General features: G+C 41.2%; 7 protein-coding genes across 13 annotated transcripts in view; 2 read left to right on the top strand and 5 right to left on the bottom strand.

Moving 5' to 3' along the window:
* The first annotated feature begins 1,547 nt into the window (after positions 1-1,547).
* Positions 1,548-11,791, top strand: mrpl39 (mitochondrial ribosomal protein L39). The gene is made up of 10 exons (XM_086148116.1): positions 1,548-1,702; positions 2,687-2,893; positions 3,698-3,837; positions 3,970-4,069; positions 4,789-4,856; positions 6,276-6,388; positions 6,537-6,602; positions 7,203-7,356; positions 8,902-8,949; positions 11,626-11,791. Exons 1-10 carry the CDS (start codon positions 1,648-1,650, stop codon positions 11,698-11,700), a joined length of 1,026 nt encoding a protein of 341 aa, XP_086004242.1. The 5' UTR covers positions 1,548-1,647; the 3' UTR covers positions 11,701-11,791.
* A 5,932-nt stretch (positions 11,792-17,723) lies between these two features.
* Positions 17,724-35,673, top strand: jam2a (junctional adhesion molecule 2a). Of its 5 annotated transcripts, XR_015106271.1 has the most exons (12): positions 17,724-18,098; positions 23,609-23,674; positions 23,885-23,995; positions 25,623-25,772; positions 25,879-26,066; positions 26,296-26,398; positions 28,276-28,383; positions 28,554-28,569; positions 30,246-30,317; positions 31,626-31,659; positions 34,702-34,833; positions 35,160-35,673. XR_015106271.1 is itself a non-coding variant. In XM_086148112.1 (11 exons), the coding sequence occupies exons 1-11, from the start codon at positions 18,050-18,052 to the stop codon at positions 34,738-34,740; spliced, it is 933 nt and encodes a 310-aa protein (XP_086004238.1). In that variant the 5' UTR covers positions 17,725-18,049; the 3' UTR covers positions 34,741-35,673. The 5 variants fall into 5 exon arrangements, 4 of the variants coding, with proteins under 4 accessions (XP_086004238.1, XP_086004237.1, XP_086004241.1 ...); XM_086148112.1 differs by having other exon boundaries at positions 17,725-18,098; positions 28,557-28,569; positions 34,702-35,673; XM_086148111.1 differs by having other exon boundaries at positions 17,725-18,098; positions 34,702-35,673.
* A 1,265-nt stretch (positions 35,674-36,938) lies between these two features.
* Positions 36,939-39,815, bottom strand: atp5pf (ATP synthase peripheral stalk subunit F6). 2 transcript variants are annotated; one of them, XM_086148109.1, is made up of 4 exons: positions 39,663-39,815; positions 38,934-39,103; positions 38,051-38,175; positions 36,939-37,035 (listed from the first exon to the last, which is right to left on the bottom strand). In XM_086148109.1, exons 2-4 carry the CDS (start codon positions 39,101-39,103, stop codon positions 37,007-37,009), a joined length of 324 nt encoding a protein of 107 aa, XP_086004235.1. In that variant the 5' UTR covers positions 39,663-39,815; the 3' UTR covers positions 36,939-37,006. The 2 variants fall into 2 exon arrangements, with proteins under 2 accessions (XP_086004235.1, XP_086004236.1); XM_086148110.1 differs by lacking the exon at positions 39,663-39,815 and adding an exon at positions 39,598-39,661.
* Positions 39,816-40,488: 673 nt separating this feature from the next.
* Positions 40,489-76,561, bottom strand: appa (amyloid beta (A4) precursor protein a). 2 transcript variants are annotated; one of them, XM_086148107.1, is made up of 17 exons: positions 76,345-76,512; positions 60,637-60,804; positions 55,118-55,247; positions 54,795-54,907; positions 54,217-54,407; positions 53,464-53,783; positions 52,737-52,904; positions 49,547-49,680; positions 48,346-48,420; positions 48,097-48,255; positions 47,502-47,630; positions 47,309-47,408; positions 46,108-46,320; positions 45,868-45,921; positions 44,787-44,878; positions 43,733-43,879; positions 40,489-42,961 (listed from the first exon to the last, which is right to left on the bottom strand). In XM_086148107.1, exons 1-17 carry the CDS (start codon positions 76,399-76,401, stop codon positions 42,860-42,862), a joined length of 2,352 nt encoding a protein of 783 aa, XP_086004233.1. In that variant the 5' UTR covers positions 76,402-76,512; the 3' UTR covers positions 40,489-42,859. The 2 variants fall into 2 exon arrangements, with proteins under 2 accessions (XP_086004233.1, XP_086004234.1); XM_086148108.1 differs by lacking the exon at positions 52,737-52,904 and having other exon boundaries at positions 76,345-76,561.
* A 930-nt stretch (positions 76,562-77,491) lies between these two features.
* Positions 77,492-84,876, bottom strand: cyyr1 (cysteine/tyrosine-rich 1). Its single transcript, XM_086147481.1, has 4 exons — positions 84,555-84,876; positions 82,105-82,204; positions 80,362-80,522; positions 77,492-78,444 (listed from the first exon to the last, which is right to left on the bottom strand). Exons 1-4 carry the CDS (start codon positions 84,637-84,639, stop codon positions 78,311-78,313), a joined length of 480 nt encoding a protein of 159 aa, XP_086003607.1. The 5' UTR covers positions 84,640-84,876; the 3' UTR covers positions 77,492-78,310.
* Positions 84,877-91,363: 6,487 nt separating this feature from the next.
* On the bottom strand, positions 91,364-95,910 carry adamts1 (ADAM metallopeptidase with thrombospondin type 1 motif, 1). Its single transcript, XM_086148106.1, has 8 exons — positions 95,148-95,910; positions 94,103-94,443; positions 93,860-93,992; positions 93,287-93,744; positions 93,009-93,195; positions 92,716-92,894; positions 92,278-92,453; positions 91,364-92,137 (listed from the first exon to the last, which is right to left on the bottom strand). The coding sequence occupies exons 1-8, from the start codon at positions 95,767-95,769 to the stop codon at positions 91,399-91,401; spliced, it is 2,835 nt and encodes a 944-aa protein (XP_086004232.1). The 5' UTR covers positions 95,770-95,910; the 3' UTR covers positions 91,364-91,398.
* Positions 95,911-99,802: 3,892 nt separating this feature from the next.
* Positions 99,803-111,378, bottom strand: part of adamts5 (ADAM metallopeptidase with thrombospondin type 1 motif, 5 (aggrecanase-2)) — a 20,050-nt gene continuing 8,474 nt past the window's right edge. Inside the window, exons 2-8 of the mRNA XM_086148104.1 lie at positions 107,866-107,998; positions 107,456-107,623; positions 106,644-106,927; positions 104,906-105,089; positions 104,241-104,416; positions 103,793-103,968; positions 99,803-103,169 (exon numbers count right to left, since the gene is read on the bottom strand). Coding sequence (XP_086004230.1) covers positions 102,482-103,169; positions 103,793-103,968; positions 104,241-104,416; positions 104,906-105,089; positions 106,644-106,927; positions 107,456-107,623; positions 107,866-107,998 — 1,809 coding nt within the window. The 3' untranslated portion in view covers positions 99,803-102,481. The remainder of the gene's footprint in view (positions 103,170-103,792; positions 103,969-104,240; positions 104,417-104,905; positions 105,090-106,643; positions 106,928-107,455; positions 107,624-107,865; positions 107,999-111,378) is intronic.

Here is a 111,378-nt window from a genome sequence, read left to right as displayed (position 1 = left end):
AGAGGCATCATGAGCTATTTAAGAAATCTCTAAATAAAACTGTCATTTAGTAATGTAGTGGAGAACGAGGGGTGGAGGGGGAGGTTCTCCCTAAAAGATAAACACACCCGCCACCATTCTCTGGGTTAATAGGCAAATATCCGAGGGGTTTCAAAAAGAAGCACGCTGCCAAAGCCTTCTGAAAGGCCATCGACAAAGAGGACGACGGTGCTGGATGCTTTCGTGGAGACGGCCATGTCAGCGAGCTGGAGCTGCAGCAGGTTTATTGGACCCGTTTTCCTCAGCTTGTTTTTTTTTTTATTTTATTTTAGTGTTTTGCACTTCTGCGACTTTTTGACCATGCAGCTTGTACCAGGCAAGACCAAAACACCAGGTATCTGAAGTGATGTCAAGTAAACACCACTGTGAAGAAGTCATACTGGAGGTCCGGCTCACAGCAGGCCCGCTTAACGAGGAATGAATGAATGAATTGTTGATTGAATGTCTAAAATCAAACCGCACCTTTGGGGAAATTCATTGAGAAGATCCCAAATGTTGACTTACTGTGGATGATGTGTGCATGTAGCTGTACTGTCACACTGACATTGAGTACAATCAATCTCACCCAAAGAGACAGCAACGATCAATCAATCATTGAAAAGTACGGACACTTGTCTTAACACCTAGCAGATGATACAAATGCCTTGTTAACATAGTAAGAACTGTTGATCAGTGTCAGTGTATAGACCGATTATCTTAAACTGCATCAGACATGTTAGTAGTTCAATGTCAGAAACACTTATTTTCAAAAAAAAACAAACAATAAATCTTTATGCACAACAGTGTGATGTTTATTTATATCGTCTTCATTACAGGAGTCAAACTTCTGCATACTTTGCCCTGTAAAATTTCAAAAATAGACCTTTCTGGGTGTTTATCAACACCTTGGAATATCTGCTTCTCTCCTCTTTTTGTCGTTTCTCATGAAATCAGTCTCTAAGCTTTGCCATTTAGCTGTAATCTTGAGCGACCGTGGACTTTGTCTACTTGATTTATGATGTTTTCTTTCTGCTGCTGATTTCCCTGGTGTCCTACTGCTACCATCAGCGCCAACTCTTACTGCTGATTCTGGTCCTGTAAAGTCTGGCCTCTGTCATTTTTTGGTACCATTAAAGTCCTTTTAGAGAATGAAATTGGGAGCACGGTAGAATTAAGAGCCAGAAATATGAATTTGGATGCAATCCCATTAGCAGCAGACTAAATCTTTCAACACCACTCTGAATGATATACTTCATTATGCATTATTTTGAAATGATCTTAAACTTAAAAGATAATTTGTACAAAAACTTTGTATGAATATTCATGATGTAATTATTAGTCACGAAAATAAGTTTTGTGCAAATGAAAATGGTTCTCATGCAACATTACATTTAAGGTTCATTTGTGTAACATTTGAAATCCTATCAAACAGCGACATCTGCTGGCAAGTTCTTGTACCTTCAGTTTTCCTCGCTAGCTTATGTGGAACTTCCGACCGCCAGGTTGCGGTTCCTCGCCGGACACAAATCCTGGTGTACACAAAACAGGCATGGCGTCTTCCAGTTAACGCCAGGCGTTTTCGAATGACATTGCAACTACAACTCTCTATAATTGTTTGGTGGTGTTTTTATGGAATTATTCTACATAATGACGACGAGGACTGTGTGTCGAGTAATCCAACGCCGTAAGTAGCTGAACTATGTAGTGTTCGCATCAGTCGGCCATGTTGAGGTCTTCCTGACAGGTTTAGTCCCATGGCACGTCTTTCCTACTAAATGACCCTTCTTTGACACCACAGCATTAGTTTGCGCAAGTTTATTTTAATTTGCAAGTTGTACTTCATATAATAGCATATTCATATAGGTATTTTACCCTCGAGCTTTGATGTACGACGTTAGGCGTTTTAAAATAATGCGTTTAATTCAAAAACGATAATTCGCAGTTAAACGCGCGTTTAGTTACTCGGTAATTAACATAATTAGTTAATCCTTACTAAGCTAACATTATCAGCTAAGTTTTGATAGTGACGCGTTGAAAAATTAAATTTCTTTCAATTTCCAGTTGTCTTCAATGAACTGAAGGCTCTAATGATGGCCATTAACACCAACTAAACGGAATGAAACCATCATTATTCATTATTATCTCTTACTATGCCAAAGAGAGACTGTCTCTCACCGGCGCTACCATGAATCGATAAATTTTAGGACACAAAATCCTCTTCTTGTTACTGCGCTGACTTGTTCCAGTGCGTTCCCAACTGCTTTACATAAACTGAAACTTTGATAAGAGCATTCATCTTGATTGAGATATGCATGGAATTACACCTAGTGACATTCTTGAGTAACCATGGCTTCAAAAATCAGCAATAACTGCCCCAAAAAGCAAGCTAAAGCAGAAGCTTTAGCCTCCAATGTAGGTCACCATAGTGAAACATATAAATTTTGTGATGCTTCAAGTAACAATGCAAATTAAGTTAGCAAAGACGGTACTAAAATCCCCGGAGGGACTAAAGAGGAGTGGGTCTTTTAAAAGATCAAATCCATATGTCCAATGACAATGCTTAACTGTTGATGTTCGCATCAAACTAGTTATCCAGTAAAAAAAAAAGTATAGTTACTGAATCCCCATGTGTGTGACTTCTACTTTCTTGTTGGTTTCCTCTCCACAGGCTTTGCATCCACCCTGGTAGCCACCCGTCTAACAACTCCCGAGGTCCGAAGCCATCGCAATGCTGTCTATTCCAGAGAACAGGCCAGACAGAGGGCTCTCTACCCCCGTATTGAGAAGATCGAGGTGTCCATGCAGGGTCCGGGGCTGGACGGCACCCTGCTGATCATGAACAGAGGAATGTCCACACCAATGAGCTGCGCCAGGCGTGAGTACAAGGGATTTCCGGGGGGGGGTTGAAGTTCACATTGTGTAATGTTTCATTCAGGGTGTAGTTTTATGGATGATAGGATACTTGTAGTTGAATATACTCATCCTATTTTAGAATAAAATAGGGTGCAGCGTGGCGCGGGAGGTAGACTAATCGTCCTTGGAACCGTACACTCCTCGTTCAATTCCTGGCTCCTCCCTGTGTGTCAAAGTGTTGTTGGGCAAGACACTGAACCCCTAACTGCTCCCCTGACGCTGATAGACGGCAGCCAACTGCTCCTAGTTCATCCATGACGGGTTAAATCCAGAGAAGGAATTTCCCGATGAGGGATTAACAGATAATTAATGTGCCATAAATGGAAACGAGTTTGTAACTATAGTTTGGAAATCATTTTGTATTCGGAATTGTCGCTCTGACGTCCCCAGGTATTATTTTCTTTTCCATATATGAAAATTTTATCTTATCGTCCTCATCATATAAAAAAAAGTTTCATTGCATAATCCTGGTTTTCTCAAATTTGAGTATTTTATTTGTATTTAATTTGCTGGTTTCATATAATTTCTTGCTCTTACAATTTTCTCCCCAAAATCTCACAAATTCCAGTCCATCTTCAAGCCTTTTTAAAAGCGATTTTCAATATTTGGGAAATCATTATTTTTCTGCTACTTTTTGCTGTTCTTTTACCCTTTTACCTTATTTTATTGAAACTGAGTCTCAGGGTCCACATTTGATGAGTCAAATAACTTGTGTGCATCAATAAAGTTGTTGAGTTACAGATTAACTCTTCTGTGGGTCCCCTAGATCTGACAGAGCATCATGTGAAGAACTCCACTCTCGCCCTGGTGGACGGGGAACCATGGCCCCTCCACCAGCCCCTCACCCACTCCTGCTCTCTCTCTCTGCTCACGTTTAAAGACAGTGACCCAACTCTGGTCAATGAGGTACAGATGACAAGAAGACGAAGTGATAAAGACTTTGGATTTTGATAATTTACTCCCACCTTTTCCAGAAAATCACCAAGTGACTTTATGTAATGCTACGACATTCAGTAGTCCTCTTTGTCTCCTCTGTAGGCTTACTGGCGTTCATGTTCGTCTCTACTGGGTCAAGTGCTAGAGACAGCATTTAAGGATGATTTTGCTGTTGAGCTGCTCAGCACACCAGAGGTGCCAGGTAGGCGAGCATCTCAGTGCTTTCTTCACTGACAAAGTACATCATTTTATTTAGGTCACTTGATTTGGGACAGCCATATCTTGTATGTAAACCAAGACACACGCACAGAATTTCCCATTTTCCATAAAATATTTTATCATTCCCATTTCTGATACAATGACTAAAATAAGACTGGTCCGCGCATATCCCATTCTGCTGCTAATCACAGTATTGTTTTGATTTAAAGCCGATAGAGGGGACATTATACTCCATAGTTTATGAGTAGGTAGACAGTATGTATGAATAATTCGTCATTTTAAAACATGAAAATCATTTTTGAAATAAAAGCCGTAATGAAAATATTTCCTGCAGTCTATGAATAAATTTGATGTAATTCCACATTATTTTTAAATCATTTGATGTCAGTTCAGTATGGAATATATTTATTACAATGAATTTGACAAGCTGGGAAAAAAAGAAACCAAACAGAAGTTCCTGCTAACACTAACCCAACAGTTTCTCAAATAATTTTTAAAATCTACGATATCTTAAAAAAGTCTGTGACCAAACCTATGACTTAGAGCACCTTTGAAACCTCTGAAGTAGATATTAAAAAACAGCTTTATGCACCTGTTCACCAAAACCTCAATTCTTCTTCATTATTCATATCAGCTTTTGACCCTGATATAAAATCTAAGTCAAGTGGCATTCATTCGTTTCTTCCTGTTTTCCCCCCGCAGTCACATCAGGAGCCTTCTGCTGTGATGTGCTGCTGGACCCTCAGCTGGATTCGTGGACTCCCTCTGAGGTGTGTTTGTGTGTCTGTTTGCCTCTGTGCGTGCGTGTGTACGTGCGTGCATGTTGCCTGCAGCCCCTCTGCACTTGGTTAATTCCGATCAGCTTAGAGGTGATGACTGACAGCTCCCCGACTCATTTTTGGCAGTTCCCTCCTCTTCCGTTCACAGCTGTTGGGTTGTCAGGCAGCCAGGAGGGAGAGTCTCCTGGACAGGTGATTAAAACCAAGAAAGAAAGATGGTGTGAATCACAGTGTTCTAGTTGTGCTTGAAGGTATAATTGGTTCCTTGAAACAGAGGGAGTGAAGTACTACATACAAGCACAAACACACAGAACCACATAAGATGCCCCTCTGTCCACTTGTGCTGGTATTAATGAGGTCAAATGAGAGAATAAGTATACTGTATTTCCCCACAGGTTTATTTTTATTTACTTCTGCTAAAACTTAAAAACAAAAGGGTGCTGTTTAAACTTCATAGTTCTATCCAACAGTGGCCATGGTCTTCAGGGTCAGAATGACTCCCTGCTGCCTGGAGAGCCACCAGGCCTGATGAATCTGCACCCACGCAGAAAAACCTGCAGAATCGCTGCAAAGCGAGACATGATCCGCTGATGAATTGAAGTGACTTTTATCATTTCAATACATTTTGTCGCGGAGAACTCATCCCATTGTCCATATTATTATCAATAACATAACTTAATGGTAATTATTATTCATGAGTCACAGGATGCTTGTGTCTGCATTTCCTCAAGATGTTTTGAGATACTCATCAGTAAAAGATAAAGATTCCTCCCAACAAAAACAGTTTAGTCTATTACTTACAAACTCACCGACATAGAACTGAGTTAGTTTCCCCGTGGTCACATCCTCAGTCTGTGTACAGCCCCAGAGGAAATCTCTGTGATAAATCTGTTGAGTCACAATTGTTGAGCCTTTGATGGTTTTTGGATGTTAACCAAGAGAATATGAGATTTTGTGTGTTTTCCTTCACCCTTTTTTAAACTGCTGCTCACTTAAATCAGGATATGAACAGACATTGGCTCCAATGGCTTGACATGCATTTAAATGTACAACTTCTTTTCCTTTTTTTATTTAATTTTAATGGGTTGTTAATGACTTATTCTTTCTGTGTTTTTCTATTCACCCCCAAAAATTGGACTGCCTTTTGTTTCTGAACCACCCTCATCTATGAATTCAGATTCACTTTGTTACATTACAATAAATAATTTACTGCTTATCCACAATTCTGTTTATAGGTTTTAGTCTGCTTTTGTTGTAGACAATGAATGAATCTGGGCTTCTTTCTGTTTGTTTTTTTGTTTTCTCGCTGTATTTCCCAGCTTCTGTACGTAAGAATATATAAGCAGTATCTATGATGACTGGGTGCAAGTGAGTTGTTTTGAATAACATCGCAGCTGTTCTTTACTCCAGGAGTCATTACGCTCTCTGACCAGAGGGGCGCAGCAGCTGATCCACCAAGACCTGGCCTGGGAGCCTCTGGAGGTGACGCCAAGTGTGGCCCTGGAGGTTTTCTCACACAGCAGGTACACACTAACACTCTCTCTCCTCGCGCTTAGAAAATAAAAAGTTGCATGTTTTTCAGGTTGTTTTTTTTTTTTGTATCTATCCTCTTGAACTGGCTGCCCCTGATAATGTCTTCAGTAAGCTTTTCCTCCGCGTCTTCCCCCCAAGGTATAAACAGGAAGAGGTGGAGCAGAAGACAGCGCAAAGTCCAAAAGGCAAAGTGATGCTCTACAGGTGACCTCTCACATCCAGCAGTAACCAAAAATACTAGGACCTCATTATTATTTCAATTAGTTGTAAATTCCCCTTTAAATGTAATATTTCAATGTACATATAGTAATTGTCTTGAACATTCAAGGAATGTGGTTAATTCGATTAACACTGGTTAGTAAAAGCATAATATTGTGGTTTTTCTGTACTTTTTGTAAGCTTGTTTTTAAAGAACACAGATGCCACCGTAATACACAAGGTAACTGGTCACATAAAGCGCATCTTAGAGAGAATTGAATTCAATATGACTTAAAAATTCAACACTAAAATTAACACCCAAAAAAAACACTGAATGTGTTTTATGAATATTTTATGTATCTATGAATATGAGCTTTGGCACTGGGGAAATGCTACATTTTTGATACTAAATATAGTGTAAGTATGAAATTGAATAAATCCCAGGTAAAAGTATGGGTTTTGACTAGAGATTTTGTTTTGAGTTCTTGCCTTTCTACCCAAAAACCTTAGTTTTACATTTTTTTTCTTTCTCTTAAGAAGTATGTGTATTTCGTATGTCATCTTCACCACTGTCGCTATGCCCCCCACCACCACCTTTTTTTATAGATGTGGCGACCATGTGCTGCTAAGCGGGGGGCCCCTGGTGGCCAGAACTGGTTTGTGCTCTCAGTACGAGGTGACGGCCCTCCACAGCCTGGGGCAGGGACCCCAGGGTCTCCATCGCCGAGCTCAGGGCATCTCCCTGCCTCTACAGTTGCAGGTAAAAGAGTATAGGAAGGAAATATATATTAATACTTTTTAATTATCTTTTTTTCTGTGTGTATGGATGGTTCTGCAACGTATCTGCTGTATTTACTTGTCTGCTGAGGTTCCCAGTCATACAGGTCATGGTTAATTTTCATATTTACTTGTGTAACCGCATGGACCCATCTACATCTGATATAAAAATAAAAATTCAAAAGTGAAGCTAAAAATTTTAATTTCAATGTCCTGATGTAATAATCTTGACGGATTACTTGACACTAAAGCAAGGTGAACACGTATCCCGGTGATACATTGAACTGACTGTCACTGTTACGAGTGTCATAACAGGGTTGTAAGATGTTCAAAAATTAAAAGAGGGCTGCAGTGAAACAATGCAAAGATTTATTTTCAAAACTCGGAGTAACCTAAATAACAAGTATGATATTTTCACAAAGAAAACAGATTAAATACTGAAGAGACCTCCAGCCCACATCTCAGACTTCAGGTGCACTGCTGCGGCAAGAATGGAAGTTGACAGGATACTGGCACTCACTAATCAAAACCCATTCATTTATTATGAGCACACTCATGACTGTTGTTTTTTTCCCAGTGAGTGGTGGTTTCCTGTCTTTTTTTTTTTAGCTTAAATATGATGGTCAGGATGCCCCATGGCAAGGATTCTTCCTCCCTTTAAATCTGATGTATGGCACTTTTAGTAGTTCCTGAACACTTTTTAGAGAAGAGTATGTTACGTCAGTGAAGTGTTGGGGGGAAAAAACTAGTATGTGATGTGTACAAGATTCTGTCGTTATGTTTATACCATCACCTTGTGATGAGCTGAATTGCAAGATAAAATGATATCAGTAGAAGTCCCAAATTTACTGTCTGTAAAGACACCCTTTCCCAGAATTGGCCACATCTCCAGAAGGTCCGGCTACGCTGCATATAATTGAATAATGATATAAAACGCAGCCATACAGATTCTCCCTTCTGTGCAACCGGCTCCATTAATCATTTACCCAAATGCCAGATTTACTCATTTGATTCGATTAACTAATTAAAAATCACCGCAACCCCTTTCTGCTTTCATTCCATTAAGACTCATTCTAACTTGGGAAAATACAGCGATGCCAAGAACCTGTTATTTCTGGGTTTATTATCAAGCCGTGAAACTATTACACTTCTGCGGGTCTCCTCTGTGAGTCACGAGCAACACAGTGGTCAGGCATGAAGGCATTTACTCAGAGGCGTGGCATGACCACCTGCATTTGAGAGCCGCTAGTCTGACTGTGATTAAACTGAATGAATGAATGAATGAATGAAAACAAAGAGGTTAAAATGCAACACCCTCATCTCCAATCGGCATCCTCACTCTCCCGACTCACTACCATGACCATCTAAGTCGTACTGAAGTGACCGTTTATAAAACCAGTGGCACAAAATAAATCAATTTTTGCTGCTGTAAGTGCTTGACATGTGTAATCGTAATTAAGTGTTTGCAGCAGCAAAGCATTTACAGAGTCTACATGTTCCTGCCAGTCACAGCCTCTTGTCCCTGCAGGCTCACCACACAGTCTGGAGGAAGCTGAGGCAGCGGGCAGAGAAACTGGTAAGACCACAGTCTAACACTCCAGTCAAACAGCAGCAGAAAAACATGAACGTATGAGCAGTTGGTCCAGATCATACAGGGCTGTCAGTGTCTTGAGGCATCAGTCTGGCCCTTTACATTTCACAAAGTAGCCAGAGGTTAGGGTTTAACACGTCTGGTTTTTATTGCTGCGCGTTATATTTTTGGCAACAACAAGAGACGGATGCAGCCCCTGCATTTCGGTCCCATCCTCATTAACGACCAACTGCTCTTTTCTGAACCCGACATCAAAGACTCACACTCAGTCAAGATCCCAAAAAGTTTTTTTGTTGTTTTTTTTGTCTTCCTGCTTTAAATCTCACCAGGTTCAAGGCTCCTTTTCTGGGTGCTGCACATTGGCATTCTTGGATCAATGTGAAAGATAAATCTGCCCTAAGCTGAGCAAAATTCAACTGAAGCACCAAAGAAAAAGCATAAATTCTCCTCAGTCAAACTAGGGTACGAGTTAATTTTGGATGTAGCCATTCTCGGCAAAATATGTTTTGCTGCAGCCTCTCCGGCTTCCTCTGTGCATCACTGATTGCGTAATGAAAAGAAAAAGGCGATGTACTCATTAATAGACACACTTGATTGGGCAGCTGATGACATCCTGTGGTCGCTGACCTACATTTTATTTTCACACTCTGTCATTGAAGATACTGAAAAAGCACTTTCTAAAAGACTCAAGTTGAGACTGTCGCAGGGACATCGAAATGTAGATGTTACACTGATCACGTCTTGACATTTTTACAATCGCAGTATTAGCATTCAGAGCCGTTGCACGACCATGTAAAGATCCAGTTTTATGGATACAAAGGACGTTGTGATATTATTATCTTACCCGGTGTTTGTGATGTGCATAGATGGCCGCTGTCCCCGTCCTCTTTGTCCTGCATGTTAAGCAAGCACCACTCCCACCAATCACTGAAGGAGCTATTAACTGAATAGGCCTCGCGGCCTCCTTGAAGGGCATTAACGGGGCCAAGTTTAAGTATGCTTTGCAAATGCATCACACTGGTAGATAAGCACCTCCAAATGCTCTAATTCCCTTTCTAAAGCCATATATTTGTTGTCATGTTCACATCTCTCGCTCTACCTTTGGGTGGGGGGGGTGTCAGACGTTGAACTTCACATACGAAAGTATCATACCATCGTGTACTTGAAATGGTTTGAATCTTAAAAATCGGCCACTGCACAGACCCACAGACCAAAGCAGGAACCCAGGAGATAATATTTTATGAAAACATAGATGCTGCTTAAGAAGAATCAATGTAAAAACTAGTCATAAGACATGCAAGGCACACATAGTAGCATAAAAGCAAGATAACCCTTTTTATCGATCGCAAGCGATCTCTTTCGTCCCCCGTCATGTAATTATGTGTGCCATGTTTTCCTTTCATCCCACTTATTTATTTATTTCCTCCCAGCTGCAGATACATTGGCATGATTTCATTAACCCTAACTGAGTTATGTGGTTAGAGACTAGAACATCCTTTAAGGACTGAAGAATATAGGTCATTCCCAGTCGCGCAAATAATAAGATCCCTATAGGGAAAGAAAAATAAGCCCTTAATTGACGTGCATGTCTTTTTTCAAACATGTTTTTTTTTTTTGTGAGATCTATTATTATTATTATTTTAAAATGATAATAGAAGTGCCAGAACACAAAATATCATAATGGGTAAGGAAGCCACGTTGCCATGATTTAGTTCTCTTTATCAAAGCTGCATACAAGGAGTCAAAATCTTTCCATCTGTAAACTGATGTTGAATAAATCAGCAGATGCCTGAAAAAGGATCCTAGTGCTTTAATAAAGGTATTTAAAGCAGAGTCGTGGCATTGCCCCAGCCCCAGACAAGAATGCTGCTGTTTTGATGATTCATTGTGCATCGTGTTTGCATTTGAAAGTGACAGAATTCAGTTGGTTTAACGCAGCTCAGAAACTACCGACAACACTCTGATCTATGCTTTCAGTGACGAAAACTCAGTGATGAAAACACCACGTGCAGAATCACCAGTGAAATCTGTTTATATTACTTTTGAGGTTTATTTTTACTTTAGTTGTACCGTAAGAGCATGTGCTCATGTTTGTAATTATGGATGTTCTCATAGTGGCAAGTGAATGATCGCAATGTCTTTTCTTAGGAATCATCTCTTGCTGGACTTGTATCAGCCAAATCAGATGAATTCCATGTTATCCTTGCTCTGCTAAAATTCATTCGGATCTTGTAAAGCGCAGTTCCCAGCAGGGAGCCGGGGCTGTGTTTATATATAAAAAAAAATGTCTAATATAGTTTATGGTAATGTGGGGCGTTGCTTGTGTCTGCAGAGAGCTCTTTGCTTGTGGGAGCAGCACCGAGCAAGTGAGTGTGTTTTTATGAGTCGGCTGGAAGGAAGCAGGTCCCCTATCTGCCTCCAGCTGGCGCACAAGACACAACTACTCTTGCTGCAGGAAAATTTTTTTTTTTAGTTTCCCCTCAGGACACAAAAGATGTTTTTTTCCCAAAGATTATTTTTAGATTATTCTTTTGTCTTTATCAAATTCAAAGGAAGACAAGAAGCCAAATAATTCAAAGCTTAAACATATCATTTTGTAATGCAACTCAAATCTTCATACATCCAGGGCTTTATATCTTACATTTATTTATATTTGCACAGGTGGAGGTACAGAGCCCCAAGGCAGTAACACCGCCCCCTCCTGCTGACTCAACACCACCTCAAGCAAGCCAGTAACAACTTGTAACCTTACATACACACACACACACTGTTAAAATGTATCTGATAGCGCTTTTTGTTGAATAAATGTGTGAAAGAAGACCAATCACCTCCGCTCATCTTGTTCTTATAGAAACTCAGGTTTCTGACTTCAGCTGATTGTGGACCTGTAGGAGGAGTGTAAAGGGGAGATGTGTGTGTGTGTGTGTGTGTGTGTGTACGTTTGTCAGCGGTTTGCATGAACAACAAAAGCGAAGTGTGTGTTGGCTGAAAATCGGGAAGCGGTGCAGCTGTTGTGTCTCTCACTTGTCAGACAGGTGGCTCTCAGTCTTCAGTGTGCTCATAAGCGAGTGTGAGAATGGGGGGTGGAGGACCTTGGGGGGGTGAGCCTTAGGATGTAGCTTTTTATACCACAACAACCACACAATTTAGACACATCACACGCACAACTCACGGTCTCCTCTAGCATTTGATTATTTAGGGACCCTGACAAATCCTTAGGTGTCTTTCAAAGAGGAGGAACGTCCGCAGTCCATTCGTAGTCGGCAAGAAATCCGGAACGCTTTTTGGATCAAAATGAAATGTTTTAACTGTGACGCATCTCCGCAGAAGGGGGATCTTCTACATGGCCACATGAGTGTGAAGTCGGTAATCCAAAATGAATTGAAAACAGGTGAAACTGAGAGTAAAACTTACTTAAAATAGAAATAAAAGACAGCAGGTGAAGCAAAAACTTTATGTTTAATTAGTTCATTTACGTTAAAATTATTACACCTTAATTAAAGCATAAAGATTTGGGAAAGTTAGGTGACTTGCGTTGCACTCTTTCTGTCTTGAGTCTGGAGAGGGCTATCGACCTGACCTTTCTCTATCTATAATGACTTTTCTCCTGATTGAGGTCCTTACACTAATTACCATGATTTCCACTCATTAAATATATAATGTTTAAGTTTGTGCTTTATTTCCCAAAGTTAGTATTATGTGAATCATTTAGAAAATTCAAAATTGCTTGTGTATGCAACTTCCTTGAGCCACTGATTCATTCAAAATGCCAACTCAGCAGACAAGCCGGGTTGTCTGCTGAAAATAGTTTGTCTTTTGAATGTGGATTATTTTCCAAAAAATATTTAAAGAATTTGGGAAAATATCAATTTTCCAGTCCCCTTCAAGATATTTTGCAGGGATTTCATCTCATTGTTGAGGTGAAGACTTCATATTTTTCAATATGCCGTATATATAATGGTATCGTAAAATGGAATGTGACTTGACTGATGGAGGAAAATTACCCTGGGACGATCATTTTAGGTTGTATTCAACCATTAACAAACCTCCGGTTACATGTTTAGAAACTCTTACTCACAGTAAAAGTTGTGTGTGTGTGTGTGTGTGTGTCACAGAGCTGATGGCCCAAATGGGCCCAATGGTGCAGGTGCTTTCAGACAGCTGCTAGTGTTTAGTGTCTGTCGATGAAAAAGAGAAAGTGGAGCAGGTCCTTGTTGAATCCCACAGTTTTGGTCACCGCTCCCCTCCCCCCATTGAGCGCTTCAAATCCCCTCTCGGTGCGAGCTGTTGCTCCTCTCGAGTATATTGTAAAGCAAGCAGTGGATTGAGAATTATAAAAGAAAAAAACATTGTTGGTCACGAAGAAGAGGTTCCGCATTCATGTTCTTAGATTTAAGAACTTCTCAGCCTTTATATGCAGGTTGTATCGAAACACCAGCAGGACACAGCTGAAGACGAACCAGAGGCCTCGGGCTTGAAAAGTTAGCTACTCACAGCTGTTGCTCCCACTCAAGCGATCCCCCCACCCACCCCCTGCGATTACACCACCACCACCCAATGCTGCTAACAGTGCATGAGACACACCCAAAGACATATGCTCCAGTCTTGCAGCCCATCCCTCAACAGGCACCAAATGGGACATTGAAAACTTCAGATCCCGGCTGCTGTACAAGATGTTAAATAATGACTGCTGCGCCGCCACACTGCTGCACAAATACAATTAAAGTTGAATCGCAATTAAGGCACTTTGGAATAATACATTCCTTGAAATTAATTTGTAATGTGCTCACTTCTCCCTTTATTGCGGTGGAGCACATTCGATATGAGGTTGACATCACATTAACCCCGGTGACGCCTTCATTTTATTTCTAAGTAGTGCAACTGATTGGACCGTTTAGACAGGTGGCGAGTCTAGATGTTGCTCAGACAGTCGGCCAGTCGATAGTAATCCGGTGGGGAATCATTGATTTACAGGAGTTGGAGTTTAGTGAAGGGAAAACCCAACAGTGCATACCACCACTTATCGGAACAAAGCTTCATTTTCTTTTTTTCTTCTCTTTTACATGCAACCTTCCATTAAAGAACTGAGCCAAACTCCTTTTAAGAAAATAAAAAAAAAGACATTTTAATTAAGGCCTAAACATGAATTATTCTGTCACATGAAATCTAATTTGAGGGTTGAAAGCGTGCTTGAAACCTAATTATGTTTTGCAAACTATATATGTGTCTGACCAGCCAAAAAAGGAAATTATATATTTATATTCATTACAGCTCTCCTTTTTCAAAAATGATGACTGACTTTGAACTCAAAGATATGAAATGTTGTAGCAGCATAGGAGATATGAGATAGAAATGCATTGTGTTTTTTGCCTTCTCCAAGCATCATTTTCCAAGGTTATTTATATATTTGTTTGTTTGGCAGTTTTCATTAGATTTGGTCGCTATAACACAACAGTGTTAGCACCATACATGGCAAAGTGACAAATTATTTGGAGCATTATCACTATATTTTCTGAATATGACATTTCTGAAGAGCTTTGGCTCTGCAGATCAATATTCAGTCGCCGCAACACATGATGCTCAGCATAATCAGAAAGAATTTCACATGATGATAACACAGAGGCAATCTGTTTGTGTTGCCAGAGGTTTGCTTGTCGAGAAAACTTGCCAAAGACAACACTTTTAACAAAAAGTCAAAACTGTTGTCTTTGGAGGTTGCACTCTCTGATCTCCTCCAGTCATCAATTCAAATGTTGCCTGGTACACTTACAGTTTGATGCCTACCAGCACCAGGAAATGTAGTGCTTTACACCTAACTTATTTCTCTTGGTCTTTCCACCAGATCGGCCTCAGATTCGGTCAAAATGGTTTTAACTTCCTGGTGAGCACTGATCGTGGAGCGGATGTTTGCCAGGAAATTTCTACTTGGACATATTATCAGATCTTTGCCAGTGCCACCGCCCAGATTTCTACCACACAGCCTGGTCTAAGCTGGATGGATCCTGACGGGCCTAAATTATTAGAAGTTTGTAAAATAATTTAGGTTTGGACGACACTGTAGCAGCAACAACACTGTAGTAGCAACGACACTGTAGAAGCAACTGCTACCACCGTGCCCTGACATGCACAAAGCAGGGAGAATGTTATTTATTCTTGATATTAGTGTAGTTATTATTTCTGTGACAAAGGAACACCTGCATATGCCCCAAAACTCCTGATACCTTAACAACTGTGCCCCATCTGCTGAAAACTTGTTTTCAGAGTGGATTTCTCCCAGGTGTTCCCCAGAATCTAAATTTAAGAAAAAAAAAAAAACTTGAACAAAATCAGTGAGTTTGTCTAGTCAGGTTTAACCGCCTAAGGCTCACGGAATATAAAGTGCCGTGAACATACATCTCACAGGAAGTCCAAAGTTTCAAGTTAAGGTTCTTTTTTATTCCTAGTTTTTTTCTTCCACAAACTTCTCTGTGGGTTTGCATTGCATCGTTGCCTCTTCATATGCAGAAGATGTCAAATATTCTGGATGCGGGAAGGCAGGAGATTTCAGTTAAATGCCTCAGAAAATAGAGCACCGTAATTTGATTCCATGTGCTCAGACCTAAGCAGGACCTCTGATGAGACTCTTGAGCATGAGAGCCATGCATGGTGATTTAGGCTTCCACCTCTAAGCAAGAAGGTCCCCAGTTTGATTCCTACAGGAATTCCTACAGTTTGCATGTTCTCCCAGTGTCTGCTTGGCTTTTCTCCAGGTTCCCAAGTTTCGTCCCACTGTCCAAAATCTTGCGATGGGTTCATTGGAGATTGTCCAGAGGTGTAAATGAGAACGCTAATGGTTGTTTCCAAGAGTGAAATTGTTTATTGTCATAGGTACAGTCTAGAAACATGTTCCCCTGAACAATGAAATTCTTATTTTGCTGTCCACAGTGAAGGGGGATAAGTAGCAATAGATAATAAGCGTATTGTTTCAGCAAGATGTAAACAGTGAATATCGAAATGTAAACAGTTGTGTTCAGACGTATGCTGGAATTGGAGCTGCCAGGCAGGAGGTCTCGAGGAAGACCAAAGAGAAGATTTATGGACGTTGTGAGAGAGGATATGAAGGTGGTTGGTGTGAGAGAGGAGGATACAGAGAATAGGATTAGATGGAGAAGGTTGATTCGCTGTGTCGACCCTGAAGGGAAAAGCCCAAAGGGGGAGAGGAAGAAACAGTTTTGTTCACAGGATGTGGAAGTCGATTGGATGTCTAAATAATAATGAGTGAGTGAATGGTCGTATGTCTCTATATGACATTTGAATGAGAGGGCGAATGTTGCATGTGTAGCCCTGTGATGGATCCAGGGTAAACCCAGCCTCTTGTCCAATGACCGCTGGGAGATGCTCAAGCGCCTCTGCGACCCTGACTGCAGGGTAGCCCATAAGGAGAATGAATGAATCTCAAAGGTTGGTGATGTAAAGGAGTTGCACAGAATAACAAAAGAGCAGTCGTAATATTTGTTCACTGTTGTGAATCTCGGTAGCACTGAGGAGGAGAGCATCGTCCACCTGCCTTGCACAGCAGACAGATTTTAGTTTAATTCCGGTTTTGCTTGTTCTCCACCTCAGTTCTTGATGTTCCTCCCACGATACAAAAATATGCAGTTGGTTAATTGAAGATTGTGAATAATGGAGCATGGCTGTGCATTTTTAACTGTGATATGACTGCGAGAAGCATCCTTGATTGATGGTCCTGTTGATAAATAAAAAATGCTTTACGTCTATGTTTGAAGAGGCATCGTAAAACTGAAGTGACTAAATTCCATCCCATATTTTCCTTCTTAATTTAATGGAAAAATGTCTACCCTTCGCAAAAATGTTTCAGTGACACAGAAGGAACCTGTAAATCTTCCAAGAAAACATCCCAGTCCGTCTTCTTCTGAGTCACTTTCTCTAATGGAGGAATTTGGAAAATCAATCAATGGATAAATGTTAGAGGAACCTCTCACCCCCGAGATCAAGTACATTGATTTGCGATCTGAGTGGTTGGTTCGGACTGAAGGACCCAAGCTAGGTATTCAGGAGCTCCAGAGCTTCTCGTCCTGGAATTTCTTGTTTATCCCAGCAGAAAGCATTATTATTATTATTATTATAATCATTAATATTAATATAATCATCGTCATCATTATTGTTGTTGTTTTTATTTATGTTGTCATTATTTTTTATTAAGCTGTGGGGATCCTCAGGAAATTATTTTATTTTTTAGTTGATATTACATTTGCAGATGCATTGAATTTACAAAACACAAATCAGTTTTCCTTTTTTTTTCTTTTTCAAGAGAATTCGTCACGAGTCAATCAAATAGGACATTTGGTGAGGAAAATAAAAGAGATGTGATCGCAAAAAAAACAAACTCATTTTAGATAGATTTCAGCTGTTGAAATAGACAAAACGAATGCATTTCGTGTTATGATGCTTTATTATCAACTGTTGTTACTGGCACATTTTATTTTTCTTACAGGAAGTTATAAATTAATCACGCGCCATATAATTCATCTTCAAGAGACATGAAAATAAATCAATAAAGTGACAGAGTGGTAAAAAAAAAAAGAAAAAGAAAAAAAAAACAGGTGAGGTGCGCGGCTGTGCGGCGGTGCAGTGCGAGTCCCGGACGCGGCGCTGCGCTCTCGGCGCTCAGTTCGGCAGAGAGCTCACCCCGCCCTCCCGCACCTCCGGCTCCACCTCCGCCCGCGCCGGAGCCGCACGACAGGAGGAAAGGGAACCCGTCCAACCGCGTCCTGAGAGGCAACCCGCCGACCACCAGTCTCCTCCTACTTACTGCCGGGACACCGGCATCCGCACCCGATCGCTCTTGGACGGCGCATCCAGCTCATTCGCTTCGCCGGCCCGACGCTTCGCACCGGTCCGGTCCGCTCTCCCACCCCTGGAGAACGGTGTCCCCCTTACCCCACCTCCCCTCACCCCCGTCCCTAGAACCTGGATGAATTATCGGAGAGTTGCAAACAAGTGCGAAAAGAAGAGCTGAAGGGTTCGGATCCTCCGTCGCGCTGCGTCCAGGGAAGACAGCACTCCGCCGGAGTTGTGGAGGAGGATGGAGGGGACGTCCCTGTATCTCCCCTTTGTTATTTTACTGATGCAATGTAAGTACGACTTTACAACTTCTCATTCACAAGAATGCACTACCTGTGGGTTTGAGCTTTTTTTTTTTTTTAATTAGAAACACCATGATTTGGTGTTTTTACCACCTCTTTCCTGATCTGTCACTGTCTTGTGTTTAATTTCACTAATGAGTCATTTAATTTTTACTCCATGATTTGTTTACAAGCATCCGGTTTTTTTTTTCACCCTGCTCCTGTTTCTGAACAGAAAAAAAATGATTTAACATGAAGCATCACATTAATTTTAGAGGCAAAGTTTGAAAAGGTGAAATTGAAGAAACCAGTGTGTTTCAGTGACATGCATGCAATGGTGGCCTCCTGGGTGCAGCAAGGGCCCGGCTGTGAGAGTGGGATGCAGGGATGGATGGCGTGGCCAGAATGGATTCCCTACAAGTTGTGCTTGGCGCCCGGCCATCCGCAGGCGTGGGCAGCCCGACAGTGGCGAGTGGGCGACCAGCCCTTGGCTGAAGAGGTGGCGGATCCTTGCATGAGATCAGTGTTTGGATTAAAACCAGGAACGTCCAACTCTTTCTATTTGACTATGTTTTTTTTTTTTTTTTTGTCCCCCCCCACCAAGGAAATGTGGATGGGTTTTTTTTTTTTTGGAATACCTCTGCGTCGAGAGCTTCAGAGTCGTGCGTGAGTGTATGTTTGTGTGTGTGCACAAATGCATCCGCTGCTAGGGCAGAGCAGCATATTGACATAGATGTGATGAGACAACGTGTGAGTGATGCACATTTTTACTTGGTGTTGTCCGTATTTTGCCACCTGTCTAGCCAGCAGGTCACGAGTTCATACATGTGTGTGGTGTAAGTGTATGTGCACAGTGTTTTTGTGATCAAAGACCCTTAAACCCCTCCTGTTCATATGACAAGGCTAAACTAGAGCTGCATTGGTTTTTGATTCCATTATGGGGTCATATTGTTGCAAAAGTCCAGGAGGAAGTGTTATGGGTGGGTCTCCTCAGCTACATTCCCCATCCCAACCTCTCCCCACCTCACACATGCCTCTGCGCTCGACTAAGACAGCTGTTGCTCACAGGGTTACGCTCATACAGTGGGGCTTTGTTCAAATGGACAACACACACCCACACATTCACACACTGTCCTCCTACTGTTTCTCTCTGTGACCCCGCCGTCTTGCAATGTGTGTACTGCCTATGTTAATGTTATCTATATCATACAGCCAGACAAGACATTTCTTGTTGTTCTGTCACCCTCCCCATTTATTTTTTTTTCATGTTCCTTGAATAAGTGCCTTAAATATTGCTGCGCCGAGATTTGACCGCGGCGCAGCCGGGGGGTGACACCCGGCCCAGTCTTTTTAACACTCCGTATGGACCACATAATGAGAGTAAAGATGCATGCCAAGGAATGAGTGTGCCATCTTTCTATTTTTCGCTCAAGCAAGAAGGTTGCTGTCCCCTCCGCGGTCTTAAGCTGTTGTAACGTCCGTTTGATGATAATGGGTCACATTGGATCTGTGATTGTTAGCATGTGTGTGTGTTGGTGTGTATGTCAGAGGTGCAACTGGCTCTCGGAAGCACCATCTAAATTCCGCAAATATGCGGCGCGCCAGTGTGCATGAAAAACAACTCGAAAAACAAAACATTAGTTTCATCACCCTTTTCAAATTTTATTGTGTTCGCAGATGTTGTGGTCACTGGCCTCAGACGGTTAAAAAAAAAAACAGCCATTATGTTCGGCTGGACTATTTCAATATTTCAATTCACCCAAGTCTTGCAGAACAGACAGACCAGGTCTGGCTGATGTTGGCGGACACCAAGACGCCACACTCCAGTTTAACCGGAAAAGCAATGCCAAATGTGGAAATACATGTAGGGTTAAAATAATTAAATTTATTTTTTTCCCTAAAAGCCAATCTAAGGAAGACTGGAAATCGAGAAGCTTGAACATTGTGGCATGGATCCGAGCACATCTATAACTAAATGATCAGTAACAAACTGCGGCCAGTGCAACTGTGACATTCAGGTTGGGATGTCTGCTCTTATTTTAAAAGCCCAGGGTGTAATTCCTTCTCTGCGGCTCAACAGCAGCACATGAGAACTATTTAAATTATTTTGTGTTTCATTTTTAATGCTTTTTAATAATAGTTTGGTTATAAAAACAGCCGAAATTAGGTCGCTGAGAACAGTCAGGGCAGCAGAACTCAATCATCACTTGGAAAGTTAGTCACAGTTTGGTTTATTACAACAATTCTGTCTTGTACGTTGTTATGACGTGTGAATGAGGGACTGAATGTTATCTCTCTGTATATGAGGCCCTGTGATCGATCCAGGGTGAACCCCACCTCTTGTGCAATGCCGGCTGGGATAGGTACCCCCCCACACGTAACCATGACGGCGGAATAAGCTGTAAAAATAACGAATGAATGAATGAATGAATGAGGATTCTACCTCATACTTTAATTCTCAGGGTAACAACACTGCAAAAAGAAACACATACTTGATAACCTGCATGATCATAAACCATTCAACGACATTTCAACACGTGTGTTTTCTCGCTGAGCTGACGATCATCTTTAATGCGTGCACACGGGGAGGGTTTCTCCTCCATGTCTCCGTCTTCGCTCCCTCTTTCACCATCTGCTGCTCCAGGTTCTTGCACAGTTGTCTCATTGGCTGCGCTTGGAAAGGTCAACAGCGACCGAGGCCGAAGTTGCAATAATTTGAACTTTGAGCGAACTGCCGGATGTCACCTACCAGCTGCATAACACGCCAAGCACTGCCATCTAGCTATGCGGCACTATAACCCCCCCCCATCCAGAGAACAGTGGCAGCACCGAGATATGGTGGAGGCACCTGAAGGGGTCGCGTTTTCCTCCTGTGGTACTGTCCGAACTGAGAATAGGATGTTGGCCAGCAAGTTCACTGGACTCCATGGTGGAGAGACATGACTCATTTTCACAATTATTCTAAAATGTTTTTGACCTTCATTTATGATTCATGAAACCTTTTTTTCTTTTCATTTTCCTGCCTCTGTTTTCACGAGACCTCTCTTTGCTCCGTTTTCACAGCATCGCTCCGACCGAAGCCAAATCTTTCTCAAGAGTTCATGTTTCTCCACTACGCGCCACCATCTTTGCGTCACGTGAACTATACTTTGTGTTATTCTGGTGAGACTAAATACCACACCCTTGCCTTTTTAAGAAGGCAATGAGCATACCCATTGTTATCCAAATGGGCCAAATTTAGCAAAAGTAAAAAAAAACATTTCAAATGCCAGTTTTCATTGTTTTGTTTTTTTTTTGTATGAAATAGCTTAAGCCTACTGTATGCACCCAAGATGTATTTTTAAGATGCAATACCGTCTACTGCACCATATTTGAAATTTAGATGCCTTAAAAATGCTAAGATATCTATTTTTACCTCACTGCATATTCAAGAGAAGCCAAAACTGATGATGTTGCGACGGCATCCTCTCCGGCGCCGCTCTGGCTGGCAGGCTGCGTTTTCCAACCTTGACGTCTTGGACTCATATTTTCTACGAAAGTCTCGCGCACGTGATGTGATCCAGCCCCTGCCACGCACTTGTGTAGAGCTTTGTACAAGCCGTGTGTTTGCCGTCTGCCTTCATGCCGTCGCGTGTAATTGAGGCTACCTGAGCTGACAACGATCATAGTAGAAGAACGGCGTGAGACCGTGCAACTAAAGCGTTGCGGGGACCTCCCGTATAGAACCTCGTCACGATTTTTTTCTATGTGTGTTTTTTGCGACGGTCGGGTGCATTGTCAGCGGTGTAATGTTTTCCCCCCGTTTCTCGAGAAGACACCCTTCAAGGTGGTGGCAGGCCTGGGCTCACGCTGTGTGACAAGAGTTGCGTTCATTCACAGTCTTACTGTCTGAGAGGATCTCCCTTTCCTTCAATCCCGCTCTCTCTTTTATTCATGCTTCTCTGGGTCTCTCTGAGTCCCCTCTGCACCAACCCCCCGCCCCACACACACAATTACACACTTTTCTCCACTCACTTCATTCGTATTCTATTCTTAGGGCCGCTCATCTCTCTTTTGTCGTTCATTCTCATCCCTTTTTAATCTCGTTGTTTCTCCCTCCCTTCTCTTGTTCATCCTTTAGCGAGACAAGGCTCTTCAGAGGGTGTCGAGGTACACGAGCCAAGGCTACGATGATAATCCTGTTACACTTCCACAAGTCGACACATGGCAAAGTGAGGGGCGGAGAGAGGGCGTCTGAAGGGAGGCTGTGCAGTTTTAATTCACTTAGCTCAAAGTTTGTCGAGTGACACAGCAAACTGGGAAACAACGACTGCTACTTTTAGCGTGCGGCACTGGCCAGGGGATTTCGGGCCAGGGTTCGAGGACAGCACATTGGTGCCTTTGACAACTTGTATGGTCGCCGCCCCTCACATACACGCTTCCTGCCCTTTGTTTTTCGGTGGGTCGAGACAAAGGGCACCCCCCCAACCCCCGACTGACAAACTGACAAACAGGAAACTGAAAGTTCTTAAATTTAGATCCTAGAAATCTCTATGTGTAAGTATGTTGTGTTATTTCTGGGGGGAGCCATTTGAGGAAAAGTATGAAGTAGATGGCTTAGTGTGTGGATGAGATGAGGGTGTGTGTGTGTGTGTGTGTGTGTGTGTGTGTGTGTGTGTGTGTGTGTGTGTGTGTTGGGGTAAGTTATTGAGCTTTTTTTCCTTTGAAGAGTGTATGAAGACTGATCTCTTGTGGCCTCTTCATTACGCCAAATTAGACGTTTCTTCAACATTAAATGCTAAGCTTTTCCTTAATGTTCTAAGTGTGCCCTCCCGAGACACATCTAAGATTTATTATGTAATTTTAAAAAACTCACGTAGACAAATCTGCTTTTTTTTTAACTTCCCTTAATTCCTTAACTAAACTTTTCTGACGAAGGCCTCGTTGCACCAGTGGTAGCAGAGCATTTGGTCTTCTTTCAGCGTGCTCGTTTCTAACCTGTTCCTCCTGCAGATGACCTTAACCGGTGTTAAACCTGCCAAACAGCAGGACAGGAAGACAATAATCCGACTCTTCAACCAATCACCGCGCAGGAAACGTCTGCTCCTGCTTCCTCTTCCTGTTTGGAGGCAGGGTATCAGCTCGACACAGACGATGGGGGGGAAGAAAACGCGGGCATACATCAGGTTAATCTTGACAAGCGGCTGCGGCGGGTTTGCTCGGGGTATGTTTGTTGCCCTTGTCCTAACCTGTGCTTAAATAAACATACGGTAGGCTGCTCCTTGACCCCAGAGGATTAAAGTGGAGGAGGGAGTAATCCTGCCATCATGTCTCCAAGAGAAACCCGCCTCAGACGGGCAAGAGAGTCCAAAGACAGCCATTAAGCATTCTCCTCTTGCAGATGGCGGGCAGCGTGGAGCCCATTACCTAATTCACCTTGCCCCTAATGGATGATGTGTAATATTGTGTTTTGCACTACTGCTCCTGCCTCTCCTTTTTTTGGTTTAATCTCTCCTTCTTAACCCCTCTCCCCCCGCCAGGTTCCCCCTCCGCTGCCGTCACCGTGTCAACCAACAGCCACAAAGTGGAGGTGCGCGAGTTCTCAGGTGAGGCAGAGCGAGCGGTTCATCCCTTGTCTCCCCCCCCAGAGTTATTTTTACCCTCATAAATTGACGCCTCTGTCGTATTCTCTTTGACAGAATAAACTATGAGGGTATAAATAGATCAGGCCTTGGAAAAGAAAGAAAAAAAAAAAAACCAAGTGATTGAAGCCTCCGCTGTTCCGCCATAAATATCTCATCACCTCCCTCCTTCAGATGCAGTTCTGTCCTGCATGTTCCGCACAGAGAGGGAGCAGAAGCCCCGCATCGAGTGGAAGAAGAAGGGCAAGGGTGTGTCGTTTGTGTACTTTGAGGGAAACTTCAGAGGTGAGAAAGCAGCTGGGGACTCTTAATCGTCACGGGCGTCAAAGAGGGCAATTCTTTTAATCAGCTTGAAGAGGTTTGTCACACCGATGATAGGATAGGAGAAAATACACAGATAAGGTGAGACAGGAAGGATGTTTAAATTGCTACGTGCGGGAAAGTGTGACCGCAGTCGAAAACATAAAATAGAGGCCTTATCCTTGATTGCTCCTTTTTTTTTTTTTCAAGGGTTCCAGGTTTTCAGTTAATGGCTGAAATAAATAATGAATCATAGCGTTCAACTGGTCACACTGTTAAAAGCATAATTAAGTCTGCCCGAGAGTTTCCTTTCATACGTCAAGGCCTGTCGTCTCGTCTTTATTGGCAAGTCCTTCCACGGATTAAGTTCATGGAGCGGGTGTCATCGAGAAAATGTCACTGTCTGGCAACTAGAGCACCGCTACTACATCAGTCGGCAGCCATCTTTATTACACATATTCACAAATGTGTTATTGTCTCTGTGTATGGGAACTTGGAAGAGTCACTCTATCTGCGTGATTGACCATCAGCTTGTTGTATTTATATTCTAAGTGGGTCTAGTGGGCCAATTGCGGCCCTCAGAACAGTATTTTGTGGTCCCCTGCCTGAAATCAAAGCTTTGTGTTAGTGCAGCCCGTGCGTTTTTTCTCACATGCATCAGGGGGTTTTATACAATGGGTTTCAAAAAACAACAGGCAAGGAAGAAATTAAAAAGTAACTTTGCAATGTATTTTTTGCTTCAAAATTTGAAAATAAAATGATTTTTTAATGAAAAAAACATCTAGTGACATTGTTAAAATTACTACCAACCAAACTATCAACCAAACTTTTCTCTTCTTATTTCTATAAAAAAAAAACACAAAAATGACAGCAAAAAAAATGGCGAAATTAAAAAGATTGATTTAATAACCAGAATAGCTACCATTAGCCATGTAAACATTATACCTCCTCTTATACATGCTACCCATCAATTTTCTAATAAATTCTAGTGGCAAATTTTCCCACAGTGACAAGATTTTCTCTTTTAACTCAACAATATTTTTTGGGTCTAATTTCATCAATTATTTTTTACTATTCATTTTTGATATTAATTCGTCATGTATTTTTTAGAGGAACAGTTCATTACATATAAAGATTTTTATAATGTTCTTGTTTACCTGCTTTACACTACAACAAAGGAAAAATTTGGACTTAGTGTCACTTCTAGGTAATGATTTTACTAGTCCGCCCCCCTTGACACCAACTTTAGACTCCGCAATATACCACAGAGGGTTTGCGCTGCCACCTCACAGTGAAAAGGTTCCCGGTTCGATTCCGACCAGTGGAGTTTTCATGTTCAACCCCGAATTGATTAGATGGGTTTCCTCCGGGTTCCGCCATCGATCCAAAAACATGAGGAAGGTTCATTGGAGACCCGAAATTGCCAGAAAAAGGCTAACCAGAAAACGAATGAATGAACGGTCACACCGCAGAGAGAAGCCAGTTGATACCTGTGCTGTGTCTATTCTTATTTTCCCAGTTCACAACACATTTCCACGACGTAGCATTAACGTCCAGGTGATGCGTTAACGGCCAGACAAAACATCCATTTTCCCAACCTGTCCTTTCCCAGGTGCATTTGAAGGGCGGGCAACCATTGATGGTGCGACAGTGAAGCTCCAGAGAGTGACTCAGGAGGATGCTGGAGAGTACCGGTGTGAGATCAGTGCTCCTCTGGACTCTGTAAAGCTGGGCGAGACTAACATCACCCTAAAAGTCTTAGGTACAAACACTTCAGGGCTCATTGATGAAAACCATCTAAAATGACGACCAGACCGGGTTGATTTTTCCCAGATTTTTCTGCTTATGTGTTTGCGATTGTTCTCCAGTGCCCCCGCACACCCCCTCCTGTGAAATCCCAAGTTCAGCAGTGACAGGCTCTGTGGTGCAGCTGCGCTGTAAGGACCAGCAGAGTATCCCACCTGCTACTTACTCCTGGTTCAAGGACAACCAGGCGATCAGTCCGACCCGCCATGCCAACAACACCTATCTAATCAATTCACACACAGGAGTGCTGGTGAGAAGTCTTGCCCCTTTTGTGCCGATAAGGAAAATAGGAAAGAATGAAGTATTGTGAAATATCTGACATCGTTTCCCTGGAATAACATTAGCTGTAAGAGGCAACAATGGATTTGTTGAAAAACAAAGAGTGAATAGCGGGTGCTCAAGAACGGAGAGGAGCAAAATCAGCATTTCTAATCTCACGTCTGTGTCATATCTGTGCTTCCCCTCCGCCTCATCTGCAGGAGTTTAAAGCTGTGGCCAAAGAGGACTCCGGACGATACAGCTGCCTGGCTTCAAACGGGGTGGGGCCGCCCAAGATGTGCGAGGGCAAGCACATGAAGATAGGTGTGTTTGTGTGTGTGTGTGTGTATGTGTGTGTGTGTATGTGTGTGTGTGTCTAATCCTCCATCCTCCCCATCTACACCTTTCAACGCTGCATAAAATCAGGGGTGCAGTGAAGAGGAAATGGCCACTAACATCTTTCACCCTGCTTCTAAAATATGAAAGACTACTCACCTATGTAAACTTGGTCTGCGGAACCACTGGAAGAGTGTGAGGAAAATGCTGGACACATTTTTTGCACTTATTTTTTTCCACTTATGAAGAGGAAGTTTTCCTGCACTTTCTTTGAAATTTCTCCTTACATGCTGTACATACAGAGTTATATTTCAGATGTAGATTTAGGTATTTCATATTTCAGCTTTAGTCTCATCTATCTATCTCTCTATCTATCTATCTATCTATCTGTCTATCTGTCTATCTATCTATCTGTCTATCTGTCTATCTGTCTATCTGTCTGTCTGTCTGTCTGTCTGTCTGTCTGTCTGTCTGTCTGTCTGTCTGTCTGTCTGTCTGTCATTTCCACAAAATGAAAAAGTAAAAGTGTTTAAGATATACATATACTTTTTTCATATTCTATAGGTTTATATGACAAATGAAAAGGTAGTTTTTGTATACACATGAAAGATAGATAGATTTTGTACATATTGACACATGTGTATGAATGTGTGTGTATACTCGCATACATACATTCCATATATATACACGTGTGTGTATACATACATACATACATATACAGCCCAAGTATATATACTGTATTTGTGTGTGTATGCACATGTGTGTATGTGTATATATATATATGTAAAATTATTCACAATATATATGTGAATGTACACACACACACACACACACGCACACACATTAATACATATTCTCATACACATATACGACTGTGTTTGTATCTATATCGGTGTTAAGTATTCATATGTATGTATTCTTGTCTGTAGGTATACCAAACAATTTCTATTTAGTAAATATTTACACTTAATTATCAACAAGTTACCTGATGTTAGTGTTTTATAGCAGTAACTGTATAAGCCCACATGTTGTTGCAAATAGGGACAGTTAAAGAACTGTGTGTGGGGGGGGGGGGGCTCAATACACACAAGTGATTTTTTTTTATGTTGATATTTAATTTAGATATGTAGGTTATTGGAAGAAAAGTTGTTTTTAAACACTTTGAGGTTTTTATTAGGATGAATTGGAGGTGTCTGCACAAATTTAGAGAGACACAAAGGAAAAACAAAGCGAGAGCCAAGGAAATGTTTTAACAAGAATAAAAGAGATTGAGTAACGCTAAACAAGACCAATGTGGAAATCATATTTTCGTTCTATTTAAAAAACAAAGTCATCTCCTTGACCACGTGCACTCCATTCCAGTTGGACAGGATGAGATTTGAATCTTTTCACCTTTTAGGAGGATCGCATAGATTCATCTTTGACTTTTCTGAGAAGGCAGCAACGGAGTTGTGACAAAGAGTTTTACAACTCATACGTGAGAAGGTTTTAAAATGAATATTCTAGAACTTATGTAATGCTTGACATGGCCAAAAATAGAAAGGTTTTCAACCTCCCAATAAATCCTATGATATGCCGTGGGTTAGTGCAAATAATCATTTAATGCAGTTCATAAATCACAGGCAGTATTAAAGGAGCAGAGGCGTTAGAATGAGTGTCATTGAAATATGGACTTCCTGTTTACGTTGATGCTATTTGACTTAATGAGTTCATACATTTCCCCTGTCTTAGTGAATTACTGCTTCAACAAATTGAAACTGTAAACACACTTTTCCTGCACTGCATTTGAAAAAAAAAAAAAATGAAAAAAAAAAAGAACCATAACTCAAGCTATCACTCCTGTCTCTCTCTCTCTCCACTCACAGAGGACATTAATGTCACGGCGGTGGCGGTGGCGGTGGTGGTGGTCTGCGTGGTCATTGCGGTCTGCGGATGCGGGGGACTCGTCTTACATCGCAATGGCTTTTTCAGCCGTGAGTTCTCTCTCTCTCTCTCTCATTCAGTTGTTTTGCACACATTTTCAACACAATAGCCACTTTTTCCAAGGCCGGTGTATCAGTCATGAGCGATGTAGTGTGTATATATACAATAATGAAAACCAACGCTCACTTTGTTTTCTTTTCCATGTCCTTTCATCCATCAGCAGGACACAGAGGAAGGTAAGAGCTCTGTGATCACATTAACATTGATGTGAACAAACAGTCTAATATTCTAAACACAGAGGATTGGTGGTGGCGGTAGTTGTGGTGATGGGGGTGGAGGGGGTTGTCGCTCATGCACTTAGACTGCGTGTCTGTGTGCTGAGTCAGACCTGAGTAGAGTGACAGCTGTGGCTGTGTGTGCCTATACGTGTGCATTTATGAACCATGCCAGCGTCTGTGTTTCTACTCATGTGTTGATTGGCGCCAGCAGATGTAAAAGAGATAGAGTGAAATCACGTGGAAGTGTGCTTTTTTTTTTTTTTTTCCCTCCAAATCCATTGATTGCCACGTCTGGCAGATGCACATCTGAAATGTGTGTCAAAAGTCAGCCTTGCAGACGATCTGACGGTGCAGCGGAAGAGAAATAATCATCTCGCCATAATTGGGTAATAATTACAGTCTGTTAATTAACAGGAAGGGAAATATTTGGCGGTCAAAAGAATTGCAGGCAATTAAACTGATTAGATGGATCATTTGGATACCGAAGGTGGCAGAACAGAGAGCTCTCAGTGCACGGCACACCCGCACAGTATTCGGCCCTCGTCCTGCAAACTCATCAGATTGGATGTAAGGATGTTTTGATGCCCAACTGGCTGTTAAGCCGGAAAACCCTCAGAGATACAAATGCATGTCCTCATGTGACTGGTCCATCTCGCTTGGCTTTGTCATTTGATTAGTTGCTTGTTACTGCGCAGCATTTGATGGAGAGTCAGCGTGCAGCTCTCGTTGAAGTTGATGCGAACGCTCTTTGTCTAGGTTAAAGTCTGATGCTTATCCCACTGAGCTAACTGGAGCTGTCAGTGTCAACTTCCTATTTATAGAACAGGCTTCTTCGCTGAGACTCAGAGACAATGTGACATGATTTTTGATGCACCAATAGTAGGCACAAGTTAACAGGGCAGGAATACAGATCTAGGATGGATCACTGCTTATCAGGGAAGAGAAATAGCCGTGTCCTGGTTTGAGGGATGGGTGTTTTGCCACGCTAGGCGTGTTACTTTCTTTCTCCGGCTGATGTTTGTGATTAGGGCGAATAAATTAGGTCACCTGTCTGGAAGATTTCAAAATGTAAAAGAAAATTAAGGAAATTAGTACTGCTCTATGCTGTACTGATAACTATGTAGCACTAATTATTTATTACATTTGAGAGGAAAACCACAACCATGTTTTCACATTTCAAAGGGATCATAATGAAACTGGAGAATCTGAATGTATTGATGCAAAGGGAGGGTTTGTGGCTCTAATGAACCAAAGAAATATATGTGGGACCTAAACTCGGGGCCTCGGGGGAACATGCTAATGAAATAGCCCCAAAATAGCATTTTTATTTAGAGAGTCTCTGTATTAATGCGGGAGCTGCGGCAGAAGCGAGCGAGCAGTTGCAGGCGATGTGGACTTTGAAGAGCATTTTTCAACCGGCTGCATGCAATTGGCTCACCATTTGACCAGCTTACCTTTGTGTTTCGATTGGCTGTCATGATTGGCTGCATGAAAGTATAGCCATGCCGCTAATGATCCCGCCACCCCCCCCAAAGCCCACCCTTCTCTCCGGATAAGCATGGTGTGCAGTGCTGGTCCAAAATGAAACCCCCTTGTGTAGGATCATTTGAAAGCCAACAACCTGAACCCAACAGGTCATTTTGGATCTCCCAGTGTCACGGTGCATCCCACATCAGCAGCCAAACCCTGCACAGAACTGAGGACACGTGAGTGCGATGCTGAAAACAGGCAGACAGACAGACACTGAAGCAGACGTCATAATTTTCCATCAAATATCCTGAAATTAGTCAAACTACATTTAGTATGTTGTGGATGCTCATAGCTGGAATTCTGGTCAACCAGTCTAAGAACAGATCACACAATAGAAATCTGTGTGTATGTTTCTTTTCCATTCATTATATTTCATTAACAACTTTTTTGCACTAAAAGGTTTTGCTCTTCATTGTGAATTTAGAATTTGCTGCCATTATTTATTTGGGCTTTTCTGGGAGAGGTCTGACCTTGATCATGTCCAGTATACATTGGAGTACATTTAAAGAATAATAGTATTTTTGTTCACCTACTGCAATATTAATTAAGGATTCTCCAAGGGGAGCTGTTGATGTTTATCTGTTGGTATGAAAGAAGTGTATGCTACTGTCAGCTCAATGACAGTATGATGGAGTGCTAAAAGACCTCTAAGATAAAGATAAAATGAGTAAAACGTTCAAATAGCTGATCAGCTGGCTAACACTTGACCCACATAGCCATCCTGGAACTTCAATGCTATTCAATAAGATAAGATAAGCTTTATTGATGCCCGTAGGGGAAACTTGATAGCATTGGCACAGGATATACATCTAATATCAGAAGGAAATGGGATGGTTGTTAAAGTTTTGCAGGGTTAACCTTAATATTCAATCCTGATATTGAAACCAACAAAGTAGCAAAATATCAATATCGTACTATAATAAATTGATTAAATGAGAGCAAATTAGAGGGAGTATTAGTCAGCAATCAATTCTGATTAGTTACCAACACAGCTTAAAAACAACAGAGTAACACATTCAAAGTAAAACAAACCACACGCATTGGCCACGGATTTGTTTTTGGTGTGGCTCATGTTGTGCCTTGTAGGGCATGATTGGATTTTGCAGCTGAGCATTTAGTCATTAGATTCATATCACATCAACCTTTTTTGAATTTATACGCAAACCAGCAATTCAATACTAGAGTCATATTGTGTGTTCAGTTTTTTCTTGTACGTGTGCTAAAGATAGGAACAGCACCCAGTTAGAAATAAGGATTTCTTTTCCAGTCCTTTCACCAGTTAAACACAAGCCTGTTCAGGACCCTTCACCCCCACCCCCACTCGCCCTCCCGTCCCCCAATGGCCGGTTTGCCATGTATCATGTGCATTATTTAGGGCCAGGGCCAGATATGACTCAGGATACAGCTGTCCGCCTCGAGTTTATTCTCTTCTCTGCAACTGTGTCATACAGTCTTCAGTGCTCACTATGTCTTTGTCTTTCCAGGTCCAATGTCAATTATGTCCCTCCGCCCCAAGAAGTAAGTTTTATTTTCTTGTTTGTGTTTTTTTTTTTTTTTTTTTGCTTTAAATGTTCTTTTTCCCCTTTCGTTTCTTGTCCTTCTAAGCTAATGTCAGCCGACGATTCACACAATCTGCAAAATAACAACTTCAAAATGCACATTTTTCATCTTCAGGGTCTGACATATAATCACAAGTAAACCATAAATGGATGCGTTTGGGTACTTTGTCATGTTAAAAGAATAACTTTCATCGTTTTGACCTTTTTTTTTACATAACCACCTCCACCGTTTGCATTCTCAGATTGGCCTCTGTCCCTCCCACATACATTGCCTAAAGAGTAACACTTGTCGAGAAATAATTTCGATTGATGGATCTCATATTGAATATTGAGGTCAGTGTCGTGCAGATTTCAATAATCCCGTTTCTCATTTCATTGTCTGGTAGAAAATGTGATAATGAAGGTAAGGCAGCCACATAAACTTTCTGTGTGTCAACCGGCGGGGGAGGGGGCATGTGGTGATTAAGTGTTTGGCAGCAGTGGCTGCTGGCTAGTCTTCCCTCCTTGCGTATCTCGGCTCTCTTACATACATGAAGTAGCATCTCTGAGATATGAACAGTCAAATAGTGAGGGGTCGATGGGTTCTTCCTCCTGCAGCCGTCACAGGACTTTAGTCAGCCACAGCCTCTCGTCTCATCTGTAGTATCAGCAAGTAGTCAAGTCACCGTTGGCTGTGCGCCACTCCACATTCCCCCCATCCGCCAGAAAGATGGCAATATTCAGTCTCCGGCACTTGTTACGGATTGCAATTAGCAAAATCAATTCCTTTTGCTCAGCGTTGTTTGGTAACCACTCCCTGTCTGCCATAAGTTTTTGTACTGAGCTGTGGTGGTATGTTCTTCCAGGTTAGTCTCCCTTGTCTACATTGTATCGCTGCCAGTAACAGTAAAAGTTTGAAGTTTACTTTTATCTTCTCCTAATGGAATCATTCCACTTAAAAAAAAAGGGGGGGGGGGATTCAGAGGATTCGGCGGGCAGACGATTCACCTGAGTATCAGATAAGCCTCCTCTTCAGGAGAGAAACATCTTGCTCTTCATTCAGCCGTCAGTTCTGAGCCTTTGAGGGTGCGCTGTATATCCACACCGCCGCACAGAATGAATTATTGCCAGACAAAATCAGTTTATTTGAACGCTATCATTTTCCGATGCATTACGGCGAAGGAGAAATTCAGAAATTACAAACTGGCGATAAAAATGATATCAGCACAAGTAAGCAGGGCGTTTACTACAGGACGACCGGAAACCTGGCAGACCTGGAGCTTACCTACCCCACCCAACGGGGGATGTTTCAGATTAAGGACTTACTTTGAAGTAAGACTTGCTATTGGTGGACTGGAGTGCAGCCGACGAAGAAGAAGGCAATGCCATTGAGAAAAACACAGTCTGTGGTTCAAGGTGAAGTTTTCAGCCACCTGTTTTAGTGAATAATCACAGCCCAGCTTCACCATCTCAGAGAGGAAATCACTTTGCTACTAAAGGATTGGTGCTATCGCCGTGTTGCTGCTGATGCAGAGTGGGAGTAATACGCGGAAGGGACCGCGCTTCTAACAGATATGAAGACAAATGATAGGCATGAAAGTGGAGCCGCCACATACAACAGCTGCTGGAGTGACCACAAATGACCATTCACTTTGTGCGCATTTCCATGCACTGGCATTCACAAAAGTTACGTCCAAAAAAGGCAAAAAAAATGTATGTTTCCCCATAGAAAATCTAGGAGAACCTCCAAGGCATTAAAACACACAATGTCAAGTATTCACCTTTTGCGGTGTGTAAGAATGCACATTGGTTCCAATGTAAAGTAAAGTGCAGAGACTTGTCTTCACGAGGTCAGGGAGCTAAAATTGAACGTATTGTCAGTGATAGGATTGAACCACAGCGTCTAAGCTTTTCAGAGAAGTGATTTGCTGGAAACTGTAAAGGGACTCTAGCAACATCAAGCCTTGAGCTCCTGCAGCGGAACAATGCCCGATTTCCCATCTGCGAGGACAGAATTGGTTCAAATTAAAACTAGGGAAGGTTGATTTCATGCTGATCAGCTCTTACATCGATCACAACCGTGCAATATCTAAAACTTTATATAAAATATTATATATTGATCAATAATTTTTGTAGCTAATTTTAGACTTTTTTTTTAATGTGCAAATCAGTTTTTTTTACTCCATTATAGCAATTGATTAATTGCAATCGTAAATGCCCAGAATAATTGGTATAAATTCCCCCTTTTTTTTTTTTTTTTTTTCAGAAAATTCTACCTCAAGGGTAGTATATTGTCCTAAAAACATGAAGGACTTAAAAATATCATCTGCAAAAAACATAACTAAAAGGCCAAAAAGAATTTCTAATATTATCTTGTGACATTACATTGTGACACAATTACTAAAAAATATAAAACGTCTTCCCAGGATGATATGTATGTATGCATTTTTAGATTTCTATTTTTTTATATGAAGGTCAGATGATTTATTATTATTATTATTATTATTATTACTTGAAAATATATTATTGTTTTATTGTTGTGAATCAAATAGAAGTACTTTAATGACACCAGACTGGGAATTTACTGTTGTTATCATATATTACATTAATAGTATTTAACTACAAAACTCTAACTGCAATCTCGTATCAACTGTAGTCGGGAACGTTGTTAATTTTAAAAAATGTTATATTTTAATTAAAAAGAATGAATGTCTGATGTACCCACACACCGCATTCACCAAATCTGTCGTGACGACCAAACATGAGAACTTAAACTTGATATAGGAGTCGAAGCGAGCTCAAAATACAGCTCCCTACAGAGAACAAAAGAGCAGCCCTTTGAAAAGAGCAACACACACATCGTAAAAGAAAACACGAACTGTTTGAACTGGTGAAGTATGCCATCTGTCACTCGGCGCCTCAACAGAGGAATAGGTTTACCGCGGTATTAATCAAAGCTGCTGTAATTCTGAAATATGTGCAAGAAAAGCCAATCAATATTTAATACTTCTGTCTCCTTCAGCCCCAGGATTTCAAACACACCCAGTCATTCATGCTCTGAGAAGCTGGCCTGGCCCTCCTTCGAGAAGGCGTCGGCCACGTGAGAAGGTGCCAACACTGGATTCCAACACACTTTCCCCCCTCTGGACTCAGAGTGAGCTTTTGATCTTCCGAAATGTGCTGATTTCAATCTTCCTCCACCACGCCTTTCGGATGGGTAATGGCGAACAAATTTATGAGGCTTTCATACCACTGCTTTGCTGTGTGGATCATTGTTTTCTGATCGTGTGGGGATTAAATCCGGTTTCATGGCTCGCTGCTTCCCCCTGGTGGTTAATATCGAAACTTAAATGGATATACTCCGAATTTGACCTATTCGGTTGTTCCATCCCTCTGCAGGCCAATTGTTTTGACTACCTATATTTTATTTTACCAAAGACTGAATATTATGGGGAATTTTCTGTCGCTTTCCCTCTTCAGAACTGTGTAAAGCCATAGGACATACGCGTCAATCTACTCCAAACAGAAATGCAGTTTACCTCGACGTCTGAAAAATGCCAATTTTGAGCGACGTCAGCGACCCCTAGTGTCCGACGGTGGTAGTGCCACTATGATCCTGAGCTCGTCATATCTCGGAGGAACAGGAAAATATGCTCCAGCCAATAATCAAGACCAACCCCATTCCATCCTGATGTGCCTGCATTGTCTTTTACACACACACACACACACACACATATATACACACACACACACAGACACACACACACATATATACATATATATATAAATATATATATACCTTGTGCCTTTTTAATTTGTCTGTCATATTTATCTATGAATCCGTTTTGTAAAGAACTCGCCTTACTTTTTTCTGTCTTTATATTTTTGTGCCACTGTTTATCAAATGGAGTGTCTGTTTTTAGAAGGTGTGAATGTATTGTTCAGAGTTTTATTTGAATGGCATAACAGTAATAAAATGTTTTCTATTAAAAAAGAAGCAACCGTTGGTCATTTTTGTCAAGTTATCACCGAATACAGAGTTGCTTGGTTTTTTTTTTTATCATGGATGTGAATACATGTATATTTGTTCTATTCAAAAGGAAGGGATAAGTTAAGCAGAGCTTTGACATATATGCAGTATTTTTTTCCGACAGATATGTTGCACCTAAGACGGGCTGACAAGACAGCTTCGTGTTGGATTGATGATGGCGATGCTTCAAACGATAAATTTCACTTAAATATTTTATCGGGAATCTCTGCGAATTAGTAGACTGTCACGTTGACGTCTCAGGCCTCTCCTTGCACCTTGTTTGAAATCCCAATGTAATTGACTGAGGAACATGTGGATCTGCAGGGTGTTCAATGTAGCCTTTCATCTGAGCTTCACTGCTGCAAATCACAGTGCGCTGTATCTTGGTTTGTTTCCATGGCTTGACATTAAAGCTCAGCTGCACTGAAGCAGCAGGTCAGACGGAAACTTACCCTCGCTGGCATGAATTTGGGTTTCAGGAATATGTCCTGGAGAGGCTTAAAAGCATCACTGATCTTTACCCCGATACAGCGTTTAAGACCAATTCAGAGTGACGGCAATTTTTATCTAGGTCAACCAACATTTGACTCACTTTTTCAACGAACAAATTCAGAATATTTGACATGGGCTGAAATATTGGAATAACAAATCATTAAATATTTCACACGAGTGATAAACTGTTGAGAAAGCATTTAAATATTATCTAAGGGGTTTAGTTAATTTTGTGACACATATAAGTAACGCTTTCTATTTTCTTGGGCCAAGTTTGATTATTTCAGTGTCTTTTCCAGGAGCCCAGTGATTCTATGAATGGTCCTCATTTGCAAATATGAGAATCAATCATGTACAATACTGGCCATTTATTGCTCTTCTTTGAAGAGAAGAGGTCAACGCTTTTTCATTTACACACAATTTACTCTTCCAATAAAGCTGAACAACATTGTTCTTTGATGTATTACATAACTGGACAAGAATAAAAACAGTCTATACAGGTTGATACAGACTATGCGAGGAGCTCATGATAGTGATCATGAAGATATATTTAAATGTTTCAAGGTCAGGCATTAGGTAAGTGCAAATAACACATCGATGAGTCAACTGTGCCACAAATTAGAAAGTGTTGCAAAGCTTTGGTTCACAGTGAGGGGTTTGATGTGTTGCAAGGGACTTGCTCACATGAAAACCTGGCTTCTAAAAACCAACTAGCATAAACATCCACTGAAACCATCTTTCAATCAACTAGCTTTTATTAAATATAACAGATTGATGAAATGTAGATCAGCAGTATGTGCAGCATTCACTTGGCCACCTCATCAAGCTTGGGATCTGTAAGAAAAAACAAAAATACAAGAGCATTAACATTTAAGAATACAATTTCTCTTCATCTGCAGCTGTGCAACAAAATTTTTCCCATTTCTTTGAAAGTAGACAACATCTACAGCAATAGACTGTTATCCAGCGGAAGCTTCAAAGATACTTTGAAGGTTGCACATAGAAATGTTCTAAAATCAACATCAAACAGAATAAGAAAAGACATTCTGCTTTAACAGCATCACCATCTTCATACTTATTTATAGACAAAGACACTTGCATCACAGCATCTCTCCAGCCAAGCAAAGGAGCAACTTCGAAATCATAAACACATACAATGTCAAAGAAGTTCTGATACATGATGTGTGTCTGTGTATACACACATACATGCACGCACGCACGCACGCACGCACGCACGCACGCACGCACGCACGCACGCACGCACGCACGCACGCACGCACGCACGCACGCACGCACGCACGCACGCACGCACGCACACACACACACACACACACACACACACACACACACACACACACACACACACACACACACACACACACACCATGTATTAGAATCCAGTATTTTGTTTTTGAGAAAAAACAAAAAAGGCTTTCTAGAACAACAAATGTGGTTATTGGAGTAAGTCTAGAATTCATTTAATCCCCATATGTCATCATAGTCCCTTATCTATGAAAAGAGTAGCTTTGAGATACAATTAATACGTTCACTTAGTGGCTTGTTTTGTCGTTATGTGTCAGCCAGGCCACACATATACATCTTGGTATACTATATATCGTGTAAAATATTAGTTACCAACAAATATTTACATATTTTTTCACTATGATAATTTTGAAGATACAGATCTATACAAAGGTGTTATTTCACATTCATGGTCATTTTTCCTTTTAAATAAACGTGGCCCCGCAGTGACAGTGTGTTCAGGAAATGTAGTTGAATGAATGAATGAATGAATGAATGAATGAATGAAATTAAACTAAAATGACAACTGCTTTGAGCTCACAATCACCTGGGAACTTGAAGTTGGGGAATTGGGCAAGGTCTCCTCCTCCATATAGCCTCTCTAGTTTGGTGATCTCTTCAGACAGGTTCTTCTGATATGCAGGCCCTGCATCTACGATGCCACCGGATGTCCTGGAAGAGCCAAGGCATCAAGTAAGGTGATGCCATTCAAAGTCATGAGAGGACCAGAAATACACACAAGCACACAACAAATGTAATACATAAAACCACAAAAATGTATATTGGCTATGCCTGACATGGTTTTTGGGGGAGAAAATAATCACATTACATTACATTTCACACGTATTTTCTCTGTGGCTGTGACCTTGGCAATTCAGCTTTTCTAATCAATTGCATGAGTTAAATGTACCAGGATTGACTTTTCAGTATAAACCATGACAAGACCAAAATTTAATAAAACATATAAAATATACATATAAGCTGGATTGGTTATTGGGGAATAAAAAACAGTGAGAGAATGAATCACACTTTCATCACCACAATGTCAAACTGCACTTTATCACTTTTCTGTACAGCAAGGATTACACTTGCAATTCCAAGAGCATCAATTCGAAAAGCTTAAATGGTCAAGATTTCAAATACCTTATTGTCAAAATCTTTTAATGGCAACTGGGCTTGAATTTCTTCCCCCAAAAATGTTAGAACTCTCTTCAGTTCGGAGATGAAGAAACCTCTCGGATGAGTTCAAGTCCAGTTGACGCAAAAATATTTTGACGAGAATGAACGATTCAACCAAACACCCAGACGACTGAGAACCTCCACACACACAATTCAAGTTAATGTTTCCCTAATGACTGGCCTCTTTCAGGCAGCTAAGTCTTAACACTGTGTCGGGGGTTTCTGACCACAGCTGGGTCAAAACTACTGACTTGCTCTTGGAGTTGTAGTCCTTGATTTTGTCTAAGAAGAGTTTCTGGACGGGGTCGAGCTCTTTGGCCCGGTTAAAGAGGACGGCGGAGAGGCCGATGTTCCTGCGCAAGGTCAGGCTCACAGCAGACCGCAGGATAGAGGAGAGCTGGAACAGGCGGTGCAGTGCCATCTGAGGGGTAAAAACGGATTTGATTTGACTGAAATGCTGCAGTTCTGCCCAATGAATGTCATCAAAAAACAAAAACACAAAGACGCCTTTGCTTTATCTAAATCACTTTGAAAATGGCAAGCCTCGTGTGTATATGTAAGTTTTCAACATCAATTACGCATTTAGCCAGCTCCGTAATTTCACATGCTGGCAACGTTGGTTGTTAGCTGACCCGAAATACAAAATTGCCAGATTTAACATGATTGTAGGTGATGCCTCTAAGCTGGGTACATAAGGCAAATACAATGTGTAAGCAGTATTGACTAATTCGTTCACACCAACAATGACAAAATCGCAGATTTGCAGAGTGGCTACGTTGTAGTAGACAGCTAGTTAGCCTCACCTGACACAACTTTCGAACAGAGCTAGCGAGCTAGCATTAGCAAAAGGGACAAACATTAGCCGTATACGACACACTTAATTTCAGAGGATGGAGCACTCAATATTCGACGTACTTGGAAGTGTTCGGCAAATATGTTAGGTAAATATATCACGTCGTTGTACACAAACTGGAACTCACCTTGGATTTGACACTTCGAGCATAAAATCCGAATGAGGAGCGCGGTGGGTTGTGGGAAAGTGCTGCGTCACTACTGAGGCGTTTTCGGACGTCATGGAGTTCATTTGCAAAGCGCCGCGCTTAGTCAGAACACGTCTCGTTTTGATATTAAAGTAGAGCAAGTCTCCTTTAAGGGCAATCTTTTGTTTGTTTTAGCGCAATAGAATAGAACCATCGTCTTAATATTTATATTTAAATTAAAATAGTACTCGTTTATTACTCAGCTCCACAGCGCAGTTTCCGTGGTATATCCCCATCCCCCGAAAACACCCTCATATTCTGCATCTGTAAATCCATCTAAGTTTAGGATTCCATGAATCATTGTTGATGTCAGAGGATTCATATCGATCTAATCATCTCCCCGAACACAACTGACACGATTTTAAGACGTATTTTCTTTCACAACCCATTGATCTGTTTTGAAAAAAATAAATAAATATGTGGTCTTAGTGTCACGCAAACCAACTTAACCTTATCAAGGTGACCTTGGTTGAGCTCTGTCAGAAAGCATCTGCCCTCTGATGTGTCCTAAAGCGACATTCTGATCCCAAGTCTCCTGTAGTGGGTATATACTTTCTGACCTACATGAATAAAAAAAAAAAAAAACCCTCTGGGCATCAGCGTATTTCCCCCCTATGTGATATTTAGGCTTCCGTAAAGGCATTATTAAAGGAAAAAACACATACTCATAAAGTATTCGAACAAGACCAGGGCTGGATGTCACATAACCAGGACTGTCACAAGAAAGAATCCCAATCTGGAAAGCAGCACAAACAAACAAGACATCTTTATGTACATTCAAAACTTTATTATGGAATACAGTGTAGAAAGCGTTTTCCAAGTCAATGCAAATGGCCTGAAGAATAACAGTGGAAAATAGAACCAATATATAATTAACAGAAAAAGAAAATCCTGCTTTCTCCGCTACTCTACTGCCCTCTAACGGGCTTCTATTAGCATCCTTCGAAAACCATGGACCCACCCCACTGCAGCCTCAAGAACTTTATTCTCACCACTTTCTCATAGAACTTATTTTAAACAGGGGTGAGGCCAAACTGTATTTCTTCCAATACAAAGCTGAGATGTGTCATACCATATACACATGCTTTAAGATGGAGCGAGAGGGCATCTACAAACGGTGCATTTAGTTTGAATATACTTGAAGCTAATGTTTGAACCCTTCCTTCATATTCCCAAACCAAACTCGCATCTCCGATAGTCTGTCTTCAGGTTACAGTCTTCTGCCTTGGAAGAGTCAGAGTGCATGGATGGCAGAGAGGTGAGCAACGAGCCTGAAGGGGGTTAAAAAAGAGGGGGTGGAGAGAGGTGATGGGAGGGGAAGTGAAAATCCATTATAAATACACAGACTGTCTGCTTGGCTATCCATCCAGAACTGCAAGTCATTTCCTTTCTACCTCACCCTCCGTCCTCTGAGCTCCACCTGTTCTATTACAAAAAACGATTACAGAACTAAAAACAGACACAGAATTGGTTCACAAGTTGACAAAAAAAGAAAATCATAAAAGGACTAAAATGACAACACAGGCATAAGTTGGGGTCATTGTAACCCATCCTCAAAACCAGATTTTTCCATGTCCCTCTAACCCTCATTATTATTATCATAGTACAGGGAAATATGTTTCCAGACTGCACATATGACAATTAACACTTAGAATCTATGAATCATCACAACATGCCCCATTAGAAAAAAAAGCAATAATGCAAAACTCAAGGTGATTTCCAAGGACCCTTACTCATTAGAATTTCAAACAATATATTTCAGTGAATGATAATATACATACGGATGAAGCCATACCCCTTTATTTGACATTAGGATGGCAGCATGGTTTCAAGAAAAAAAGTGAAAATAAGGAAATGAAAAATACACTTAAATTAAAAAAAAAAAAATTACAGATCTCTTTTAAAGGTATATTTTACATGATATCAAAGCAGACCCCGTTTATCTAGATTTACATATATTTTTCATCATTTTTTTGAAGTCACGTGATCACGAGAAGATACTAAATGTACAATCTTGCTAGAAAGACAATCTATATGAGAAAGGATTGAGAGAGAGCAGTGTTAAGATTTTTTTTTTTTTCCAAATCCTGGTGTGACTGTTGTCATGCACTACATAGGAACAGCTAAGACTTCAGCATTACTTCAGTACATTACACACAATTTAAAAAAAGGACTTTACATTGGTTCACTTTTTTTCCCCCCTCAATTTTTCCACTATTTTTTGAAAAACAAAACTGGAAACCATAGAGAAAACTAAAATAAAAACAGCTCATTCAGAATACATAATTACTACCATCATCAGACATATTAATCATTTTTAGTTATCTTTTTGAGCCTCGTGACTTCACACAGCCCAGCTGTCATAAGAATGCGAAAGAAAAAAAAAAAAAAGAGGATGAGGGAGGGATGGAGGAGGAGGAAGAGGGGGAATGGAGAGGAAGCTCACTTAAACTCCAGTGTAGACTATAGTGAGTGCAGTAGTGATGCATCAAGTCAGGAATCATTGGGCCTGATTTCTAAAAGATGTTGCTTGTTTAAAATTTTAATTCATTGAAAGACAAGAAAATGAACCTCTATCTCCATATGATTAAAAAAAGGCAGATACAAATGTGAAATTCTGGACCAATTTTGATCAAAATACCTACTTTTATATGCGTGCAGTTTTTGTAAATGAGCCCCATGCACCTATAATCATACTGATCAGGTCAGATTTGCCAACAGAAGCCCACAAGTAAAATCCCAAAGAAAAAAAAAACAAAAAACTATGCACTGGCCCTGAATCAGTGTAAAGAATGCACTTCTTTCCCCCATAAGTGGGTTTGTCTCAATGAACTGGGTGGACCCTGACAGCAGGCCCGGACCTAGAAACACTTCAAACCCCCTGTAATTAAAAGGCGTCTTGCTTCAATAAAGTGAATAAAATGTGGTGCAAACTGGCTAGGCTTGAGTGTCTGCACAGGCAAAAATGAAAGAAACCATGGCTACAGACTATTTTAAGTCACTAAGTGGCCTCAGCCACCCCTGCCTTTTGGACATGTGGGACTACCATGGTAGAGGGAAGGAAGGTGCTTGATGTGTGGGAGATGACTGTATGTATTAATGTGTGTGTGTGTGTGTTTGTACACATGACATTCTCTTCAGTTCTGCATCTGCTCAAAGAACTTGTAGGTTGGGTTCTCATAACCATTCTGCTGCATCTTGGACAGGTGGCGCTCCTCAGGGGTGACAGCAGCATCCACCTGGAGGGGAGCCAGGGAAAAGAAGGAGGTCATACACATCCCACACAAAGGCAGTATGTGAATTGGTGTTTGAAAGTGAAATTCTAAGACCTTGTTTTACCTTTGAATACACCTCGTTTTTAGTCAAGTGCTATGTTATCTCCTTTTTTTTTTTAGAAGGGTTTATCCTACCATTTTACAAATGTATTTAATCTCTCGTTTCTCAATTGGCTTTGATACATCTCTACTCTTCTAGAATACATGAATGTAATTATTTTACCGATAAACCATGCCTGGTATTTTTAGTTGTAAATTATGGTGTTTCCTTAGTTCCTCATATTAATATCCTTTTACACAGTCCAAGGTTAGGACTTTAGATTATGAAGTTTTTGGCTACCTTTGGTTGTATGAAAGGCACTGCATTATTGGTTGATGGCTTGACTGGAATCTGCAGAATAAAACAATTACATCCGGTAGCGACAACTAGTTTTTTTTTTTTTTAATAAATGATTCTGAAATGATAAATGAGGACAATCAATAAAGGAACCAATGTTATAAATAAGTGCCTGGCTTGAATCCAATTCTCACTAATGAGGGAATTGAAGGCTGAAACGTTGCTGTGTTTCAATCTTGTCCTGTGTCCTGTATTTATGGGCTTACAGAACTGACAATAAATTCCATGTGCATGCTTACATGAAAGAGCTTTGCTACCTAACAGCTGTTTTCCACTTTGTTGTAGCTGTCATATTGAGCAGCTTGTGCACACACAGGCATGCATCAGTTGTTTCTCACCTCAATTACCCCATGGTGAATGGAGGTGTACTGTTTCTTCCTGAGCATCACCAGGGTGATGACAATCACTGTTGCAATTACAACACCACCAACCATCAGGCCAATGATGGCGCCCTTGTTGGAGCCGACATCCTCTGCGAAGAAGACCTGCGGGAGATGAAGGAAAGATGTATCAATCACGTACACACAATAAGTCCAAGGTGGGGTTGAAGTATTAACACAAACAAATTACATACTTTGAAGGTTACAAGGTTAATATCTACGCCTATCCTATACCGAAGCTGCTTGCATCCTCTGAGTTAAATCCTTCTTTTTGTTTTTCATAAGGAAATCGTTCTGCATCGTACTTTCTTTTAAATCTGTCAAAACACTGAGTTAGTAGCAACTAAAGGATGGTAAACAGAGGCTACAGACATTCCACTGAATGATTCAACATGAATGACGAAAAGGCATAAACCAGTAAATGCAAACCGTAATCCATTCAATAAATTCTATTGTTTCCATTAGAGGTTATCATGGCATTTTCTCCCTACAATGATATAGATGTCGGCCACATGAACGATGGATTCTCTACAGGTTGCATTACTCCGACTCAGTGGTGGAAATGCAGCATATATGAATGAACAGGGAATCAAGATGAAAATCTTGTCAAAAGACATCTGCAAAATTTATTGAATGACAAATTGAGCGAGGGTGCATCTTGCCATCTTAGAGCTCTCATCCCAGCATGTGTCTATACAAACTACCTAGATTATTTGACAGGAAAAGTCCCCTCATAAACTCATAATCCTGAAGGGCCTTAATTGCAGTAATTGAAGCTATAAAATCAAACAGTTGGGTTAAGGAGGTTCCCTGACACAAAGGACTGCCCATTGTGAATGAAAGAAATTTGATTGGTCATAGAATGTGGGGGATAAGGGAACAAAGCAATTAATTGACAAGTTGTGTTAAAAATGCAATTAATTTGAGCACATCTGTATTCTTTGGGCTGTGTAAGTAAACAGCCCTTGTGGGTATATGATGTGTGTGTCAGAGGAAAGTGCTTGGTGTTTACCAGTTTCTGGTGGTGAACTTCGTATTCGGTGCTCTGCCTGTCCTCAATATCCTTCCTCATCTCAGGAATAGCTTCCATCTCCATTCCAGTCACTGGCAAGGTGTGGAGAGGTACTATCAATTATAAACAGTGACACTTGCCTGCTTACTCGCTCTATCATGCCCACTTTCTGAAATCAAATTCATTCACTCAAGCACAACAGCAGAGAGCTGAATATAACAGCAGTATGAGTTGAATACAGCATCACATATACAAGTCACTTAAGTATACCCAGCTATGTTACAAATCTAAAAGCCAAAGCCTGTGGCTTTGGAGATGTGAAGCAATGATTTCCAGTAATCCACCAACATTAAGAGAGGTGGAAAAAAAAGTATATCAGGAGATTACTGTTGTTGTCTACTTGTCTTAGTTAGGGAGAAGAGGACACAGAAAATAGGGTTAGATGGAGGAGGTTGATTCGCTGTGGCGACCCCTGAAGGGAAAAGCCGAAAGCATAAAAAAACTGGTGTTGTCAACTACCAACCAATCATATCATAATAGTCTGTTGTGTCAAAATGCTGACACTGCCTTGTAAGTTTCATGAAAACCATTGATAGGGAAAGAGCTAGCAATTTTCACTGAGTGGTTTACAAATGGAAAGGAGTGCCTACTGTTGATAGACATTTCATTTTTTGTGAATAGGCACAATTACTTCCAACTTACATTTATGTATCCATTTACTTCCCACTCACAGTCCAGAAATGGGACCAACAAGCAATTAAACCAATTTACTTAACAGCTCTTGTGCCAATGTTTGAATTGTTCTAGATTTTAAAGAACTATCAAGTCTTTCAGGTCATAGAGCTCAGAGTGAAGACACAGAACTCTGTTGCTAAAGCCTTAGGAATTCAGAACATTCTGTTGCATGCAATATCACCAACACATGTTTTGTCAGATTTTGTCAGATTTTTTGTCAGATTCGTTCACACTTCCAGCAAGTAATAATCGGTATGGGGGTTCACAGGGTGTGACTGCCTCAATATCTGGACTTCCATGTATATGCTGTTTGCAATATCAGGATGACCATTTGAAAATCGCAAACCTGGCCGTGTGGGGATGCCTCGGCCAAGATTGGGACGAGAGTCCACTGGCTCAACTAGGGGGAGAAAAGACATAAAATTCCATCAAATCATTTTTTTAGGCGTTAAATGTATAATAATAATTTCAAAATGGCAAATATTTTAATTGCAAATCAGGTGTTTATTGCTTTCCAGATTGTAATTTTCAGTAATTGTGAAACAGGAAAAATGTGGACATTGCTAGAAGTACTGCAGAAAGGTACCGTGGTTCTCAGTGTTGGGCTGGTTAAAGCTCTCAGGGTGGATGAAGCCAACTCCTCCCAAGCCCAATGTGTCCTCCTGAGGCAAAAGATCTGTCTGGCCATCGTCGAGCTCCTGGTTAGGCATCAGGGCATCATTGCCATAGCTCACCCTCACGTCCGTCTGCAGGTTGGCCAGCTGCTGGGCCATCTCTGCCTGCTCCCTCTGCAGAAGCTCTGAAAAAACAGATGGTTTTATCTGAATGTAATTCCAGTACTAATTAAAAAAAAAAAAAAAAACTACGCCATCAAAAAAAAATGTTTTCCAAAAAATAAAGAATACATAATGAAAGCCTCAGCATTGCTTTTAAAAATATCTGACTGTGTCGTTAACTTCAACCTAAAAAAAAGTAAGAGTCAGCAATGACCAATGTTTTCTTTCTGTAGAAGTGTCTTGGTGTTTCCATTTGTGTGCTTTGTACAGCAGTACAAACTGTTACAGTCTGAGACAGAGACACAGATGGCTGAGTGACGCATGCAACTCAAATAAACCCGAAAAACCCGCACAAACCAGCAAATGCATGAGCAGGAGGGAGGGGAGGGAGACAGCTTTATCTCCACTGCAAACAGTTTAATTTGACTCTGCGATGAAGAATTAGGCCAAATGGCTCCAATGTTCTTATCAAAAAAAAACAAAAAAAAAAACAATACATTTTGTAGGGCTGGAATTTTGAGCATCCAATCCTGCTGTTACACATCCTACAATCAGGACAGGACAGTGTGCTTCCCCCAGAATATATTCTGTGACAGTGTTACAATTCCACAGTGCGCAACAATACATCTGATAACATTTATTCAATACTCAAATAAATGAGGCATACAGTTTAACATCAGCAATACAAGATAAACCCTTCTGTAGTAAAAATCAATGTTTTTAACATCAATACTGACCCAGATGATATACAGTACATCTAAGTCTCCATAGTTTCAAGCAACAGTTTTTATTCTTGATTATTGTCTAGCTCAGCAAGAAATGTTCAAAAGTACAATTTTATTTCACTTCTGTGGTGATTTTATGGTTTTGGCAAATTAGGTCTTTGATCTTTACTCTGATCTTTTGGCACACTTCATTGACTTGCATTTCTTTAAAATAGTCATTTATTCAGGGCACCAGAAAAAAATAGTGGACAACGTGGATTAAAATGTGATGAAATGACAAACTCACCAACTTGGTCCTGGATGTCATCAGCTACACCGGGCACCTTGTAGAGAAGTCCCAGGGACTGGTTCATACGCTCCTCAATGACACGCAGGTGAGTCAGCACCTGTTACACATGCACCAATTGTATTTGTGCTCCTTCTCCAAGAACGTGTGGAAAAACCCACATCCTGAGAGAATGTCTTTCTGGATACGGTACCTGAGGCCTGATCTGAGCAGCTTTCTTGGGATCCACCATGCGAACATGTTCAAAGTGTTTGAGGGTGTGCTGCCTGTCCTTCTGTTCAGCACGAACGTACTTCTTCAACAGACTGAAGACATGGCGGGGCTACAAAAAAATAAAGACATGGCAGATGGTGAAGAGCACAGGAAGAACACAATGATAAATTAATTCAGTCCGCGCAAAAGCAAACCTGGATTACTTATGTATTTATTTATTTATTGTTACACATGATCTTGATAAAATCCTTGACTGAGTTAGTTTTCAGAAGTTACTTATTAAGAAATGGCTCTATTTGTGGGAGAAAAAAAAAAACCCCAAAAAAAAACCAAGAGTTTTTGATGCAGGTCAGAAGAGGGAAAAATATCTAATTAAAAACGAACGAGAAAAACACAAAATTAATTACTTCCGAACAGAAAAGTGAAAAATGTGATGAATATAAAATTTAAAAAAAAATCTTATTTATCTATATCTACTGTTTGATATTGGTTGACAATGGGACTGTAACTAATTAGCATTTTTTGAAAAAAAAAAAAAGATCAGATCGCTGAAATATGTGTGTGCGCATATATACCCGGGGTGGTTCTTGCTGAAGAGCAGTGAGATAGCTCTCTAGAGCCAAACGGCGATGGTCATTGAGTAGAGCCTCTACTCTGGCCATGTGGGTCTCCACCAGCTGCTGGCGTTCACTTGCTGCTTCTTGCTCAAGTACCTCCACCTTCTCCTGGAAACGCTGGGAACGCATGCAAGCAAACGCGTGCTGTGATGAGAAGACAGCAAAAACCCTTGGCAGTCTTTTGTTCTCGGCATATACATTTGTTACCTGGATGACAGCCTTCTTGCTGGCACGTGGAAGACTTTTTGCCTCCTTCTCAGCCTCCTCCCACTCTCTCATTACCTGAGTTTGAAAAGAGGATGGAAAAACCTTACCATGACTTGCCATTTACTTTATTTTTACACTGCTTCTATTACGCTCAGTTATTTTTTTCCACAGCTGTGTAAGTGGTGGAAAATTCATCTGACATATGGTAGTGAAAAGGGAACATCTGGACTGCAGATGGTGAATCTCAGATCCTTCTGATTGGGTAAATAAACCTTTCAGATTGAGAACCGGGAGTTTTTTTTTTTGTTTTTGTTTTTTTAACAGGGCACGTATGCGTTCATTTGATAGGATAAGTCTTCTTCAGATAGATGCCCATACATTCCTGCTCTTCCTATCCAATCTATTATGCTCACTGGCTTAATTCTTTAATTCAGTTATGCCTTGATGAAAAACCGTGACCCCACAGTATCTGTGAAAAGTGAAGTCAACTATGTGAAATGATGCCTTTGGCAACTCAGGCAAAACTTTCCTCTTAATTCTGTGCAAGTCTGTTTGAGTCCCTGTCTGCTCTAGAAACGTGTAATGTGCCATCTGGCTCTCTAGCAGTGACCTGGTTGATTAAAGACTACAATTAAAGAGGAAATGGTTCAGTCAGCTCACCTGGGGGATCAACAGACCCATCCACTCTAAAAGATCCTCTTTGGACATAATTTTTTTCCTCATCCATTTTGTTCTTTCAGTTCTACAAAGGCAGTCCTTCATTTCCTTTATCCATAATAAATAATCATACACTAACTGCAGAAATATGAGTACATCTGAACAACTTTCTGAAATTATTTTTTTCCACATGTTCTCTGTCTTGATCAAGAGCAGGGACCTGTCAGCTCCCTTGAATTTAGTCCACTAGTTTGGGTCTGACATCTTAACAAAACTAGTTCTATCAACGAGTGGCAGGAAGTGTAAATTGTATAAATGAATAGGAGATTACAGTTGCATGTTATTTCGCAAGATGATGTGAATGTATTCATTTTTCTCTAATAGCACCAGAGTAAAACGGGTATATTAGACTGTAGTGACTATTTAAGGGAGAAAAAAATCCAACTCCCTCCCTCAAAAGAATCAGTCACAATATAAAAATGGAAAGAGTTAGTGCTGTGTTGACTCAATGCTCTGATAGGGATCTTTCCTTCTCGGTCAATACCTGAGACATCTTCTCACGATGCTTGGCTTCAAGACTTTCTTTAGCTTTCTTGAAGTGGGCGTGTTCATTTTCATCTGCAGGGGTCTCCAAATAGTGATCCACTGCATCCGGGGAGCTGGGTGTGGCAGTAGGTACTGCAAATAGAAAGAGGAAAAAAACAAAAAAAACAAAAAACAAAGAGTGGTTCAGGGAGATGTGAAATACTTGTTTGAAGCAAACCTTTTTGCTGTACACATGATCACAGATTATTTGCATCACTCTGGAGCAAATCAACACAAAGCACAGTGGCTGAAATGGGTTAATTGGGTTAGTATGAAATCAAGGGCAAAAGAACGGAAGACAGTAACAATAGCTGGAAGCCAGAGTCACCCAAACGCAAACAAGCTTTATGGCACAAAGTTCTTTATAGAGGGGGAACAAAACCACTCTCGCATTTGTTGAAATTCAGACCCAGTGTGACATGGCACCCAAGCCAAAACAGTGATACAGGAATTCACGCTGTGGGCTCAGAAGCACACTGAATCCTTGTTAACTTCTTACCGCTCAGAAATAAAAATGGCTCACTCATGGTGTGAAACCTGAATTTAATCAGTGGAAAGTTGATTATCTCTTCTAGGCGCCATCAAAGTGGTGGCTGGTGTTTGTGTGCGCGTGTATGTGTGTAAGGTGTGAAGGTCACATGAAATTGTTTATGTCTGCCAACAGTGCATGACTGGACAAAAACAACGATGAAATGTTATTCACTCAGACCGAAGCCCACTGCTTTGTAAGGGACTCTTTCATAGTGCGATTTAAAACACCAGTTGATGTTGGCTTCTGTATTTGGAATATTGTGATGACACAATTTCAGTCATTTGTCCTCTGTTTACCACCAAAATTAGCTCAAAACAAAACTATTATTATCCAACTGAATAGATACTGTCCCTTTCATTTAAGGATTATTAGATGGATGGAAAGATAGACTAAAAAAAAAAAAAAAATGGTCTTCAGGGAATACGATATTACTTATAATAATTTGAACGAGTGCATATCAACAGGTCATTTTGACTTCTCACTGTCACAATGTCTGTCCCCTGGCAAGTTCCTCTGTATATTCCATGCAACCTGATAATGCTGAATAAAAATAAGAGCATTGGTTGAGCGTTTCCAAACGACAACCTTTCTGCAAAGTTTCTCATTAAACTGACAAAAATTGACAAAAGACGCTCCAGAAAGTTCAGATGGAGAACAAAGGTACAAGAGTTGAAAGTTACAGACAGTACATTTCATTATTAAACCATATATTTTCTATTCATAGCTGATTAAAATGTTACAGTAGTGTTACTGGGGCTGACTGAGGTGAAAACATGTGAATGGCTTGTAGCTAAAGTATGTTAGTGGGAGACACTGTGGTATTGTCTCATCTCCACGTCATTCAGTAGACCTTAAATCTCAAAGCAAGACAACCACATTCCCACACTTGTCTGGATACACACATATTGATGAAATAAAAACACAAGGAGAGAGATGCCACAATTTCCTTTTTGCAGCAGGAGAAGATGGTATGACCGACATGACTGATATAATCAGGCACAGACCTGCTAAGCAAGATCACCGAACTCCAAATCAGAGCAGTCATACTCATGTGATTCTACAATTCAGTTAAGCATGTCTAAATAATATTTTTTTTCCACAATTACCAAGGAAATTCTAGGTAATGAATTCTTTTCCACAAGTACCTAGCATATGGTTCACTTTACAACGCAGTAAAAGGACATTTGATGCCAGGTTAAAATGAATGAAAGAGCGGAACTGACTGTCCTTATTGGCAATTATAAAATAAGTAATCAGGGGTTCGAGACTTCAAGAATTACTTCAAAAATCACTTCTAACTTATCTTACCCCTCATCTTTGTGCTGAAGATGTATGCCCCAGAAATGTGATCATACCATGGTTTAAATCAAAATATTAAGTGCACGTTTAGCAATTTCATTTAAAAAAAAAAAAATCAAATTACTGAAATCTAGTCATGTATAATACAGTCTTTGTGACATCAGTTCTTAGAACACATTATGTCTAGCCAATTCCCAAATGTGAAAATAGTCAATAAGCAGAACATCCAATGCTCAGTGAAGCAAATTAAACGGTTTGCTTCATAAAATGAATCCTTAACTTGGACACTACAAAACTTCCCAACTGGCTCTGGAGACAGTCTGACATTCATTACTTTATCGAAGTACTTACAGTAGCCCATTCGTTGGAACTCCAACCTATAAACAAGCTGCTGTTTGTTCAAGTCGGAGCTGTAACACAGAAACTAAGAGTCCAAGCAGTTTTTTTAACCTATAATTTTTGTTTGTTATTAATGAAAGAAACAAAAGCAATTATAAACACAAAAAATATTGCTATTAATATTTCCGTATTTTACGGCCCCCTTACCCACAACCTGAAAGTCCTCACAATAACGTTTGGATAACTTCTAGTTCCAAATTTGTTTTTGTTAAAATAACTACAGACAACCTGAAAAAAAAAATAATAATAAAAATGATAATAGTAATAATAATAACAACAATTGCTTGCTTTTTGCTCTGCATTCCAAGGTGGAAACAGCCTGACACAAGAGATCACAAGTACTGGAAACATGTGAATCATCCATAAAAGCACAGTAAGGGGTGAAGTCTATTGTCTATACGTGAAAATGCATCATTTGCTTAATGGGCCCAACATTAAGGAAAAGGAAAAAAGGGTGAGCCAGAAAGCCAAAAGATAGAAAACATTTAAAACACTTGATCAAGTGTTATATCTTGCAGCTCATACCACAGACGCAGTTTATTTTTGTTTGGAGGTCTCATCGAACCTCCCAGTGGTTATAAACTGATGTAGGCATTTCAAAATTTATTAAAGTTCTTAGTTTTAATATATCAGACGAATAAGTTATTGCAATGCCTTGCCCCATAATATTGCTGTCTATTTCTATTATAGTTCTCACTTGTGTCTTAATTAGCAATATTTTCATCATCTAACCCTATGTTGTGCAACAGTTTTTACGATTTGCTTGAGGTTAAAACTGCGCCTTTGGCTGGTGCTGATCTTTGACAGACAGCGAGTTACAGTGAGAGTTAGAGACAAACAAGAGCTGGATACATCTTAGATTCAGACCAATGAACCAATGAGCAGCTGGTTGGGTTCAGCTGCTGTTGGCAGGACTTACTGACACTGCTGCAGACAGACAGGCAGTACTCTTCTGACTCAAAATTATTTCTGTTGCCTCCACAGCCGCCGTAGATAAACTGAGCACACCGACCCTCCTGGCGGTCAAAGTACCAGCGGGGCAGCATGGCCCGGCATGGACCAGTCTCAGCATTAGCCCAGCATACATCTTAGAGAACACGTACATACATATACAAAAAACAAACACAGACTCACAGTCTGGTCATCTTTCACAAAGCAGTGCCTGCTTTAAAAAGGTCTTGAGACCATTGAATGCCACGTTAGTTGCAGGCTGTCTTATATACAGCAGTTCAAGTGTTTACCTGTTAATAAAGCAATAGTTTTGGTGATTCAAAAACAAGTTTGTTTTACACAGGTGGTGTGACGCAGTTAATGCTAATCTGAAGAAGCACATCTGGTAGAGCCATTCCAATGGAAGCAAAACAGTTATCGATACACAATGAGATGGCAGATGTCATGATAATGAATATAATTAGAAAATTGACAGCAGGAATTTACCTGTGTGGCTCATGAAGTGTATATAATGCGGAAAAGCATTTTTGGCATTTTGCACATATAAGCTTGTCAATATGCATCTAATGTCATAGAAACCTGTAACTGCAGTATAAAAATGTTATGCTATAAAGGGGTCTCTGCAAGGGTTGTACAATCCCAACAATAAAACAAATACCCGCACATATGCTAAAATGGAAAGAAACTGTCCTCACCCCTTACAACCTCCTCCACAGACTCTGTGGTAGTGGTGGTAGTGGTTGTCATGGCAATGCTGGTGGTGGGCTCATCATCATCATCATCATCATCGTCAAGCGTTTCAACAATGTCGTCATCCACCTCTTCGTCAACCACCTCATCATCCTCCTCTCCATCTCCATCCTGGTCATTATCCAGCTCATCTTCCTCCCCTTCGTCATCATCTTCCTCTGCCACCACCTCTTCCTCCTCCTCCTCGTCGTCGTCGTCACCCTCCTCTACTACAGATGGCCTGGTTTCCTCTTGCTGCTCTGCTGGCTCAGGCTCCCGAACCATACTGAGGGGGAGGGATAAAAAGACATTATGAGGGCAATGTGTTTGGAAAAGAGTGAAAAAATATTTGGAGCAAGAAGGGAGACATTCATTCATCGTCTATACTGCTTATTCTGCTCAGGGTGGCAATGTCGCTGGAGCATATCAAAGCGGTCATTGGGCTACAGGCAGGGCTCGCCCTGCACTGGTCCCCAATCGATCACAGGGCAACATATTGTGACCTACAACCATGCACCCTCCATGCAATAGGAGGGAAAAAGGTGAAGCCATGAAGAGAGAAACCCAAGGAGGAATGAAAATGAAAAGGGAACTGGTACTCTGAATTACAAGGGGTATTTTGCATTATCTATGATCAAGTGATCCTGGATGCATTACACCACTGCTAACTTGCCCTCATTCATGCGAGTGTGCTTGAGGTTGCCTATGAATGTTTGTACCTGTTGTCAGAGTAGTCCGTCTCCGCTCCACCCCACCAGACATCAGAATCATCGCCATCCTGCTCGGTGCTGTCAGCATAACGCTCTCCCTCAATGGGACAGCAAACAAACTCCACCCCACGGAAACGGTCGATGCCGCATGGCAACAACATCCCGTAGTCATGGAGATTCATCGTGCGGTCTGCACAGGACTACAGAATTGCAAAGAATAAAAATTAAAAAAGAAAATGTGTTATTTCTTTTTTTAAGTTTATTGACTTCTTTCTTTTATCTCCTTATATTTAATAAGGTCCTTTAATACGCAAGTGTATCAAAAACAGCTTCACATTTAGGAAAGTGAAATGATTTGACCTAATTAGCAAAACGACACATGATAGATGATACAAACTTAGAATCAATGTATCCCCATATCAAAGAGCCTCTTAAACATGTTTAACTTCGGGTGTTTTCTGACACATTACCCCAGAGTGCTCAAATCAGAACTTCAACATGCTGATCATCATCATTACAGCTTTTGCAATTACATTCATTAAATTCACACAGGTATTTATTTGGAGTGTCTTTCTGTGTGTACCCACTTCCTTAGCCACGGTGTGCCAGTGCAGGTGGCTCTCACACTGGTCCATGCGCTCCTGATGCAGGAATTTGCACTTATCAGGAACCAGAAGGGCATCACTCACAAATTCTCCCACTGCAGCAGAGACGATATCCATATTTATGAATAATTCAGCCCAGTCGTGTGACTAACTGAAGACATATGAACCACAGATTTCCCATACATTCTTTTGTTGCTATGGCAACTCCTGATATGAGTGTAAGATTGTCATCTCTATTGGAGTCTCTTGCTTACAATAACCAATCTTTGTGCTAAATAATTTGGGACAAGCAATGAAAGACTCACCCAAACAACGGTAGGGAACCACAATATGTGTGTGGCTGTGACACTGCTTACGCCCCTTCTTGCACCAGTTCTGGATGCTCACTGGCTGGTTGGCCTCCACCACATTGGTAATCTGAAGCTCTGGGTACACCTACACACATGCAAAAAAAACACTTTAACATTTCAAAGGAGTCACAGACTAAAGCATGATTGTGTATTCTCAGTTACACTATTTGGAGATATAATATCAAAATTATTTCATTTGAATTTCTACATCAATATGAGATTTCTATTGTCTGTTTTTTTTTTTCAATTTTCCATGTGGATATCATGACTGGGGAAAAAGTCCTCTACTCATTTGCAGATTATGTAGAATATCAGGGAACTCCACCTTAATCTTCCTGGTACCTTCCTTCTTATTATGCATTTTCTTGATCTTTCCATTACCTTGGTGTTGCCAAAGTTCTTCCTGCTTTTAGACTGTTGAATTTTATCTATGTTCCTTTGAGCCAAGACCTGGCCAACCCACCGCTCTTTGACTGGTTTTATACAGCTTTTACATTCATATTGAAGTTTGTGTTTTATTAATGTGACAGTTCACTTCGCTTGAGTTTGATACGGTATTTTTGTTAAAAGTGCATTTGCGTGGGGTGAAAATACCTCCGTTTCCCAGTAAAACCAAGATCATTTGAGTAAACAATTTGAGTCAAGATTGCCCTCAAAATGGCAGGGAAAAAATGCACAGCAAAACAAAATTATGAAGATGAACACAGGACATTATTATCAGAGTGAGAGAGTTTATATTTTTTTGTTGAATGCAATGGCAAGCCATTCTGCCTTAGATGTCAGGCATCATTAGCACATTTCAAAGCTTCAAATCTTCAGCACCACTTCAACTCATGCCATGCCAACAACAAGGAATTTCTGAAAGGGACTGGACTTTGCAAGCACAAATTGGTCAATTTAAAAAGTCAGGCAGTAAAGCAGATACGGTTTGTCCAAAAATTACAAAGCACTCAGAGACCGTAATGCTTGCATCGTATCAACTGGCTTGGAACACTGCACGGGCCAAAAAGCCATACATTGAAGGAGAGTTAGTTAAAAATGCCTCTGTGATGTTGTTGAAATCTTCTCTCCTGAAAATGACAAACTAAAACAAATGGTATCAGATGTCTGACTGTCCAGCCACACTGTTAAACACAGAATATCAGACATTAGCACAGCTATTGAATCACAATTGCACTCTGACCTTCAAGCATGTGAGTATTTTAATGTTGCATTAAATAAGAGTTGTGACATACAAGACAAGCCTCAGTTGGCAATACAATTGTTTAATCAAAGAACTCCTTGATATAGTGCCATTAAAAGATAGAACCCGTGGCATAGATGTAGAAGAAAATGACTGCTGCATTTGCAAAAGCATAATCTGCCCATACAAAAACTAACTGCAGTAGCCACGGATGCAGCGCCAGCAATGATTAGATCTGTGAACGGGATAGTGAGGCTGTGCAAAGCTGACCAAACATTTCCTGAGTTTTGGAATTTCCACTGCATCATCCACAGGGAGCAACCCATGTCTAAATCATTGAATTTGCACAATGTCATAAAACCTGTGATTGAAATCATCAACTACATCCGCTTAACCACCAGCAATTAAAGAATCTGAGCTGGACCGAGAGCTTCCATGTGATCTGCCATTGCACTGCACTGTGAGGTGGCTGTTATAAAGCCAGGTACTCTCTTGCTTCTTTCAGCTTTTGGATGCTGTGAAACTGTTCACAAAAGAGAAGAACAAGGACCATCCCGAGCTTTCTGACCTTCGATGGATTATGGATCTGGCCTCTTTGATCGATATGCGGTGTCACTTGGACAGGCTGAACCTTACCTTGCAGGGTAAGTTAAAAATGCTGCCTGACCTGGTGCAAAGTGTGTTTGCGTTTGTCAACAAACTGAAGGCGCGAATTCAAAAGGGAGATTCAACGCATTTTCCTTCTCTGCTAAAAACCAGAAGGCAAGTCACCAGCGCTGCCCTGAATAAGCAAAGAGCTAGATATTGAAAGCCTTGAAAGCCCAAGAAAACTTTGTGTCCCGGTTCCGTGATCTATAACTGAAAGGCCTCCGATTACGTTCTTCGTTGACCCATTTAATGCTGAGACGGATTATTTGAAAGTTCTGCTGGTCACAGATGAGGCTTCGGCTGAGTTGGAGATGATTGATCTTTGTAAGGAGGACCAACTGAAACCTGGTTTAAGGGAAGGGACCATTGAGTTCTGGAAAAATGTGCCAACGGAAAAATACCCTAATGTAAAACGGGCTGCACTTAAGATACTGTCAATGTTTGAGTCAACATATGCCTGTGAGTCTATGCTTTCCAAACTTAAACATGTGAAATGAAAGCATTGATCTGTTCTAACTGACACCAAAGTGAAAGTATTGCTTCAACTGGCAACAACAAACTACAAGCCAGATTTGAAGAGAATTGTTAAAGGCAAGGAATGCCAGAAATCCCACTAACATACATAGAAAAAGAAGAACACTACTGTACTATTGTACACAAATGATTATATTTATGTTTGAGGACTTGGTTGAACTGGAAGTTTGTTTGTGTGAGACAGTGTACATATATTGTTGAAAAGACTTGTGGTCTTAGTACTGTAGAAGACAATTTCTGTCACTATCATAGTGTTGTGTGACATTTTCAATAAATTTTGCTTTGCAAAGGTATTTGTGTGTGAAAAAAAGGAATGGAGTGATGTTCATGTGTGCCCATGTGTATCGTGGGGCTCTTTGCGGTAACACAGGAAAAAAAATATGTCTCTTGGTCTCAGACTGGTTGGCCACCTCTGTCTTAGCCATTCATGACATCTGGCTGTGCGCAATACAGTGGATAAGACTCTCCTCATTCCTTTTCAAAATACCACCTGTGCCTGATTTTCAAAATTCATCATCTCTCAAAAGAGGGGAGAAACCGCTTGAAACAGTGTTGCACCTTGCCAAGTCAGCTTTAAAATAGATCAATGAAAACTAACATTGTAAGAATTTGTTCTTATCACTGGATTTATTTTCAATGATAAGAATGAACTTACTTTTCTTTAAACCCTTGATACAAGTTTTTCAGGAAAATCTTATCAATTATCCCCTGTTATCTGACATTTCATGTCACTTCCCTCTCACAAAATGTAGTTACATAGCAACTGGCTGTACTGTTAGAATATTCCCAATTTAAAAATTATCTTGTGGGTTAGGAAGACAACAGCAAGCAAAAATAAATATAACATAAATGAATGAATGGAACCCATACTATTTTGAAAGTACAGTTTCAGTCAATTTATAGCCATAATGTGCCATTGTCCATTGTCCAACCAGCCAAACTCAATAAGTTGCAATTACATGCTTTGTAGAAAAGGTCCCAAAGGTACAGGAGTTGACAAAAATGCTATAATTAGTGTTCTAAGAAATTGTAACTTACAACTTGGAGAGAAATCTCAACCACTTGTTGCATTTTGTAAGTTTAGGTTCCCTTGTGCTGTATTACAATTCATATCTTTTTATTTATTCGCAAAAATGAGGATTAGGATATGTAAGTGATTGGTGAGATATGCTTCACTAATTATACCCCAAAATCCACTTTTGTCACACAAAGTTCATGTTCATTGTGCCTGATATTACAAGTTAGCATTTAGCCATTTAAATGAAAATGATTTTTAACTGTACAGCAATTTAATGCTTTACTAAGTCAGTGAAAAAAATGCATGTGTTATGAGGTGTTAGAGTCCAGGAATAATCAGTGTTCTGAAGGGATATAAAATTGTACTGCAGAAAAATGGCCACTTTACTCATTCCATTACTTCTTTGGTTATCAATCTTAAGAGTAAATCTAGTTCAATCACTCCTGATTATTGATGGTACTAGTTTGATAAGATCATCCATTCACCTGAAAGAATGTAATAAACATGTGCCCTGTGCTACTTTTCCTTTGGTCATATTTGATTATTTTTTTCTCCAGAAAGATACAAGTAAACCTTGTTGCTCAAGCATGCCAATTAATATTTAATGCATAACAACTATACAAAATCTCACCAACTCCTGGGTTCCATATTTTTCCTGACTGGGCAGTGGCCAGCACCCACAACTTGTATAACATGGACGCAGGGCAGATTGATTTCCGAGCAAAAATTAATTTGGTAAACTAACCTGTGGAATTTGGTGACTAACATACAGTATACTTAAAAACAAAACAAAAAAAACATACAGCAAGACTATAAGCTTCACATTTGTGTTATTGCCTGCCTCTGACTTCATTATTTTTTTGTGTGCTGGATATACTTGCTCCAGCTAATTGAAATAGTTAAAAAAAAAAAAAAAAAAAAAAAAAGTAGGAATTGTTTTGGACAATGCAAAAGTTACAAACTACTTGCAACCAATTATTGCTTGGTCTGAATAGCCCTCAATCAGCAGTTACTGCATTCAATCATTGTTGAATGCGTGGAGGATGTGAGCTTTATAGTCTAAATGTTATTCATCTGGTCCAAAAACTGAAGCAAAATATCCCAACAATAAAAGTTATCATTGTGGAATTATTCACTCAGGATTTAATAAACACTTGGGAACTGCAATTTGCCGTAAATTCCTGACTATAAGCTGCTAGTTTTTTTCACACACTTTGAACACTGCAGCTTAAACAATGATGTGGCTAATTTATGGATTTTGGAGGGCTAACGAGCTTGATGCCACCAAGGCATTTAGCCTGGTCACATCAGACCAATCAAATAACAGTGAAATTCTGAGGCTGTTCAATGCCGACACTGAAGACAACGACTGATGGTTTTAGTGCACAAGAGGAAGACAAAGATAGCGCTCAGCTGGGTTGAACAAAGAGGGGATGGAAAATGGATAGATAAACTTTTCCTTGTTATTTATTATTAATCTTTTTCATCAGCCTTGTTACAGGCACTGTTCGGGAAAAAAAAAACATTTCCAGTGTATAATTGTGGATATTACCAGTATTACCAGTTTAATGAAAAGTTTAAAAATCATGTTTCTGTGTGGCACTTTCCCTATGAATATCTCATGTTACAACGTAGACACCTGCGGCTTACAGACAAGTGCAGCCTATATGTATACATATTTATTCATTTATTTTTAGCTGGTGCTGCTTATAATCAGTTGCGCTCAATAGTCTCGAAATTGCAGTAAATATTCCGGATATTACAGCATCTGTAGCCAAATGAGAATGATTCTTAACAAACAGGCCATTGCAATCATCATGAACATGATCTGGATGCAAAGGACAATTCAAACGGTTCTTACACAGGATATGGAAATTGATTTACTACCCCCCCTCCCCCCATTCTCCCGATAATATCTGGACTTCCAGTCCCAACGTGAAATTCACCCTCAGTTAGGATTTATTTACCACAATACAAACAATACTTCATGGTGTGGGTCTATATGATCCTAAAACATCAGAACCTGCGGATTCCAAATGTTAATAATGTATTGTGCTGGAAAATGAAAAAGTCATTCCTTTAACTCTTTACCTCTTGGCAGTAATGCAGGATACCCTCCTTGGTGCCGATGCAGCTCTTGGTGCCTGAAGGATCTGGTTCCCACTTGCCACTCTGCACGTTGATGTGCATGTTGAGTTTACTACAAAACATGGCCACCTGAGGCTCTGCCAAAAGACCCATCGAAACATCCGTCGGAACCTGGGGGTCAACAGAGATGAACAGCGGTTAATGGAATATACAACCCATGTTAAATTTGAGTACTCACGCTGAAAAACGCAAGATGGATGCTATTAAATTTTATTACTTTGATAAAGGGCAAGGGGAGATCATTTGTGTTTGATGGGAAAGGAGATGAGGTGGTTTACAATGAAAAGAGCAATGAAATATGCGGGTGAGGCAAGAGGGATACCCGAGACTAAATTGAATGACAAAGCGGGGGTTGTAAAAAGGCGTAGGAATTCTCTCCATTTTAGTTCCATGTTAAATATCTTTCAACAACTCAACCCAAAACCAACTGCAGTGATTGACTTTGGCTCAATGCCTCTTATTTTCTATAATAATTAATAATTTAACAATACCAATTTATCTTTCATTAATCCCCATGGGGAAATTCGTTCTCTGCAATTAACTCCTCATGGAAGAACCATGAGCAGTTGGCTGCCATCCACATGTGCCAGGGGAGCAACTAGGGGTTCGGTGTCTTGCTCAACCACACTTCAAAACAATAGGAGGATCTGGGAATCAAACCAGGAATGTTCGGTTCCAAAGACAATTGCTCTACCTCTGCCACTCCGCCCCCCATTTTGTTGGGGTTTTTGGGTCCACAAAATGATTTTGACAGCTATGAATATTAAAAGCTATTTGGTGTTCAGAAATATATTGCCTAAAGCAACACCCCTGCAGCAATGCAGTGCTCTCAGTGCATCCACTCAACTGACCTGTGCCAAGTGAAGCCATTTATACCAATTCTGTTCATCTCTTAGCCCTTGGAGTTTCTCATATTTTCCTTAGACATCATTGTTTTTATGGCAGGATGTATTAAGATGAGGGCAGTCTGCATGCATGCATCTGTAAGCATTACTGCCAATGGAGTAAATTCCATCATTTTTGGTTATTTAAGCTTCTCTGTGTCAATTTGTGCCTTTGCATGTGTGTCTTTATGTGCATATGCTATTGCTGTCTGCCGGCATAGGGAGGATTTGTGCATAAGTTCCCTGAGGAGAGGAGGTGCAGACAAACCTCTGACTGCCTGCATTGTAGCGGCAAATGAGCCAGAACAAAATGAGGGGGATACTGTGGGGGGCGGGGAGGGGGGGGCAACGGCAACCACTGCTATTGTGTGCTCCCTAATCGTGTTAATGGTTGTGAAGGCCCTGGCAGGCGAACAAATGTTTTGAGATGGATAGCTTATTCATGTATTTATTTATTTATTTATTTGCTTGAGACAAATTCTCTCCAAGCAGCCAGGGGCATAAAGTTCTTTTTCAAAATAACAATGGCTGGTAGAAGCTATCAGTTTCTAATAAATTTGAAACTGAAAACAGAAACCATGGAACCAGTTTAGCTGGCATGCATCTGCTGTCTTGCGGGATGATTAAATTAAACAGCTTTCTTTATATTCTACTTACTCACATTGACTATATTTACACAGTTGGCAGAAGAAAACAGCATCAATGAGTAGAATCTGCTTTTGCTGAAGTGACTGGGAAAGCAGCAAAGACATGCCAAGTACACACACATGAAGTAGACGCAAAATATGTATTGCTACCCAGTGGTAAAGTTACACAGAAAGTCAAATCATGGGGGACTGGGGCTGTGGCAAAGACATGGTGTCTCAGATGTAATAAAGTCTCAGATTTCAGACGGCAATATTTTATGAATAACCATCACAAAAACAAATTGCAGGACAGTGACGCTGGATGCAATTAATCACAGCTATTGTTAATATAACTGAAGTAAGTCCCTGCTCCATGTGAGGATACTGTTAAATATTTTTGGTAATATCTTGCACTAAATAGATAAGGTAGTTCATGCATGTAGTAGTGTTACCCAAACTTTTTTTTGTAAGCTTTAACTCAAAACAGTGGCAATGACTTTTCCTTTGGTCACAAAGTAATAAAGTTGTTTTTATTTACAAGCTCTTATTTTGTGAATGATTATTACCATTGAAAGGTTAGTTTAATGCTAAATTGTAAAATGTGATTACTATAAAAATAAATAAATAAATACTTGTGATATTCTTTGTATGTCTTAATAACGTAACCACTGGACTTGCATAGGCATGTCTGTTTGGTCAAGATTCATTTCAACATCATTTATTTTTAGTGCAGGACAAAATGTTGCAATGCGTCACCACCGCTTCACTTGTGTATGTATTATTTCTATTTGATATTAAAATATTAAAAAGTAATGACATTTTCTTGACTCTGCTTGGTCAATATCTGGAGATTGGGAATTGTTGCTGATTTTTTTTCTTATGTATGTGTGGGGGTGGGGTTATTTCTTGCTATTCACAGGTGGATAGCTAACCATCAAGGTACATCGTCACCCCTTATATAGCAACTTGATCACCTTCCTTTTTTTTTTTTTTCCAAAGCGCTTTACACTAGATTACGCACGCACACACACATGCATGCATGCACGCACGCACGTACACGCAAGGCACAAACCTGACCATCGGGAGCAACTGGGACTTCAGTTTCTTTCCCAAGGAATTTGTATTATGCTGACAGGGGGGAGGTGGGAGTTGAACTGCCAACCTTCTGATTAGAGGGGGTGCCCACCCTACCAACTAAGCTACAGCTATCCTGAAAATATCTTGTTTTTTTAAAAAGGAACGTAATAGCAACATTTTTAAAATCAGTCTCCCTTTCATTAGACTGTACAGAATCTGTACAGGTCTCACAGAAGTGTTAAAAATCAAAGCACAGCCGCTTATTTTGTTCATGTCATTGGAGAAGAACATTTATAATGGCAGTCAACAGCTAAATTAGCTGGAATGGCTAATAACCCGTGTCCATTTTTAAACCTCCACATCATGAACACAAAAGAATGTGGCCTGACCTTGGATCATTATAGTCCATACTACCGTTTACCACCATAGAGCACACTTTACATCATAACTGTCTTAACAGACAAAGCTAACGCAACACATCGTAGCATTACAGAGATATGTTAATCCCTGTCACAAACAAACATATACACACAGTTAAGGTGCACATGCATGCACAAAGTAGGGTGTAAAATCCCCTTCTGCCCCCTAGCCCTCCTCAGCTCAAACACATGGCAACTTAACACTGGTTGGTGACTATCAGTCTTGACACTGAGCCATCTGCAACACACAGGGTTATTTAGGGGTCTGTTGCTTTATTTCTGCATGACCATCTGTGAGTTGAATATCGCTGATGGCATAGATCAAATCCCATTCTGCTCACTAATAGCAAAACCTAGGGCAAAGTCAGTCCTTAAAGTTTGCAAATAATCCTTAAAAAGTAATTTGCCTGTGAGCTATCTTTCAATTAAGTCACTTTCTGGCTGCCCAATTTAATTTTGACCTTACTTAGTTCCATCTGGCCTCTCCCTGTCCCTTAATAAAAGAGATAGCCAAACTTCCCTGCTGCTTAAGGAAAAGGGAGGAATATCTGAGCCAATGGCTCACTGACATTCAAATCCTTTGTGTCATCCTCTTTTGGATGGCAAATCACCTCCTTGCCAATTACCCCCTCTTCTTGTTCCTGCCTCTCAGCCAGACCACATCTATCCCTCTACCACACAGCTGAAGTGGAGGGTGTCCAAGCCGTTCACTACAGGCTTATAAATCTGAAGGGCTGGATAATATTGGGAAGGTAGGAGCAGAAGGAAAAAGTGAGACACAGAACAATAACCACAATAGTGGGCTATCAAGAGAGATTGGGAAACATGAATTGAACGATAAGCCTTCAGCACAAGCAGAAGGTCAAGCACTTCTCTCAAACAGAAAATATGTGGGGATAGAGGGCCAGAGACACTGAGGGAAAGAAACGGAAAAAAAAAAGAAATGCCCAGAGCGAATAAGAAAAATTCAAACGTCAAAACGCGTTTGGCGGAAAACGTCTTGGTCAGTGAAGTTCAATGCTTATAATCTAAATGTTTCGAAGGAGCCCAGTGGCAAAACTTAACCATGCCAAATGTACCTAATGCCATTACAATATTCACTAAAGTGTAGACTTTCTTAGCAAGAAAAACAAAAACATGTTGATGTTGCATACTTTCCCAAGACAGAAGAAATAAGGCAATAGGTGCAGCAGCCATTTTGCAAAATTCTCTTCAAAATGAAGAAAATAAAAAAAACATACAAAAATAGGACAGATGGAAACATTCTTGTTGGCTTTTTCCTTTTTGTTCTCTGACTGTAACTTAGGATCCACCCAGGGTGAGCACCAGATGGGTTGAGTGAACAGATGACTGACAATGAGATATGTAAACAGGAGAGTTAAGCAAAGGTACAGAAGTGACATCAGGCCTCTCTCCTTCTTCCCACTGTCTTTTAACCTATTTCAGCTTTGCTTCGCAGTCCTGTCGGTCTGCAAGCCAGTCATCCAGCAGTGAGGGGAGGGAGCAGTAATCTGGGCACTGAGGATTAGGACAGATGCCTGGTCAGGAGAAATATCCGCCTTTAGTCTCAATCTGGCATGATAGATATCAACGTAATGACAAGGCATAAGCAACACGAAAGGGGGCTGATGTTGAATGGAATTGACCCAGAGGAGATCCATTCATTATAATACAGTAAACACTCCAGTCATAGCATATTCTAAATGTTCACATTAAATGCTATGCTACTCAAAGCACAGAGCCTTGATTAATGCTTCCTGCCTCTATATTGACTTTAAAAATGTTTACATAGCTGGACTGGCGTGAGAAGCAACAGACCAAAGAGTTGTGATCAAGGAGGCCAAAAACTCATTACAAATCACATCATTAAGAGATTTGTGGAAAGCTAAGCTTTTGCATACTCTTTCCCGGACAACATGCAATGCTGTGTCCAAAGTGTAGGCCATCGTGAAAAAATAAAAACAGACTTAAGCTACAGAGCCTGCTGACCTAGAAAGATCATAAAATACAGAAAAGGTCCATGTTTTTAAAGCCTGGCAGGCAATATTTAGTTACCAAACTAAACATTACTGCATTGCAGCCCAAAGGAGTTGGATGAAAGTAAACACACATGTACAAAAGAAGACAGGAAAAAACAAACTGCCACTTCAATCGTGTAATACAATGACATACAATTTTGTAGGAACAAAGAAATCTAAAGGAGATTATTTGTTGCAATTTGACAGAGTGCTTTGCTGACATGGCCGGGTTTATGATGAGGATGGCAATCTCACTGTGGTGGTACATGTGATTCCAGAGTGTACGCAATTTTGTAACATGTTACTCACATAATATTTATAATCTCAGCTCACCTATTTCCACAGCTGAAAATTATGATGCAACCCACAACGAATCCAGAACACATTCAAGATGGTCTTTGGTAATCATCAAAATCGTATCCCATAATCCAGTCTTAAAATTCCAGGAAGTGAAAGAACTCCGAGAATCATGAAATTCTGAAAAATGAGCATCTAGATAAGTTTGCTTGTTGTCTTTTAAGAACAGTTTAAGCCAATTGTAATTTGGCTTTCATAAATTTTATGTGTCTCCGAAACCTATAAAGGGAATAAAAACCCAAACATTATGAGTAGCACAGTCATCTATTTTAAAAAATGCAGGTAGTTGTTTATTGCCCATTATATGCAAATCAGAGTTGATGGGAAATGTTATTGCATCACATGCATAAAAGAACTGCAGATTAATCCAATCTTACACACAAAGATGCCCGATATCTTTTCTAGTCACAGCGGCCAAGAAACATTTAATGTGCTCAAGGCAAGCTCCCCCTCCCACTCCACACACAAAGTGGGCACTGGTTCTGTGCTGTTATTAATTGTACAGTCTTATCTGAGGGGCCCAGGCCTGCTATTGGGAGTGAGGTGAAGATGTTACGAGGAGTTTGGTGTTAAGATTAGCCCTCCTCCTAAGAGGACTCCCCCGGGAGATTAGGCTGTGTTGAAGGACCTCTATGCACACATGTACACAATTTTTGAGGCATTTTTGTCTACACCCAAAAATGCAATACAATAAGGATTTTTTGTTAGGAAAGGGCTGCATTGTATGACATGCATAATAGTGTCAACTTTTGTATTGGACAAGGTCAACAATGTCACCAATTTACAATCACATTGTGAAAGAAAATACATCACCAGCAAGCAATAGCAGAAGTCCACGCAATACAGGTTTAATTGCAGTATCCTTGATGAGCTTTTATTTATCCGGTAAAGGAGGATGTCGAATCATTGCACTATTGGGGGGACTGTGAGAACTAGTTTGATTAGCTTTTGAAAATTCTTAACAGGTAACACAAAGGCGCACGCACGCACACATACCTCCTTGGCAGGCATTCCCTTCTGTAACTTAAAACCCTCAGATCATCTCTGGATACAAATTGTGTGATGCAAAGCAATCCCCCCTTGATGTTTTTGTGTAATTCTAGCTGCACCTGATACTTCGCAGATTACAGGGCACTGAGATCCTCTTCCAACCCCTAAAAACACAGGTCAATTACAGTCCAGATGTTATACCAGACAAAATACATTCAACCAAAGAAGGTCAGGAAAGCAACAAAAATGTCAGAAACAGATATGGGTAAGAAACTGCTTGCCTTTTGAGCAGTCCTGATATAATTTTAGGAAGCATGAGATTCAGGTGAATCATGGTAACACCCAGATTGAATTGCCCTATTTTTTCATTTAGACAGCTATACCAATCTGTGTAGTCAAAGTTGAGAGGGGCTGGTGATTTTCAAAAGTTTAGAAAGACACCCAATACTTGTATTAAAATTCAAACAAATATATTTTCCTCAATTTTAAGCACAATCACATTCATACTGCATTACAACCAGGGATCTTGTTAAAGAAACTGAATTATATAGCTGGTATTTAGGGCTGACATCATCTTCTAACTTGCCACACCAAACATTTCCCAATCAACTTTGTTTCTCTGTTTGAGGGAGTGAAATGAATTGACCATGTTACAGCCTTAGGTGCGACAGATGGAGTTAGGTTACTCGACATCAACTAAATTTGAAACAGTTTTTAGAAAAAAACGAATCAAAATTTTCCATGAAAAACTCGTCATTTGCCTCTGTGCCATTTTGTCAATTCTGTGTGAGAACAGTAGAGTGCAGAAAACCTTTGGAGATGGAATGCAGTTTCTATGAGCCACATATCTACTCAGCCTGAGAGAGTTGGGAGGGATACATTTTCATTTTTAAAACTGTTCCAAAACATTGTTAAAAACAGCAACAACGAATACATGGCCCTGCTTGTATTTTTGATAAATTCTGTTAACCCAATCTTTTTGAGTTCAAAAGGTCACAGCAACTAAATTTAAAGTTTCTTCCAATCCAGATCATTAACAGGTTTGGTAATGGTGATGACTTAGCTCAACACATCCGCTCCATTTCACACTGATTTATTTTAGAGCTTGTTCCAAAAGTCTTCATTTTCAAAAGTTTAAGTCTGTAGATGTATAACGAACTTTTCATTGCTATTCAATAGGTCATATAGGGAAGGGGGTCCTTGTATAGCAGTACAATTATTTCAACTTTAAATGAGGTTACCTTTCGATGATCATGAAAAAAAGCAACTGATATTCCATACCAAATTAATTGGGTCCCATATGCTGCTCATTTTTTTGTTGTAAATGCACTGCACCCCTTGACAAGGACACAGGTTGGTTCCTAGAAGCCTGACTTCAAATATCTTAAAAACATAAATCCATTTTTCAGATATAAAATTTACCAAGATATATATAAGAAATCTCAAGATAATATGAATGACAGGAAGTATGCATGATGAAATATTGCTTTCTTCCAAGTTTATTTGTCTGTATGTGTCAGAGACAACTGGTTTCCTTAGTCATGATCACCATGGATACCAAGCCTCCTCTCAACTGTGGGGAAGAGCCTCTTACAACCTCTTGTGGTCATCATTGCTGTGGCAACCTGAGGCAACACCATTATCCATGTCACATGGGAGCAGGAATTTAATCATGGGATTGGTGTGCGCTCATAAAAAAGCTGGCCTGTGGGAACATGTGTGTGAATATATGTATGTGCATTTTGAACTGCACTCAACAGAAATGACACAAACCAAAGTTTTTCCAATGTTAATGAGTTTAGTATATTGTTAAGAATGAACTGAAAAACAAACTTTGGAGGTTACAAAAAGGGCAAATATCGTTTGATGTCTAATTAGTGAAATATTTTAAAAACTGAGCAGAGATTCAGCATTAAACTGAATATTGCATTCAGGGGGCTTTCATTAGCGTTTACAAAAGGCTAGAATGAAAAATGCTCGTTGTGCTGCAGACGAACTCCTCTTATTTGTAGGACCTATGATTGAATGTACCTAAGACGACCTGGATATAGCTTAACATTAAAAACAGTCTTCATACCAATATCAAAGGTAAAGAAACAGGTTCATGCAGGTTGGAATGGGTGGATAAAAGTGTCAGGGGAACTATGTGATAGAAGACTATCAGCCAGAATGAAAGGAAAGGTGTACAAGGCAGCGGTGAGACCAGCTACAAACAGGAACAATGACAAAAAGACAGGAGGCAGAGCTAGAGGTCGCAGAGATGAAGATGCTGAGGTTCTCTTTGGGAGTGATGAGAATGGATAGGATCAAGAATAAGTGTATCACATGAATGACACATGTTAGATGTTTTTGAGAGAAGGTCAGAGAAGCCAGACTGAGATGATTCGGTCATGGACAGAGAAGGGATAGTGAATATACTAGGAGACGGATGCTGGAATTGGAGCGGCCAGGCAGGAGGTCTAGAGGAAGACCAAAGAGAGGATTTATGGACATAGTGAGAGAGGATAATGAAGGTAGTTGGTGTGAGAGAGGAGGATACTGAGAATAGGGTTAGATGGAGAAGGTTGATTCGCTTTGGCGACTCCTGAAGGGAGAGGCCGAAAGGAGAAGCCTTCATACAAATATCATATTTCTTGCCCACTATTTAAATTTTTCATTCTTACTGCAATGGTAAATGAAACAAGCTGTATAAAATATAAATGCTGGCAATTGGAGACTAGGTTTCGGCCTATGCAGTAAACGGAAACATAAGGCACACACACACACACTTTAAGTTTGAAAAACAGGAAGACCCCCACCTCAACAATGGACACAAACAGGAAAAGAGAACCAAAATTAGAAAGACAGTCAATTTTCTGACACAAATCTCCATAAAATACCCAACTTCACCCACCCACATACAGAAACAACTTGAACTATAATCTTATGTTCCAATATTGTGCTTTGACTCTGAACACTTCATCTATAATTAAATGCGTGTTGTCTGACTCCACGCCTGTGAATCTCAGATTGAGGGCTAATTCATATGACCCCCCCCCCCCCAAACGCACACACGAGTGACAAAGCATTCAGAAAAAAGTAAAGACTGTGGGGAAAAAAAAAAGTTCAAAAAAAGAATGGGATGGATGACACGGACAACTGAGTCCTCATTTTAGACAATTTACCACTACCAAGGGACACTATTATTGCATCCCTGAACAAGCAAAATGAGAAGACAGGATTAGATACGTTCTGAAAGTGGAAGTGCATAACCTTCAAGATGAGGCCCCTTATGTTATTTTTCTGGTGTGCTCTTCCAGATTGTGGGAAAGGAGGGCTTGCAACAGCACATCATTAAGGAGAAGCCTTAACATAAGACTTCCTATCATCAAAATAATGAGTAAAGAACCTCTAAGGGAATCAAAAGTAGTGGCAAAGCAGTTTCAGTGTTCTGTCTATTAAATTACATAAAAAGTGTCTGCTTGGCCAGGGGCACAAATTAAGACTGTAAACGTCAGGAAAAGACAAATTGGCACAATGATACTATCGCTGTACTCTGGATTCATCACACTCACCTAATAATATAACAAATTCATGTTAGCATTCGTCAAGCTCATAACCTGACACATTCAAAACAAATCACTTAGGATTGTTTAACAAATTACCTGCATAATCGAAGGAAATTAACAACTATAAGATTACTTAAAAACTGGCTGAAAGAAGCTATTGTGCCAAAAGGAAACTCTTGGAAATAAATTTTTACCAAAAAATCTGAAATTGGCTATTTGCCTGCACTTTCTGAGACTTGCCAAATTGCTGGCCAAGATGACTGTGGTCATTTCACATATATCTAGTGCCAGCAGAGGTTAGTGAAGGCATGAAAAGCTCAGCCTTCTGACAGAAAGTTGATTCATACATTAAACAGGAAGAGGGGATGATGAAAGGGAAGTCAAGAAGATAATGAAAGATCTCCAAGCAGAATCCAAACAGAGAACACCCCCTATCTGTCTGCATGCATTTCAAACAAGTGCTCCGTATGGCTTTCAGTTTCAATGCAGAAGACTGAATATACGAAACCACTTGATAGCAGCTTTTCTATCAGCCCAATCTAAATGTCAGTACTCTTGCACAGACAAAAGGTGAGGGCTGGACCTCTGCTGGGTTCTCCTCTTGTGACAGTGGTCTGTCTTTAGTTCGCAATTACTCAAGTCTGGCCTCCCACATGGAGGCAATTCACTTGAACTGGCAACATCACTCAACTGAACACCTCCGAACGCAATGTCATATCTTGTGACAATGTACACAATACCATCACAAGATTGAATTAAAACCATATAACATGACATACTTAGATATGTAGATACTCCATAAATCATCAGTCTATGTGAACAAATTCTTGACTACAACCAGATTCCATTAGCCCTGGGATTATCATCACACTCAGTTATACTTCAATGTGAAGGTCCGTCACAAACACTCACAGAAACAGAGGCTAAGTAGCCTTGATCGTGACTCACTGCATCAGTGAAGATGAAGATGCAACGTTAAAAGCAGCAGAGCTTCAACTAACGTCCGAAAAAGTTACTCACTTGGCAGTTGCTAATGGGCACGCTGCTAATGCCTCCATATGGAAAGAGCTTCCAAGCAGTGACATGACAAATGACATGGCACTTGCATCTGTTTATTAAGTGTATTTGGCTCGCACTTAAAAATTATGTTTTTTGTAGTGGACCGTTTGCAATGCTATGGTGGCCAGTATACATTAAGTACATTTCAAACTACCATCAGGCCCACAGAAACACCATACTATGCATCAGGATCTCAATCAATATAAACAACATCTAAACTCCCAAACAGAACCATAGATTGTCGACTCGACTGTAAGGAGACTCGCACCTGGTTTCCACCAGATGTATCTTTTCCACAGTTAAGCGGAACCACAATGTTAAATTCTAGTGGGAGCTTTTGATTAGCAGACCCATTGGCCCGCATTAACTTGTTGATTTGATAATTTTCCTTTGAGATTTGTTCCACTGTTGCTGATAACAAATTTCATTCAGTCTCCAGCTGACCCTTTTAACCTGTGGATTTATCTGCCACAAGTCATGTGCTATACCAACAAAGTTCAGATAGTTCAGTCAATTTATTGTCATTGTTGGCAAAAAAATTCCCTGATAGATTCACAAACTCCTGTGTGTATATCAAAGTAATTTGAAATGACTGGGTCTGTTTATTCTCCGGCTAGAACGGATGCCGGCCTATTTCCGCCTATGACTTCCTTTTTGTGCTTCCACTGCTTGAAACAAATTGCCATGGCTTCTGTAAAAAAACAAACTTCCTGTGTATTTTAGGCAAACCAAGGTGCAACACATTCCTTGGAGGGCTCAGTAACGGACCCCAGCACTTGTGATGGAATCACAATCATTGGTTTTAACAGCTGTGATTGGCACATACAGTTGTGTCTAAGATGCTAACAGGCTCTGCAAAAAGGCTGTCTGTCAAGGTGTTGTGCAAAGGGTTGGATGACCTCTTAAAACAATATTTCAAGCAGGCGCCCTCCTATGTGCATATGTTCTGGGGAAGCCTCCTACAAAACAATATGCATCACAAATAAAGACTTGGTCCATACTCACATGTAGAGAAATCCACGTCAGATCTAATCAATTCCCTGTTTTATTTCTCTGTCTAACAGAGAGACGGCGTTGTGCTGCACAACAAGGCAGGCATTTGAGCTCAGCAGTGTGCTATTAAACCGCAATTAGCGTAAGTGAGAATCATAACAGGTTTTGAAGACGAAACGTGACATTTCAACGTAATAGTTTAATCGGTGGTTGGGCAGCTCCCAATGACAGTGAATGCCACACTGTCCAGGGACCATGACAACAGAAACAACAGCAACAAAAGGTCAGGAATTCTTTTCTTCAGGATAGAGAAAGGGGGATGAAGGGGAACATTGGATGTGCTGCAGTGTCATGGTTGTTGTTGACACAGCTAACAGAGGGCATATTCTGAATGCATTTTTTTAACAGCAAACTGCTTATACTGAAGCAATGAAATTGGGAATCAAGAGAAGCCAGAGTAGAGACTATATGTACATAAAACCGAAGACAAACCCAGGCATGTGACATGATGAAGAAAACATCAAGAAATAACATATCAGTAGTTAAGTAAAACAAAGACAGGGACAGAGAATATGACAAGCTAATGCGGAGATATAATGGTTAAAGGGGAAGACTTATCCTCTATTTCATTTCTTCTTAAAACACATGCATGCATTATGCCAGTTAATGTTCAGTGTAGAATAACCCTTCATTAGTCCCACCATGGGGTAACTGCAAATTATTTGGATAAAATTAAAGGGAGGCCGGGCAGTTCAAGGCACTTTGACAGCCTGATATTGGATTTATTAACACAGATTAAAAGCACAAACTGAAGTCTTGCCATCTGTTTTACATCAGCTGTCAACCCTTCCACAAATAAAGAAAATAATGTTGCTCTATTGTTCCTTAAAAAATAATTAATTAATCTATGATTAATGATCTATAATTAATCTATCAATAATTCACAAATAAATTATTGACTGCAAGTTATGAAATTTTAGGCTATGTACTTGCAGCCACAAAAAACATCTGTATGGATGTCAATATGGACCCTCCATGTCAAATATCATTAGGAACTAAAAACACATTTTTCTGTGGGCATAGGGTTAATTGAGATTGATTAAAAGCAAAAATTACAAATTCTACAGAGACGTTTCTTGGCAAATGACACTCCATTTGCTCTTGCTGGACACATACTGAAAGCTCTGATTTGAACACAAACTTTAGATCCTCTCTGTGGGGGCTGTCAAAAAATAATTGAGAAAATTTAAATTACTGAGTGAGGTGCAAGTACAGGCCAGGCAGGGAAAAGTGAATACAATAAAGAAGTAGTTTAATGTTGGATGTCATTCTCCTTTAAAAGAAGGGAAACTGCAGCATGAGCAGCAGAGAAGGTGCCAGAGAAAAACATTGGCTGTGCCAACAGGCATAATGGCATTAAGGCTCACTAATAAGAGGAGAGGGCTGGTCTGCCCTGGGCTGAAAGACTGCAGTATGCACACAAACAGGCTGCCTGTGCCTTTCCAAGGGTCATTTCCCCAGGATTTTCACATGCACAAAGGCTGGCATCTAACTCCCACGCTCCACACGATTGCAGGCTACATGTACAGGGCGGGCCTGTCAGGAAAAGTATCTCCACAAATCTGTGTTTAGAAGTGTGTGTTTGCATGGCATTCTCATGAAAGCAAACAAGCAGAAGTACAAAGAACTTTTAAGTGCATTATCTAGAACTCCTCTTTTCAATTTCATTACTTCTACCCCTGAGATTCACAGGACTCACAGGGTAAAAATAAGATAGGCTTGATTTAAATGTAAGCAAAGGATTATGAACAAAGCTGTTGCTTTGCTTGATGAGCAGCCAAACCATTCAGTCCAAGTGAACCGATTATATGCTAGAGACAGGGCAGGGGAGTTAGAGAACTTGAATGTTGACCAGAGATGAGCCAAATAAAAGGAAGCTAAGTGACAGCAATTGTTGTGCACAACCGTTCAATCATGAGTCACATCATTTAGCGTCGGCGTTTATTGCTACAGGCAGCCGCTGCTGCTGGTCTCATCTGAAACAATGTGGTTACATGAATGAGTGATTGCGCTCAAAAGGACACACTGCTAAAGAAAAAAAAAAAAACAAACAGTCACATCAGATGCATAACCTCATCCCTCCAGTGAACACATGACAAAGGGGAAGTTCTAGATTAAAAAAACTCCAGGTTTAGAAATGATGTTTAACTTCTGCAGGGATTTCTTCAGGGGGCATGTTTGTGGATCAGTAAAGGAGGAAGTTCAGTTTCAGGGACTTTTAAAGGAAAGGACACGTCTTGAAAGGCCGACGGCTCATGAGAATAGAGTCTCTGAAACGGAATCAGTGTGAACAGTTAAAATACATTTTGTGGTTGAATAAATTGCATGCTAGGGTTGATGTCTCTTTTATTGCAGTGCGCACTGACAAAGCAACATTCCTGGCAGTGGCAGCTGTACAAAAAAAATGGATGGAGCAGCGGTTCCTGTGAAGCTGGCTCCATTCTGGAGGACCGATGGAAATAGATGTGCGGTGGGGTCACACGAAAACTCCCCAGACTGGCGGGGACAAAAGGAAAATAGACCCAGCCGCAACGCTCACGGTCCGATCTCCTCTTAGCTTCCCCGTTTTCTTGATTCCCTGCGTAAGTGCTGCAGTGCACCGCCGCCATCTTACTTCTCCGTTGGAGACGGACGGAACATTATTGTCGGTATTAAAAAAAAAAGAGGGGATCGTCTGTCGGCTTTCGCGTGTTCCTTACACCGCGGACTTTTTCGGCATCAAACGTTCAACCCGGGCGAACAAAACCGCCGCATTTACTCACTTTCATCTCCCCAAACACGCCCACTCCCTTAAAATGAGCCCTTGGGATACGGAAAAGGAACAATACGCTCACCTTAAGTGACTGCTTTTAACGACAAAGAATAAGGACATACGGCTACTACGTCGACGTTTTTAAGAAATATGATTACAGCGCCTATTTCTTTTTATTAAACTTGTCCTCTTAAGATGACGAGTGGAATTAGGACACTTAATATTTAACCTATTAGGAGGAAAGCAAAAACGAACTATCGTTCTTGTTAGTCCCAAAACAATGGTTAGCAAAGATGTAAAAAGGAGACGTAGCCTGGGGACTGAATCGCTGATCATTGGGGCGCTGGGATTTAAATTGCAATTGGTTTTATGTGTATTCTAGAGCGAATGCTTTAGGGATATAAAACACAAAAGAAACAAAACCATCATCACCCGCCCTCCTCTCCCGGATCCCGTGTTTTACAATACGCTTCATTGTGTTATACTTATCTCCGAAATGGAAAAATCGAGTTTTCCCAATGATGTCAAATTGGAGAGATTAGAGTGCCACTTCCGGTTAGACCCTTCACCGTAAGCGCATAAGCCATGTATTAGAGTTGTGGTTGATTACATTCGCGGGTTATAATAAATGTGATCCAAAGACAAGAGGGGAGCTCCGGTAACGTCCAAATTACACATTTTCTAAATATCAGGGGTAACTTTCAGCAGAAAACTCAACAGTTCTCCTCGGCCGCAAAGCTCAACGAACAGCGGGTCGGTTCCCTTCCGGTCGCTAACGGGAGCTAGTTTGATCCTAACAGACCGCGGCAATATGGTGGAATATACAACAGTCCTCGCCCCGGATTTATTTATATCCCTATTTTCTTACCTCAACAGCCAAAGCCCCCGCCGCAACCAGCAGCAGTAAAGCGACTCGCTCTCCCATGGTGTTTCGCTGACGCAACGCTCTCACAACCCGCCGAACAGTTTGGCGTCGAGGGGTCGGCTGGGGGAAAAACTACGTGCTCTCCGCTCCGACAACTCCCGCTGTCTGACGAGAAGCTCCGGCGAAGGCGCACAGCTGCTCTGCGCCGGGTCACCTGACCGCGGCGGGTGTTCGCGCACGCGTGTTTGCGCGCCGAGAGGTGAGACTAAAGTAAACAGGAGGACCGACACACCTTTCGTGCACACTCAGGTGATGCGAATTTGTTTAAGAGCAAGGAGGTAAGTGTCTTATGGCTTGTTATCATCGGAACCCGAAAACCTGATGTGTTCCGAAGGCGCAAGATATATATTGTACTTTGTATTTATCAATGCTCTTATAACGTCATCTTCAAATAATAAAATTGGTACATCCTGAATTCACGTGGAAACGAATCATCTGAGTTTCCAATCTATTGAAAACTGTATTGGAGACATCTTAAATGTTTTTAATTTTAATTTCATACGCATCTCACCACTGAAAGAGAGACACTATCCAAGATAGTGAAGAAAAATAAAATGTTACAATGCTGTGTGAAACTCCCTTGTCAAATAGGAGCCGTCACCTTCAGTATCTTTTACTTTGGTCTCTATCAAAACTCAATGTAATTAACAGATAACAAAGATTTTAGACCAACATAATTGACAGATTTCACCTGCTCATCAAATGTGGGGATATCCTGGAACAGCTCACAGAGGCTCTTTTTGAGGATCAAACCATTCATTATCTATACAGCTTATCCTGTATACAGGGAGCCAGAGGGCTACAGCCTATCTCAGCTGTCATTGGGTGATAGGCGGGAGTTCACGGGTCTATCACATCACCTCATAGACATACGGCTGTTTACTCTCTGTCACACGTCTGGGCAATTCAGGGTCTCCCATGAACCTCCTGCATGTTTTTGAACTGTTGGAGGAAAGCCACACAGACATAGAACTTGGAGATTCCACACAGAAAGACCCCCTGTTGGAATCCAACCAAGAACTTTCTTGCTGTGATGTGGAAGAAAAAAACAACAAAAAAAAACACTGTTTTTTTTTAATTTTCCTTTTATTCATCACCCATCTGTCAGCAACGTGAGCACAGTTCACTTTTACATGTATTAACCCATTCATACAATGAATGTCTCACAACTGTGATCCAAAATTTGTCACAATCCACTCCGTTTCAGCCGAACACATGATCCCCCCGCCCCCCAGTTTCCCTTCACCTTTGTTTGAGTAAAGACACACAAAACCGGTCTCCACATCAGTCTTTTTCAAGTATTTGTATCCATAAGACAGGTCCACACCTGAGCTTCCATCACAATCAGCCTGCAACCACATCGCTGATATAAATCAAAATGTGAAAAAATGATTACTTTCCATAAATGCAGAGTCAGGGCTGTGTCCTAGAAAGACTTCTCTCTTCCAGCGAAACATCACTCCCCTACACGCTTAAAAAAAGTGGTCTTCATCTTCATCAAAGCGGCACGGTGCCTTTGAAGCACACAGCCGGCGACAGATAAAGATATTGGTTATTAACTGGGGGAGAAAAAAAAAAAAGGCACAGCTGTGGGCTGTCTGGGACGCCGACAGCTCCCCGAACAGGTTAGCGAGTTCTTCAACGTCTTCCCCCACATCTTGTGAGATCATTCGCCTTTATGTCCTCATGACTTCATGCAGGTGCAGCGGCAACCGTGCCGCATAGAGGCGTTCAAATCCAGGAACGTTGGCTGTCTTTATGTCCCACCGAGGGGCCTCCCCCTCGGACCCCCGAAATCACCGGTCAATACTAACATCCCTGAGGTGGAACAAAAGGATCCGGGTATAGAAACCCAGGCCAGTCTCAGGTTCGCACCGGCTGACCAGAGGATGATCTGCGAAGCTTAGGCTCATTTCCGTGTACAGCCCGGGTAAGGAGGAGGGGGGGAGTAGTTGGCAGGCTGAGGCTGAGATGGCGTGTAAGGTGGCGGGTGCAGGGGGGGAGGGTACATCTCACAGTCGAAGGTGTATGGAGGCGGAGGACCTAAGCGCAAGAGACAAAAAAAGAAAAAAGGTGTATAAGGCCAGGTGGCTCAAAAGTCTTATCTCTCACTCAACAATTGTAAAATCCTCTTGTCTATCATGTGTCTAAATTAACTAACCCCTTCTGAGTCACACCTGCTGTGTGAACAGATTTAATGGGACAGTTCCTCCCTCTGGTGGCTAAGCCTCGACACTGATCGCTAAGCAACGACCAAGAAATTTCTCCACGTTACATGAGGTCACACGAGCTTTGCTGTTTGTTTTGGTCATTTAAATTTATACATAGATTAATTTGATTAAATTTTCAGCCGCCTTGCCAGTAGCAATTTCCTCCCCTGCTTACCCCAATCACACTGTAAACACCACAATACTTCATATTTAGGAAGGAAACAGAGCAATCATTTCTCCGAATAATTTTCTATATGGAAAAAAAAAAGGAGAAATTTTACAGTGAATACAATGATTAAGTGAACAGTTGATTTTTTTTTCTCTCAAAAGTTATTTGCTTGTTACTTTTCCTTCAATCACTTCTGCTTTGGGTTATTTTTATGCATTAAAGTGACAGGTAATAAAAAACACTGTCTGTCAACAAAGTCATTTTATTAATAAAAGAATACGTGACATCACACAACCCCAACATTAAGTAGCATCGGTGTCTCATATTTCAGGTTCAGACGCAGCTGATCATTTCCATCCAGTCGCGGTGCATTCACTTCGGTTTTCTGTCAGCCCGAGTGTCGCGTTTATGAAACCCGATCGTGAGCTGCAGAACTACGAGCACCAGCTCAGTGTTGGATGAAGACGATACACCAAGAAGAATGAAAGGCGATGAATAAATGATGAGCACCTGAGAGAATTGGCTGCATTCTCAGTGTCAGAGGGCGTCACTGAGAGCAGACAATCCAAACAATAATGCCCAACCAATAGAGGGAAAACTTAATCTGAAGGTGGTAAAAACCAGTTAAATTAATATTAGTCGGCATTGGAAAGCAATGAAATTAAAATTGTGTTTCCACTCGTTTAATTCTGCGGGTGATGCTGATAACAATAATATATACATGTTGCATTTTTGGTGTCATGTCATTTATGTGCTGGAGAAAGGTCATGATTTCGTTGAGATTTTGTATTAATCAAGTGGTGCTACAGGATTTTGGAAACAGTTTTGTTTGGTTCTCGTAGACATACGACACAGTTTGCATCTTACATTGTAATCATTTTGAAAATTAGTGACGTGTAATTAAACCAAAAAATTAAAAAAAAATCATTATGGTCATGATTATCTAATTGATGAATCATATTGAATCCTATATGATCAACACTTATCGTCTCCCGAATTTCTCACATTAGAGACATGACACCCCGGTTATGATTCGCTTTTTAGCGCTGCATTAAATCTGCATAATTGTGCAACAGAGAAACAAAAAAACAAAAAAATCGATGGCAGGCATACCACTGACCAATCACAGCAGACGGTTTGTATAATGTTTCTGAAAAGAGGCCACGTTTAACCAAAGATGTTCAGATTTTGAATTTTGAAAGGAAGCGGTTCTTTTTGTTGAGGGATAACGCTCCGGGCTGAGGTGGAGGCAGTGCCAGATCACTCCAGATTTATCCACCCCTCCCCTCTTGTTTTGTTGGTGGTGGAAAGATGAGGTTTCACTGCATATAATGAGTGAGACAGACCACAGAGTCATGTATTCTATAATTACTCCCCCTTTAAAAAAAGTAATGTAGGAACACTTCTCATATTTTGGCCTCTAGAAAAGGTTAAATGTCAAACATGGGCATTATATTTGCCTGTTTCTTAAATTTTACCGAGTTCACTTGTTCAGTTTTGTCAATCTTTTTTGCTACCATTACATCACTTTCCAGTTGAATATGTGTGGATGCGTGTGCGTGTGTGTGTGTGGAGACTCACCAGGGTAGCCCTGGGTTACAGTGTTGATGTAGGAGGAACTGAAAGCGCCAACCCGCGTGCCCCGTCCATTCTTCATGCACATACATACACACAGAAACAGGGCTGCCACAGCACCCATCAGAAACACTACGCCAAAGACAATACCGGAGATGGCGGTGCCCCTGCAACACACACACACACACGCAGATCAACAAAGGCACACACGCACACACTCACACACAAAAAGTATGAGCCAAATGTGAGAGGAAGCTGTCTTAAACAGGCGCTGCACCAATACTTGCCTCCATGGAGATAAACTAGAGCTTCTGATGTTACTCAGCTGGGTAATTCATGTCTGTGTGTGTCATGTTCACTGGCAAAATTAAGGAAATGGTGTGAAAGAAAAAAAAAAAACACTCATTCACAGATTTTACATTTTTGCACACAGCGTTAGTCAGCTATGTTGAGCTCAAATCTTCATCCAAGAGCAGAAGACACTGCTGATAAAAAATATTAAAATGGATAGAAGAGTAAAGTAAATTGAATCAAATCGCCAAATTAGGAGCCATCATCGATTATTTTAAATAGAGAACCAAATCATTGATTTACCAAAAATAATAGAGAATCTTAAATGACAAAATCAGTGATTCCCCTGCTGAGTAAAGTCAAAAGTAAGGTCAAGATACATATATGTATATAGGTTGATTTTTGTGCTATTTCTGGTTTTTATCTATTTTTTCATTTGTTATAGATTCACTACCTTTTTGATAATTTGATTTAGTATGATTAAATAATTAAACCTATTAAATTGGAACTAGTTAAATCCTTAATTTCCACACCAATCTGTGCCTTGAGAATTTTCCACTCAAAATACTGACTTCCCTGAGATCTGATATCTGCAGTCTTTTAAAAACATTTCATCCAGGGCTTTAAGTTTGAGCAGAGAGAAGACCAAGACCATGGCAAAAGTGTGAAGCAGCTGTGCTGAATCAACTCGGGCTGAGGTCAAAGGTGACATCCTCTAAAAAGGTTTCATGTGGCACGTTAAAGACAGCTGGTGCGTCGTCAACTCTGTCTCTCTTTCAATCATCAGGTACCCTCAAACTGGAAAACAGATGTTGTAAAATGCCAAAACTCAAAGAATCTGCAGGTGGTCAAAAGGGATTGGGCAAAATTTTCAGACTATAATTTTCCATTTAGTTCCCCGCGGAACTACAAATTCAGTAACCCTTCTGTAATTTGGAGCAGCATCATTGAGCCACATCTTACCACATAAGTTCAACAGCTTGTTGCTATTGATTGGAAGTCATCAGAAAATGCTTGCATTGCAACATGCATCAATTACTTACAATAATTTATTATGAACTAATAAATAATCAGAAAGACGGAAGCGAATCAGAGATCCTGGCACAGAAAACCCGTCCAAAAAAATGGTTACTTCACACTTGCCGCTTGATCTATCACTGCTTGAAGCTGCTTTATTGCAAAAGGATTGGATTTCATTAGGGTGGTTTTTCAGAGCCAACAAAAGGTGAGATGCGGCCGCGGAGGATGCAGCCTAGTTTTAGTGCCAAAAGGGTGGCATGTCAACAAGATCTCCAAAAGTCATTTCCTACTTCACAAAGCCCTGAACGCACGTGCGCACACGCACATGCACACACACGCACGCACACCTGCTTTATTACTCTCTACATCTAACAAATGTTACTCAATGCACTTCGGTACTTCGGTAGCTTGCATGTTGCGTCCGTGCAGGTAACTCACGAGAGGACGTCCCCAACGTAGGCGTAGTAGGAGCAGCAGAAATGGGGCGAGCCGTCACAGCAGTACTCCAAACAGCCTTCACATTGGGCCTCGCTGCCGCCTGCAACACATACACATGCACACACAAACACATTGATAAGACGGGTGTCGTATCTGTTAAGAGCTGGAGTTTCACCTCATTCAACATTTAATATGATCTACTTGGGCTTTATTTCAATGATTGTTTTTTTTTATCATTTATTTTTTACATTTTTTTAAATTGAGACTCCAGAAAAACGTCAGTGTTTTTGTTCTTTTTTTGAATAATGTTTTCTTCAATTTCTAAATGAAAAGGATAGGGAATTCATGGAGAGCAGGACAGAGTGCTTTAGTCTACACAGGAAAAGTTGTATATGTTGAATACACGCTTTGATGATCATGAGGTTCTGAGGCTACAGAAGAAAAAAAATCTCTGATTTAACAAAACAAAGTATTGAATTGTGTAGTTTCAAATGAAGGAAGCGCCACGAAAGAAAACCATTAAGTGAGGGAGCTGCTCTCATGTGGAAAACTGTAAACTTTCCCTTATTTACACAAAAAATAAAAAAGTATATGATAACCAGAAAGCCCCCCAAGCAACATTTTCGATTTCTATAAAATCAGTTAAAAGTTCAGCAAACAATACAGACGCAGTCGACTCCTTATGACCTGTCAAACGATATCGAAGAAGCTTCTTGGGAGAAATAAATAGAATATTCAAAATAACATTCAGATGCACTTTCTTGTACATAGCAGATATATGCACATCTAGGTTCCTCCTGGCAAGGGGACATTGGAAAAACAATTACATTAATTTTAAATATATCTATTAGGGTATTAGGGCTTTGGTTATTTGTCAGTCTGGAGCGTTTTCACGAGCAGTAAAGCAGAGCTGCGCAATACTTTAGGTTCCTTGGCACGTAAAGTGTGGGAGACGCACATGGCTGTGAGCCACAAAGACAACAACAGTCAATCTGAATATTCTGAGCACGCGAACACAGACGCGGTTGCGCCCAGGTCAAATCTAGTTGAATTGAGGGACTGTCTAGCACAAATAATTCATGATCCAGTGAAACATCTGATGTGCTTTTTCCTGCTAGAGGCAGGACGAGGGAGCTGCATAATGCTTTGGTGTTTGTGATTGATGCCATTCGTTGTCCTTTGCTCCATTCGACCAAAACTTCCATGTCTACCAGATCTGGTCCATTGACAGCGTCGCGTCTCTTATCCCGAAGGCACATGAGCCCGTGTGTGAGGCTTTTCCCCCGACCATCTGAGGCGCCCACTTGTAACGGAGGACAGCACAAAAAAAAAAAAAAACTCTGCATGTGTGTGTGAGTCTTTCTTGAGGATCTGCTCTCTCTCAGCAGTCACTCGGACTGAGTGCGCCCGAAGGCACACATGCACATTCCCAGGCTTTGGTTTACATGCAGGTAGAAGGAGAGGAGGCCTTGAATGCTGCACGATCAGCGACACCAGAAACTTTTAAGTAGTATTAAATTCACCTTGTGAAACATTTGCATGGACTGTTAGTGACTTTCATATCTCTTTACTCCTTGTGCGAGTCTGATTTTGGAGGTTTGTCAGTGATATCCCCACGCCAGTCCCGATCCTAGGGTCAGAACGCGACCCTTCGACCTAAAGGTGACCCCAAAATCATCCGCTTTGGTAGAGGGATGACACAGAACAATTATAATTCTAACAGCTGCAGGGTGATAGTTCATCCTCAAAAGTGCCATTATGAGCACTCAATGTGACAATTTGGGACACTGACACATACTGTCACCTTGCCACGAACAGGCAGTGACACTTAGCATGAAGCAGGTAAGATTTCCATTATATTCCTTTTAATTTGAACCTTTTCTATCAAGCAATTTAGATTAAAATGTAATATAAAGGGGGTAGCATCCTGTGACCTGCATTTCTTTCAGTGCTGGATTCTAAGGTGAAGCTTTAAGGTTCCAACGCGTTTTTTTTTTAATGAGGGCCCACAGGCTCAAGAGCATACTGGCTATTTCACTCAACACCCTGGCCCTGCTTAAATGGGGAGATATTTCCACGTAAATGCTGGAGGTCCTGTCAGCAGACTTCTGGTGCGCTCCTCCTGGGTGGTCCTCCGACTGCTGTCTCTCCACACACTGGGAGACAATGGCACTATGTTCTTCACTCCCCACCCCTTTAACACACACACACACACACACACACACACACACACACACACACGTAAATTCATGTTTGATTTTTTTTTACATTTACCGGGGGGGGGGGGGGGATATATCATTACTATTGTTCTGGTGGCACCTATGTTCCCAAACGCGGGTCTCCTGACGATGGCTTCGCCCTGCGTCGCAGTTATTATTATTATCATTTTCCGCGATTTTAAATGGAAAAACTACTTTTAAAATTAAATAAAATGAAATGAAATGCCTCACCTGAGAATAAACATAGGAGCAGCGAGTTTCTCAACAGCCGGAGTCGAACTGCCCGTGTTCGGCTCCATCTCCGCGGGGTTTCCATGGCGCGTAATCCCGGTGCGCTCCGGACCTTCCCGGCCGGACGCTTCCGTTCTTTCCGGGTCAAAAAAAGCAACAACCAAAAAACAAAACTTCACGAACAAATGCTCCCGTTCCCGGTGCTCACGTTGTCTCATCCAGCATCCCCAGTCATGGATAGTCCCGAAATGACGTCAAAAATCCGCGTGGTTTCTTCTTCTTTACCTTTTTTTTAAAAAAAAAACATTTCCGCTGAGGCGCACCTTCTGCCCGCTCCTCCACGTGTGTGCGTCGTGCGACACCTCGGAGAAAGCAAACCTAAAGCAAAAGGGTTTTATTCCCCTCCCTTCCCCCGCAGGCCCACTACTGACTTTACCAGGAGAGAGAGAAAGAGAGAGAGAGAGAGAGAGAGAAAGAGAGAGAGGGTGGGAGTAAGCCAGCCTTAGTGTGAAAGAGACTCTGGAAGACCTTTTCAAAATAAGGGACTAGTTTTACACATCATACGTTACCTCGCATCAAAGTTCAACAATGATTAAGTAGACAAGTATAAAAGCAAATTCACTTTATTCACATTTCCCCCCCCTTTTTTGCTGCTAACATCTATGTTTCTTGCTGCTATCATCTATTTTTTAACTATATTTATTCTACTGCGTACATACTCGTTTTCAAAATGTTATGCTTTTTTTATTATGTGTGCCTATAGTTGGGGGTTACTACAATGTTTCGTTATGCTTGCATAGGATTCTTGCGCATGTATATGTATGTACATATATTTCTTCACTTGTATATATTGTCTATGATATTTTGTGACTATGTATGAATATATGTATATGTGTTGTCTTATGTGAAATGTACCTCATATGATTAATGTACAGTTTTTAAATTGACGTTGTCACACTGCAGATAACCTTTGTGGATAAATGAAGTATTCTATCTATCTCTCAATCTATAAAAATTCTTGAGTCTTGAGTCTTTGTCGTTCAAATTGGGTCGTGGGAATAATTCGGGAGATAGGAGACATTGGTCGATCACAGGACCGCATACAGAGACGTGATATAATACTTGTACATTTTATGTGTGGGCGCCTTCCTGAACCCAAGGTCACTATATGAAAAGTTAAAAAAAGTACATTTACAGCCACTGGAATCCAGATTACATAGAAACGGAACATTTCAAAAGATGGCTTTTTGAGCTTTGACTCGGAGCAGAGCGACCATACTACAGGCGGGCAGAGGGAACAATGAGTGAGTGGCAGGTGACGACCAGAGAGCAGTGGTGTGTAAAGGTTTGATGATGCCCAGGGCAAATCTTGATTGTATGCCCCAAAGACTCAAGCATGAGGCCTAAAATACTTAAAAGTGTTATGCGCAATGTCGTCCCCACCCCTCTTTGTACGCCACTACCTGTGAGAGTGGAAGGGTGGGATGATATGAAGCAGGCCTGATAAGTATGGAAGGGCCAGGCTATGGGTGCATTTATTGGCGAGGAGCAATAATTTAAAGTTAATCCTTGATTCCATGGGCACCCAGTGGAGGAGGCAGTTGAGGCACAGGGGCAATGTGTTCTCTGTGGGGATGGGGGGTCAGAATTAGGATCCAAGTTGCACATTTCTTTAGGGGCAGGAGTCTGTGGAGGGATTTGTTGGGGGAGACAGAGAAGAATGGGAGTGCCATAATTTAAGTGACAAGGCTATGGAGGAGAGTAGTTGTGGCATGTGTAGTAAGGAAGGGGTGGAGTCTATTGAGATTGCAATGATAAACATAGGAGGTCTTGACAATATTCTGATTATGGGACTGGAAAAATCAGTTCCAGTCCAGGGAAGGATTGAGGAGTTGTTCTTTGTGAGGGAGAAACCATGGAATTTGTGAATGGTGGTGGGTTTGTCCCATGAGAACAACAAAGGGGGAAGAGTGAAATCAGGTTTGGTGGAGATGTAGAGCTGGGAGTCATCTGCATAAAGACAAAAGCTGGAGTTATGGTGATAGAATAAGTAGCCAAGAGGGAGTAGGTACATGTTAAATAGAACCATTCACTCTCTCATTCATTCTTATGGATATATTTGAGTTTTCATTAAACCTAGTGGATGGTTTGATCTACAGGAGGGAGACAACCGAAGCAGAAAGAACCCAGTCAGAATTAAACCAGTGGTTGGCGTTCAAATTACTGTAATGACTGAGAGTTCGGCAATGATAGCATTCAAGTGATAAGTATAAGAATAAAAAGTTAAGATAAAATACATCTGGACACTTATGATGTTGTACAAAACAAAGAAGGATTTACGGAAAGTCATGCAAATGATGCCATTGTAGTCAGTAAGTCATATTTTTATTTCCAGACAATAAGCATCTCATACTCACTGTCAGCACCCGCATCCGTCCAACAACCAGAGATCGTGTCAAAGATAAATCAAGACGTCTATTGAATTCATTTCAAAAGATGAGATGAGATGAGATGAGTCCACTGGACATCAACAGCGACAAATATGTCCCTTTCTAATGAAAATAACTTTTTCCCCCCACTTTGTTTAAGCAGTCAAATTGCATTAAACCTTAATTATTTTAAAATTTGCTTTAAAATATATGAAAAATAAAATATACATACCCACTATATAAACATGTTTTCTTCTTCACTATGTGCTCCTCTTTGAATCAATTCCTTTCGCCAGCTACACTAATGTCTGCTTTTATTTTGGTGGGATCCACTTAGTTTTTTCCTCACAAGCTTGACATAACAATTGGACTTATGGCCCTCCAGCTTGCAGTCCTCCCACCCCCATTCAAACGTCCAAATCACAACCTGCTTGGATGTAAGGGGAATCAGACTGTAATGTAACGACCCGAGGCTGCACAAGATGCTCCTTCACACTAGTTTGCCAACGCGTGTCATGACACACAGGGGCGTATTTTCAGGCACTCAGGCAGCAGACTGCCTCTCTGTGTTTTATATTTACATCTGTCTAGGAGTCATCTTGTGTAAAACACAAATGTCGAGCCATTTCCCGTATGACACACTCGCACAAACACGCACACACAAGCAGGGATACGACATAGATGAGAGTCTTTGTAGTTGATTTACATTGAAGTGAAGTCTTCCCCTCTCGGGTGATGAGTTAAGGGGGAAAAAATAAAACCTAAGAGTCAAGGCAGACTTCTCCAGGTCTGTATTAAGGACACCTGTGACAGCAGGGGTGTAATTGACTCAACCTCCAAAAAGTGAGACATTCACTGTGTCCAGTTTCACTATTTTTCACAAGACACGATTTGCAGCCCAATGTTTCACTGTTGTCCAATCCTTACAGTCAAAGTGTGGTATTTTGTAAAAAGATGTGTTAATATCCTTGTCTGACCAGCGGTCCCTGGGTGTGGCTTGTGTCAGCTTTAGCAAAAAAAATACATAAAAAAATGGGAGAGCAATGGAAAACCAAAACTTAATGTCTTCTTTCACTCCATCTGATGTTCTCCCTGGTGTTCCTCGCGGCCTCCTCCATGGTAGTTCCAAACTTACCATCCTTCACTATCCCTCCCCTGTCCATGTTCAAATCATTTCAGTCTGTTTTTATCCCCAGAACATCTAACATGTGCCGTCCTCTCTGATTTACTCCCTCCTGATCCTAACCATCATTGTATCTCCCAAAGAGAACCTCAACATTTTAATCTCTGCAGAGAATTGGTATAAAAGAAATTAGTAAATCTTGTGTTAAATTTGAGTATTTACATTCTCGGCTGGTAATTTGTACTGAAAATTGGTGATAGGTTCTCTGATATACTGATTAGTTGATCGTTTTCAATAAGCATTTGAGGGTGACAGTTTGGTCTTGGTAAAAATACTAAACAAGTACAAAATTCCTTTATGTTTATATAAACCATGGCTAAAAACTTGCTTATTAAATCCTAAACTGATATTTAGCCTTTCCATTTCTGTTAACATGTTTTTGCTTTCACCCAGCCTTGATTACAGAGAGCCCTGAGTTACAGCAGAGGTGAACTCAATCAACACGAAGGAGCGCGAGGTTGTCAGATGGATTTGCCAAATGAAAGTTTATCTAACTTTCGAACAAGTAAATAATGCATCAGTCCAAATCATTCCCATTTGTCAAACCCAATCGTTCGCCTCTCTGCGTGACAATTTCAGTCCTTTCAAAGTATTCTTGAAGTTTCGGATGGGTCAAGTATACCATGAAGTAAACAAACCCTTTGGGGCAGCCGAGGGTAATAGAAAGGATGTGGATAATCTCGTGCCTGGAAATGCCACCCACACTGAGCAGAGCTGATTTGCAATGGCTTCCAGATGTTTTGTTTGGTCGCACTGAAGTGACCCTCCTGCGTGAAATAACACAGGCCAAAATGTTGGTGAGCGTGTTACTGATGTTTTCCGTCATAATTCTGCCAGGGGTGAGTATTAGTCAGTGGAATATACGGAGTATATGCCCTCACCTTTTTGAGCTGCCTGGGCCTATGCTATTATGCACATTACAGAGATGGCCAATCTTCTTAAACATCCATAATTATGGGATAATTACCTCCTTTGTGCTGCAGTGGGAGCTGACAAGACTAGAGATCCTCCTCCTCAGGGCTCATCAGGAAGTGGTACGGGAGGTTCAGCCTTTATTTTTAATTGCCGGAGTCTTGTTTGGTCTTCAGAATGGTCATAGGAATTTCCTAATGGCAAAGAATTCATATCCTTTAGATTTAATCGTGCACAGATTTGACCACTAGGCCAACTGAGCCTGTGTCTGTTGGTCACTGACCTCTTAATGTGTAAAGAAGGAGAGTGTAGTGCCATTTTATTTAATAAAAGGAGGCTTTTCAGCATAGAATGAATCTGCTTTTAAACAAAAGTCACAGTTTTTGAAACATATATTAGTAATTAGAAAAACACGATTCCTGCAATCTACATCTGAAACCCTTTTATGCTGGTCTTAATGAATTAATGTTCACGTTATTTTTTGTTTAAGAGTTTAGTTGGAATGTATTTGGTCACATGTATGAAGTACAAGATTTTTCTAATGTTAACTAGAGTGAAATACAAATTATGCAGAATTACAGTAGTACTTCAAAGATTTTTTTTTGGAAAATGACCACTGTAGGGATGGCACAGTGGCGCAGGTTAGCGTTTCAGCCTCACAGCATGAAGGATCGTGGCTCGATTCTGACAAGGGGACCTTTCTGTGTGGAGTTTGCATGTTGCATGGATGAACCTTCACTATATATGGGGGCTGAGGGGAGGGGGATGTCTAAAATCAAAATGTATGTTGTTGATCGTAAATGTTTCTGGAGATCTTTTGTAAATATGTATTATTATTAGAGTTGCCACATCAGCATTTTACTAAATGCTGCTCTTTTGGTGAGGTTCAATCAGGTTACGGAGTGACAACTAACAAAGTCCAGATGTCAAGTATGCGATTCAAGTCTTAGGGGTGATACTTATTTCAAAGACATGTTGGGACCCCGGCAGGTTTGCCCTCACAAAATGTGTGTGTATCACAATAAGACAAAAACCAATTAGACATGCACTGCACAAGTCAATGTGGTACTTTATTCATAAACCTAGGACCATATATATATATATATATGTATGTGTGTGTATATATATATGTACATATATATACACACACATATATAATATATATTCATATATCTATCTATATTTCTCCATCTATCTATGGATAGATAGATGGATATAGACATAAACATTGTATAAATACTCTATATATTCTACTTCCTTCTGTGATCTCAATATCAAATAAAAAATAATGTTAAAAAAGCCACATGATTATATATAACAGGCTGTACAAAAATAAATAATGTTTGAATATTCTGTACAAAAGAGAAAAAAAATATAGAAAATACAAAGTACCTTCGCAGAAGGCAGGAGAGACTTACTTATGAAGTATTATCAGGAGACAAGTCCCTCTTGAGGTCTCCAGACACACAAACACACACACACACACACGCGCGCACGCTAGCGCGCGCGCACACACACACACACACACACACACACACACACACACACACACACACACAAACACACGTATACACAAACATGCACACACAAACATACACAACTACACACACACACTCTTTGGTCTTTGAAGAGAGATATGGCTAAATGACAAAGTACAATGTACTGAGGCGTTTAGAAACAAAGTGTGTTACAATGTGCCGCTGGCAAAAACAGAGATGAAGTGCTACAGGTTTGTGATAAATAATGTGGAATGGCAATTTTGAAAAAAACTCTTTTTCCATACCTGATGGGGTGAGTGAGTAGAATATGAGCTATTTATGTTTCTCTATATAATCTGCAATTACCTCCCTAACCCTTACATGTCTGTCCAGCCCAGCTTGGACAAACACATCATGTACAAGCAACAAGATTTGCACAGTCACGCTTACAAGAGAATGACATTGGCATGGTAAGCAGCATGCCCTAAAAAGAGAGCAATACTCAGACGTTCCTCTCCTTGATGGATATGCCAATGCTGTGTGACAGTCTGACCGTCAGTGAGCCGTGTACAGTCCAAATTGCTACAACAGCAAGGCAGTGCCACTGTGGTTCAACATTTGGCCGCAGCATAAATGGATTAAAAATGGAATTTACAGATGCAGTCGTTCTGGATCTGCCGAGAGGTGGGATGATTCGGTCAACTGGAAAACTGCAGCCTGGATGTAAACAATCATCTGCCTCTTTCGGTGTTGTAAAAAGGTAGACAGTGAAAATCAGTTTATGTTGTCCAATTGTTGAGCCTGGAATTTTCTTTTTTTTTTTTTCTTCAATGAAGCAGTCCTTAGCAGGCACCATAATAGCACAGTTCCAGCAGGGGTCGTGGCCTGTCTTTGGAGACGCAGCTGTCATGGGTTAGTGTGAGCCCGTTGTGGTCAATGCAGCGCAGCTGGCGTTTGCGGAAGCCTCTGCCGCAGGTCTTCGAGCATGGTGACCATTCTCCCAGAAGCCAGGAGGGACAAGACTGAGAGGCACAGGACCGTGAGGCCAAGGGACGAAGCTCCTCTGGGCAATCCTTGGAAGGACGGCCAAGGGGGTCCACACAAACCACCTCTCTCTGCTGTGTACCTCCCCCGCAGGTCTGGGAGCAGGGAGCCCATTCCCTCAGAGTCCACTCAGCTCCGCCCACCTCTCTGATCGCATTGATAGATTGGCGGCGACCTCCGTTGTTACTGTTTGAGCCGGCATTGTTTGGTCTGGGGGCAAAGTAGCTATACTTGACCCTTGGCCTCGGGGCCTCCCCGACAGAAAGTACCTGGATAATGAGAGGTTCGGGGAGAGGGGCGAAGCTCCGGAGCCTCTCAAGGGATGCTGAAGACCCGCTGTATCGCAGCAGTGCCCCTTGGAGTGCAATGTCTGTCTCCATGGTCATTAACTTGTAATCGCCATTCAACAAATAGGTTCCATCCTGCCGACGCACTGCCAAATAGCTGTTGTCATGTCGGCCATTGCCTGGGGCACGTTGCTTGACATCGAGATGGGTGGAACCTGCAGGTATAACCACCACATCCTGGTAACCGGGCCTGAAATGGAGAGTGGAGAAATTAAGATACATGATTTATATTAAAAAAAATTCCGCTATAAACAGGCTGTAACATTTTACCTGTTATATTTGATAAAAACTGTCAAATCTGTACAGCTCTGAAGGTTGCTAGATATTTACCTTGCCCGTTCCAGTGAGCCTGAGACTTTTTTGCAAGTTGAGCCATCACCACCACAAATGCCACACTTGTCAAAGCGGTGATTGGAGCCAATAACGCGATCACACCCGGCCTTGACGCACTGCCCTTGAACACAAACTGAGGTGGAGTCCGGGCTGCAAGGCGTACCGTCAGCCACCTGGGGGCAACAGAGAAACACAGATGACATGTCAGCAATGTGTTAAGAATGGCTCTTATGTATGAGTCTGTAATGATAGGCGAAAAGCAAAAGTTATTTTCTAGAAATGACGAGCCTAAGGGTGAAGGGAAATTACAATAGCTGTTTCAGGTGCAGGTCTGCGCATGTAGAATGACTGGATATGAATGAGGCAGCGACGAATGCAAGCTAAGACAACATTCTCAAGTGGAGTGTGAAGAACAGTTTAGCATCTACAACTCACTTTAGGTTTGAGGACAAAGAAGTATCCGGTTCCCTTGGCCCGGCACACCAACTTGCAACGGTCTTTTGGGGAAACTCCAGCATATTTGGGTACCCACTCGACACCCTCTCCTGAACCCAGGGACACTTGGGCGGACATGTCGTTGTGTGCCAAGCACTGTTCTTCCCGAAACGAAAGGCCTGAAATGGAGAGGACAGTGTTTAGAAAACATGAGCCTTTCATGCTCAAGGAATTAATATTTTGGGACGTTAAGCGTTATCATCTGTCAGTGGTAACAAAAAAATAGAGCTTACCGTTGGTATCAGGACAGATCTCGGTGTTACAGGAGCGGTACTGGATCCTCTTGCCCTCACAATACTTGCCACCGTTCTTCGGCAAAGGGTTGTCACATGCACGGAAGGAGTACTGCACCCCTCCTCCACAGGTGCGGGAGCAGTCACCCCAGGGACCCCAAACTCCCCAGGCACCATTAACAGGGGTCTGCACAAAAAAGGAACACGTTCGTTGGACGTTTGACTTGGAATTGAGCTGTTACCTCTTTTTTGTAACGTGACCGAATCAAGATTCCTACCTGGTGTTTGGCGGCTTGGCTCTTTGTGAGACACTGTCCAGCCAGGCAGTAACTGTCATGTCCGCACGGCGTTCCATCGGCCCAGGGAGAATTCTTGGTCTGGCACACCAACAGACCGTTGGTGGTCGTCACGGTGCACCACAGAGCTGCGCACGTCGTGCTCAGGTCAGCGCAGTGCTGGGAATCTTCGCCGAAGGTCAAACGGCATTGATGGTCTGCATCGTAGACTGTTCCGGGGAGAGGCTGTGGCAGTGGCTGAGGCTTGGACGGTTTATCCAGCAAACACTGACCGTGACCGTTGTCCAGGAAGGTCGTGATCATGAGGGCAGAGCAGGGAGACCACGGCTGCTGCTGATCCAGGTTGGACAGTGTGGATGCCATCATGTGGGAACCCCAGTGGGCACCATTGACCCCAGAACACAGCTGGGCATCATCGTGAGGCATACTGAAAACGTGACCTGGAGTATCGATACAAAACAAAACTTCTGTCAGCATTTGAGCCGCACGATCATGAGTCAATTTTGCATCATTACATTTCCATCACTGAGGACGGAACTCTTTCTTTCTTCTCACCCAATTCATGCGCGACAGTAAATGCAGCTTGGAGACCGTCGTCCTCGATAATCGAGCAGCTCCTGTCAGGATCGCAGACGGTGCCGACATCTGCCATTCCGAGGGTGTCACAAGAGTAGGCACCGCACAGATCCTGAAATCAAATGAAGTAGTGATTACTCTTCAGATCTTTTTTATTGATTGCTCAATCGCTTTTTAGATTCTCTGCTGTAACATACGCCGCCTTGTTCTCTCCTAACATACCGTCCTGGTGAAGAGCATGGCAGTGTCGTAGTGCTCGGGGTGGCGGTCACTCGAAGGGTTGTGCTGCCGCTGCCACTGGCAGAAATTGCGAAGCGTCATGGCAGCATTGGACGAAACCTGAGGACCTCGCTCTTCCTCATACACCACCAGCAGCTTCACCACGGCCAAGGTGATGGAGTTGTGTATGCTCGGGTGGCGGTAAAGACGAGATGCCACGGCCAAGATGGTCAACAGGTAGGGTTTGAGTCCGGCCCCGTGGAACTCGGCCATGGATTGGTCAGCCACCAGCATGATCTCCAAGTAGCGAGGGGTGGATACGAAACGTCTGGCCCTGTGGTGGACTGAGGAGAGACAATAAGGTCAGAACAACCAATGCTTGGATTGTAGCTTTTGATGCAGGTTTGGTTCTAAACAGATATGATTCAGTCTATCTAGGCCGAGCGCACGCTCCGCCAGGGTTAAGAACAAGACCAACAGAGGTTAGTTGTTTCTGAGAGCTCCAAAGAGAGCTCCGGATGTGCCTGGAGGAGCCTGGCTGCCTGACTCAGCGTCACCCCACCGGTGGCTCCTCCCACTCCAGGTCTACATTCCTAAATTGACCTTTACTGGTGGGAAACTGTGAGAAAGGGCGAAGGTAGAAAATCCTTTCTTACAGAAAAGGAAAAGGAGGGGGGATTTCTGCCGGTGCGAGTTGTACCAGGAGACGGGTATCCGCGTCTCAGCGCTGCCGGGCCGAGGCTGGCGCCAACCTCGCGGCTCCCCTCCCCTCGCACCGCCCCTCCTCCCACTTTTTTTTTCTTTTCGTTTTTTTTTTCCCCTGGTCGGAAAAGAACCCCCGCCCACTCCCCCTTCTCCCCTCCTCCAATCCCTTCCTCCTGTCTTCGCTGTGAGTGAACGGCGCTGTCAAAGAGTCCATTGCGCACGCTGCGCGCTGGCGCGCAACCGCGTCATACGGCCGGCGCGTAAATCACAAACACTCACTTTTAAAAAGAAATGAAAGACAGATTTATTTTGCTTTTTGCTGGTTCTAGGACGGCATCCTCACCTGTCTGGTCCGCATTAGAGGCTCCGCGCCGGGTCTCCTCCTCCTCCAGGTTGTTTGGCACCCTCTCCTCGTCCTCGTTGACCCCGCACTTGGAGCGCCCTTCATCCGCCAGAGCCTCTCGACTCCTCCGGCGGATGATGTGGACCTCGTCCTCCTCCCCAGCCGGCAACCCGGTGCTGTTTCGGGGCTGGATGGTGTACTCTGAGCCCTGGAAGTAGAATCCCCCTCTCATGCCGTGGCACAGGTTGAGCGCGGCGGCGGAGTGCTCCTCTCCGTTCACGGTGCCCGAGAAGAAGCAACCCGCCTCTCCTCCGGTCTCCGGTTCCCGGCTCGGCGGTTGGGACTCGGGGCTCCCCACGATGTGAAAGACGAAACCCGGCGCCAGAAAGGTCTGGTCGGGCTCTAGCCGAAGGATGATCTCCTGGCCGAATACGTCCAACCGGTACGCCCTCATCCCAGACCGCGTCTCCGTCTCCTCGGCGGAGAGACTTCGCCACGGTTCGGTGCGGCCCGACGGGTCGAGTGGCACCGGCACCGCGGCGCTCTCCTCCCAGGCGCCCGGCGCCGCGCCGGCGCACAGACCCGCCAGGAAACTCACAGAAACGCACAGACACCACATCATATAGCTCAAAAAAAAAAAAAAAAAAATCCGATCAAACGTTTTCTAGGGAAAGAATTCAAGTCCACTAGTTGCAACAAACTACAAACAAATCCAGTGCAAAACTTTTCTATAAGTTACGGGCTAAAAAATAAAAATTAAATCTGGATCTCATCAGTAAATCCAAACTTCTCTCTTTTGTCCCAAAGCTCAGCAGCTGTCAGTCTCTGAGTTTTTTTTTAGTGGATCAGACCCATCCGGTCTCCTCTCTGGTCGTGCCTTGCAGTCCGATCGGAGTCGGGGGCCTCATATTTATACCCACCCCGGACCACCCTTCCCTCCCCTCCCCTTCCTTCCCTCCACTCCCCTCCTCCTCCGTTTGATGTGAGAGGGGCCAAATCTCGTGCGCAACGAGAAGGTACCTGGAAGCCTGCCTCCATAATAAATCACGATGGAGGATGGATGGACGGGGGCCCCGGGCGGAGAGAACTTCTCTTCCTCCTCTATCTTCAACCCATCCCTCCTTGAAATACGTCCATCCTACTAATACTTGAATGTATCTCACTGTTTTTTTTTTTTTTTTGGAAAGACATTAACGCAAGTGGAAAATTTACGTTTTTTTGGAGCACTCCACTTTCTAATGGCATTTCACTTTATTTAAAAAAAAAAAGTTTATTCCAATATAAACTGTGGTGATAGGCCGTGTTTTAAACAGTCGGTGCAACTGGAGAAGGGGGGGGCGGCGAGCGGTAACCGGATCGTCCTGGCCCGAGGCTCCGGTAGCACTTACATGCCTCCTTCGCGCCAGGCCGACTGCGGTGCGTCTTGGTCGGGGCGTCCTCGGCGCTCCTGCCCGGGGGAGAGGGGGAGCGGAGAGAGGGGGCCGCCGGGGTCTTAAGGTGGAACGCGTCTCGGCCGGGTTCCTTCTGCAATGGACCTAACGGAGGACGCGGCCCCCGTTCACCGGCCTCCTCCCTCCCCCACACTATCGTACCCACGCACCCGAGTGGGCTGCCTATCTCCTCCGGCGGCCGCAGGAAGGGTTTACCATAGAGTTTCATTAAAATTAAGCGCCGCGGCGGTGATTCAATTATCGGACGCATACAGAAAGAAGGCGCAACGGCAAGGGGGCAGTTTGACTAAGTGAAATAAAAAGCAAAAAAATAATAATGCTTGCAGTATTATAAGACATAAAAGTATGCATTTCAACCGTAAAATATACCACGACTACTGATGATGGTGATAATGATTATACAGTAATAGTAATAGTAACAACAACCGCTATGATCAAAACAAAATAATTATGACAAAAATGATGATGATGATTTATTATGCTGCTGATGATGGTGATTATCATCATCATCAATAATAATGAAAATAATAAAAACAACAACATTAACAACAACAACAACAACAACAACACCAATAATGGTAATAATAACAACAAAAATACTGGTGCCAACTGTGCCACAGTTTTCATTGAATTTGCGTCACTCTTAAACTCCATCAACACCTTCGCGGGCAGATTATGGAGGTCCACCTTAAAAGCGCCGGTTCTAAGAAGGGAAGATCTGTAAGCGCGTCTTTCGTCCAGTAGATGGCAACCACGGCATGAGGGCGAGTCCCGAGGCCAGGGTGGCAATTTTTCCATAATTCGATGCGTTATGCAAAGGTAAGACAGACAGGTGACGCTGTTGTCTGACGTTTGAAGTTTGGTGACAGTGTGCGCCGCCGGGCGGAGACCTCGGGATGGCGGGCTGGGTACAGCCTGAGAGGGGATGTGTTTATGGTGGAGGAAACAAACATATATTAATTTATAAATTTATTAATTTCATTAGGTGCTGAATAATGCAATCTTTCATTCAGCTGTGAAATTTTGGCTTTCAATTGCAGCTGAACTTGTCAATGAATCATTCTGACGTTTGAATTTCCACTGCTTTGCTGTTGCCTTGAATTGACTGAATGAATTCATGTGATGATGGAGCCACAGAGAAAATGAAATTCATACAATTGTATATACAGAATAACTTGAAATATAAATCACTACGAATTTCAAACCTACAGAGTGAAGGGAACGACAGCTGTGCAGTAAATTGTGATTACAATAGCAGAAAAGGTCATGCTTCTATTCAATTTTTCATTCATTCATTCATTGGTTCCTTAATCCATTATATATACCATTTATCATGCACTTGGGTTACAGGGGTAACACAATACTGTCATGTGCATTTGCTTGTGACACCAATGAATACCTGCAAATTGCGATGGGCTGCAAAAAAAGGCTTTTGGCAACAACAAGTTTCACCAAAGTTTCTTAGACTGTAACCAAGTGGATTGGTAGAAAATGACTGGCTCAGCTCCAGGGGGTGTGCCGTGACCACCCTGTTGAAGTTTATGCTAATGTCCCAGAACTCATATTAGTTACATGAAAAATATGTTTCTCCTTTTTTTTATCTAGAAAGGTCATTTGCTTTTAGAAGAAACACATATTTTCATTTTTTTTGACTTCTTCTTTATCCACACTCTTATTTCCAAAAGTGCAAACTGGCTTATACAGCCAAATAACTACTAAAAAAATGGTCTAATGTCAGTGGCCATAATTGGCCTGTATTCATGAAATTTTGTTGACTCCAAAAAATTCCACCTGGAAGCTATTTTTTAGAATATGACCTCCATTGGCCAGAAGAAACTTTGCTTCTGCCAGTTTGGTTCACTCAGCAACATGGCTGCCTGACAGACAATGGATTTATAATAGTTGCCAGTAAAATAACCAATCTTCATCGAACCCCTAACTCACCAAAATTTCATGGCAGCAGCTCTGATGGGAATATGAAATATTGCAGACACAAGAGGACACTGTCAGGAGTGATATGTGTGTTGTACATCAGGTGCATCTATTGGTCGTAATTTCAGGAACTCTGTGCTATTGGGGAAAATTATCTTGTCTTATGAGTAATTATTCATTCATTCATTCAATAGCAATATTGCTTATCCTGCACTCAGGATAGCAGGGGTGTTGGAACCTCTCCCAGCTGTCATTGGGCAAGAAGAGGGGTTCACCATGGACTGGTTGCCAATTGATCATTAAGTCACATAAAGACACAAACAACCATTCAAAGTATCATCCACACGTCTCTTCGAGACACACAACCATTCACTCCTTCATTCACACACCATTTAGACATACAACCATTCACTCTGTCATTCCAATTTATATAAAGACACACAACGATTCACTCTCATTCACAGGTCGTACAGAAACATGCAAGTATTCACTCATAAAGACATGTGAACTATTTACCTCCTGCACGATTTGGACAATGGAAGGAAACCGGAAAAGCTACCATTCACGCTCTCATTCACATGTCTGGTCAATTTGGGTTCTCCAATGAATTTGCATGTCTTAGGACTGAGGGAAGAAATCGGAGAACGGCAGCAGATATGGGGAGAACACAGACTCCACAAATACAAGCCAAATCAGAATCAAACCAGGGACCTTGTAGCTGTGAGGCAGAAGTGCTTATCACTGTACCGCAATGCCTCACCTTAGGAGTAATTATAAATCGTGTAAATCACAATTTGCCTCGAGTCCTCCGTATCTTTGGATCTGAGGTCATTGTACATTAGTCTGCTTGGACCTCACTATTGTTTTTTTTATGATTTGAACAGTTTGAAAATGTATTTTGAATCTGGATAAGCTGTAAATAACAAGACAGAACCTTGAGAACCTTTAGCCATCAGTCTATTGCTTTCTTTTTCCTATTTCTCTGTTCTTTGTCATGTCTAGACGGAACACCCTTTTACCTCCTTATGATTTGTTTGTTTGAGCGCTCGAGTGTTTGTGTTACAGCGCTGTAAAACTGTAACGGCAAGTGTTAGCCAGCAACTGCAACTCTGCTTATATCAGATCTTAACAATAATTAAATTCAATGCTGAATAATGTATATGAGAATGTCAGTATAACAAGACAGTTTTTTTCTCTCTTAAACAGTATCTTAACAAAATACTCATTGACTCATTGATGCACTGACACAATAAATGACACACAGAAAAAAAATTTAAATATATATTTTATGTACATATATTTATGTGGATGACTAGAAAAGAAACACTATGTTCTTACAAAGGAACAATTCCACAGTCATATTCCTAAATTAAATAGTAAATTGATACAAAATTACTACAATAAATAAAACAAATCTCATTGTTCCGCTATTCACACATACCAGTTGTACAAACAATAAATTACAAGCTCAGTGCTGTGTTTCTGTCATTCAGTGGGGGGTGGGTTCCTCGTTTGAAGAGCAAGAGTGTGTATCTGGTGAGCTGTTTGAGTGGTGCGTGTAAATATGGGTGAATATGAACATATATGAGAGAAATAATAATTGTAGAAAATGTTTATATTGCATATATAACTGGCACAGTGGAAGAAAATAATGTTGTTTTGCTCAGTGTGGATGGGGGTGGGGGTCTCGACCATGTTGTGTCTGGAATTGTTGTCATGGTTAGGGTTGCATCGGTGCAGCAGAGGAGGGGGTCGCCTCTATGGATATATGACAGGAAGTTAACACAACAGCACAAATGTATTTGGAAAACCTCCAGGACTAATACACGTGTCAATGTAAGACTGAGGTAATGAGGTATTATAACGGTACTTATTTTTGTGTGGTTCGAGATCAATATTTCATGTTGTGACTTCATGATCTGTCTTATCCTGTATTGAAGCAATGATTTCATTATAATTTAAACCCATCCCCTTATCCAACGGATGCTTTGAGATTGGGTGGGGTGTGGTTTTCCCATATTTTCTCCTAAATTCGTCATGAAATTGAAGTGATGTCGATTTACAGAAGAGCTGGACAGTTTTTAACCTTCTTCCACCATTCCTTCTTGAGTAAAATACACCTACTGATTCCTCTGAAGTCATTGTCCTTGTTGACATTACCCTAAATCTTTCTGGTTTGTGAGACTGTCCGAGATATTTATGTGATTACAGTAGGTTGGAATGTGAAGAAGTGATGCCTGTGGATTGTCGACGCAAACTATTTTTTACTCAAAAAACTTTAACATGATTTGCAGAAACTGACATAAGTTGCTCTGAAAATGAAAGGGAAACATTTTTTGACAGGAAAGTAAGATCACATCATTTCATTTCTACCAAATGAATTAAAATAGTGCTTTTTTTTTCAACTTAACCTATCACAAATCACAAGATAGAACCTGAAAGAGCTTAACTAAAAATAAAAGTATGTTTGAATATACTGACCATTAAAAAATCTTTTCCTACCCAGAGGAACAATCATGAACAATTATGAACAGATATTAGAAAAATCACTTGTGAATACTTGAGTTAGTAGTTCCATGGAGGAAATGAGCAGAGTCAAATTTGCAAAAGGACATAAATAACTTCATTAGTTTCTCTCATGCTATCTCTGCGAGTTTCCTGGTCAGGTATTGCCGCATAAGCGTTGTTCTCAAACAGACATTAAAACACAGAGTAAAGACTAAAACTCTCCCAACAATGGCATTGCATTGGGAGTGTCTGAGAGTGAAGAAGCAGTGGAGGACAAAAACACACGATCATGGTACAGGTTGTACTTTAAACACATGCCTGGATGCATTAATGTCCTTGCATGTTTGCGTCAGTATACAATTACCACACACACACACACACACACATACACGTGCACACACACACACACACACACACACACACACACACACACACACACACACACACACACACACACACACACAACCTTCAAAAATTAAGCACCTGAAACTGCATTTCATCTCTAACCCCCACAAATGAGTAGGAGTGTCGTGGTTAATTTGCCCCTTTCCTTGATCTAAAGCATATAAGGTTTGTCCTCCCTAGATCACCCTTCAATGTCGTTCATGCAGCGGTCTCCAGTCTGCACAGGTGATTATTGAATTCAGTACAGTCAATGTTTGTGTCATGAGGAAGAACTGTCTTCCTGAGTTATTGCAGAGGGGAAGAACTTTTCAGGAACCTGAGCACTCAGAAGTATCTGAACAAGTCTGGTACGATTTGTACCACATTATTGCGCTGTTTGGATGAAAGCCACTATTCAATCATCCAGTGGCTGGGTTTCACTGTTCTTTCTTGGTCCCGTGACACATCAGACATTGTCATGTCTCCCACGCTCTTTCCTGAATGTCCATGTTCATTGCGGGCACACAGGCAGAAGTCATGAGATGGTGAGTAACATGTGCTTCGCACAGCTGGAATTTGTCTCAGGCAAACACAGCAGGAGACAAATGGATCTTTCCTTATTACTCAAAGGAATATGAATGCACGAAATAGCATCAGAATACAATACACATGCCATTACAAGTAAACGCACACTTAGCCTCGAGGTCATTGGGCTGAAAGAAAGTCATTGTGATGGATTGAGCACATGGGCCGCAGTATGCAGCAGAAGTCCTTCGCTATGCCGAGGCCATACTAGGAAGCTTTAGAGAAATTGTCCTCTGTTCTGCGGTGAATTCCTCTTTTGATTCCAGGACATTTATCTCCATGAAGTCCTGCAAATCCATCCCACTGTCTGTGTCTGAGGCTCTGCTTGGCTGGTAAAGGCCTTTCAGCCAGCATTCACAATCGTATGTAGGGTTTAATGGTCCGCAGTCCTACACTTGAAACCCTTACCAGATTTACAGAGCTGCTTCTGCAGACTTACTCATTGTATCATCATCTTTTCCTGCACCTGCGTCTTCAACATTTCTTCACAAGGCAGTGTTTGAAGGCGGAGGGGCGGTCAGCCAGGAGGCAGCCCTTGGACAGTTTCCCGTCTTGGTCCTTACACTGCACTGTTCTGCTCTGCCAGCCCGTGTCACAAGTCCTGGAGCAGGTCATCCAGGTTCCTGTCACCCACTGGGGCCCTGGTTTTGGGGTTGAGGAATGTAGAGCAGTCGGTGAGGGATCTAGAGCAGGGTAACCAAGAGCAGAGGAAGATGTAGTGGTGCTGGTGGTGGTTCTTGCTGTGGTTGAAAGGACTGTTGGGATCTGCAAACTGGCGAGGCTGACACTGGGAGCGAGTGGAGCTGACGGCTGCAGTTTGCTTGTCCGACGTGGCATGAAGAAGCTGTAACGAACATCCAAGGGCTTTTTAGCATCCGTGGCTAAAATCTGGACCACCAAAGGTTCTTGAAGGGCACCCGGGCCCATGCTGTGAATCCATTCATCTCTTTGGCTCCAGCCACTGTAGTTGAGCAGGGTGCCATTAAGAGGGATGATTGTCTCAGAGGTGGAAATCATGAACTTGCCATTAAGGAGGTAATCGCCATTGGGTTTTCGGAGGGCAAGGTAGGCAGTATAGCGTGTCTGGTCTTTAGCTTTGTGCTGACGAACTTTAATGTGTGTGGAACCTGCAGGGATCTTCACTACATCAGTGTAGCCCTTACTGTTTGGGGAGAGAAAAGTGGTGATGTATTAGATGAGAAACCTTGATCAACTGATTATAAATGAGAAAGACAACTATTTTAGAGGAAACACTGGCAGCACCACAGTGACTGTGACTCTAAATAGAAAATAGCCTGACTTACTTCACCAGTAAATTGCACAGAAATCAAAGATAGGAAGAGATGTATAAGGTGAGACAAACAGTGCATTTTCCCTTTTCTACCTTGACAGAAAATGTGTCTTTCTGTCCTCAATAATTTGTATCCTTTTTCAAAATATATATTTCCAAAATGCAGTTGGTGGATTTTAGATTCCACCAGGATGTGAAGTTAACTGATGTGACTATGCGGCTTAACTGTATTGCATTCCTGGAATGATTCCTCAACATTCTCACATTTTTCTGTCTTTCGTCCTTTCACGTACATGTATGAATGTAGCATTTTAATTTCTATAAAAATGCTGCAGCCTCTTCGGTGAAAAATGACTGTTCCAAGATTATTTAATCTTATTTCTGCATTTGCAAAAACATACAATGTATTCAAAGCATCCACTCAGAATGCCTGCATGTATACTTAATTATTGTATTTATGTTTTTTGATAATGTCACGTTTCAGTCTTTCTTACCTCTTCCTGGTGAAGTTTCCCACAACACGTATGCATCCTGTGCTATTGCCCCCGCATATACCACACTTATCAAACTGAAGCTTTGAGCCAATAATGCCATCGCAGCCTGTCCGTACACATTTGCCCTTCACACACACCGAGCTGCTGTAAGGACGACATTCTGTTCCATCTGTCACCTGGAGACAGAAAGTCAAAGTCAACCTTATTATCACACATACCTGATTGAAATAGTTTCTCTAAGACCCACTGTGTAACAGTACATAACTTATAAATAATATCAAAAACAATGGCAAATTAAGACTAGGTAGCAAGGTCATTGCAAAGACCAAAAAAAAAAGTTGAGGTGGAAGTGGTTTTTAAAGTAATAGCAGTAAAAAAGTGCAGATAAGGATATTGTCTTTTTTCAAGGATCAATGCACCCTGCACCCTTTTTGTATCTGAAGCTCACCCTCTGTGAGAACACCACATAGTATCCTGTTCCTTTTGCTCGGCAGGTAAGCTTGCACACATCTTTGGGGAGAACACCTGCATACTTGGGTACCCATTCGACAAAAGTCTTCACTCCTTTGGGATCTGTCTGGGGGCCATTACGCAACTCACACTGCTCCTGACGGAAACTCTTATCTGGAGAAAAAAGAATTTTGGGGATGTGAAATATGGATGTGTGTATAAGTTATCTGTAATAAGTATAAAGTTGATGGGAAAAATAATTTATTTATTGGATTTTTCGCACTTATTTTGCCACTTTTTGTAGATTAAGTACTATCCCAGTTGGGCCATTGCTCAAGGGCCATGGCTTTATTTAGTTTAAATAACACACATATTCACTGGGCATGATCTCAGTTATATAATATAACAGTATGATAAGTCAATGTATTTTAAAATTTGATATCTATTTGAATATAATTATTCAAATAAATCTTTTGGTCACATTCACAATTTTTTTCTTACTTTCTTCCTATTAATCAGGGCTATATTCCAAAAAGTGACCACCACTCTTTTTGAAATGACAACAAGTATTATTAGATGCAACAAAATAATCATCAGTCAGGTCAGTGACTTAGTGGGAATGTCTTGTGTATCCTCTATTGAGGCCTGGCTACCATCACTCACTCGTTGGTGGACACGGCGTCACATTGCAGGATCTATAGATTGCTCTCTTCCCCGTACAGTAGCGTCCATTATTGCGTGGTGGAGGGTTGTTGCAAAGACGTTGGGCAAACTGTACTCCGCCTCCACAGGTTCTGGTGCATGCTCCCCAAGGACCCCATGAACTCCAGCTGCCATGGTTTGATGCCTGAGAGAGATGCACAGAGCAAAATAGAGGAGAGGTAAGATGAAAGTGGAGATTAGATTAGGGGACAGTGGAGGAGAGATCAGAGAAGAGTGAAGGATGAAGAGAAAAAAGACCGACATATTAAGAGTCAGTTTGGAGGCCAGACTGAGCTCTGCTTCATAGGTCAAACCATTTTCTAACAAATTTTAAACCCACAACTTTAGACATCTTCATAATGAATATCATTCAAATGTTTCCAATCACAGTATAACAACTCACAGAGACCGCATCAAACACATCTAATGCTGTGCCAGAGGAAATTCTGATATTTCTTCTGATTTTTTTCTAATACTCTTACAACAATTAATGGATGAATAGGGAATAATAAAATTACTGGATATGAAATATTTAATACTTGAAGACAAAATGTATTTAGAAATGCTGTGGTATGGGCGCTGCATGTTTTAGTGATTAGAATTCTGTTACCTTCTTCAGCGTTAAAACGTTTAATGTTCAGTGCCGGGAACTTTTAAAAATAAACAAATGACGAGTGTGAATGAATAGTAGCCTTAAATAAGTTGACTACTTAAGCACACATTAATTATTAAAATCAACACCATGTGGTTGAGATGGCATTATTTATAGGTTTAATCGGTCATTTTCCCATTAGCTATTCTGTAAAAGAGTTGTTCACATCAGGCCACTTTCCCGAACTCGATGAACCGTTCCAGCCAAGAAGAAGCTTCTGTATTTTTCCTCCTCCGTAGTAAAAATGTATTCACAAATAATGTGTCACTATGCACATACAACCAGGGAAAGAACTCACAGTCACACTTATCCTCTTGACTGAGAACATGGAATTCGAATTGTCTGCTATTGTTTGAATGACTTAATCACCGTAGCCTCCATAATATCAATTGAAAACAATTAGATGCAGATAATACTTGTTTATAGTTTTAGCATGGCGCCCATTCACACCAGAACTGTATAAACTGCCATAAACTGTCACAAAAAATGATTTAAACATTTAAAGAGACTATAGAAAACATCCGGCATCTCTGGGTGGTTAATAAATCCCAAGGTGATAGAAACGTAGCCATGTCACAAAAAGAGTCAAAAATCCACACATACAAGTGTATAAAAGCAGATAGCCAGAGGCATGTGCCACACAAACACAAAGAAAATATTATTTTCCATTTCCTATTTTCACTATTCCACACAAAACCACACACAGACAGATACACAAACCTGCACACACGACCATCAGCCTGCCAAAAGCTGATCTGGTCATTTGACCCATTAAAGACAAATCTGATTTAAATTATATCAAATAAAGGCCAACTATGAACAGGTTAACACTGAATGAATTAAACCGCTCACTCATGGACACATTTTCCACGGTTTTACTCAATCTCTCCCACCATCTTGTTCAAACATATTTTCTTTAAGACAATTTTGTATATGATAGAAAACATTTTATCATGATATCAATCGATAAATAAATAATGCTACCTGATCAGTAAACAAGAATGTATTTTTAATTGGAGTCCTGTTTTCAGCATATTCTGTTCTTACCGAGTAGTGCCTCTTGCGTGTTTTGTCCACACACTTTCCCTGCAAGCAGATTCGGCCTTTTCCACAGGGGGTTCCCTCCACTGCCGGCAACTTCTTCGTCAGACAAACCATCTGTCCCTGGCGAATCACAGCACACCACAGCCGAGAGCAGACATCCATGCCGGGGCAGACTGTGTACTCCGGCCCGAAGGCTAGGCGACACTGGAGAACTGCGTCGTAGCTCTGTCCTGGCAGTTCTTCAGGGCCAAGCAGTGGCTGGTGCGGTGAGTCCAGGAGACACTCAGCTGTGGAGAGGATGAAGGAGGATTTGATCTTGATCAGGGGCTCTGGGCTGTCACGGATAATATACAAGTGTGACAGACCGATGAACCCTATAAGCCAATGAATAGGTAGAAACCCCTCAAATGTTGCACCTGTAACCCCACATGAGCATGCATGTGCAGACTCAAACTTAGATGGGGTTCAATCTGCATTAGTATATCATCTTGAACCTAAAATAAATTCTGTTCATAGTAGAGAAAATATAACTTAGCAAACTAAAAACCCAGAACCTGTTGAAAGTGGAATGCAAAATATGACTCATCTTGGTTGCCTCACAACGATCTGTACTTGGCTGCACTAAAATTTCTACTCCTTGAAGATGCTTGTGTAAATGTTTCCTTATTCATATAGCTCTCTATGGTGAAAAAGAGCTCTCAGATATAGCCATGTCCAAGTGCCATTCCGGGTATGTTTCTTTTGCTGGTGAAAAAAAGGTCTTTACTTTTTTAAACAATGTACTTTTCTGCTCATGTCACCCAGGTCTTTCTCACCGTTGCCATCATCGAAGAAGTCAGTGATAGTTGCCGAGGTGCAGCGGCTCCAGGGCTTAGAGGCATCAATGGAAGTCAGGATGGAGGACATGAGGCGTTTGTCGCTGTTTACACCAAAGCGCTCTTCACAGAATTTGGAATCATCGTGGGATAAACCCAGCAAATGACCTGAGGCGGGGAGAGAAAGGCCTTGGAATGTTATGCCTGTGCATTGCTTTGACTCTTGGAAAACAGAGATGAGTCTTGGCATGGGTTTCCACATGCAGCAAAAATGAGAAAAGAAAACAAGAGACCCTTTCAGGTATCAGGCGTTTGACATCCGTCAATTTTTGCGAGATATCATTCGGGAGGAGAGATGACAGCGATACAGGCCCTTGCTAGCCTGCATTGCCATGTTTGTGTATTCTTACCTATCTCATGCGCAACCGTAAATGCAGCATGAAGTCCATCATCTTCAATGACAGCACAGCTTCTCTCAGGAGAGCAGATGGTGCCGACGTCAGCCATACCCAGAGTGTCACAGGAGTGGTGGCCACAGAGGTCCTGGACGAAGGAAATACTCCAAGTTTAAATCAGAACTTTGGAACAACCTCCCCTGCGTTTGCCCATCAAATTACAACCAATTAATAGAGTATCGTTATATTAAGGGGAACATTTTTTGAGCACAACAAATAAAATGATATTTAAACCATATGCTATTGTTCTAGAGCTAATTTCAATAAGAAATAAAATTATATAGTCTGTAACGACTAACTGAACAAGATATCAATTCAGGGTCAGACAGATTTAAAAAAAACAAAATAAAATTCTCAAAAGACATTAGAATGCCATATTATGTCAATGATAACATTCAGACGTTTAGAAGACATTGGTCTTTGTACTGTTGAAACATAGCATGAAATATAAATTATACATTTGATGGCAAACTCTAGTTTACCGTTAAGTTTGCTGTCTTCGGACCAGTTTTACTATGCTCAATTCATTTTACTCGAGTCACTTGTTTTTACTGATGCTGTCACGAGCAGTCTGGTCCTTGACATGTGATTCTGGTTTATGCCATCAATGCTTTTATATATCCAAAGCATCTACTTGTCTGTCTCGCACAATAAGGGAATACTATTGATCTTTACTTTGATTTTCATGTGCCACTGCAGATGAAGCCTCTGGGTTGTCAAGGCCAAGTGCAGGAATCAATCAGTTAATCATACCATTGCATCAGCATGTGCACACACCTGCACATGGCCTTCGCACACATACTTGAGCACTAACATACAAGCCCAGAGAGTACTTTCACCGCACAGATGTGTAGGAGCGTATAGAGACTGTGCATTCATGTATGTGCATGTTGCTATATCCCCAAAAAAGTACGAAAAATATATAAGTGCGCGCGCGCACACACACACACACACACACACACACACACACACACACACACACACACACATACACAGAGGAGATGGATTGTCACGCTAAGTGGTGTTGACATGCCTGCTGGATAATGTGTGAGGCTCTCAGAGGACTGTTTTTGCCTGTTCCAAGCAGATCACTTTGGAACAAACTGCCTTGTGTTCTGCACTCACACACATGACTGCCTGGTGGGTGGGGTCTCTCTCTGTCTCACACACACACACACACACACACGCACACACACACACACACAACTAACTCTTAAGACTGTTCATGCAAGCAACTTAATTCTCAAGAACAAAAGTATACCAAGTATACCAAAAGTATACAGAAAAAATAATAAGGCAAAAACACATACATGTGCAAGCCCACATGCATGCACATACACCCCCCCCCCACACACACATCATTGCACAGCACAGGATGAGTGCAAGCTTTTGCCAATTAACTGCTGGATAAATGACAAGCAAACAAAAGACAAGTTGAACACTTTCACTTTGTTTTGATGTGTAAAAAATGAAAAACTTGAGAAGAAAGACCCGTTTGTTTTGAATCAGAGGTAATGTATGGAGAAGTTTATCTTTAAATTTGGTGTGTTTCTCTTTCCCCGATTCCCACACTCTCACCCCAATGTCCTTCACATCTCCCCTCAGTCCATTTATTTACCCACTTATCCCCTCTGTGGCTCAATAGAGAATGTTGATCTTTCAAAGAGAAGTGGTAAAATATCAATAAGAAAATTCTCCCTTGAAGTGAAGACAAGACGAAAAAATATTTGCAAAGACAGTAAAATAATTTATGTCTTTTCCCTTTATTTTTATGGAAAGACCCTCACATGCAGGTGAGAGAATGGAAGGTGGTTGGGGATGTGGGGATGGAGGTTAATAATGAAAAGAGCTGAAAGCATGAGGGAATTAAGGAAATATTGGCAAAAATAACAGAGGAACAGGTGGCGGGATGGTTATAAAGGTCAGGTGGCAATCAGTGTTGTGTGCTGTGAAACAGCAGAACCAAACCAAGGCTTTACTTAAATAAACAGCCTGCCAGACTTAGACACACACACCCACACATACACACACACTCTCTAGCAAACTGTATTTAGCTAGATACTGAAAATACAATCTGTGGCCAGATTTCAAATGTGTTCATCAGCAGAAAGAATAAACACCACAGTGCTTCCCTGGACTCTTCCATAATAACCGGACAACAGGTTGCCAAATAATCAATTGCATGGCAGATTTTCCACAGATGTAGAATGCAATTGCTCTATTATGGTCCAGTTTGGAGTCAAATATTACGATTTTTTAAAAGGAAATTAAAAGACTCTTCATTGTCTATTAGAGTCAGCAAGGAAAGTGACGCTATTTTCAGGACTCACACAGATGCCAGATGTGTGGACCTGCTGAAGATGATGTCTTATCACTATGCTTTAGTCTGAGACAGTTGGCTGGCATGGGCATCTGGCATATCTGGGAATTGGAAGGGGAGTGCTCCCAAGCCCTGGACTGAGCTCCTGCCTCTCTACCTCCTTCCTGTCTTAAATGGGGATCAACTGTTGCACCTGATTGATAGTCTACTTTGTTGCATTTTATAGGGAAATATACTTTAACTTTATAGCTATTCTTTCACAAGTTTACCATTTCAGTTTCATTATTTCAGCAATAATAACAGGTGTTAATCAGCAAGTACAATCAAAAATCATACCGTAAATGCTAGTCTGTAGAGGTGGCAAACATCCAATGAATCTGTTGATAAAATATATATGTGCTATTTGGACAGTAATAATACTTTTATAGTTGTGCTGATTCTCAAGCCAGTGGTGAAAATTGCTCATAAAGTGGATTAACATGTGGGATCTTCACTAACAGAATTTGCAATAACTTAATATTATGGGCCTAATTCAGTTAGTGTCATCTTGACTCATAATCCTTTCAGAAAAGGAGAACTCTATGAGAACATGTCTGGATAATTTAAAGGCCATGTATAATATGTATGGATGTAAAATAAAATACATTTAGTATGCTAATACAATATTATTATGTAGAGCTCTTTGATTCTGTTCACACAAGTTAAAGTATCAACCAGTTCTAACCCATTAAAAAGGTTTAACACATTATCATCATCAGTTCTGTCACACGCACTTACTGGTGGTTTGAGTGAGACGGAGTTAGCCCAGAAAAACATTTTATGGACCACTTCTAAAAAGGCAACTTTGCTAGAACAATAAAAATAAAATGTCAATGCTCTTCATGTGAACACTTGATCCAGCCTCAAAAACAGAGCTCAAAGGGGATAAAAGACTATGATTTCAAAACGGAATTCATTTTTAAATTCACTGATGCATTACAGTGAGGAGACAGTACGGCCTGCATGTTGTTACCAGGCAGACTGAACCCTCTGGCCAGTGGTGGGTGCCAACAGAATCTGGCCGGGGTCAAGGCCTTGGGTTCCAGGAGCTGTCTGCAGGTTGTCAACATATGCCAGACGATGTGAGGCACGTGTGAAATATCAAGAAC

Source organism: Fistularia commersonii, chromosome 6 (genome assembly GCF_037954325.1).
Source record: "Fistularia commersonii isolate RoL2024-O1a breed Wild chromosome 6, RoL_Fcom_v1.0, whole genome shotgun sequence".
NCBI classification, from domain to species: Eukaryota; Metazoa; Chordata; class Actinopteri; order Syngnathiformes; family Fistulariidae; genus Fistularia; species Fistularia commersonii.
The sequence above is the reverse complement of the archived record's forward strand: the minus strand, read 5'-3'. Positions and strand labels throughout refer to the sequence as shown.

What these genes read in the sequence shown, in the direction of transcription:
- jam2a (XM_086148111.1), top strand. Translation starts at nt 18,050, where the DNA reads ATGGAGGGGACGTCCCTGTATCTCCCCTTTGTTATTTTACTGATGCAA. An exon ending in GGAGGTGCGCGAGTTCTCAG is followed by an intron (nt 23,675 to 23,884) that starts GTGAGGCAGAGC and finishes TCCCTCCTTCAG; the next exon opens with ATGCAGTTCTGTCCTGCATG. An exon ending in GGGCAAGCACATGAAGATAG is followed by an intron (nt 26,399 to 28,275) that starts GTGTGTTTGTGT and finishes CTCCACTCACAG; the next exon opens with AGGACATTAATGTCACGGCG.
- appa (XM_086148107.1), bottom strand. Translation starts at nt 76,401, where the DNA reads ATGGGAGAGCGAGTCGCTTTACTGCTGCTGGTTGCGGCGGGGGCTTTG. An exon ending in GGCACACCGTGGCTAAGGAA is followed by an intron (nt 54,408 to 54,794) that starts GTGGGTACACAC and finishes GCAATTCTGTAG; the next exon opens with TCCTGTGCAGACCGCACGAT. An exon ending in AAGTTCACCACCAGAAACTG is followed by an intron (nt 43,880 to 44,786) that starts GTAAACACCAAG and finishes CATCTCCCGCAG; the next exon opens with GTCTTCTTCGCAGAGGATGT.
- mrpl39 (XM_086148116.1), top strand. Translation starts at nt 1,648, where the DNA reads ATGGAATTATTCTACATAATGACGACGAGGACTGTGTGTCGAGTAATC. An exon ending in CAGCACACCAGAGGTGCCAG is followed by an intron (nt 4,070 to 4,788) that starts GTAGGCGAGCAT and finishes TTCCCCCCGCAG; the next exon opens with TCACATCAGGAGCCTTCTGC. An exon ending in CCCTGCCTCTACAGTTGCAG is followed by an intron (nt 7,357 to 8,901) that starts GTAAAAGAGTAT and finishes TTGTCCCTGCAG; the next exon opens with GCTCACCACACAGTCTGGAG.
- adamts1 (XM_086148106.1), bottom strand. Translation starts at nt 95,769, where the DNA reads ATGATGTGGTGTCTGTGCGTTTCTGTGAGTTTCCTGGCGGGTCTGTGC. An exon ending in GCCAAGCCGCCAAACACCAG is followed by an intron (nt 93,196 to 93,286) that starts GTAGGAATCTTG and finishes TTTTTTGTGCAG; the next exon opens with ACCCCTGTTAATGGTGCCTG. An exon ending in GATCTGTCCTGATACCAACG is followed by an intron (nt 92,895 to 93,008) that starts GTAAGCTCTATT and finishes TCTCCATTTCAG; the next exon opens with GCCTTTCGTTTCGGGAAGAA.
- atp5pf (XM_086148109.1), bottom strand. Translation starts at nt 39,103, where the DNA reads ATGGCACTGCACCGCCTGTTCCAGCTCTCCTCTATCCTGCGGTCTGCT. An exon ending in GACTACAACTCCAAGAGCAA is followed by an intron (nt 38,176 to 38,933) that starts GTCAGTAGTTTT and finishes TGGCTCTTCCAG; the next exon opens with GACATCCGGTGGCATCGTAG. An exon ending in CCCCAACTTCAAGTTCCCAG is followed by an intron (nt 37,036 to 38,050) that starts GTGATTGTGAGC and finishes TTTTTCTTACAG; the next exon opens with ATCCCAAGCTTGATGAGGTG.
- cyyr1 (XM_086147481.1), bottom strand. Translation starts at nt 84,639, where the DNA reads ATGGAAACCCCGCGGAGATGGAGCCGAACACGGGCAGTTCGACTCCGG. An exon ending in TACGTTGGGGACGTCCTCTC is followed by an intron (nt 80,523 to 82,104) that starts GTGAGTTACCTG and finishes TGTGTGTTGCAG; the next exon opens with GGGCACCGCCATCTCCGGTA. An exon ending in TGTAACCCAGGGCTACCCTG is followed by an intron (nt 78,445 to 80,361) that starts GTGAGTCTCCAC and finishes TCTTGCGCTTAG; the next exon opens with GTCCTCCGCCTCCATACACC.